At 40.5% G+C, this 143,455-nt stretch overlaps 6 protein-coding genes and 1 long non-coding RNA gene across 12 annotated transcripts in view; 2 read left to right on the top strand and 5 right to left on the bottom strand.

Moving 5' to 3' along the window:
• The window catches only part of LOC101475495 (protein NLRC3-like), a 15,812-nt gene extending 2,297 nt beyond the window's left edge, over positions 1-13,515 (bottom strand). Inside the window, exons 1-11 of one of the 2 annotated variants that reach the window (XM_023152859.3) lie at positions 12,627-13,515; positions 12,444-12,542; positions 12,199-12,303; positions 10,292-10,370; positions 5,088-5,316; positions 3,182-4,949; positions 2,915-3,088; positions 2,197-2,352; positions 1,207-1,259; positions 835-1,043; positions 489-673 (exon numbers count right to left, since the gene is read on the bottom strand). In XM_023152859.3, the coding sequence (XP_023008627.3) occupies positions 614-673; positions 835-1,043; positions 1,207-1,259; positions 2,197-2,352; positions 2,915-3,088; positions 3,182-4,949; positions 5,088-5,316; positions 10,292-10,370; positions 12,199-12,303; positions 12,444-12,542; positions 12,627-12,715 (3,021 nt within the window). In that variant the 5' untranslated portion in view covers positions 12,716-13,515 and the 3' untranslated portion in view covers positions 489-613. Of the gene's footprint in view, positions 1,044-1,206; positions 1,260-2,196; positions 2,353-2,914; positions 3,089-3,181; positions 4,950-5,087; positions 5,317-10,291; positions 10,371-12,198; positions 12,304-12,443; positions 12,543-12,626 lie in introns of those variants that run through there. The other variant, XM_076880726.1, reaches the window with a different exon arrangement.
• Positions 13,516-26,632: 13,117 nt separating this feature from the next.
• LOC101475790 (NLR family CARD domain-containing protein 3-like) lies at positions 26,633-34,100 on the bottom strand. The gene is made up of 8 exons (XM_076880729.1): positions 33,867-34,100; positions 33,510-33,723; positions 31,567-33,376; positions 31,311-31,484; positions 30,786-30,959; positions 30,113-30,268; positions 27,673-27,722; positions 26,633-27,497 (listed from the first exon to the last, which is right to left on the bottom strand). The coding sequence occupies exons 1-8, from the start codon at positions 33,867-33,869 to the stop codon at positions 26,968-26,970; spliced, it is 3,111 nt and encodes a 1,036-aa protein (XP_076736844.1). The 5' UTR covers positions 33,870-34,100; the 3' UTR covers positions 26,633-26,967.
• Positions 34,101-39,325: 5,225 nt separating this feature from the next.
• Positions 39,326-41,606, bottom strand: LOC143415189 (uncharacterized). The gene is made up of 4 exons (XR_013095821.1): positions 41,545-41,606; positions 40,330-40,467; positions 40,147-40,245; positions 39,326-39,440 (listed from the first exon to the last, which is right to left on the bottom strand). It is a non-coding gene; the product is annotated as an uncharacterized LOC143415189 (long non-coding RNA).
• Positions 41,607-49,196: 7,590 nt separating this feature from the next.
• Positions 49,197-50,793, top strand: LOC101487793 (pro-opiomelanocortin). Its single transcript, XM_004565616.3, has 3 exons — positions 49,197-49,286; positions 49,904-50,024; positions 50,126-50,793. Exons 2-3 carry the CDS (start codon positions 49,908-49,910, stop codon positions 50,633-50,635), a joined length of 627 nt encoding a protein of 208 aa, XP_004565673.1. The 5' UTR covers positions 49,197-49,286; positions 49,904-49,907; the 3' UTR covers positions 50,636-50,793.
• A 371-nt stretch (positions 50,794-51,164) lies between these two features.
• LOC101487506 (protein EFR3 homolog B) lies at positions 51,165-67,896 on the bottom strand. Of its 2 annotated transcripts, XM_024798605.2 has the most exons (23): positions 67,601-67,896; positions 66,762-67,091; positions 63,034-63,110; positions 62,739-62,866; positions 62,278-62,428; positions 61,644-61,765; positions 61,133-61,282; positions 60,696-60,791; positions 60,196-60,274; positions 59,308-59,443; positions 59,078-59,230; positions 58,853-58,964; positions 58,681-58,732; positions 56,900-57,072; positions 56,275-56,350; positions 55,929-56,090; positions 55,643-55,774; positions 55,461-55,528; positions 54,607-54,740; positions 53,003-53,094; positions 52,880-52,928; positions 52,505-52,611; positions 51,165-52,313 (listed from the first exon to the last, which is right to left on the bottom strand). In XM_024798605.2, the coding sequence occupies exons 2-23, from the start codon at positions 67,045-67,047 to the stop codon at positions 52,179-52,181; spliced, it is 2,670 nt and encodes an 889-aa protein (XP_024654373.2). In that variant the 5' UTR covers positions 67,048-67,091; positions 67,601-67,896; the 3' UTR covers positions 51,165-52,178. The 2 variants fall into 2 exon arrangements, with proteins under 2 accessions (XP_024654373.2, XP_012778545.3); XM_012923091.3 differs by lacking the exons at positions 66,762-67,091; positions 67,601-67,896 and adding an exon at positions 65,344-65,749.
• Positions 67,897-71,211: 3,315 nt separating this feature from the next.
• On the bottom strand, positions 71,212-81,062 carry iqcb1 (IQ motif containing B1). Its single transcript, XM_004565614.3, has 15 exons — positions 80,835-81,062; positions 78,520-78,656; positions 78,258-78,426; positions 78,056-78,173; positions 77,897-77,972; positions 77,704-77,803; positions 75,449-75,621; positions 74,330-74,439; positions 73,528-73,646; positions 73,143-73,209; positions 72,925-73,000; positions 72,141-72,292; positions 71,921-72,058; positions 71,665-71,821; positions 71,212-71,552 (listed from the first exon to the last, which is right to left on the bottom strand). Exons 2-15 carry the CDS (start codon positions 78,641-78,643, stop codon positions 71,278-71,280), a joined length of 1,854 nt encoding a protein of 617 aa, XP_004565671.1. The 5' UTR covers positions 78,644-78,656; positions 80,835-81,062; the 3' UTR covers positions 71,212-71,277.
• A 1,932-nt stretch (positions 81,063-82,994) lies between these two features.
• Positions 82,995-142,348, top strand: LOC101486742 (kalirin). Of its 4 annotated transcripts, none has more exons than XM_023152855.3 (57): positions 83,002-83,491; positions 93,202-93,276; positions 93,388-93,502; positions 94,960-95,152; positions 96,004-96,227; positions 96,465-96,789; positions 97,447-97,569; positions 97,659-97,850; positions 97,962-98,093; positions 98,178-98,312; positions 98,406-98,498; positions 98,770-98,892; positions 98,970-99,086; positions 99,176-99,250; positions 99,339-99,461; positions 99,585-99,637; positions 101,538-101,685; positions 101,770-101,966; positions 102,060-102,157; positions 104,169-104,332; positions 104,424-104,543; positions 105,133-105,212; positions 107,931-108,069; positions 108,315-108,449; positions 109,021-109,183; positions 109,336-109,451; positions 109,881-110,003; positions 110,651-110,833; positions 111,190-111,326; positions 111,417-111,483; positions 111,589-111,698; positions 111,898-111,967; positions 112,056-112,145; positions 113,875-113,967; positions 115,152-115,263; positions 116,267-116,457; positions 116,567-116,668; positions 116,759-116,913; positions 117,642-117,744; positions 119,862-120,023; positions 121,073-121,265; positions 128,040-128,096; positions 128,192-128,298; positions 129,392-129,523; positions 129,614-129,724; positions 130,954-131,024; positions 131,108-131,174; positions 131,284-131,387; positions 131,469-131,538; positions 132,735-132,821; positions 133,189-133,281; positions 134,531-134,581; positions 135,111-135,188; positions 135,723-135,908; positions 135,990-136,161; positions 136,745-136,890; positions 136,979-142,348. In XM_023152855.3, exons 1-57 carry the CDS (start codon positions 83,437-83,439, stop codon positions 137,162-137,164), a joined length of 7,122 nt encoding a protein of 2,373 aa, XP_023008623.1. In that variant the 5' UTR covers positions 83,002-83,436; the 3' UTR covers positions 137,165-142,348. The 4 variants fall into 4 exon arrangements, with proteins under 4 accessions (XP_023008624.1, XP_023008623.1, XP_004565670.1 ...); XM_004565613.3 differs by having other exon boundaries at positions 83,003-83,491; positions 111,202-111,326; positions 129,611-129,724; XM_004565612.3 differs by having other exon boundaries at positions 83,003-83,491; positions 129,611-129,724.
• The last annotated feature ends 1,107 nt before the right edge of the window (positions 142,349-143,455 follow it).

Here is a 143,455-nt window from a genome sequence, read left to right as displayed (position 1 = left end):
AATAAACATTTAGTCTGATTTGATGTTTTACAATTTGAAAAAAAAAGATTCTGGTTCTGAGTAAATTGGTGGGAAATGGTGGCCTAAAGTAGTCCTGAATTTACTGTGAATTAACTATTGTAGTCCTGTTTTAATTCCAGATCTTTTTTGAACATAACTCAAAACACATTTCCTGAGGTCAGATGGCCCAGGATTTGAGTGGGCTCAAAACTGGATTATAGATGGCAGACAGTTGGTGTCGTAAACCTACCAATAACAATATACCAATATTCAATGTGAAGCTTTGAGTGTAAAAAAACAGAAAAAAAACCATGTGGATCCTGAAATAATTGTAGCTTCCACCTTTAAAGGGCTGAAGAGGAAGATGTTTACAAGGAATCATTTAGAATATTTATAACTGACTGATTATCTGAAACTGTGTTTCTGATTGAAAGAGACAGACATGTACAGACTGAACTATCTGTTTAACAGTCAAAGTGTTTCTCTAACAGGAGGACACTCTGTACACTCAACTCGGCACAGACACACTGAGGAACCAGGAAACCAGACTGTAAATCCAGGATAAAGAGGTTCAGTGAATGTGGTGTTGAAGGTGTGGAGGTGAATCAGAGTGTCAGAGGAAACTCGGTAGAAGGACAGAGTGCCAGCAGGATGATCCACATGCACTGCTACTCTGTTAGAGACAGAGGAGGAGGATTGCAGATATATTTCTGTGTTACTGTGTAAGACAGAGTAACCCTTAACATCAGAGCAGAACAGAGACCAGGACTGATCATTCCTTCCAAAGACAAAGGCATGGCTGTCTCCGTTTTTTGAAATTCTTCTGTAACTCACCGATATATAAACCTCTCCTTTCCACTCAACCTCCCAATAACAGCAACTGATGAGACCATCTTTACATAGAAGCTGACAATCACCATCAAATCTGTCTGGATGATCAGGATATGACTGATCCTCCTCCACACGTGTCACCCTCCTGTTGTTATCAGACAGTTTGAGTTTTCTGTTTACTGTGTTTGTGTCGATTGTGAGTTGACAGGAATCTGATGGAGAGAACAAACAAAGTCCAGCTGGAATTATTGATCCATCATCTGTTCATTGATTGACAATTTGATGGTGACAGATGTGAATGAGTGATGTGACAGTTTGAAGATGGTTGAATGTGTGCTGCTTTGCTTTCATGAATCACATTAAAAACACACTTACACTTCCTCAGACCTGGTGTCAACCATCGGACTCCAGCAGGCTCCAGAATGACCCTGAAAGGAGGAGGGGGGTCAGACCAGCACAGTCTCTTTCAGCATGCACACATGGACATTACATCGCTCTCATACTGTTAGACACTGATAAAGGAAGAGCCAAGATTTTCAGATATACACTTTAATCCATTTGTGTATTGAAGAGCATTTCATGTAAAGATAAATTTGTATGACCCTTTAGTTCCCCGACTCATTACTTTTAGGGAGGTGCTTCAGTCAGTAGAAATAATCCACATGTCCCATTTATTAGTATCACATGTTAGAAGAAAACTCCCGCCTATAATATTTTCCACATTTACTTTTTTCTCACTGCGTGTAATGAACTTTTGCTTTCTGATATCTGCCAAAATAAAGTTAGTGTTCAATAGTGCTCTTTTTCTGAGTTTAGGAGATAAAATCAAAAGAGGGAAACAAGAAGGACATGGAAATACAGAGCAATGGGGCCAACGTGACACCAAGCAGAGGAAGACAGAGGACATAAGTACACAGAGGATAGCGGATGGAAAACAGGGGAGAACACAGCTGGAACAACAGAGCAGGTGAAACAAAAATAAACAGTCAAAATAAAACAGGAAGTATGATAACTATGAACACAAACACTAAGACTCAAAGGTATGGCACTGGGAGAAGCAGTCATGAGAACAAGACTGACTGTGGAGAAAGAAAGGAAACACCAATCAGAGAAACAGGAGTTAAGCAAAACAAAGGAAAGAGAGCAATACGGATTGTGAAGAACAATACAGACTAACCAATTACTTAAACACTTAAAGTATAATTAAAGGATATATATATATATATATATATATATATATATATAGAGAGAGAGAGAGAGAGAGAGAGAGAGAGAGAGAGAGAGAGAGAGAGAGAGAGATTTAGCAAAGAAAAAAAATCTCCTCTATTAGACATAATCTTTGGCTACAAACAAGTCTCTCCATACCTGAGAGTTTCCTGACTCAATTTCTCAAGCAGAGTCACTCCTGCATCTCCAGGATGATTGTAGCTCAGGTTCAGCTCTTTAAGACGTGAGGAAGGGGAGCTCAGAGCTTTTGTCAGCAAAGAGCAACCTTCTTCTGTGATCATACATCCTGACAGGCTGCAGAAACATGACATACTCATAGAGAAGTGTGATGCAGTTGACTAACATTATTTTGTAATGAAGTAGGATTTAGCACTTAAAAACTAAAGTCTACAGTTAGCAAAACCTACATAAAGTAGAACTAAGGCTAGTGGGACTGTTATTAGTTTGCAGGCATTTGGTCATAAATAAATTTATGCAAAGACTAGAATGTTGACCAGATAAAGACACTAAGTTAATTTACAAGATTATTTATAAAAAAAAATTGGAGCAAATTTACCCACAAAACATCTAATCCTTGAAATATTTTAAGCCAAAGCAAAGTAGTGAAAATAAAATAATAAAACAAATGAAAATAAATTGTTATTATTATTATTATTATTATTATTAATAATAATAATAATAATAATAATAATAATAATAATAATAATAATAATAATAAAAACACTGAAGGTTCTACTTTACAGAAGTAATAATAATAAATACTTTGATAAATTCCAGTAGACACATTCCCTCATAGCCTGACTCAATGCAAACCAGATTTTAAATCACCATAATTAAAACATTTTAGAACCCTGACCGGAGTGTTTCCAGTTCACAATGTGGAGATTCCAGTCCTCGGCACAGCACTTCCACTCCTGAATCCTTCAAGTCATTGTTACTCAGGTCCAGATCTCTCAGACTAGAGGACTGGGAGCTGAGTATTGAGCAAAGAGCTTCACAGCTTCTCTCTGAGAGGTTGCAGCCACTAAGTCTGGTGAGACATCAAAAGAATCTTGAGATATTGTTTTTTCTTTGCTAGTGAATATATAGCAGTGTATTTAAAGCAAAACAGTTTAAAACTTACAGAGCTTTTTCAGAAGCTTTGACAACGGGCAGCAGCCTCAGAAGAGCCTGCTCTGAAGCAGAGTATTTCTTCAGGTCAAATACATCCAGGTCATCAGATGACAGTAGGATAAAAACCAGAGCTGACCCTTGAGCAGGAGACAATTCATTCGTAGAGAGACTTCCTGAATTCAGGGACCTTTGGATCTCCTCCACTAGAGAACGATCATTCAGTTCATGTAAACAGTGGAACAGGTTAATCTTTTGCTCTGCAGACAGACTCTCACTGAGCTTCTTCTTGATGTAATTAATTGTTTCCTGATTTGTCTGGGGACTAATTCTTGTCTGTTTCAGGAGACCTTGTAGGAGATTCTGATTTGTCTGCACTGAAAGACCCAGGAGGAAACGCAGAAATAAATCCAGGTGTCCTGAAGTGCTTTGCAAGGCCTTGTTCACAGCGCACTGATAGAAGTGATTCTCTGTCTGGGTGTTTTTTTGTTGTTCTTCCAGCAGATTGACTCCAGAGTTGATGAAGGTCAGATGGACATGAAGAGCAGCCAGAAACTCCTGAACACTCAGATGGACAAAGCAGAACACCTTGTCCTGGTACAGTCCTCTCTCCTCTTTAAAGATCTGTGTGAACACTCCTGAGTACACTGAGGCTGCTCTGATATCGATGCCACACTCTGTCAGGTCTGATTCATAGAAGATCAGGTTGTCTTTCTGCAGCTGATCAATAGCTAGTTTTCCCAGAGACTCAATCATCTTCCTGCTCTCTGGACTCCAGTGTGGATCTGTCTCAACTCCTTCGTCATACTTGACCTTCTTCACTTTGGCCTGAACCACCAGGAAGTGGATGTACATCTCAGTCAGGGTCTTGGGCAGCTCTCCTCCCTCTATGGTTTTTAGAACATCCTCCAGAACTGTTGCAGTAATCCAGCAGAAGACTGGGATGTGGCACATGATGTGGAGGCTTCGTGATGTCTCGATGTGGGAGATTATTTTGCTAGCTAGTTTCTTATCACTGAATCTCTTCCTGAAGTACTCCTCCTTCTGTGGGTCAGTGAACCCTCTGACCTCTGTCACCATGTCAATACACTCAGCAGGGATCTGACTGGCTGCTGCAGGTCGTGTGGTTATCCAGAGGCGAGAAGAAGGAAGCAGTTTCCCCTTGATGAGGTTAATCAACAGCACATCCACTGAGGTGGACTTTTTAGGATCAGTTAGGATTCTAGTTTTGCGGAAGTCCAGAGGAAGTCGACACTCATCCAGACCATCAAAGATGAACACAACCTGGAAGTCTTCAAAGCTGGAGATTCCTGCTTGTTTGGTTTCAATAAAGAAGTGATGAACAAGTTCCACCAAGCTGAACTTTTTCTCTTTCAGCACATTCAGCTCTCTGAAAGTGAATGGAAATATGAACTGGATGTCCTGGTTGGCTTTGCCTTCAGCCCAGTCCAGAGTGAACTTCTGTGTTAAGACTGTTTTCCCAATGCCAGCCACTCCCTTTGTCAGCACTGTTCTTATTGGTTCATCTCTTCCAGGTGAGGCATTAAAGATGTCTTCTTGTGTTATTGATGTTTCTGGTCTGTCTGGTTTCCTGAATGCTGTTTCAATCTGTCTGACCTCATGTTCATTGACTTCTGCAGTCTCTCCCTCTGTGATGTAGAGCTCTGTGTAGATCTGATTCAGAAGGGTTGGGTTTCCTGCTTTAGCGATCCCCTCAAACACACACTGGACCTTCTTCTTTAAAGCACATTTAAGTTTATTCCGGCATATGCTGGGAATTTCTTAAAGAACACAGACAGGATATAGCCTTAAAATAAAAACATCAACAAGTTCTGCTTTCAGAAGTAGATATATAATATGAGATCGCAAAAGTAATGTTATTCTACTACCATTTTAAATATTTAGAGTAACCCTCTTACTGCTCTCCAGATGATCAGCCAGCTGCGCTTGCTTCATCATCCTCAAGAAGTGCAGAGTGAGCTTCACAAATGCTTCTCTGCTGCTGTTCATCTGCTTTTCATTCTCAGCCTTCAACAACTCTTCATCCTCCCCATGACTTTCTAAGCATTCTGGGTAATCTGGACCCAGAATGTTCAGAATCTTCTTCAGCTCATTCTTTACAAAATTAACAATGTTTTCCTCCAGCAGCTGGAATAGAATAGAATATGAATGATTCAATCAGTGTGAAATCATGAAGTGAAACATCAGATCAATGTTGGATACACTGGACTTCAGCCAGAATGTTTCCAATACAAATATCATATTTTGGTGTCTCTCAAACTTAAATTAATGCCTAAATAATGGGGTGTTGGTTTCATCATATACTACTCCATTCTAAGACAACAGGTTGCTAACTAAAACTATAATATAATTTGAACTATACAACATATAAAATGCAATCAGAATTTCCCTTCATGATCACTACTCTTTCTCGTAATTTGATTTTACATCCTAGTAGTAGGAAATCTCTTAAGTAATATTTTTAAAAATCAACAAATTAAAATACCCTCAGATGTTTCCATTTCCTTTCCTTTGCTGTTGAAAAATGCTGTGACTTTCAGAAGTCACACCAGTGAAATACTAATTGTCATGGTCCTGGGTCAGGGACCCAGCGTTTTGTGATTATTATTATGATTATTATTATTTTCTCATGTTCTAGTTTCATTCTGATTTTGTATTCTGTTAAACTGCCTGGGAACTTCCTGTTTTATTTTGTAGATCCATATGTGACATCACTGTGTTCAGCTTGCGTTTCCCTGTCATCATGTGAATTAGGATCAGCTATGCTTCCCTCCTGTGTGTCATTTCCTAATTACCTTGTGTGTGTATATATAGTGGGTGTCGGTCTGTACTCAGTGTGTGTCATGTATTTTGGGTTTGTCATTAGTTTCCCCCAGTCTAGGTTTTTGCTCATCATTTTCTGTTTATGTCACTCTGTAAATAAACAGTCACTTGCATCACAGCCTTAGACTGCATTTTGGATCCTTTTCCACAAACACCACCCGGCAGCCGTGACAATACAAACCAACCTGAGTCTGGACCCAGCAGACTCAGGCTCTTTCACAGAGGAGAAAATTGCTCACACAGCTATGGGATTACTGCCGGGCAGTCATCCACGCCTCGGACACTCCAAAGAAACCCATTCAAGTCGTCTTCTTGGATGCCTTCCTGTCTTCCACTGTTTTTCCTCAGAACTTCCTGGATGTCAGGGAGCTGGTTTGTATTATTAAGGATTTAAGAGCGACCTTCAAGTTTGAACTGTTTGGCATGGATGGCCCAGGCAAAGAGGATTCTGTGGCCTTCCTAAAGACTCTTGCCACTTGGTATTCCCAGCACCAACGGGCAGTTTCCCCGTCGCTGGTCACTGCTACACCACCCGACACTTCATCCCGGAAAAGATGGTGCCCCCACCGTCATCATCACACAACTCCTCAACTCACTCCTGTGGCTTCAGTTGGGACTGCTGACCACAGACGGGCAGTGAAAAACATCACAGTGAGCAAATTGGACTCTGTGGTGCGTGTACAGGACACTGGTTGTGTTGTGTCAGCCGTGACAGTAATAACTTTTCCATAAGCTTTATTGGTGCCTGTGGCGGTTTCTGGTTTGTGGCTAGCTGCAGGGTGGGTGGGTTCAGGGTATAGTGTCATTGGAGGCTGTCTCACACACCTAACCCCATCATATAATCATGTCTCCCCTGTTTAAGATGTTGTCGGGACCTGAGAAGGGGGTTGTGTGTGCTACAGAAGCAGAGCAGCTGGAAAGCTGCACTCTGGAAAACTAGACAATGAAAGATGTTTAAAGCTGCGATGCTGCTGTCGTCAGGTCCTTCACTGCCACAGTGTCCTACAATCTTAAGTATGGTTGTGGACAAATCCATAACCAGACGTGAAGTCAAGCAATTAAAGCAACACAACTACATCTCAGAATATTCTGAGTAACTGCTGAATTTCACATTTCTCTAGCTCAGACATGTTGGGCTCTAAATAAATTCATTAAATTTCTTTTGTGAACTGAGGTGGAATAACTTTCCTGCACTAATGCCAGTGCTGTACAGTGTCGGGGAGTAACAGAATACATGTACCAGTGTCACATACAGTGGCTTGCAAAAGTATTCGGCCCCCTTGAACTTTTCCACATTTTGTCACATTACAGCCACAAACATGAATCAATTTTATTGGAATTCCACGTGAAAGACCAATACAAAGTGGTGTACACGTGAGAAGTGGAACGAAAATCAATACAATAAATAACTGCAAAGTGGGGTGTGCGTAATTATTCAGCCCCCTGAGTCAATACTTTGTAGAACCACCTTTTGCTGCAATTACAGCTGCCAGTCTTTTAGGGTATGTCTCTACCAGCTTTGCACATCTAGAGACTGAAATCTTTGCCCATTCTTCTTTGCAAAACAGCTCCAGCTCAGTCAGATTAGATGGACAGTGTTTGTGAACAGCAGTTTTCAGATCTTGCCACAGATTCTCGATTGGATTTAGATCTGGACTTTGATTGGGCCATTCTAACACATGGATGTGTTTTGTTTTAAACCTTTCCATTGTTGCCCTGGCTTTATGTTTAGGGTCGTTGTCCTGCTGGAAGGTGAACCTCCGCCCCAGTCTCAAGTCTTTTGCAGACTCCAAGAGGTTTTATTCCAAGATTGTCCTGTATTTGGCTCCATCCACCTTCCCATCAACTCTGACCAGCTTCCCTGTCCCTGCTGAAGAGAAGCCCCCCCAGAGCATGATGCTGCCACCACCATATTTGACAGTGGGGATGGTGTGTTCAGAGTGATGTGCAGTGTTAGTTTTCCACCACACATAGCGTTTTGCATTTTGGCCAAAAAGTTCCATTTTGGTCTCATCTGACCTTCTTCCACATGTTTGCTGTGTCCCCCCCACATGGCTTGTGGCAAACTGCAAACAGGACTTCTTATGGTTTTCTGTTAACAATGACTTTCTTCTTGCCACTCTTCCATAAAGGCCAACTTTGTGCAGTGCACGACTAATCGTTGTCCTATGGACAGATTCCCCCACCTGAGCTGTAGATCTCTGCAGCTCGTCCAGAGTCACCATGGGCCTCTTGGCTGCATTTCTGATCAGCGCTCTCCTTTGACAGCCTTGTCTTGGTAGGTTTACAGTTGTGCCATACTCCTTCCATTTTTGAATGATCACTTGAACAGTGCTCCGTGGAATGTTCAAGGATTGGGAAACCTTTTTGTAGCCTAAGCCTGCTTTAAATTTCTCAATATCTTTATCCCTGACCTGTCTGGTGTGTTCTTTGGACTTCATGGTGTTGTTGCTCCCAATATTCTCTTAGACAATCTCTGAGGCCGTCACAGAGCAGCTGTATTTGTACTGACATTAGATTACACACGGGTGAACTCTATTTAGTCATTAGCACTCATCAGGCAATGTCTATGGGCAACTGACTGCACTCAGACAAAAGGGGGCTGAATAATTACACACACCCCACTTTGCAGTTATTTATTTGTAAAAAATGTTTGGAATCATGTATGATTTTCGTTCCACTTCTCACGTGTGCACCACTTTGTATTGGTCTTTCACGTGGAATTCCAATAAAATTGATTCATATTTGTGGCTGTAATGTGACAAAATATGGAAAAGTTCAAGGGGGCCGAATACTTTTGCAAGCCACTGTATTTAAAATGCAAAATATGAGTAACTGTATTCCGTTACAGTTACCATTTAAAAAGGTGGTATTCAGAATACAGTTACTTTGTCGAAATAAATGGATTACACAACGGTCTTTTCCTGTTTCATATGTTAGGCTATACATTCTTTATTTTGTGAGTGTTACAGGCATAGCCCTAAAGAATGGAGCCTCATGGGCAGTGTAGTCCGTGCTATAGGGAGAATGGACTGCCATACCGCTTACGTGTCTGTGAGCGCGAGGGAGGGAGAAAAAGGAGAGTCAAAAAGTACGAGTTGTCACCAACCAGAAACAGGAGATGGAAGCATATAAATACAATAATAACGACTGCAGTCAAAAAGATGGCCTAACGAGCCCAGTTGTAAGTAAGCTATTATATAGTCTAGTTGGAATTGATATGGCAAATAACCTTCAGTAAAAGTAATAAATCACACAGCAATAGTACATTCATGTAGTTGTGAAAAGCATGATACTATATGAAGTAATCCAAAGTATTCAGAATACGTTACTCTCATTGAGTAATGTAACGGAATACGTTACAAAATACATTTTGAGACATGTATTCTGTAATCTGTAGTGGAATACATTTTAAAAGTAACCTTCCCAACACTGGTGCTGGATTTTGCTAAAGTGAACAGAGACACCTTGCGTGTATAAGAACAAGGCATATAAAGTGTGCTGTGTTTTTAAAACCAGTGCCAAAAGTCTTCACTGGATTTTATCATAGTGCCCTCCAATCTGGCCACCAAAGACAAAAAGTGTCTGTACTTCTTTAAGTTGCTTGAAGACATTTCACCTCTCATCCAAGAAGCTCCTTCAGTTCTAGGGTCAAATGGTGAAGAGTCCCAGATTTAAGCCCTGTGGGAGAATCCCCTCAAGAGGGACAATGGACTCCCTAATTATCCTCTACCTAATCACATGAGTCAAGGTGTGAAAATGGGTGTAGTCACAATCAGCCAAAGTTTTGGGTGAGCTCATTGTGAAACCAGCCCCACCCTACCAAATGATTCCTGAGGTCAGATGGCCCAGGATGTGAGTGGGCGTTAAGGTGTATGGGAAGAGATCTCAAAACTGAATTATAGATGGCAGACAGTTGGTGTCGTATGCAACCGCCACTGTTCAAAGATGGTTTTTCACAGTGGACAAAGATGACTTCTTCCACTCCGCTTTCAAATCATCTGTCTACTCTGTCCAAAATGTGAACACTGGAAAGAGTTCACTCTTTCGAGGGCTTCAATCTGGGACTCTCCACCATTTGGCCCTAGAACTGAAAAAGCTTCTCGGATGAGAAGTGAAACATCTTCAAGCAACTTAAAGAAATCCAGACACTTTTCTTTCCAAGCTCCTCAGACTACTATGACCTGGATGACTGAGAACCTTCACAGGCACATCCCCACATCCCATTCACCCACCAATCTGAGCCATGGTCTGAGTAACCCTCACACCCTGTACAGACCCTAAATATGGAGTCCAGATGTGCATGATTCTGCCAGTCAGACTGATCTCTGGCAACCTCTGAGCTTTCCTGGTCCACTCTGTGGAGGAATCATGAAGAATTAGTTTACATCAGGTCTGTTCATACAGAGTCAACCACAAGCTAAACGCTCATGAAGTGAGGTCTGAATGTGAGCAGTGAATCAGATGATTCCCTTAAGTCGTAAATTTTTACTAGTCCTGATAATGCCATTGATAATCAGCAGCTCAGCCTGCAGCTGTTTGAAAATGTTAGCTAAGCTTAGTTTTGTCCTGACAGCTTTCCATTAGTTTCAGCTAAAATAAAAGCCCTTCTCTATCTGTATGTATAACTGGTTTCACAGCTCACCTTCCAGTTCTCAGAAAATGTCTATGTTTGTAGTCAATTATTGTACCATTTCTTCTAAATATGTTCTAAACATGTTATAAATGTCTTGAAGAGGCATATTTCTGTCTAATGTATGTTTTCAACATACAACTTTGTCTCCTCGTGATCTAATTCCCTTTTACATTTGTTTTAGCTATTACTGTCAAACATTTTCCAATCACCCAAGATAAATCTGAATTTATCTTGGTGAGTTTGTGGTATTTTTAAGTTTTGTACATTTTTGAAATGTTTCCTTGTTGTTGTTGTTGTTGTTGTTATTGGTTTTATTTCCTCAGGCGATCTTTAAAGTGGTTAAAGTTATCTGGGTTCAATTTATTATCCTAGCTTATTTGTATTGTTTGTTTTAGTTTACTTTTCATTCCCTGTGTAAAGTCTGCATTTCTGTGTTCTGTATACTGTTACTTCCTGTTTTATTTTGGCAATCTGTCTTCTTTCAGATTTAGTTGTATGTTTCTTCCCAAGTGTCTCCAATATGGCCTCATCTTCTCTTATGTATTTAAACCTTTAAACCCTCGTTTGTTGTGCCCCCCCCCAATCATGCTGTGTGTTCCTTTGGTTTCTGGTTTCCCTGTGACTCAGATTTTTTGCATTCCTGTTGCCAGCACTGTGTTGCTTTTGTATTTTGTTTGAAAGACGTCAGCATTAAAACTGTTTTTGAAGCTGGGTAACTTACTTGTGTGATCTGAGCAGAACCATCTGCAACTCAATGCAAAGACTAAATACTGGGGTGTGGACATGAGGAGGAACAGAAGAACCAATGAGAACTATTTCTATTGGGTCTGTGTGCAGTCATTGGAAGATGGCAAGTGCCATGTTCAGACTGACAATAAACTGGACTTCATTAAAAAAAAACAAAAAAAAAACACAGAAACACTCTTCATTCTATTTTCTGAGATTACTGAGGTCCTTTGACATTTGCTAGGTGATGCTCAGGATTTCTTATGAGTCTGTTGTGGTCAGTGCCAGTCTCTATTCTGCTGTGTGCTGGGGCTGTAGACGGGGGTTAGTGGATAGCAAAAGACAATAAACTAATTCATAAGGTCACTAACGTGGGTGTGGAGCTTGACTCTCTGGCAGGCATTTCACAAAGGATGACACAAATGGGAGTGATTGACAATCTTTCACATCCTTTCCATTTCATGTTGGAAAGCACATTCAGGAAAAAGCTCATTCCACCAGTGAATGCTACAGGAAATCATTCCTGTATGTGTCCATCAGACTTTATAACTCCTCATTATGACTTGTTTATATTGTACATAGTATTGTTGAACTTTGAAATATTAAACTGAATATTGTAGTTTGACCACCATCTTCTGCTACAGCATTGGTTCCTTACACTTTAACTGCTGTGTTTTTAAAACAAACTCCATCGCACACCACTTTAAACATGAATATAGAAATGTGTGTGAAACAGATCTGACCTGACATTAAACATGTCAGAGACTATTCAGTCAAACTGTTTAAATAAATAAAGTCAGTTCCAACATTTAGATACATATTACCTTTCTGCAGCCGAATGGTGTCCTTCCTTAAAACCTACAGGGATATACATTGACGAGTCACTTTTTAAGGACACACAGCTGGGTTCAGCTCCAGAAAAATCTGGTCTGCAATGGAGCCCGACAGAAAAAGAGAAAAAAAAAGTTAACAGTTTCTTCAATTGATTAATTATTGTTTAATTTAACTGAATTACAATTTGTCCCCTGGGATGTTTTTCAGTCCAATCTAAACAATGAGAAGCACTTACTCTGCATTATTTGATGCTGCTTTTTGAAAATCTAAAATATTCGCTTTTGACCAGTCACTCTTTAAGGACACACAGCTGGGTTCAGCTCCAGGTTGGTTCCTGTGAATAATGATGGAGCAGTGATGTGAGTGCTGAGCTGTGACATGGAGAAGAGTCATGGACAGTTAGAGATGGTCATCTCACCTCTGAGCTGTGGTCTGGCTCTCATGTTCCCCACACAGAGTGGTTTTAGAGGGAGGGACTCCCTCCTCTCTGTCCTCACACTGATCCATGCTGCTGAATTCACATCCACATCAGCTCACACACTTTCTACCTTCACCTTCCGAGGAAACACAAATCATGCATGTGCACATCAACTGAAATCCTCCTTTCCATCATGTGTGCTGTCCAAATATCAGCTGCTTCTTTTCTGCTTCCTCTCAGTGTCAGCTGAATGCAGTCAGACAGCAGTGTGAGGCAGAGGAAGCTGCCATCAGCGGCTCTACTTCTACTATCAGTCCACTAGATGGAGCCATGAAGCACACACGATGCATTCACTGACACACTGATTCACTCTGACTGGAAGCTTCAGCTCATTAATATTCAGTCAGGTCAATACATCTGAACATTTTCAAACATTTCAGCTGATCCATAATTCATAGAGGATCAGCAGAGTTAAAAGTGGGGAAGAACTTGGCATTTAAGAACATTTAAGCATTCAAACATAAATATTGAACACATTAACTGAGTTTGTAAGTAGGTGAAGTAACTGTGAAATGAGGAAGTACTGAAAAACATACTTCAAGACAGCACTAGAAACATACAGGAGAAAGTTACAGAATATAACATTTTAGTAACTGTTTCAAAATAAATTACTTAATACCTCTAATATCTTGACCATAGTATGAGTTCATATTCTGACTTTCTGTTCACACTCACACACAAGATGTCAGATGGATTGTTGGTCAGCTTCCTTTGTTCACACCTTCCCAATTCCAGATTTTTCTCTGTTAGTTTGAACTATGAAGCAAATTTTTTGCTGTTTCTGCAGGTAAAAAATGAAAGATTCCTTACTGTGTTACAGAGCTTCAGACTGAGGCAGTAATGTGATCCCAAGTTCAAGAAAATGAAGTGAAACTGTAAAAAGGAAAGAAAGACCCAGAAAGGAGCTGACACAGGACTTGTCCAAAAACTGAACTGATCTGTTTTTGATTATCTGGAAATGTCTGATCAGAGTTTTATTGTTTAAAATAAATAGATAAAACTAAAAAAACACAACTTTCCTGTTAATCAACTTAACCTCCAAAATGATCTGTTTATATTGTAATCTGACACTTTGAATTTACACTGGTGTCACTGCATATTAAAGAAAACACTGTAGTTTAATTTGAGCTGTTTCCTTAATCAAATTTTAAGAAGGAAATGTGTGCAGATACATTCGCTGACAATGTGTCATTTTGAGTGTAAGATTCAATTCATTGTTTTCAGCCAATTCAACACATCTGGACAACATTTTCAAACATGTCAGCAGACGCATGAGTCAAAGACGATTGTGGAACATGAGGCTGCTGTGGTTGGTGTTCAGTCCCTGGATCCTCCTCTAGTCTGCACGTTAAAGTATCACTGAACAAGAGTTACAGTTTTAAATAAAGTTTTGAATCCACTGTGTCCACAGATCAATGTCTTTACACTGATGATAGATGGAAGATGATAGCACTCATTTTAAAGAGTCTGCAGGGAGCAAGCTAATCTCTAAGTGGGATTTCAATGTTTTTAATCAACTGTAGATTAACCCTTTAAGACCTACCATAGAACCAAGTCCACCAGAGCTTATAGTATATTTTTACGTGCTGTGGAGCCATTTTTTGGAGCATTTCAAGTTGCTATACATCAATACAAACATTATAGCCCAAATTTTAATAATATGTCTGCATTAAGTGCATAGTAATTACATAAATTGCAAAAAAGTGCAATAAACTACAAAAAAATAGAAAATCGTTTTTGATTTTTTAACATAAATTTCTAGTTAGAGAAATTTAAGAGGCTTATCCCTCAAAACTGTAAATACAAAAAAGTTGCACAAACTAGTTTCCCACCAAAGGAAATTTATTTTAAGTGTCTTCATAGTTTTATTTTTGAGATACACCAATTTTCATATACTGCAGGAAAAATGAAAAAATATATTATAGTGCAAATTTGCAAAATAACAGCATATGCATCAAAATAAACTATTTCCAGCAGTGCAATATGAGTCCTCAGCATCCCAGAAACGACACAGAAAGTCATAAAGTCAAACATAACTTTTAAAAACACAAGTATAGGCTCATAAGGCCATGATGGTAAAAAACTACATTTCCGCAAAATGACGTCACTTCCGGTTCCGGGCAGGTCATGCCGGACATGCGATAGTTCGCGCTGATGGACGTAGGAAGTGTTACAAACAGCTGATCGGATCGGCAAAGCGTGTTTCTGGAATATTATGTTTTTGTTGCTGCAAGTGCTTTTTATGCAGTTTTTGCAAAGCTATATGTGGAAGGAAACTGTGACCTAGGACAAGCTGATGGCATAAGATGCAAGTACAACTTAAAACACCTGAGTTTCCTAATGTGTTCTCAGCTTGTTATAATTCTAGACAAAGGGGAGTAGCAATTTTAATACATAAAAATATTAATTTCACAGTACTCTATACAGTTATAGATCCAGAGGGCAGATTCTTAATCATTAAACTATCTATACGTGATAAAAAAGCTATGTATTGCAAGTGTATATGGTCCAAATGTTGATGATCCCTCATTCTTTCACGGTTTTTTCAGTGCACTCTCTGAACACTTAGATGGCACACTTGTTCTTGGAGGTGACCTCAACCTTGGACTAAATGAAGACATGGATAGGCTCAATACAGCGGGAACTCAGCGTAATTGGCAGTCCACAAATATAATCAAACAGTATATGAGCGACTTTGGTCTTTGCGATGCATGGCGCTCCCTTCACCCCACCAGTAAGGAATATACTTTTTTCTCACATGTCCATCACTCCTACTCTCGTCTGGATTATTTTTTGGTCAGCAGCTCACTGCTGAACGACATTTCAGACACTGAGATTCACCCTATAGCTGTCAGCGATCATGGTCCTGTATCTTTAACACTAATGCACAAGAATAATACTACGCCAAGAAAAAACTGGAGATTTAATATATCACTACTTAAAGATGAAGACTTTATTAAATATTTTAAAAAAGAGTGGACTTCATATTTGAACTATAATGACACTCCCGAAACATCAGCTTCTGTTCTATGGGAAGCAGGGAAAGCTGTGATGAGAGGTAAAATAATTTCTTTCTCATCACATAAAAAGAAAAAAGAAAACAAAAATATTCAGGAATTGGAAAAAAACATCAAATCACTAGAAGAAGCCTACGCGTCCCACCAAGATCAGGAAACATTGAACAAAATACGCAAAACAAAACTAGAATTAAATGAGATAATTGATAAAAAAAACAAAATTCTTAGTACAAAGACTACGCCTACAAAATTATGAACATGGTAATAAATCCGGTCAATTTCTAGCAAACCAGCTAAAAATAAATAAAGAAAAAACAACTATATGTGCTGTTCAAGATTCATCTGGGAACACAATATATGATCCGATACAAATAAACAACATTTTCAGGGATTTCTATAAAACGTTGTATTCACCACAAATAAACCCATCTAAAAAAGAAATTGATCAGTTTTTGGACAACATAACTCTTCAAAAATTATTGGACACTCAAGCAATGGCACTGGAGTCACCACTGACACCAGGTGAACTCCAGGAAGCCCTGATAAGTATGCACAATAATAAGGCTCCAGGTCCAGATGGCTTTCCTGCAGAATTCTACAAAGAATTCTAGTCGATTCTAGCACCAGTTTTCTACAGAACGTTGTTGGAAATTAAAGAAAAGGGCAGACTTCCATCAAATATGAATTCTGCAAACATTAATCTCCTGCTAAAACCAGGCAAAGACCCTCTATATCCCTCAAGCTATCGTCCAATATCCCTTATAAATGTAGACCTTAAAATAATCTGCAAAGCTCTCTCAAAGAGACTGGAGAAAATAACCCCCCTCTTAATTCATCCTGACCAAACTGGTTTCATAAAAGGTAGGCACTCATCAACAAATACACGTAGATTACTTAATTTGATAGACTACTCATACAGTAAAAACCTAGAAACTACAATATTCTCTTTAGACGCAGAAAAAGCATTTGACAGAGTTAACTGGAAATTTCTATTTGCAACTTTACACAAATTTGGTTTTGGATCCTCTTTCATAAACTGGTTAAAAATATTATATAATTCCCCAACAGCTTGTGTTAGAACAAATGACCAGACATCCTCCAGCTTCTGTCTCTTGAGGGGCACCAGGCAGGGATGCCCACTCTCCCCTTCACTATTTGCAATTTTTATTGAACCACTAGCAGCAGCAATTAGACAGAATTCAGTAATTAAGGGCATAAAATGCAAGAACGTGGAACATAAAATCAGCCTTTATGCGGATGATGTGTTACTCTTTCTCCAAAATTCACAAACCAATATCTCTGGGGTGATTGAATTGATAAACTCTTTTGCAAGAATATCAGATTACTCAATTAACTGGTCAAAATCTACAGTCCTACCGATTAATTGCTCCTTCCATAATTCCTCTTCTACACCACTGCAATCGGGAAATATAAAATATTTAGGTATTAATGTTTCTCCCAAGCTTGCAGATCTAACTAAATTAAACCATATCCCACTTTTAAAGAAGGTAGAAGATGATCTGGCTAGATGGAAATGTCTACCCATATCACTCATGGGAAGGGTTGCCGCTATAAAAATGATGGTCTTACCAAAAATAAATTATTTATTCTCAATGATCCCAACTAAACCGCCACAAGATTGGTTCAGATCTCTAGATTCATGTATGTCCAAATTCCTTTGGAAAAATAAACCCCCACGTATAAGCTTAAAAACACTACAAAAGACCAATGATAAAGGAGGACTAGAACTGCCTAACTTTCAGCACTACTTCTTAGCCAACAGGCTTCAGTTTATCTCAGGATGGCTAAAACACACCCTCTTAGATGAACCTTGGCTAGATGTAGAACAAGCACTCTGCACTAATCTAGAGATCTCAGACCTACCATTTATCAGCTCAAACATCCAACGACATGAATGCTTTAAAAGCATCAACATCAGCTCTTCTCTGACAGCATGGTGGGAGTTTCTAAAATTGACGGCGTCTTCATTAATCCCATGCAAACGTACACCTATCTGGAACAACCCTGACATATTACAAAACAATAATATGATAAACTTTTCAGATTGGAGTGATAAAGGAATCAAATATTTAGAACATATACTAGAAGGAACAGAATTTATTTCATTTGACGGACTAGTTACACAATATGGGATCAACAAGAAAAGATTTTTAGAATATCAACAAATTAAATCCATAGTAAAAAATAAATTTAAACCGGGTCAAGTTGAACTACAAACACCACCAAGTGTGGTTCAATTTCTTACTCTTAAACCCCCCAAATTACTATCCAAAATATACAGAATGCTTTCTAAAACAGATGAATCAATATCACTTCCTATTGCAAAATGGGAAGCGGATTTATCAGTTAACTTAGACCTAAACTTCTGGTCTCAGATTTGCTTAAAAACCTTTCATCTAATTAGAAATCCCAGTCTTCAATTAATTCAATACAAAATATTACATAGAGTGCACTATACAGGTCATCGGATGTTCAAGATGGGCTTTACGTCTACCAACAACTGCTCACAATGCCAAACCAATTCACCGGACAATTATATCCACGCTCTTTGGTTCTGTCCACCAGTTCAGAAGTTTTGGTGCGAGATATGTGAAGACTTATCGAAGTGTCTGAAATGTAACATTCCAACTTCCCCCTTAGTGTGTTTGTTGGGCAGCTTAGATAATGTCACTTCAGAAAAGAATATCGCCCATATGGTTTTCACTGCCCTATGCATAGCCAATAAAACAGTCCTCATGAACTGGAAAAATAAAAATAATCTTAATTCTAACCAATATAGAAATTATCTATTAGATTACATTAGTCTTGATACAGCCTCTGCCACCACATCAGATCAATTGCTCTGGGCTCCTTTGATCAGCTCCATCACCTAGTGGGGGTGGGGGGTCATAGTTTGGTCCCGCCTTCACTGTTGTGATTGGTGTGGGGGTAGGGACAGGCTTAGGGCGTCGGGGGGTTCCCCGGAGGCATCTTCCTTGGGGGGCTCAACCCGGGGTAGCGGTCATGTCCGGTTAGGGGCTCTGTTGGCTCTCCGGTGACTGTTTCCTCGCGGCTGCGTGCAGCGGGGCTAGGGGAGGGTCTGTGCTGACGGACGTGGGTTACTGACCTGGTAGCCTGGCTGCCCCTGGGTGGGTCCGGGATGGGCGTGAGGTTCTGGGGGCGCTCCGTCTCTGGGCTGGGACTCGGACCGGGCCTCGGGGGCTTGGGTCCTGGTTGGTGTGTTGCCGGGGTTGTGGGCGGGTGGGTGCATGGGGGCCCAGCCCTGGAGCAGGGTGCCGCCGGTGCGTCGAGCCACCTGGGGGGCTCTTCAACTGGTGGGGGAGATTGTCACATCTTGCAGGAGCTTTCCTCTCCTCAGGAGCTCCCTCTGCAGGAGGGGGAGATACAGGAGAGGTGGAGGAAGATCTCAGCCTGGGTGTTTATTGTCTTATGTAGTCTGGAAGATGAGTGGATGGTGGGGTGGGTGCAGTTTTCTCTGTGGTGGGGTTGGGTGGACTGTCCCGGGCTCTGTGGGGCCGGGCGGCGCTGCTGCACTGGGCCCGGTCTGGATGGGCCTGGGCCCCCTTTCCCTGGCGGGTCGCGGAGTATGGGGGTGCCTACTGGGGTCAGCGGGGGAGCTGGCCCCAGGGAGGGGTCACTTGCCCCTCCCTTCCTTCCCTCCCCATCTCCAGCTGCCTCCCTCTTCCCGCTCCACCACAACCACCCACACATGCAGGGCCTTGGAGTAGGGGTATGTCACCAGGGTGCAGAGGAGGCTACCCCCCCCCCCCCCCCCGTCCCCTTCTGGCTGCCTCTGCCTCAATTTTATCCCACAACTTAGACATACACATTACTCACACTCTCATTACACATACATATAGGATCTTGGGGGTGGGCACGATACACGGAGTCCAAAGTACCATCAGGGTGTACACCCCACCCCTGGCATCGTTGCCCACCTCTCAATTTTAAATACACGTAGACATTGAGGGCTAGCAGGAGGGACCATGCGCTTACCTGCTGCTCTCTGGCAGGTAGCTCCAAGCCCTCCTGGGTTTTAAATGCACCTTAGAACACACATGCATCAACACTACAATGAGCGGGTGGAGGGAGGTTCGGAGTCTTCTCTCACCCCCGTTCTCTGCGACCTGCTGGAGCAGGGGGGCTAGGACTAGGAGGAGGAGTTGGCCGTCCGACTGCGGTCTGGAGTGTGGAGCCTTCCTGCTGCTGCGGAGTCGGGGCGGTCTGCCTCCCCCCACCGCAGGGAAAAGGGAAACACCACCTGGGTCTGGGTGCAGTTCCCCCCTCCAGGGGCGGGGGCACCTAGACCCGGTTTGTAGAGTACGCTTGGGGAGTGTGATCGTGTGTACAACGTCTCTTTATGTCTGTCTCCACGTTGGTTGAGTGTGGAGTAAGTGCATATGAGAGCATGAGGGTGGGAATGGATGTTTGTATCTGTGTGTGCCTGTATGTCTGTGTCTATATGTCAGGTTGGGTGTCAGGCGCCACCTCTCTGGGGACATCTCAGGCCCTCCAAGGTTTGGAGGCCTATCTCCCCCTACCACCACTTCCCCTGCCAGTGGCGGACCCCCTCAGACATCGGTGCGTTGGTGGTTCTTTGTGTCCGGGGATGGGCGTCCAGGTACACACCGGCTCACTCCTTGGCGGCCGCTTATCGGGGCCTGGAGCCTGGGGCTCGCTCGGGCCACTTCGGAGGTGGGGTGCCCCCGGCCTCTCGGCCTGGGGCTCGGTCACTCAGGCGCAGCTGGCTGCCGGCGGAGCTCACGGGCGCGTCACTGCAACTCCCCCTGGCTTCTGCTCCGCGGCTGCTGAGTGAGCCCTCATCTGGGACTCTCCTCAGCTCTTTCCGGGACAGTGGCGCAGCTGCCCCTCTGTTGGTCTTCCTTGGTCTCTTGTGTTCTGGGGGCCTCTGGATGTCTGGAGTTTTGATCTCCTCCACACCTGCTTCACGCCCTGGAGGACGGGGCTGTGCCCCCCCCCCCCACACCCTCTAGCAGATTATTACATGAAGGAACCTTTTAAAAAAACAAAAAACAAGCGCGTCCATGCTCACAGGTGTACACACGGGTGATCACACCCACAAACTACACCCTTTTTGGCTCCTACCTCAAAGCACACTGTGTTCTGTTGATCTTATGTGCTGCACAATAATGTTTAACATTTAGTATTTACTGTCATATTCCCATATATCATTGTGATGTTGTTTATTCTATTACTCTTGTTCTCTTCTGCTTGCTTTCTTTTTTCTTTCTCAGCAGGTGATCCAGGTGATTGATATATGCATTTTTTTTTTCTCTGCCCGTTCTGTTGGTTTTTGTCTTTTGCCCTTCTCCCCCGTCCCTCTTCTCAGCTGTTTCTCTTTCCCTCTTTCTTTCTCCCCTTCTTTCCCCCAGTCAAAAAAAAAAAAAAAAAAAAAAAAAAAAAAAAAAGATGCAAGTACAACTCCTCCGGTTTCATATGCAAAAAAAATTATTGCGCTAGCTTACGTGGTTGCAGTGCTACCGGGATTTAAAAATAGTTACGCAAAATGGAGCGTGTCCGCTCCGACCGGCTTTAAAGGGTTAATGTGTTCTGATATGAGGTTTGACAACAGCTATATGAATGAGGAAATGAGTAACAGACAGCTGCTTCAGGCTCACATGACAGAGGAGTCAGAGAACAAAATGAGAGTGAGGCAAAGAAAACCTTCAGCAGGTCAGATATGGTATCAATAACAGATCCATGCTTTCTCTTTGTTTAATAGAACACTGGAAGCTTTTTCCCTAAACCTCAGATGTAATTGCCATGGTCTGCGGTGGGTGGGTGGAATTTCCATAAGGCCCCTGAATTTACCTGGGATCTGCCCCTGGGCAGGGCCAACTCCTCCAGCTCCTGCACACCTGGAGCCTATTGCAGGCAATCAAGCCAGAGGGATTTAAGCCACACCTTGATGTTCATTCACTGCCAGTTTGTCATGTTGGTAACAGGCCTTATGCTTCAAGTTCTTGCTGTGATTTAGCTTACTAACGAGACTTTCTTGTGCTGCAGTTGCTGAATTCACTTTGGCTCACACTCTACCTCTGGACTCAGGATACCAAGCAACCATTTTGAAAATCACTCTGTGCCTCACCTGCCTGCCCTCCTGCCATCACACTGCATCTGAAGACCCCGGATCTCAGGTCAGCCTTGTCACGCCACTCAGCTCCCCTGGATTGTCATCACCCCCCTCTCAACACTCTATGTCCCCAACTGCAAGTAAGAATTGCTACTCTTACAACTTACCACTTCAGAGCTGCCTCCACTACCTCCCTAACTCCACTGTCTTCTCTCTTCAGTGTGACTGTTCCCTGCTCAGCTCCACTTTGCATCTCAGGCCCCTTTCCCTCGCCCTAGCCACGTTTCCCAGGCCACGCCATGTCAAACTCCACGTCTTACTGGGGTTTTTTTTGTCCTTACTACGTTTCTTGCACTTAAGCCTAATAAATTATTGTTACATCATCTGCTGTCTCTGCTCTGGGGTTCTGCATCTGAGTCCTGTTCAGTACAGACCACTCGGTCCCGTGACAGTAATGCTTTGTGGTTTCACAGTCACACTGATGTATGTTTGTAGACTTACTGAAATAGCCCAGAGTGTCAGTCTGTTTGTGTCACACTTCCCTGTGCTCAAGTGACTGTCAGTGTCATGCAGTTTGATTAAGCACTGAACAGTCTTCCAGTCTAGAAGGGAAGGTCTCAGGAGTAAAATTTCACAGTTAGGTTACATTTAGGTATTTGCTTTGATTTGTTCCCAAATAATGAAAACTACATTGTGGGCGGTGCTATATGACTGTTTTACTGTACACCCAATGTATAATAAATATTAATGACATTCAGCCTCACATGTTCCTTTAATTTTTTTTTTTTTTTTTTAAATAGCTTGTTTTTAAAATTGATATAATAAAAGAAACATGAAGTTCCATATTAATCAGATCAGTATGTACAGCACTAACGTCACCAATGTCTCTTTTATCTCTGGCGAGATGTTGAGTTATGTCCCTCTGCCGGTGAGAAGATGAACTGCATGGAGTCAGTTTAATGAACGTAGATGACATGAAGTGTTTTTAAATCAACCTTTGATAATTGTACAGATGACTGCTGATAACCATACTCACACCATGACACAAACAGCGATATCAATTAAAGTCATATGTCAAAGTCATAATATGATCCTGGGTGTACACCCAAACACATTACCACAGGGTAACACACAGAGAAATAATCATTCATACCTGTTTTTCACTTAAAAGAGCACTTTCTCAGCAGTTTTACTTTGTGATACTGTATTTATTTTGACCTAGGTTGAATTCAATGTTTATGAAGGTAGATAGATCTATATATATCAATCATAATAATCTGACAATACTATAATATTGGCCATATTATATTTTCATTACCACAGTGAGAGGACTTTAGTCTCATGAACAACATTAACTAATTGTTATTTACTAACTAATCTTGGAATGACTGTTCAGCACAGAAATGAAGCCCAGCAATCATGTTTTACAGTCCCGTGGTCTCAGCCTCAGATACTCAACTAATCAAAGTGATGTCATGACAAAAATGAATGACCAACAAAACATTTTTCTCTTTCATTTCTGTCAAACAATGCTGTATGTAACGTGTCTCACGGAGTTAAAATGGCTGTGTCCCTGAATTGGGACAATGCCATTGGCTGTATCCCAATTCAGGGTCTGCAGCCTTAAAGGCCGCATTTTAATTACGTCACAGCGACGCGACGAAGGCTGTCCCATTTCAAAGGCTGCTCGAAATGCGGCCCTCAAATGCGTCCTTCATTTCACTGAATTTTAAGGATGTGGCGGTGTAGACTTGGTGGCCCAACATATCCCAGAATGCATAGCGCGGCTGTGGGTGTGGATAATTTTGCCGGGGAAAAAAAACGGCAGAAGAGGGGTGGCCGAAGAGCAAACTTTTAAAAGTAAGAACTGAATATTATGTTACTTATGTGCGAATGCTTAATAACGAAGAACATTAAAACATTACTGTTGGCCACATGTCGGGAAAGTTATGTGACATTAGCGATGTTTGTACTAACTTGGTTTTAAAGCCTTTACTTTAATATATACGCCGTTCAATAGTTGACGTTAATCTTACAGAGAATGTGATGATTTTATGGATATTTAAAGTCAGCACTGAGACAAATTTAGTAATGCCAACATATTAATATGTCATTTTGGCAACCGTGGCTCAGGGGGTTGGGAAGCGTATCTGTAACCGGAAGGTCGCTGGTTCGATCCCCGGGTTCTCTGTCCTGGTCGTTGTGTCCTTGGGCAAGACACTTCACCCTACCGCCTACTGGTTGATTGATTGATTGAATGCTTTATTGGTCATATGCAGGTTGCCCCGCAGAGGAATAGGACCCCCCCCCCCCCCCCCCCCCCCCCCCCCCGGACTTACACACACACAACAAAGACATCACATGGGAATACAGTCGGAGATCGGTGCAGAGAAAACACTGAAAAGTTACACAACAATGGGAAAAAGTACAAGAGGAAAAAAAAGAGACCTCTTCTCAGGCTGGGCACCTATGGGAGGACAGCATGAGAACAGGAAACAAAAAAAAACCTCCTCTGCACAGAGAGCACATTAATGTCCACATCACAACATTAGAGCACGTGACTAGCCACAGGAGTGGATTGGGGGGTAATCCGAAGGAAGACAGCAGTCGTCCTATACAGCGCTACCATTTCAGCGCGGCACGCAGACCCGCCGTCTTCCCCCGCAGGAAACAAGCATCGAAGGCGTTTGGAAAGGGAGGGGGATGAGTGCGTGCTTATCAGTGTAAGTGTATGTGTGTGCATGTCCAGAGTTCAGCTGAGACAGTGTCCTTCGCCCTATCAGGCTAAGTAAACAGTATCCAGCCAACCCAGGTGGCCTTGCATGGGAAGAATAGTCATCACACAGTCGTTATCAGGGAGTTGTTTTGGTGGGCTCCAGCCTTGGGCCTGAGCAGCTGGCGCCGTGATGTCCATATGTTGAATATTGTTGATTTCTCCTTTATGCAAGCAGCGAATTTAGCGCTCTGACACTGGTCTCTCGATCTCCCGTTGGAGAGCCGCGAGCCTCCCCATGATGGTGTTGGCCAGAGGGGCTGATGGCACGATATGGCAGCCTCACTTCTGTCAGTCTGCCCCAGGGCAGCTGTGGCTACAACTGTAGCTGCCTCCACCAGTGTGTGAATGCGAGAGTGAATGAATAGTGGCATTGTAAAGCGCTTTGGGTGCCTTGAAAAGCGCTATATAAATTCAATCCATTACTATTATTGTTATTATTAAAAGAAAAATATTTGTCTCTCATATATATAACACAGTTATATATACAGTGTCAAAGAAACCTGTCTTTGAGTGAAGATTTAAGGTGACAGGAAATATAAATAATATAAATAAATGCAGCTTGAATCTTTACTGAAGCTCAGTATTTGAAACAGACTTCATTCAATGCTGTAATAACTAATAATGATTGAAATTATAACTTTAATATTGCCCATATTATATTTACATTACCAAAGTGATATGACTTTAGTCTCATGAACAACATCAGCTAATTGTTATTTACTAGCTAATCTTAAATGACTGTTCAGTACAGAAGTGAAGCCCAATAATCATGATTTCACAGTCCTGTGGTCTCAGCCTCAGATACTTATCAAATCAAAGCTCATGTAGAAAGAAACAAATAAATGAACAAAACATTTTCTCCTTCATTTCTGTCAAACAAAGCTGTACGAAGTGTTTCCAGCTGTCGGTGTCACGGTTGCTAGGCAACCTGGGCAGCATGACGGAGGTTAGACCGTCCCATTTCACAAGCCTCTCACTTCCGACCTTAGCGGCCCTTGTGGACCGTTAAGGCTGTGTACTTTAAGGCTGCAGAGCCTGAATTGGGATATAGTGGTTGAGAAGGTAATTTATCCATTTAAATCAGCTGTGATGGATCAAGGACACATCTAAAACCTGCAGGGACACCGGCCCTCATGGACTGGGATTGGGGACCCCTGCTTTACAGTCACAGGACGCTGTAGGAGGGACAGCAGTCCCAACAACAGAGTGAGGAAGAGATGGAGGAAGGTGAAATTATCGCAGTAAGAAAATTGATGGGGGGACATAATAAGCAAGGGAGAGATTCAAGGGTTCAGGTAAAATGATTGACTACTTTGACCATGAGCCACTGCTACTGTGTGTTGCTTATAATTGCCACATGCAGTGCAACTATCCTAACCCAGTAATTGTACCGACCTGATCAGACCTGTTTCAATATCAATAATTAAACAAAATGACATATACACATGTGTATGTATGTAATGTACACACATACACATGTGTATGTATGTAATGTACACACATACACATGTGTATGTATGTAATGTACACACATCAGGTCCTCAGGGTGGGCAAGTTTCAATAAAATTTGACCAATACTTTAGCAGGAGTAGAGAGTCTTGTGAATAGTGGCAAGATGGACTGACAGAGGATCCTTTACAATGGCATGAGCTCACCAGTGCTGATGATCAGTTCTACTCTCTTGCCAGTGGAGGGCGCTGCTCACTTAATGCATTATTATTGCACCTTTACTTACATTCACTTCTGTTAAACATCAACACTTTGGTTGCTTTTTCTTTTGGTAATGTGTCTCCTTGCATGCTTCACTTGAACCTCATCCTCTCATTTGAGCCTCTCCCAGTTATGATGACAGAGAAATTTGAGGGCCAGGGAGCCAAAAGAAGAGCACAACTTAGATATAATATTCTGTAAAGCTGGACCATGTGACCAGATACATGGTATGGATAAATAGAGCACATCTTCTTATATTATAACACAAGAGGTCATCTGGACAGGTAAATGAATGATTTACAGTCACAGTTACAGTCTTTTTGTCACTGTTTTATTTGAGTCTATACCACAACAGAGTAAAACAATGTTCAGTATTGGTAACTGACTATCTGTATATCTAGGTTCTAAAGGACCATTTAATTCTTCAAATTTGACCACAGACACGTTAAAATCTAGTTATGATTTCATCACACTAACAAAAGTAAAAATAAATATCAAGATGAACCCTGACTGCTCAACAAACTTACAAAGCCAGGAAAGAAGTTTACAAAAATCATTTAGAACAGTTTAAAACATCAGCTGAATCCATAAATCTGAAAACATGTTTCAAAATGAAAGAGACCGACATGTACGGACTAAACTATCTGTTAGGACACTATTATGCTAAACTACACATAGAGTCACTGAGGAACCAGAGGACCAGATTCCAAACCCAGGATAAAGAGGTTCAGTGAATGTGGTGTTGAAGGTGTGGAGGTGGATCAAAGTGTCAGAGGAGACTCTGTAGAAGGACAGAGTGCCAGCAGGACAGTCCACATACACTGCTACTCTGTTAGAGACAGAGGAGGAGGAGGAGGAGATGGATGTTGATTTCTTATTGTGCCAGGCAGAGTAGCGGCCATCATCACAGCAGCTCAGACTCCAGGACTGATCACTCCATCCAAACAAACAGTCATTGTCTCGTCTCCTTGTGATTCCTCTGTAACTCACTGATATCTCAACTTTTCCATTCCACTCGACCTCCCAATAACAACAGCCAGTCAGACCATCTTTACACAGCAGCTGAGGCCGTTCAAATCTGTCTGGATGATCAGGATATGATTGAACTTCCTTTGCTTTTCTCACCTTCATGTTGTCAGAAAGTTTGAGTTTTCTGTGTACTGTGTTTGTGTCGATTGTGAGTTGACAGGAATCTGATGGAGAGAACAAACACAATACAGCTGCAATTATTGATCCATCATCTGTTCATTGATTGACACTTTGATGATGACTCCTGACATCAGAGATGTGAATGAGTGATGTGACAGTTTGAAGATGGTTGAATGTGTGCTGCTTTGTTTTCATGAATCACATTAAAAACACACTTACACTTCCTCAGACTTCCTAGTTTCAGCCATCGGACTCCAGCAGGCTCCACTCTGAAAGGAGGAGGGGGGTCAGACCACCACAGTCTCTTTCAGCATGCACACATGGACATTACATCGCTCTCACACACATGCTGTTAGACACTGATAAAGGAACAGTCAAACATTTTCACAAATACACTTGAAGAAAATGCTTCTGAAGTCTTGTCCAGTGGTTGTCATGATCTAGTTAGTCTGTTTTATTATAGCAGAATTCATAATTTAAATTATGTGGATCACCATTGTAATCTCTATTTGTCAAAATGATCATTCATTAACTTAAACATCACTCAGTTATGTAGTTTAAAAAAAATTCTTTTCACAGGAGACTTCCTAATTAAAAAGACAATGAAGCTAAGGTTAAAAGGGGTTCACCGGTGCACTTGTATGCCTCCACAGGTGCGCAGAGAACCAAACCTTACAGCTACATATAAAAAAACCCCCAAAAAAAACAGTGTAGTCCAACAAAAAGATTGAAAGCATGCAGACAGGAGCAGCCGGGGATCAAATCACCTACTCTTCTTATCAGTAGTTGGCCTGTGCTACCTCTTGAGCTACAGTCACTTTAAGTCACAGCATACTAAAAGCTATTTCATCAATACTCCCAAATGAGTGCGAATGAAGCATGCATGTTTTTACACAATTTCAATGGAGTTTAATTTTACTAATTACTAAGCAATTAAACTAATTACTTTAGTTATTTTGTTCAGTTTTTTGGTTCTTTTTTCTTTTTCAGTGAGAGAAGTCTAGTTTGTTTGTCCATTAAAGTCAGGTCCAATATCTGAGGTGGAAATGTGAAGGACAGCAGACAGGTGATCATCACTGACAGAGAATCTGTACTTGGATTTGTTAAATATCATTCCTGTGTTTGTTTGTTGACATATAAATGTAGATCCATAGAGAACCAACATCTTCTGAGCAGGTCTACCCAGCAGTGATACTAGTTGAATCAGACTGACAGTATTGAATCAGACTGCATATCAATTAGTTCAATCTGAACATCATTGGAGCCTTTCCCTATAATGCAAGTTAAGGGAAATGAAATCATGTGCATTTCATTCTAAACTGTTTTGGAATTGCTCTCATCATCTCTCTCTGAATGTGGAGAAGACGAAGGAGATTGTTGTGGACTTCAGGAGAATGCACACCCAACATGCTCCTCTGACCATTGACGGAGCGTCTGTGGAGAGAGTGAGCAGCACCAAGTTCTTGGGTGTGCACATCACAGAGGATCTCTCCTGGACGTACAACACCACAGCACTGGCCAAGAAATCACAGCAGCGTCTCTTCTTTCTCCGCAAACTAAGAAGAGCAGGAGCACCAGCCCCCATCATGTACACTTTCTACAGAGGCACCATCGAGAGCATCCTGTCGAGCTGCATCACTGTGTGGTTTGGAGCCTGCAATGCGTCCTGTCATAGAACCCTCCAACGCATAGTGAGAGCTGCAGAGAGGATCATTGGTGTCTCTCTCCCCTCCCTCCAGGACATTTACAGCACCCGTCTCACTAAAAAAGCCCTTTGCATAGCGGCTGATCTTCAAGCTGCTGCCGTCAGGGAGGAGACTGCGGAGTCTCCAGGCCAGGACCAGCAGACTGAAGGACAGCTTCATCCATCAGGCTGTCAGGAAGCTTAACTCCCTCCCGATTCTGCCCCCTCTCCCCTCTTCTCCTCCATGGTCTCACTGAACTCTGTCACATACACACACACACACACACACACTCTGACTCACTCACTGGCCTGCACCAGTTACCAGTCACTTTGTGGAGCATTGGACTGCCATTACCTCATAAGACTTTGTTGTTATACTATCTCTTACCGTACATTACTAAATCTCCATTTGCACTATTTGCCTATTTGCACTACTCTGCCTGGTTTACACTCAATGTCATTTACCCTTACCTGAATATTGTATATTGTATATTGCATAGCTTTCTTGTTAATTTGTATTGTATTTATTTAAATTTTTACTTTTTAATTATTTTATTTGCATTTTTTAATCACTCTCTTATATTTAAATGTTCATTTGCTATTTCATCTAGGGTTTGAGAGTAACGAAATTTCTATTCTCTGTATGTCCTGTACATGTGGCAGAATTGACAAATAAAGTTGACTTTGACTTTGATCATGCGGGGCTCAGAACACATACCAGCTCAGGGCATATTATCATGGCAGAACCTACTGAACACTGTGTTAAATTCCCCATCAGAGAATGGCTTACTGTGTTTTTGTGATTATGTTGAAAATCAAAAATCTTGTCTTAACACAGCAATCTGCTCTCCACAAACTAAACACATAACTTTACTTTTTGATTACAATACATAAAAGCTCCTGCATCACATACTCTTTCTTCTGATAAGTCGTCTGTGTTCAAATGTGTGTGATGCTATGAGACGTTCTCTGTACCTGAGATTGTCAAGTCTCAGCTGCTTCAACAGATTCATGCCTGTCTCTCCTGGATGATTGTAGCTCAGGTCCAGCTCTCTGAGACAGGAGGGATTAGACCTCAGATCTGAGGCCAGAAGAGTACAACCTTCTTCTGTTATCAGACAGCCCGACAGCCTGCACATAATAATCATTACAGATACTATTAGAGAACAGCAGATAATTAGCACAAAAAAGTACAGGACAAACTACAATAATAATTCATTCTGGTTATAATACGAACCAATTTAATTTCTAGTCTGTGTTGAAATCCAAGGTTGATTCTGTTCATCGTTACATCCAGATCAACAGAATCAACCTTTTGGGATTTAGTTAGCTTGATGACTGAGCCTGAATCACGATATCTGTGTTGAAATATTTCAGTGGAAAGTGACCATTACATTCCATAAACTGTACGTTTGTATGTTATTCACTTTTTGATCATAAACATTTAGTCCAGATTTAAAACTCAAAGTTCAAAAATCAAACGAAGGAGAAATCTTAATTTTATCAGTGGGCAAGAATTAAAGAAGAAAAAAATGGAAATGTTAAAGAAAACCCCTCAAACTTGCATAAGTAACTAACCCCGGCTTGGGTTACTTATGCAATCCAGATTTCAAAATGTTCATCAACTAAACAATTGATTATTTCTGACCTGAGTGTTTCCAATTTACAGTGTGGACTTCTTAGTCCATCCGACAAAGCTTTTACTCCAGTATCCCTCAGGTTGTTGTTGCTCAGGTCCATCTCTCTCAGACTAGAGAACTGGAGACTGAGAACTGACGACATAGTTCCACAGCTTTTCTCTGAAAGGTTACAAGTGCTCAGTCTGAAGAGACAGTAATTTAGAAGAAAAAAAAACATTTTTAAAATGTCTAATTTAAACTTTTAATCACACGTGATATATATAACATATAATCCCTACACCTGCTAAAGCCTAAAAAAGATTCTTGATACTTATTGAAGATAAACAAATTGTTAAATAAAAACAAAAAAAATTGCTAATTTAGACAATTCCAAAGTTTTCCCCAAAGTACTAAATAAATGTGTAAATCTCAATATGAAACTGGAAAACTTTAAATGCTTAAAGAAATTCAGGAGTGCATGTTATTGTTTACATTCAATGAAGGTTCGAATTAGCAAACAGCTCTCACATTAAACCACAAACAATGTATCTGACCTGAGTTTCTCTAATTTACAGTGCATACTCTCCATTCCAGCTATCAAGAGATTTACGCCTGAATCCTGCAGATTGTTATTGCTCAGGTCCAGCGTTCTCAGCTCACAGCCTTCTACTTTGAGAGACAGAGAAAGAGCTTCACAGCTTCTCTCTGTCAAGTTACAGTTATTCAGCCTAAGAGAAAATACACAGAAAGCAGCAAATTCAGTCTTTATTTTCCTTGTGAATAGATCTTAAAAACTTTATGGTAACATACAGAGCTTTCTTAGATGCTTTGAGCACAGGCAGCAGCCTCAGAAGAGCATCCTCTGAAGCAGAATATTTCTTCAGATCAAGAACATCCAAATCTTTTTCTGATGTCAATAAGATGAAGACCAGAGCTGACCACTGAGCAGGAGACAGTTTCTCTGTGGAAAGACTTCCCATACTCAGGGACTGTTGGAGCTCCCCAACTAGAGCACGATCATGTAGTTCATTCAGACAGTGGAACAGGTTGATGCTTTGCTCTACAGACAGATTCTCACTGATCTTTTTCTTGATGTACTGGACTGTCTGTTGATTGGTCTCTGAGCTCATTCCTGTCTGTGTCAGTAGACCTCGTAGAAGGGCTTGATTGGACTGCAGTGAAAGACCCAGGAGGAAACGAAGGAACAAATCCAGGTGTCCATTTGGACTCTCTAAGGCCTTGTCCACAGCACTCTTGTGAAGAAATTGTCCACCACAGTTTTGGAGTTTGAGTTTATTAAATGCTTTAGACCATGCAGAGGTTTCTCCTTCTAGCAGATTGACACAGAAGTTGAAGAACGTCAGATGGACATGAAGAGCAGCCAGAAACTCCTGAATGCTCAGATGGACAAAGCAGAACACCTTGTCCTGGTACAGTCCTCTCTCCTCTTTAAAGATCTGTGTGAACACTCCTGAGTACACTGATGCTGCTCTGACATCGATGCCACACTCTGTCAGGTCTGTTTCATAGAAGATCAGGTTTCCTTTCTGCAGCTGTTCAAAAGCTAGTTTTCCTAGACACTCAACCATCTTCCTGCTCTCTGGACTCCAGTGTGGATCTGTCTCAGATCCTCCATCATACTTGACCTTCTTCACTTTGGCCTGAACCACCAGGAAGTGGATGTACAACTCAGTCAAGGTTTTGGGCATGTCTCTCTGTTCTTTTGTTTTCAGCACATCCTCCAGAACCGTAGCATTGATCCAGCAGAAGACTGGGATGTGGCACATGATGTGGAGGCTTTGTGATGTTTTGATGTGAGAGATGATCCTAGAAGCCTGCTTCTTGTCTCTGAATCTCTTCCTGAAGTACTCCTCCTTCTGTGGGTCAGTGAACCCTCTGACCTCTGTCACCATGTCAACACACTCAGGAGGGATCTGATTGGCAGCTGCAGGTCGCGTGGTTATCCAGATGTGAGCAGAGGAAAGCAGATTCCCCCTGATGAGGTTTGTCAGCAGCACATCCACTGAGGTGGATTTTCTGGAGTCAGTTAGTATTTTAGTTTTGTGGAAGTCCAGAGGAAGTCGACATTCATCCAGACCATCAAAGATGAACAAAACCTGGAAGTCTTCAAAGCTGCAGATTCCTGCTTCTTTGGTTTCAGTAAAGAAGTGATGAACAAGTTCCACCAAGCTGAACTTTTCCTCTTTCAGCACATTCAACTCCTTGAAAGTAAATGGAAATATGAACTGGATGTCCTGGTTGGATTTTTCTTCAGCCCAGTCAAGAGTGAACTTCTGTGTTAAGACTGTTTTCCCAATGCCAGCCACTCCCTTTGTCAGCACTGTTCTGATTGGTTCATCTATTCCAGGTAAAGTTTTAAAGATGTCTTCTAGTCTGATTGTTGTGTTTGGTTTGTCTGCTTTCCTGGATGTTGTTTCAATCTGTCTGACTTCATGTTCATCATTGACCTCTGCAGTCCCTCCCTCTGTGATGTAGAGCTCTGTGTAGATCTGATTCAGAAGTGTTGAGTTTCCTGCTTTAGTGATCCCCTCAAACACACACTGGAACTTTTTGTTCAAAGTAGATTTAAGTTTACATTGACAAAGTGGAGCAAACATTTCTGAAAACACAAAAATACATTACATTAATTTGGTTTTCAGAAAATATCCCAAAATTTCAATTCAGTAAGTATTGAGACATTTTTCAATTTTAAATTCATGCTGCAGCTTAAATGTTTTGAGAAATCCCCTTACTGCTCTGCAGACGGTCAGCCAGCTCTTCCTGCTTTATTCTCTTCAAAAAGTGTAACACAATTGTCACAAATGCCTCTCTGCTTTTACTCCTCTGCTTTTTATTGTCATCCTTCGACATATTATCTTCTTCCATCTCTAAATAATCTGGACTCAAAATCTCGTGCATCTTCTTCAGTTCATTCTTTACAAACGTGATGATGTTGTCCTCTAACAGCTGGAACAAAATATTATAAGAACATTATGTCAATGACAAAATAGTGCTGACATCATGTCCTTTCACTGGTCTACAAAGAGCAACATGAAGATGAATGAACATAATAGATGTAAGAGTGGTTGTTATATACTGTATGTACGCACCATGAATATGGAGTCCAGCTGTTTTTGATCCTGCTGGACAAAATGACCACTAGAAACCTCTGAATTTTCCTGGTCCAGTCTGTGGAGGACTCATGAATATTAGTTCATGCACAGGGGAAAGACAATGTAAGTGACATCTGAAGAAAAAAAAACTAAGGTGTTTAGATTATATATGACTCCATGTAGTTGTAAAAGTTTGCCACTCTTGACGATCTCATTGATACTCAGCTACTCAGCTTAGCATTTTTTCAACATTGTACATCTGATAAACAGTTATGTGTTAATTCCATGAAAGATCATTGTGTAAATTCAACCTGACACCTTCTATTATGTTTGTCAAATAACTTTAGCATATGTGTGCAAATTTAATGCAGGCACTTTTTTGTTGTGGGTTTTTTTTTTTTTATTCAGAATGTTTTCTTTCTAAACCCAACCAGCATCTGTATCAATGGATTTTCCATACACTTAATAGACTGCATCGATTTATTGTCTATCAGGGACAATAAGTAAAGTAAAGTAAAAGTAAAGTGTGCGAGTTAGTCCCCATAGGGAAATAGTTCCTCTGCATTTAACCCATTCACCCAGTGAAGCAGTGGGCAGCCACCAATGCAGCGCCCGGGGAGCAGTGTGTAGGGACGGTACCTTGCTCAGGGGTACCTCAGGGTAGCTGTTCAGTGGAGTCGAACCCCCGACCTTCCGATCATGGGGCCACCACTCTACCTGCTGAGCTATCCCTGCTATCCATGCCAACAATATTATATTTTCACAGCAGATCCTCCTTTCATTTGATATTTCTTATTTCTTATATTCTAATAATTTCAAAAAAATTCACACATTCAGAGGATTCAGTAACTGTTTGAGATTCTTTCAAAATCTCCTTTGATAGTGTTAAGATCCTTCTCTTCTACTATTGTCCTGTTTTCACTGTCAGATTGTGAACACTGGTGATGATGTACTCTTGGTATTTCCAGGTAAAATGAGTGCTTGAGTTCATTGTGTCTGAATGGATACGTACATTCTTCAACATAAAGAGCTGTTGCACAATTATCTGCCGTTGTTTTCTGTAAATCTAGATTTCAAAGAATGTGAATCAACTTTAGTTTAAGGTGCAATCAGTGAGGTAAATATGATTTGGATTTAAATGGTAATTAGGTATTTCGTGGTCCTCATGATGTGACCCTCAGCCATTTACACTATGCAGGACTATGGATGGTCCTACAATAAGCTGCAGACGTTTAAATATACATCTGTGTATATATTATATAATAAAGGAATTCCTTAATACCTTAGTATTCCAGTTAATTTAAGTCAAACACCAAACTGATGGCTAAAATAGCGTCAGTGTTAGTAACAGCTCACCTTTCTGTAGGAGATGATTTTTGTCCTTTAAAATACAGGGAGTGCAGAATTATTAGGCAAGTTGTATTTTTGAGGAATAATTTTATTATTGAACAACAACCATGTTCTCAATGAACCCAAAAAACTCATTAATATCAAAGCTGAATGTTTTTGGAAGTAGTTTTTCGTTTTAGCTATTTTAGGGGGATATCTGTGTGTGCAGGTCACTATTACTGTGCATGATTATTAGGCAACTTAACAAAAAATAAATATATACCCATTTCAATTATTTATTTTTACCAGTGAAACCAATATAACATCTCCACATTCACAAATATACATTTCTGACATTCAAAAACAAAACAAAAACAAATCAGCGACCAATATAGCCACCTTTCTTTGCAAGGACACTCAAAAGCCTGCCATCCATGGATTCTGTCAGTGTTTTGATCTGTTCACCATCAACATTGCGTGCAGCAGCAACCACAGCCTCCCAGACACTGTTCAGAGAGGTGTACTGTTTCCCCTCCTTGTAAATCTCACATTTGATGATGGACCACAGGTTCTCAATGGGGTTCAGATCAGGTGAACAAGGTGGCCATGTCATTAGTTTTTCTTCTTTTATACCCTTTCTTGCCAGCCACGCTGTGGAGTAATTGGACGCGTGTGATGGAGCATCGTCCTGCATGAAAATCATGTTTTTCTTGAAGGATGCAGACTTCTTCCTGTACCACTGCTTGAAGAAGGTGTCTTCCAGAAACTGGCAGTAGGACTGGGAGTTGAGCTTGACTCCATCCTCAACCCAAAAAGGCCCCACAAGCTCATCTTTGATGATACCAGCCCAAACCAGTACTCCACCTCCACCTTGCTGGCATCTGAGTCGGACTGGAGCTCTCTGCCCTTTACCAATCCAGCCACGGGCCCATCCATCTGGCCCATCAAGACTCACTCTCATTTCATCAGTCCATAAAACCTTAGAAAAACCAGTCTTGAGATATTTCTTGGCCCAGTCTTGACGTTTCATCTTGTGTGTCTTGTTCAGTGGTGGTCGTCTTTCAGCCTTTCTTACCTTGGCCATGTCTCTGAGTATTGCACACCTTGTGCTTTTGGGCACTCCAGTGATGTTGCAGCTCTGAAATATGGCCAAACTGGTGGCAAGTGGAATCTTGGCAGCTGCACGCTTCTAGATTTTCACATATAACACCGTTGCTTATGCAGTTACATTGGCTTCCTGTCGAATTTAGAGTCCATTTTAAGATTTTGGTTTTAACTTTTAAGGCTCTTCAACAACAAGCACCACCATATATTATTGAACTTTTACAGCCCTATGCCCCTAGTAGGTCTCTGAGGTTGAGTAGTCAGGGCCTACTTGTCACTCAGTATACGAGACTGAAAACTAGGGGTGATAGAGCTTTTGCTATTGTGGCCGCCAGACTGTGGAGTTCCCTTCCTCAGGACTTACGATCCGCTGTTTCATTGATTACTTTTAAAAAACAGCTAAAAACACATCTTTTTAAAATTGCTTTTTGCTAACTTTGTTTGTATCTTGTTTGTTTTTTTTATAATCTGTTATATCTTGTAAAGCACTTTGTGATTTCTATCTAGAAATGTGCTATATAAATAAAATTTTACTTACTTACTTACTTACTTACACGCTTGACTTTTCTCAGTTCATGGGCAGTTATTTTGCGCCTTGGTTTTTCCACACGCTTCTTGCGACCCTGTTGACTATTTTGAATGAAACGCTTGATTGTTCGATGATCACGCTTCAGAAGCTTTGCAATTTTGAGACTGCTGCATCCCTCTGCAAGATATCTCACTATTTTTGACTTTTCTGAGCCTGTCAAGTCCTTCTTTTGACCCATTTTGACAAAGGAAAGGACGTTGCCTAATAATTATGCACACCTGATATAGGGTGTTGATGTCATTAGACCACACCCCTTCTCATTACAGAGATGCACATCACCTAATATGCTTAATTGGTAGTAGGCTTTCGAGTCTATACAGCTTGGAGTAAGACAACATGCATGAAGAGGATGATGTGGACAAAATACTCATTTGCCTAATAATTCTGCACTCCCTGTAAATAAAGCAATCTTTAGACTCATCACTTTTTAAAGATACCCTGCTTGTGTCAGATCTAAGTTCTCCAGGTTTCCCATAGATCCTGTTAGACAGAAGAAAATTGTTTTTTCATTTCCAGCAAAAGAATTTGATGAAGACTTAGAATACTTTTGTCATCCATAAGAGAACCTGGTTTGCAGGCCATGCCTGAGCAGAAGGAAACTAGTGTTTGTGATTTACCACCCAAAGTAAAACAGTCATTTACACTATGCAGGACTATTGATGGTCCCACAATAAGCTGCAGAAGGTTAAATGTACAGGGTGGGCCATTTATATGGATACACCGTAATAAAATGGGAATGGTTGGTGATATTAAAGTCCGGTTTGTGACACATTAGTATATGTGATGGAGCAAACTCCTCAAGATGGTGGGTGACGATGGTGGCCATTTAGAAGTCGGTCATCTTGGATACAACTTTTGTTTTCTCAATAGGAAGAGGGCCATGTGACACATCAAACTTATTGGTAATGTCACAAGGAAAACAATGGTGTGCTTGGTTTCAACGTAACTTTATTCTTTCATGAGTTATTTACAAGTTTCTCTTCGTTCACAGCCATTGACATGTCGAAGAGGTTAACACGTGAGGAGCGGATCGAAATTGTGTTGATAACTGGTGAACGCAGTAACCGGGTCATTGCAGCAGATTTCAATGCAAGACACCCTACGAGACCACCCATCTCCCATGCTACAGTTAGCAAACTGCTTGCTAAGTTTCGTGAAACTGGTTCAGTGTTGGATTTGCCAAAATGTGGACGTAACAAAACTGTCACTAATGAAGAAACATCAGTGGCTGTCCTAGCTTCATTCAGCAAGAGCCCACAGCGTAGCACTCGCCGCATGTCACTGGAGAGTGGCATTAGTCGAACATGCCTTCGGCGGATATTAGCTACTCACAAATGGCACCCTTACAAACTCCAGCTACTGCAGCATCTCAACGAGGATGACCCAGATCGCCGCACAGAATTTGCAGAATGGGCAAAACAAAAATTGGAACAGGACCCTCAGTTCACACAGAAGATTTTGTTCAGTGATGAGGCAAACTTTTATGTGAATGGTGAAGTTAACAAACAAAACCACCGCTATTGGTCTGACACTAACCCACATTGGATGGATCCCTCCAAGACTGTTGGAACAACAAAAGTGATGGTTTGGTGTGGTATATGAGGTACAACGGTAGTGGGTCCATTCTTCATCAATGGAAACCTCGAGGCCACTGGATATTTGAAATTGCTACATAATGATGTGTTTCCCTCTTTATGCACTGAAGCTGGCACGTTCCCTGAGTTTTTCCAGCAAGATGGTCACCACCACATTATGGGTGCCAGATCCGAGCATTCCTAGATGAACAGTTTCCTGGAAAATGGATTCGTCGTCGTGGGCCAGTTGAATGGCCCCCAAGGTCTCCCGATCTGACCCCCTTAGACTTTTATCTTTGGGGTCATCTGAAGGCAATTGTCTATGGTGTGAAGATACGAGATGTGCAGCACCTGAAACTATGGATACTGGATGCCTGTGCTGGCATTTCTCCTGCGGTGTTGCTATCAGTGTGTGAAGAGTGGGAGAAGAGGGTTGCATTGACAATCCAACACAATGGACAGCACATTGAACATATTTTATAAGTGGTCAGAAACTTGTAAATAACTCATGAAAGAATACATTTACGTTGAAACCAAGCACACCATTGTTTTTCTTGTGACATTACCAATAAGTTTGATGTGTCACATGGCCCTCTTCCTATTGAAAAAACAAAAGTTGTATCCAAAATGGCCGACTTCTAAATGGCCACCATCTTGAGGAGTTTGCCCCCTCACATATACTAATGTGCCACAAACAGGACTTTAATATCACCAACCATTCCCATGTTATTACGGTGTATCCATATAAATGGCCCACCCTGTGGAATAAAGGTATTCCTTGCTCAGTTCCTTATTTTTTTTTAATGCTGTTTAGGGCCATGAAACAACAAAAAGCAGTTCATTTAAAACACATCATTGTTACTAACAGCTCACCTCTCTGCAGGAGATGATTTTTGTCCTTTGAAATAAATGAGGCGATTTTTTGACCCGTCACTCTTTAAAGATACACTGCTTGGTTCAGGTCTCCCATAGGTCCTGTTAGACAGAGAAGAATTTTTTTTCATTTCCAGCAACAAAAACAGATGAAGACCTCACCATCATCCCAAATACAACCTTGTTTTTCCAGACTGTAAATCAGCATAAAGAAACTCCAAACAGTCACTGTAAGAACAGAGCACCACTCAGACAAACGTTCTCATCCCAAAGCATAATATGTTTAATGTGACAAATCATCGGTATGTTATGCTTTTGGCCACCCAACACATCTCTATGTTACCTGTTCAGAAAGGGATGAAGCACGAGAACTGTTTGGACTGAATCTACACATGTACATTTATTTTACTTTCTCATTATGAATCGCTTTGGAAAACACTATCTAATATGATTAAGGTTGTGGTTAAGAGTAGGGATAAGGTTATGGTTAGGATTAGGATTAGGATTAAGTTTAGGGTTAGGGCTGGAATACACGTCTGGAACGTGTGTTACCACCGGGAGAGTCATTCTATTGGATCCTATCCACAACCCGGCACGCATCATAGGGGCGCGGAAGGTTACATTTCTGGTTCCTATGTGACACCTCAGGACATGACAAATCATCGGTATGTTACGTATCGGGAAGGGGAACGGTCTCACCCAGACGTAAACACTTTACTTTGGCCTTTACAGGACTACCCATGTTCCTACTTTCAACAGGCACCAAAATGATAACTATCAAAAAGTTCATATTACTAACACAGCTCACCTCTCTGCAGATGATTTTTGTCCTTTAAAATAAATGAGGCGATTTTTTGACCAGTCACTCTTTAAGGACACACAGCTGGGTTCAGCTCCAGGTTGGTTCCTGTGAATAATGATGGAGCAGTGATGTGAGAGCTGAGCTGTGACATGGAGAAGAGTCTTGGACAGTTAGAGATGGTCATCTCACCTCTGAGCTTTGGTCTGGCTCTCATGTTCCCCACACAGAGTGGTTTTAGAGGGAGGGACTCCCTCCTGTCTGTTCTCACACTGATCCATGCTGCTGAATTCACATCCACATCAGCTCACACACACTTTCTACCTTCACCTGCAGAGGAAACACAAAACATTCATGTGGCAGTCAGACGGCAGTGTGACGCAGAAGAAGCTTCCATCAGCTGATGTATTTCAGGATGGCTGCCAAACTGCTAGACTTACTTTTAGAAGAACTAATAAGCTTACACCTGCCACTGGCTTATTGCTGAACAGAACACATCAGTGACAAGTTTGTGTTGGCATCCTTACTACTATTAAAACACACTGATGGTGGTTAGTTAGAGGATAAGTGCTTAACTCTATTTTAGGTTATTTTGGTACTCACAATCTCTCTGTGCTTCTCCACTTGTCACACATGACATTTGAAATATTATTAGCATTAACTGAAAAAATCTATTGTGTCGACTCTGTCTTGGTGCAGATTTAGATACAAATATTGAACTTAAGCAGTGTGACTCTGTGTTTTGAAGGAAAAGTCATGCTGCGATTTCAGTGTTTACTGCTTCTATTTTATTACATCTGGAAATAGAAGGTTAAATATAATTGATAAAGGAAGAAATGTATTTGAATTTCTGAAGTGATAACACTGAACTCAAAATTTAAACATTAACTGTGGTTACACAGGTGTGAGGGATTAACTACAATTGAATTGCTGTGAATTCCACAGATCCTCCATAAATCCATCCCAACAATGGCACTTACAGGAACCCAGCAGGAAGAACTCACCCATTCCAGTAATGTACTTTGTTCCTTCATAAAACAACAATAAAACAGCCTCAGAGTCAAACTAGAGCTTAGCAACAGCACTTCAGTTTTATAGTTTGATTATGAAACCGTTCAGGGTGCACTTCAAGAACACCTGAGTCTTAGTAAATATAACACAGTCAGGCTTTCTGTGTTTAAAATGATCTGATGAACAAATCTCTACCTGCTCATTCTGTTTGAAAGGCTCTGAGCCGAATGTTGGAGACTTCGTTGTTGGGGGTTTGGAGTCTTTAGCCAATTCAAGACCTCAGAGATTAGAGTCTTCAAATGTTCACCACATAAGCTAACAAACAAAGATAAAAGCAGCTGCTTTGTGATGGAGAGAAAAACCTGGGAGGCTCAAATAAATCAAAGTTCTACTCACTCTGCGTTTCTCCCACTAGCTTCTTCGCTATTCAGCTCTCTGGTGTCTTCACGACGTCTGTGTCAAGAAAAAAAGAAAATTCCCCAAATCATCTCTGTTATCACTCAGGCTCATTAAACTCTTCAAACAAGTCTTAAGCTGTAGCTCATAGGTTGAAAATCAGCTGATACATTGTAATATGGCTTCAATAATTAACTTGCAACAACGCTCTGACTGGAACACCCTAAACAAAGCTGAGAACAAATAAACCTCCGCTTTCCTGACAACTATTAACATTTACACATCAAATGTTGAGCAATCTGTACCTCAGTCTACTGCAAACAAAGAACGGTACAGCAGCTGGAAACGTTCCTCCTTCACCTCTACAGGAAACATTGAGGGCAAAGTTGAAACCCTCAGGCCAATCACTGATCTCGATATTGTTGTTTCTAGTATTTTGAATTCAACGTTAAATGAAAGTTTGTTTATATCTACAATTTACAAAGCATCACAGGAAGTTACGAAAGTTCAGGGAAATGTTGCTCCGGCGGACGAGGAAATGAGCTGACTGGGAGTAATGGGAAAAAAACTGAACAAACTGGATTTTAGTGACCGAGGAGTTTTTGAAAAGATGGCTTCAAACGATAAACAGATGAAAGGCACTTATGTGTTCGTGTTCACTCTCATGATTTTTCACAGTATTTTATTCTTAAGTTTCCGTCCACGTTATTTCAGGTCACTTTGGGCTTTTTAGGTTTAATGTATTTTCAGATTTCTATTTTCTTCTCCTGTTTCTAATTCCCAGTCAGCCCTCAGTCTGTGCATATACTGCTCCTTCTTTGTCTTAGCATTTGCTTTGCTGACATAGTGTCCTCTGGGTTTTCTAAATTACCTCTAAGATGTAGTTTTCACCCACTGACTTGGATTTGGCCTTTTACCACTTGACCTGAATAAAGATTTTATTTTTTGCTTTGAGTCCTGACCTGATATGATGAGTGCTTTGTTAATATATATATTTTCTGTATTATTACTGGATGTTTAATCAAACAATAGTTTAACATTTAAAATTACAAATTAGTTTGAAGAATGAGAGTTTGTTTCAAACACAATTTAATACAGTAGATAGTGAAAAAACAGGAAATGTCTGTCATTTAAACTTTTTATCTGTTACTTAATTTTTACTTAATTTCTGTTGTAAAATGAATAATGGGGGTTCTTTATTAATAGGAAAGGCTTAAAATATGTGAAAATACAGTGAAAAATTCAAAATCTATGCATTTTCAGGGCGTTCTAGTGGGCCTGACTGGAGTCTTTGTCGCGGGGACGCGGGGTACTCCTTGGACAGGTCTCCAGTCTGTTGCATGGCTAACACAGGGAGATAGACAACCATTCACATTTACATTCACACCCATAGGCAATTTAGAATCCCTACACCCACTAACTGCGAGTCTTTGGGCTGTGGGAAGATAAAATACAAATTAAGTATTAAAATAAAAGCCTCTAGACTGGCAACAGCAAAATGTGCTGTAAAAACTAAAAGAAAAACTGTGAAGTTGTGATAGTCATGAATGCATTTCTTTTTAAAGTAACTGAATACCAAGGGGCATAGATTTAAAAAAATGAAGACTGAAAGACACTATATAAAAAAATAAAACAAAGTAATAACAAAATCTTACCTTCCAAATATAACTCTGTATTTGCACGTGGGGATGAAAGGGAATCATAATTTAATTTCAGGAACTGTTTTTGAATTCCATGTGCTGACTTTGAAACTGTCCCATTAATATGATTTAATTAATATTTCTTTTTTTCCTGCCTTGCAGTTTGACAGTTTTTGTCAAAGATCACTGAGCTACATTCTCACATCTACCTGCTGAACAGGAGAATGGCTGCAGTTTGCGTCTCGATGCCTGAGATTGTCCAGTTGGCAATGTGCATCTACCAGTTTTGCAGACAGGTGCTTCACTTGTGCCTCTCCAAAATGATTGTAGGTTAAGTGTAGCTTTCTCAGATGGTAGGAGTTGGAGCTTAGAGCTGAGAACAAACAGCTATTAGAGAACAGTGCTACTATAGTAAGTTTAAGTGTTAAATTCAAACCTTTATTCATTATTGTCTTTATATTTCATATTGAAATAAAATATAGTCATTTGACTGTAAGGTTGACTCTGGGGAATTGTCTCCCCCTGGTGGCCAAAAGAAGAAGCGTTTGGCATCAGTTTGCTGACCACAGTGTTTGTTTTAATTCTCTTAGTCCCAAAAATATGATGCTTGGGTTCAACGTGCAGGTTATATTAAAAGGGAAATTGCACAGATTTTAGTCAGTAAAGGTCAGTTTATTATTAGTGGTAGTATAAGTAGTGTAATGTTGTGTAATGTTTGGGTACAACCACAGAGTCTAAATAGTCTTCAGATGTACACTCAGTTGTATCACTGTAGCTTTTCTACCTGCCGCTGACATTATTTTCCTTTACTCTTCCAAAGGTTTTATTTTGAAATGATTTCCATACTTATTAATATAATTCATTGGACTGTGGCTAATTCACATGCCAATCCTCACTGGGGTACTATAAACATTTGCTCTTTTTGTGAACTCTGCTTCCAATTTTCTTAATTTCTTTTTATTTATAGCTCTTTACCTTTCACATTTTAAATAAAGGCTTTGATATTATTATTATTATATTAATGAAAAGTCAGGACATAGAAAATGATAAATGCTTTGAGAAAATATTTATTAGACGCATGGACAGAAATGTCATGACTGTGGCAGGTGAGCAGAGAGCTTCCTCTTCCAATGATGTGTCATTAAAAGGGTATTTTCTTTCAGTTCAGCTCATCTGACTTTTGCCATTACCTCTTTCTTCCTGAATATACCTGTGTGTTTGTGTTTGTGTGTAATGGCTTGAATGGATGTTCAAGGCTGTGGCAGCCGTCTAATGGGTTTATATTTACCTGCCTGCCTCCAAACGTAGCTCAATCAGTCCATTAGAAAAACAAAATGAATAGCTCCTTGCACAAGTGACCATCTGAATCACCTGAAGTAGAATTCCCTATAGCTCCGGAAGAAGTTCTAACAAAAAATAGGATAAAATAAAATATATGAGCTACAAATGTAAAGTCCTCATTTTCACATGTGAAATTTACAAAAAAATATCAGAAATACAAAATTATCACCAGCAGAATTTGGCCTATTTTCTATTTTCTATGCTTTATAAATGTGAAAGAAGTAAAAAGTAAAAATTGTACCAAAACTATTTTAATAATAAATATAAGCATTGCAATGATGTGTGAGTTTCCAAATGACTGACAAAATATGACTATGTAGCTCTAAAGTGAGGCTCACTTAATTAGGTGTATCTGTTCAACTTTTCATTAATGCAAATATCTAATCAGCCAATCACATTTCAGCAACTGAATTTGTTTAGGCACGTAGACATGGTCAAGAAAACGTGCTGAAGCTCAAATCAGAATGTAGAATAAAGGTGATTTAAGCGATTTTGAATGTGGCATGGTTGTTGATCTGAATATTTTAGAAACTTGGATTTTCCCACACAACCATCTCTCAGGTTTACAGAGAACAATAAAGAGAAAATATCCAGTTCTGTGGGTGAAAATGGCTTGTTGATGTCAGAGGTCAGAGGAGAATGGCCAGACTGCTCCCAATTTATAGCAAGACAACAGTAACTCAAATAACCACTCGTTACTTGTAATTGTGCAGAAGAGCATCTCTGAATGCATGTCAAACTTTGAAGCAGGTAGACTACACCAGGTGTCAGCTGAGGTCCCAGTAGGCACAAGATCATAACAGCTGGACAACAAAAAATTGGAAAAATGTTGTCTGGTCTGATGAGTGTCGAGTTGTGCTGTGACATTCAGATGGTAGAGTCAGAATTTGGTGTGAACATGAAAGCATAGATCAATCCCGCCATCTATCAACAGTTCAGGCTGCTGGTGGTGTGATGCATGGGGGTATTTTCTTCCTTCGAATTATTTTGTTTTTATTTTCTTTAGTACCAACTGAGCATTGGTTATAAACCAAGTTTCAAAATTCAAAGCTTAGGTTTGTTTAGAAGATGCTTCCTTTGAAGTTACAGCTTTGTAGAAAAGTATTAAGTGGATATATATAACTTTACATCAGGGCTTCTATCTAACAGAAACCTCTTATAGAGGCTCCAAAAGGCCTCCAAAAAGTAAAACATCCCCAGTCTACACATAACCCTAAAAGGCGTTGAATAAAACTGTTCAGGGGAAAGATAGCATCAAAGAGCAGGTGCAAGTAGAAGAACAGCCCTTATAAGACATTGCATGAAGTTAAAATTAGCCTTTAGATGGGCAGAGCCTTAACCCCAAAAAGAGGCTTTTGCTGGTTCTTGAGGAAAAATAGACCATCAGTGCAGATCTCTTAATGACACGAAGAAAGGCGACTTCTACATGACATTTCTACTTTCTTCAAGGCTACTACATGTACATCTTTTCAGAAAACTTCTAAACAGATGTGGAGAAAACAGAAAAAAATGAAATAAAAAGGTGAAATCAACTTCCTCACAGACAGACCCCAATCAGTGAGGGTGGGAAAACAAGTCTCCCCCTCCATCTCACTCAGCACTGGAGTGCCTCAGGGCTGTGTTTTAAGCCCCCTGCTGTACTCACTGTACACTTATGACTAGGGATGGGTACCGGTGTCATAAACGGTAGTAACCAGACCGAAAAGCAGCGCACATTTCGGTGCTTTATTTCGGTGCTTTTTTTTCCTGAGCTGTGATACACTTCTAGCCAATCATTTTACGTTTCCCAGGATAGTAGGCGGGGCCAGGTACGTACGTTCAGTTAGAGCAGAGCTACAGATTAAAAATGTCCAAGGCGAAGCGGTCAAAAGTGTGGTTGTACTTCACAGCAAAATATGCAAACTCAGCAGCCTGCAACAAGTGCTTTAAGCTGATACTGTGATACTGTCAAAGGAGGTAACACCAAGAATCCGATGAAACACCTGGCGACACATAGTGGTTTTTTTAGAAATGCGCCGTATTTGATAGCTTGCTGCGAGACCTCACACTGTGCACGTTGGGTGGGTTGCCAGTTATCGGACCCGGAGCAACATCCCCCAAAAACCCGAAGAATAGAGTCCTGGCCCCTAGCCCTGCCAGTGTAGCAGAAATGATGAGGATGATGATGCAGCAGCAGCCGTTCTTCTCTGCGTGAGTCGCTTAATGTTGTTCGAGTGTAATTTACGTTGAGTAGGCTAACCACATTATTACATTAATGCATGTAAGGTGAACTAGCAAACATCATCATAGCTACATGCGGCTGTCTTCTTGTTTGATGGCAGATACTCCCTTCACCCTGGACAAAAAGGCTAAAATGACCAAAGAAAAAGTGGAAAACAGTTAAACATGAGAGGTTTTTGGACAAAGTTTGTGTTTTTTCCATTGTTTAAGCACTGCTTCCAGCCAAGAGTGATACCATATATGCCCCATATATGCAGAAAAGGCTAACATTGTTATCTTTTTACAAAAAAAAAACAAAACAGCTGAACATGAGAGGTTTTTGGACAAAGTTTGTGTTCTCCATTCTTTAAGCACCGGTTCGGGCACCGTTTAAGCACCGGCACCGTTTCAAAAGTACCGATTTGGCACCGGTATCGGATAAAACCTAAACGATACCCATCCCTACTTATGACTGTGTAAACACATCCGACACCACCTCCATTGTCAAGTTTGCTGACGACACTGCTGTTGTGGGCCTGATCTCCGACAACATCGAGACGGCCTACCTGGAGGAGATTAGGAACCTGGAGACCTGGTGCCAGGAGAATAACCTCCTCCTAAACATCAGCAAGACTAAGGAGCTGATCGTGGACTTCACTACAAAGCAGGCGAGGAATTACAAACCCCTCATCATCAGTGGCACGCCAGTGGAGAGAGTGGACAGTTTCCGATACCTGGGTGTCCACATCACTCAGGACCTGTCATGGTCCTGTCACATCAACACCCTGGTTAAGAAAGCCCGTCAGCGTCTCTTCTTCCTCAGAAGACTTAGAGACTTCCATCTGCCACTGAAGGTGCTCAAGAACTTCCACTCCTGCACCATCGAGAGCGTCCTGACGGCAAACATCTGCACCTGGTTTGGGAACAGCACCAAGCAGGACAGACGAGATCTGCAAAGGGTGGTGCGCTTGGCAGAACGCATCATTCAATCAGAGCTCCCTGACCTGCTGTCCATCTACACCAAGTGGTGCAAGTCCAAAGCTAGGAAGATTATGATGGACCTCTCCCATCCCAACAATGGACTCTTCTCACTGTTGAGGTCTGGGAAGCGCTTCCGCTCCCTTAAGGCCAAAACAGAGAGAATGAGGAGGAGCTTCTTCCCCCAGGCTATTCGGGCCCTGAACCAGGTGTAGGACTGGACTCTCCCAAACACGTCACTATAAGACTGGACTCTCACACACGTCACCACACGCACCACCACACATTTCCTATAATCCTATAATTCCTATAATTTATAATCCTTATCTTTATAATCTCTTCTGCTATCTGCACATTCTTTACTGTAAATTCCGAAGTTAATTTGTAAATTTTTGTAGTAAACTGTAAATTGTAAATATTGTAAAACTTTTCTTCTGTCATTTAATGGTCGGGCATTGTACAGCTACAAGCATTTCACCCCCATGTCATACTGTGTATGGTTGTGTGTGTGTGACAAATAAAATTTGAATTTGAATTTGAATTTGAGTCTAAAAGGGAGGCCTGTCCAGGCTTCTTCTTTAAAAGAAGATCTTCAGAAGTTTGTTTTTGTTCTTTATATGTAGTCTTTATGTATAGTCTATGCTGAGCTTAAAAACCACTCCAAGTTCTAGACATTGAAATGAAACTTCCTGAGGCCTTAGGTAGAGGCTTTAATGCTTACGTCTGTTTCCAAGCTGTCGGTGAAAACCTTCTGTAGAATCATCATTAGTGCCGCTGAGGGCTCAGATAAAGGGGTGATGCTGCAGCAGCTGCCCGAGTTTGAAACTGTACACCCTGACCTGCAGGTTTGACTCCCGTCTTCCCTCCAATGATGACATGGCACCTCAATGTTAATCTGCCAAACCTGCCATCTGACATTTAGCACACGACAGTGGCAGTGAGGTGCTAAGCCAATATTTACACGGTTGGTCTTCCTCTTCCCCCAAAGTCTTTATTAGATTTAATGTGTGTTTTGTTTTGTTTTTGCAAAGTTTAAGCTCAATTTAAGGGTGAATTTGTCTATATTTTATCCAATTTTCTCAAGAAAAATTCAAGAATCTTGAATCTTAAGACATATAAAAAATAATAAACAACCAGAAATCATAAAACCCTGCCATTAAAAAATACAGGCTGTTGAAGTTTGTGAATATAAAACTGAACTTTGCTGGAAATCTTTTTATAAATGCTCACAAAAGGAAGATTTAAACCTGAAAAAGAATGAAGAGCTGAGGTTATGAAGTTAAAACAGTTTCTCCATATAAAATGTGAATATTTGAGGGGCAGGAGAGGTTGATGTGGAGGAAGGAGGAGGCGGGAAAACATGGAATTGTCCGTTTTCTAGAAACAGTCCACGTTTGCGAGCAGGAGCAAATGCTGGTGATGACGTTATCTGCATGCACGTGTCCTTGGCTGGCAGGATATAAAAATCAGTCGGCTGGTCAAAGCGACAGAAGAGGAGAGAGCAACAGCTAAAAACCTCCATCCAGCGGCCGAGTGACGGGAAAACACCAGCAATAAGAGGACGAAGAGGTGCAGAAAAGTGTGGTGAGAATCATCATTTTCTTTAATAACTTTTTATAATGATATTAAAATTAATAAGTGCTTAAAATGCTTGAAAATCACTTATTGTTACATTTTTTAACTTTTACTTTTTAGTTCTTCACAGATGATGAATTTCTAATGATTGACTCAATTCTATTAGACTTGGATCTAAAAAAAAATAAATTAAAACAAATACTGAGTAATATATTTTAAGATAAATTGTGAGAAAAAGACATTTGCTTCATCTCAGAACTGACAACAAGGATTTGGCATCAACAAAATATAAACTTAATGTAACTTTGCATAAGTTTATATAAAGTCAATGGTAATGTGTTGTTTAACCCAATATAATGTATTTTGCTAAAGAGATTACAGGTACTTTCATGCCCTTTATTATGATTTTTTTTTATGTACATGGGATGTATTTATTTATTTGATCAATTTCACAGTGATATCTGTTTTGTATACCTACTCTGTAAGTCACATTATGGTTATATATGTAGTGTTAATGTAACATAAATTAAATAAAAATATGTCAAATCAAAAATGAAACAAAAAAATGTATACATGAGGGGTTTTTTTTAACATTCTGTCTGTGCTTTTCTCTGATTGGTCAACAGGAGGATGTGTCCTATGTGGCTTTTGGTGGCATTAGTGGTAGTGGGCGGGGCCAGAGAAGTAGTCAGCCAGTGCTGGGAGCATCCGAGCTGCCAGGAGCTCAGCTCTGAGAGCAACATGATGGTAAACGCACAAACACACTGTTCACTCAGACCTGATTTAATGGGAGGTTCTTCTTTTTTTTTACCCAGAAGCTCACGTTTTCTTCTCTTTCTCTCCTGCAGGAGTGCATCCAGCTCTGTCACTCTGACCTCACCGCCGAGACCCCTGTCATCCCCGGCAACGCCCACCTCCAGCCCGCTGTCCCATCAGACGCCTCCTCACTTTCTTCTCAGGCCAAGCGCTCCTACTCAATGGAGCACTTCCGCTGGGGGAAGCCCGTTGGCCGAAAACGCCGCCCCGTCAAAGTGTACACCTCCAACGGCGTGGCGGAGGAGTCTGCTGAAGTTTTCCCCGAAGAGATGAGGAGACGAGAGCTTACCAATCAGCTGCTGGCAGAGGAAGGAGAGAAGGCTCAGGAGATGGTCGAGGAGGCGGAGGAGGAGCAGCAGCTCCTGAACGGGGTGCAGGAGAAGAAAGACGGCTCGTATAAGATGAAGCACTTCCGCTGGAGCGGCCCGCCAACCAGCAAACGCTACGGTGGCTTCATGAAGAGCTGGGACGAGCACAGCCAGAGGCCACTGCTGACGCTCTTCAAGAACGTCATCAACAAAGAAGGACAGCAGCAGAAGTGAGACTAGACGAGAAGAGGATGAGGCAGTGGAGAGAGGAGTGACAGGAGGAGGAAACGTTTTCCAAGGCAATTAGACACCAAAGAGTTCCCATTAACAGAGTGACCAATAAAAAAGCTCTGAAACTGCCATCTGTTACATGATCCTGATTGAGTGATGGAGAGGGGAAGAGTCTGAGAAAGATGTTTTGATATGTATTGATATATGTAAATAACTTTAATTATTAAATGAGTTATAAAAAGTTATTTGCAAGCAAAACAAGATACATCTTTTCTCTACACAAATGCACGAATCCAGAACACATGCACATCTACACCAGACACCTGCTACCTGTGATCCACATCCACAATAACAAACTTCACTTTGAGTTCCTCAAAGAAGGAGTAACAACAGCAATAAATCTTAATAGAAGTCAGTTGCTGAAATAGGTGAAAATGCTCTACGTGAAAAGTCTTTACATGTCAGTCTTGAAAAGGAGGAGTGTCCATCAAGCAGAATAAAGTGAGCTCATAAAATAAGCAGGAACTTACAATGGTGGCACTAACCCTTTATGATCAGTGGGATTTTTTTCCCCCAAAATAACAAAATCAATTAAACATTTTTAAGCAATATATTGTAAAAAATAAAAATGCCAGAGCAAATATGTAGCAGCTGTGAGACACTGGCAACCTGTACAGGGTATACCCCAGCTCGCCCTATGGTAACTGCATTTTCTGTCAATTACTACATGGTTTAAGCTCTAAAGGGCTAATGAGAATAAGAAGAAGAAGAAGAAGAAGGAGAAGAAGAAGAAGGAGAAGAAGAAGAAGAAGACTAGGTAAGAAAGAAAGTGAAATCATAAAAAGACAAAAGGTTGCTAAGAAAAAATCCACATTAAACAAAACTCCTAAACTAATACGTAATGACCAATATAAAGTATTGGGCCAGAAAAAAGTAAAGAAAAGGTAAGTGCTAAAAAAAAAGAGCATGTAGCGTCATGGAAGAAATACGAATCACTGAACTAATCTAAAAAAAAAACAACAGCTATTGTCCTCAGAACAACCTGTACGTACATTTTTAGGTAAAGTATAACATTTATAACTACATAAACAAGTCTATGACTCAATACTGCTACAGTAGAAGCCTTGGTTCACAGAAAAAAACAAATCAATTGTGTGTGAACCTTCAAAATAAGGCAGGGCTGCACAAATGAAAATGAAAACAAACTGTTGCTTGTCACAGCGAGAGGTCTGCTGTGTGTGAATAAGATGAGACGATAAAATTAACATGTACTATTTATTTAGTGCAGCATCATTTAACCATTAACAATACTTGTGTACAGATGCACCTCATGACTGGAGGATCAAACAGAAGGGCAGACTGGGAAATATGAAGTCAAACACTGAGTCAGTCCATTTCTAATACAAAAAGATCAAATCTGACAGCTATAAAGGAAACAGCCACACTAAATCACTAAAATGTAAAACTCTTTCCCTCACAGCCACTGATTCGTTTCTTTACCAAACAAAGTGCTTCAACATCATCACGAGGTTGTTGCTGAATGTCTTTAATAGACACAGAGGTCAGGAAACTTCATCTCATAGACCGGAGTCGATCGAGGTGCCAAATGTCCAGAGGGAGAAGGAGGAGGACGTATGATGAGTTCAAAGACCTGATTGAGTTTGGACTGAAGCAACGATGTCTGGAGAGACAAATAAAGGCATTATTTTAAAAAACAGTTTTTAATCACATCAAGACAGATCATTTCATCTAGATGAAAATTTTTTTAACAACTTTACTAAACTAAAGTGAGCTCTTATTGGCTGAGAATCACATCGATGGCGTGGGTGTGGTGCTTTCAGCTGCTTTGTTAGAGTACAATAAGCTGCTCACCCTGGCTCCACACTGGGCAGCAATTTCCTCAAAGGGAGCTGTCTGAAACCTCTCCACCACCTCCATCCGCTTCCTCCTCTCCTCTTCCTCGACCACGCCTCTGTCCTCTGACAGAAAGAAAAACCAGATCAAAGACAGATCTTCTTTGTTGACGCTAACCCAGTGCTTCACTTTGAATTTCGCTGTTAATAGTTTCACTTACGTGGCTTAAATTAAATGGGGGTTTTTTTATTGTTAAAATTCTAATTTTAATGAAAATAAAATTATACAAATAAGTCATTGTCACTATACGCTGAAGGGGACAATTTGAAGAATATTTCCTAGATGTTCACAAGTAAATCATGTGAAACTATTGATTTGAAATCGATGGCCTACCGATGGCGTTCTTCAGCGTCTCAAAGGTGATGTGCTCAGTCTGAGGTTTCTGCACACAGAGATATGATCAGACACAAAAAAAAGCGATGGACAAAAGGACAGGTACATTCAGCAGATGGGTACCTGTGGTGTATCAGGACAGAACGGAAGGTCCATGTCCACCTGCAGAGAGACGGCGTCTCCAATGCTCTTCCTCTTAGACAGACGATCCTCTTCTACAATAAAACAGTAATTCAGTCTGAATGCTATGAGACTGGTGCCTCTATCAGTGCACTCATACTGCTGCTAAAGTGGACCCTCAAACCCACTGCTATTAAATATTTACCTGCAGTTTTTGAGAAACATTACCATCAGCTTCTCAACAAAGCTTTCGATCGTTTGTTCTTATTTACAGTCCATACTGGGATCTTGAACAATCATTGTTAAGTACTGCGTAACTACTATTGTTCAAGACAGTTCTACTTAAACTTTACTTACTTGCTTTTACGTTCTACTTACTTTTATATATTATTACACTGAGTATGGTATATACTAGTTACTACCAAACACAAAGTCTAAATTACATAAAATGACATAAATAAAAACCCCGTGTGAAGCTTTGGGTCTTTGATAAATTGATTTAATATTAAGGGTGTGTTTGAGTTAGGGTGACCATATTTTGATTTCCAAAAAAGAGGACACTTGGCCCAGTCATGAAGAATTTTAATAATACTGTTTGTTTAAAGTATTTTTTAACATATTTAAAAGATGCCTTCTCTGTTAATAAATGTTGAAATCAAAAATGTTTTATAGGCTTTTACAAGTCAACAAGCGCAAAAGAAAATAACTTAAAAACCTCTGGAATTAAATAATGTTACAGAAATAATGCCTCATCTGTATAAGAAAAATTACCAGTGAGGTACCAGTAAGGTATTGTGCAGTGGTTTCTGCTGTCTCATTTGACGTTTCTAACTTCAATTAATTTTGTTTGCACGCCACCATTCTTCCAGTCGAAGTATGATTGGGAATATTTTCTCTGTTCCTTGGTTACTTAAGTCTGAGAAAGAGCTTCAAGAGTGACTTCCACTGAATCCAGCACTATCACACCATTGACAATAGCTGGCAGGCACTGCTGAACTTTTTAGCTGTGTTAAAGTCTGGAAATGCTTTTTTTTTTTTTTTAAGCAACACACTAGTGCAATCCATGGATCTTTAACTATTGTGATGCTTCATAGTATGAAATGCCAGTGCACCTTCTGCTGCAGATACAACAGCATCCTCATTTTTCCCAGGTGTAACAAAGAACTCCATCAACTTACTAGATGAATTTTCGCCTCGCACAGCCTTTTTATGTTTTTCTGTGTCCATGTAAGCAACAAGATCTCCGGCACCTTTGTTAGACACACAAACGTAAGTGCCAGCTCTGCACACAGTGCACTACGCCTCCCATTTATGATACGAGGGAAATTTCTTTTGCAGTTTGTCTGAAAAGATGCACTTGCGCTTTGGCATCTTTTGGCATCTTTTCAACACGCCGCTCTCCACTCTGTCCCGTCTGTGAGCACGGAACAACCACTTACAACACAGCAGTTCGGGGATGACGTTGCACATATGGGTCCTCTATAGGCCTATAGGAAAACCCAGACATTTTCATCCATCTTGAAAATCCCCCCGGATGCCCCGAACAGAACGTGAAAAGTTCACATGTCTGGGGAAAAGAGGATGGTTGGTCACCCTAGTTTGAGTACCTGTTAACTGAGGTGTGTACGGTGTGTTGAAGCGTTCACAGTGTGCGCTGTAGCTGCTTCCTGCCAGGGCCTCGCAGATCTTTGATTGGATGAACAGCAAAGCTTCATCCACCTTCAGCTCACCTTCTGGGAGTCTGATACACACACACAAAGTTATAACACCAAGACTTTAAAAATCCTGGTGCTAGACAAACAAAGCTGAGGTACAACCAAGCTAAACAATTGAATCTGTATAAATGTACATTGGACAGAAGAACTGGGCCACCTGCACACTACACCTACAGGAGCCGCTTGACAACAGAAACCTGTGCTATGAAGCCCTTGGTGTACACTTTTGTGGTGATGCTAATGCTAGGAGCCCTGCAGTTACTGAGTGAGCAGAGTGACGTTTACATACTGTTTGCCTCAGCACTTGGCAACCCCACGGCTTGCAGCGGATCAGAGAATATGTAGGAGGAACAGTTGCCACAGTCGTGAGCTGACTAGTTGCATGATTGATTGGATTGATTTTGTCTATACTGCGAGTTACCAGAATCAACCATAACAAGTATATTATTAAGAATATTGAGAACAATATAAGGTCAGCATGGTACTGTTTAATAGTTGATGTTTTTATGCTTTTTCTACTAGAGTTTCAACACTTTAGTAAAGTGTAATTACATAACTCAATAACATAAAATACTATATTTTATTTGTTTTTTAACTTTAAAATGGGGCTAACCTGGCAATATTTATTCTGCTTTTCGATTATGTAAATATGTGGGTGTGTGGTTGAATTTCTACTCTTATTTCTAACTAAAGTTTTAAATTTTATAATGTTTTAATACAATCAATTAGTGCGCCTCTCGCTCTACCTGGGTTTGTCACAAAACATGACTTCGGGCAGCAGGTGAGGAGCATCCTTCTGTCGACTTTCTATCACCTGAAGATCCAAAACAAACACACAGTCTGTGATGTTGTGCTAACAAACACCTTTGTTTCTCATGTTCTCTCTCACACACACACACACACACACACACACTTACACCGACTTCACCTGAGTGATGTGCTGGTGGAGTGTTGGAGGCGGGCCAAGTTGTGACAGCAGGTTGAGGAAGGCGGCGCAGAGGGCGTGGATCCCACAGCGATTAAACACTGACAAACACTCCTGATTGGAAAGAGTCATCTCCTGTGCAGCCAATCACAGGAAAGTTAAAGGGAGAGGAAGAAGCAATGTGCTATTTTATTTATTGTTTATTGTAAACACCACACACTGCAACATTAATAAACTAAGCTTTGCCCCTACACGGGCCTTTAAATCATATCACAGAGGTTCTGCCTACCTGCAGAGCCAGGATCAGTCGAATTAGATCCACCACAACCTCCTCATTGGCCAGTTCCACACTTAGAACAGCCAATAGGGTGAAGAGGGCTTGGTAGTGGCTGCGTCCACTGTTCTCCTCCCTAGAGGCCAGGTAGACGTGTCTGTAGAGACGCTGAGCATGCTGCATGAACACAAACACATCATGCTGAAATGTGCAAATATCATGATGTACACTTAAGACCACCCGTTTTATCCCTGCCTTTAAAAGCCATCTGATCAAATCTTGGTGTAAATCTCTGAAATAAATTCTTCCAACCTCCGAACTAGTGACATCATTCGTGGTGTCTCTGATGATGTGAGCTTACCTTCCTCATGAACAGGTTGTCCTGTCGAGAGCATCTGTCCTCTTTCATTTCCAAGGATGAGACATCAAATGCCACACTGTAGACACATAACCAATAACTTATCGATCCTCAACAGGTCAGTTAACGCCTTTAGACAAATGCTATTTTTCAGTTTTCTGCTATAATAAATCCACAATGGTAGGATCAAAATGAACAGCCATGCGGGCTCTATGGATGAGGGAACCATAGGAGCACTTTAAATAAAATGCATCTGGCCATGACTTTAATTTTGAATTTAAGGTAGAGACTGAACAACAGTCTTATAAGGCAGATTCACAGATTCTTTCAAGCCTGTTGTAAAAATGTGTGTAAAGCAGTATCTTTGTTTAAATAATCTGAAACGCCTCCAACCTTTTTAGAATGACCAACAATGCTATGTGATCCTCCTTTAAAATGATTATTGCAGATCATCTTTTAATGAGAGAAAAGTGGAAGTATTTACATTATGTTCATCACAAGCTAAAGACAATCAGCAGGTCTGCAGTGACATCCCCCTGCCACAGGGTGGAGCTCTTTACAACTCATTATTCTCCACATGGGTCATTAGTCTCTGGTAGTAGTGGTGTTGTCTCTGTGGAAGTGTGACCTGGCTGTGGTGAGCCGGGAGGCGTTGTGGCGTCTGTCAATGAGCGAGGTGAGGATGGACAGAACAAGCAGGCGGATCTCCGGATCCTCCATCAGCGTGAAGGACAGCAGAGGCTCCAGGAAAGACGAGGGCAGCGCCGTCAGCAGGTTGCTACTTTCGTAATGCTCTGACACCTGAGGCACAGAGGAGGGACAGCGAGCATGTCAGACTGACAGGAAAATGTTATTTAAGCTTGCATGAATACAGCTTCAAAGATTACAAAGATGAGCCTCAAGTGCTGTAAATTCTGATTTATTTGAACCATACGTTATTCATCTTGATGCATGCTCAATCATCCAGGTAAGTAAATCTCCAAAAGTTGATTCTGTTCATCTGGACGTAGCGTTTTGTGGGAGGACCACTCTCAGCATCGACCAAGTGTGTTTGCTTTTGGAACTGTGTCTTCATTCCACCTACTTCACATACAAGGGTCAGTTCCACAGGCAGAAACATGGGTGTGCCATGGGCTCCCCAGTTTCACCTATCATGGCCAATTTGTACATGGAAGAAGTGGAAAAGAGGGCTTTGCGATCCTACCCTGGAACACCACCAAGCCATTGGTTCAGATATGTGGATGACACCTGGGTGAAAATCAAATCTCACCATCCCCACAGACACAGTGTCCAGGGAGGCAGAAGAACAGCACATCAAGAAGGCCCTGAGTAAATGTGGTTATCCCATCTGGACTTTTGTCAAAGCTGGGAAGGCGCCAAAAGAAAGCTCCAGCCGATCTAGGAGAGAAGGACAACTGCTGCCTAAGCGAAAACATGTAGTGATCCCATAAGTGTCAGGAGTATCAGAACAGCTGAGACGCATTTTTTCTAAACACCGGGTGTCTGTGGCTTTTAAACCCCAAAACACGCTGTGCTAAAAATTGGTCCATCCCAAGGATCGAGTCCCTGACACAAACAGAGTAACATAGTGCACGCTGTTAAGTGCCAGGAGGATTGCCAGGATTTATACATCAGGGAAACCAAACAACCTCTGGCGAAGCGGATGGCACAACACAGAAGAGCTACCTTGTCAGGCCAGGACTCTGCAGTCTGTTCACACCTACAGGCCAGTGGACACTCTTTCAATGATGAGGATGTACACATCCTGGACAGGGAGGAACGCTGGTTTGAGTGCGGAGTCAAGGAGGCCATTTACGTGAAAAGGGAAAGACCATCTCTGAATCGAGGAGGGGGCCTAAGGGTACATCTTTCACCATCTTACAATGCTGTGATTGTAGCCATTCCCCAACTCTCTGTGAATGGTACTCATGGCCATTGATCAGTGGGTTTTGGTCAGTGGTCAATTGATCAATGGTCATGAGAATTTGCATAGTTAAGATTAAGGAACTGACCTTCCAGCCCATTGTTCCTTCAGTGGGCTGGTTTCAGTCATTATGCAAATGTACTGTTTATAAGATTAGAGAAACCTGCAGTCAGCTGAGACTGAAGAAGTCACTTGGATGAGTGACGAAACGTTTCTCCCACAAAACACTACGTCCAGATGAACAGAATCAACTGTTGGAGACATACGTTATTCAGCTTTATTCAGTCATACGACTTTAATCAGCGAGTGTAGAATCAACTGCTGTTTATCTGATAAACCAATAAACAAAACACCATTTCATTTTGATTATCTCAAAATCCACTGTAAATTTGCACTTCACCGACTCTCCAGGTTTTCCTTTATCATTTTAACTGTGTGCTTTCAAAAGGTAAGAGCAGAGCTGGAGGGTTTTAAAGAGACCTCACCTGTAGGAGAGACTTCAGCAGCATCACCTGTATCATCCTGCTGCCTTCAAACCTGAGTCAAGAATATTATTTCACAAAATTAAGGTGTTTTACAAGTATTTTGTCAAATACTAGGTGAGTACAGTGTTAACTACAAGCAATAGAGAGCACAGAAAGTTAATGTGAATGGTACCCGGAGTTGGGTGAACCCAAGGCTGGGTAGATACCAGGAACAGGAATCTTCCCCATGATGAACAGCATGACCTCTGACCTCTGGTAAATAGGCAGTGTGTTGGCAAAGGATCCTGAAATGTCATGAGGTAACATCAGCTCAAATGAAGTAAATAAAATTAAAAGTACAAAGAAAAGTTTGTCACCTTTAATGCAAAAAAGTGCTAAAATACCACCATGAACACACCAATAGTTTTAATGACGGCGTCCTGCAGTTTTTTCTCTTCAATCGAGCTGGTTTTATGTTTACCACCATTGTCATAGTAACCAGTCAGCTGGTAGTCCACGCTCTGCCTGAGCTGTCGCAGTAACGTGTTGAACACCTCCAACACTGTGGGACCTGCAGAGTACAGTATAAGTAACATTAAGCATTTCTGTGTATATATAAACAGATGTGTGTGTGAGCTGGAGGCTCACCGACAGATCCAGTCGCTTCTATAACGGCTGCTTCAGACAGGACCTCCACAATCCCAGCTCTGACTGAAGCTGGACTCCTGCTGTTGGCATCCAGGTGACCCAACAGCTGCTGGATGACCAGATGGGAGTGCTGGGACTGACCAAGAGTTCAATTCAGTTACAGAATAACAGGTGGAGTGACACGTAATATAGCCAGTACAGCTGGGGACAGTTAAGTGCTTTAGAGGTAAATGTAGGATGAGTAAAAGGAATGTACCATTAGCAGTGTTTATTATTATTTATTTCCCACATTTTGTACTTAAAATAATAATTATTAGTTCAACTTTGTAGATTTAACTATGTTGAAAATACATTTAAATTAACTTTCAGTTACTCTACAGTAAGATTAAGATTAAGTAATTGTGCTTAAATGCTTAAACAAATGCATTTTGTTAAGTTAATCTTAGGTTAAACTTGTTATTCTTATTTTTCAATACTTAAACTATAATATTAAATACTACAATACTTTCTAATAATTAAGAAAGAAATTAACATAATTAAGTTGACATTATTGTTACATAAATATAACAGCAGTTAAATTTTATTTAAAATTATGTTATCATACATTTACAAAACTAAACTGAATAAAGTAATTATGTTTAAGCTAAAGCACGTCCTAAAGTACTCAAATTAAGTACACACAGTTAAAATAAGTAAGTTCATTCTTTCTACAGATACATATTTAAATTTACAGTCAAAGAGTATTTCCTTTAAGTTCCTTTGAAGGGCATTTAAATATATGTTACTTTCAAGCTGAGGTAATTTAAATGTATTAATTTAACTTGCTGTATGAAATGACAACTATTACTATAGTGCAGTATATACAGGATTATCAGTGTAATAACAAACCTGAATAGAGTACATGATGATCTGAAAACACTGAACAGCAAACCCTCGTCCCTGCCAAAGACTGTGACTGTCCAGATGCCTGAAAGACAGTCCAGCAATCTGTATGTAATGATTTATTATTATAGCATATCATATATACTAGAAACTAAATAAATACTGCTGCTACTACTGATTTTGACCTCTATTAGTACAGCTACTCAGAATAAACAATAAACAGAGGTTGAGCATGAAGGTATGTGCAAGATAAATAAGCATCATTTTGAACTTCAAAGAGTCCAACAGTATTATATATGAATATGTGTAAATATCAGCAGATAGAGTCGAAGGAAGTTAGATACTTTCTTTCTATCTATTTTGATTGAGTGTTTGATGTTTTGACTCCATACTTCAAAGAAATTATTAAATCTTTGTTAATCTGTTTCTGTGTACTTAATATAAAGCACTCTGCTTTCGTAAGGAGTAATACTACTATTGTGCTATAAATATAGTGTATATCTTACATGAGTACTGGTTTGATAGCGTTGTTAATGTGTCCATAAGCAGCTCGGCACAGCAGCTCCCTGAAACAAACCTCTGTCTGCTCTGCTGGAGATCCGCTGAACAAAGAGGGAAATGCTGAAAACAAGCCACTAACCAAATCTCATACAATATTCTGAGTAATTTAACTGTTTAAATGTACTTTCAGTGACTTTTGGCTTTGTTTTATTTGACCACATGATTTAACAGCACCATAAACAGCATAGCAAACGTATTAAATTTCTTATCAATTTTACAAAATCTCAAAATTAGCTGATGTTTAGAACAGAATGTCACCAGCTGAATGTGGGAACCAACGGCAGTGCTTTTAAATATAATCCTAAACACAGATGTCACTTTATTTATCTAGCAGTAAAACGTGTAGGTGTACGAGAGTGTTAACATTAATACATGTCTATACCTGTCGTTTTGTGAGTGTTTCTGCAGATTGACCAGCAGGGCAGGGACAATCTGCTCCATGTGACGCGGCTCCCAGATGTTCACCTGCAACTCATCGTCTACCGTCTTCCTCACCACGCCCTGCAGCCCGCGGATCCCCGACACACGGATCCTAAACACACACAAACTTCATAAGTTTACCCACAAACACACTAAGTACACGTTCATCTCTAGACTCTGGAGCTGAGTTTTGTTTTGATGTTTGTTTTATGTTCATAATTTTGGATTATTCCACAATATTCCTCTTATACAGAGAGAAACGTGCATGAATCATCAATACTATTCAATAATTTGCTGATATAAAAAAAAATTTAACATATGAAAAGGCATAACCTGAGGATGCTTACATATCTAATCAAATGGTTGATTACTAAAATTGTTGATTATTTGTGTTCTGGCACTCACAATTGTATACCCTTCTTAAATAGTGTCTGTGAGTTCGTATCAAGTCAAAGTTAAACCTCAGAACTGACTTGTTTCTGGTGTCAAGGTCTTCGTGATCAGAGTGACACATCTCACTGAAGCGAGACACGAAGAAATCGTAGCTCCGGTGATATGACGGTGTGTCCTCCTCGATGTTTGCAAACTTTACAAACTACGCAACACACAAAATGAGCCTCTTAATCCATCAAAACACACTGAAAAGCAACTACACATGACAAATTTAGAAGCAGAAGTAAAACTGCTCAATTTTGAGTATTAAAAGAAATTTCAAATGTAAATTTTACTTATAGTTTGCCCTTTAATTTGAACTTAGATCTACTTAAAAAACAAATAAATTAATTAAACTTATGGATAATTAATTAACCTTTTAATTGACAGTTCCGAGAAACATTCCTACTGTGATACAACTTCTACTTTGTAAAATTCATTAAGAGATTTTACATTCCTTCATTAGATGAAATGCTTGCAGTTCCTCATAATACATGAAACTTAATGAATGTTAAAAGACTGGTGAATGGTCAAATGAACAAATAACCATTAACAAATTAACATCACTACTGCAGCTTGTGATTAGTAAATGTTTCCTTTACTGCAAACCCATGAACACTTTACCAAGATCTCAAAGCTTTTAAATGCTGTCCACTGTTGCAGGGTGTTACATACAGAGTTGGTGGCGAGTATGTGGAGGTGTGGTTTGTCAGCCTCCAGCAGTAGACGCAGTGTGCTGAGAAAACTCTCCACCAGCAGGTTGATGCTCTGACAGTGACATGCAAGCAACAGCTGCTCCATCGCCTCCATCGCTATGCACACATACCTGAGAGGGGCGGGAAAAAAAATCCCATTGCTGTTAAACATGTGTGTCATATTTTAAACCCCTGAGATCAGTCACTCCTCTAGAGATGGTGGGCTGATTTCAGAGAAGTGTGAAGCTTGTAATACTTAAAAGATCTTAAATACTTAAAAGACCTGAACTGCTGATTGCTTTACAGGGATACTCTAGATCCTGACTTCTGAATGTCTTTTTTCAATGATTTTTAAGTAGAATTTTATTCATTTAAGCTGCCAGTTAGCATAATGATTTTAAGGCCATCTGTGTGGGCTTTAGTGTGTTTGTGTGTACTGACCCGTAGCGGTGGCGGTTCAGCTCTCTGGTCAGACGCTCTGACAGGTACGCAGCAATGCGGTCGAGCTTCTCCGGAGCAGACAGAGCGAAGAAGGTCAACTTCTCCATGTTGGCTTTCACCAGCCCTTCCTGATCGCACACACACAAATACACACAGAGATGTTGTTACTGTGTAGCTTATTGAAACTTCATGAATATGTGAAATAAAGATGACATTTTTGGATTTTGATTACATTTGATACTGAAGCACTAAAATAAATGTAAAGACTGTGCGGTGTAGATGTACAGGTGTTTACCTCAGGGTCTTCTGGGAAAATGTTGTCGACCAGCCGCTTGTAGCGTGGCCGAAGGGCCCAGCAGCAACCACACAGCCCTGAACACAGAGACACGTTTCAATTTCCCCCTTCAGTTACAATGTATTTGAAACAAAGTCTGAAACACAGCAGGCTTCAGAGAAACATTTCCATATTTAAAATGTCCTCTAATAATTTTAATAAATTAAAATGTTGATCTCTGATTTAAAATAGTCACAATTTTTAGGAGTTATTAAGGAATGGACTTTTTTTAGGAATTCTGAAATTGAGAATTTTTTCTTTTCCATTGTTTTTGATAGTTAATAATAATAACATTCAGCCTCTGTTGGAGCTAGAAAACTGTGGAGTAATTTTTGTAATTTCATTAGTTTGTAAATATATAATATACTAAATACAGAAAGACACAAAAACTCTTTAAAATGTTATAAAGCAGGTTGAATTATAATAAAAACCTGTTTTCAGTAGTGAGTTTTTAAAAAATGTTTGTAACAGCCTAAAGTGGGCAGTCGAGTTTATGGATTGTACTGGACGTTTATAGATTTTCTTTGATTTTCATCTCTCTCCATGTTCGGCGTCACGGCTTTTGGGGGATTAAAGGAGACAAGAGATCTGCCACTGGTCAGCTGCCAGCACAACACACAAACGCTCGTCTTCCTGACTTTACGAGGCCCCTGAATGACACACTGAACATAAACCTGATTCAAACCTGAATCTGTAAACCAAACTGTCCTAAAGTGAAGACTCTGCAAAAAGATGTGGTTCTCACAACAACAGGCCTACGAGTGCACGCACACACCACACACACACACACAATGCAGCAGTGAGAACACATCTTAATCCTGCAGTGGTTTGTTATGTAATGTGTTTATATTGTTTGTGTTTTTTAGTTAGCAGAGCTTAAAGAATCCGCACTGTCACTGCGAGTATGCTGTTCTGTCTCAAAAACCAGGACAGGTGGCATGCTTGGACCTTCAGACCCTGCAGAACCAGCAGATCATACTTTTCTGAGAGCTTTTTCATGAGTTGGTTTTAAATTGTATTTTTTTTACTGTTTATTTTGTTGTTCAGATGAATTATTAGTTACAATATATGATATGATAAATCCCATGAGAGTGGTATGTTTGGTTTTTATTTGTTTTGTTAATAAGAATAATAAGAATAATGGTCATTGTCAGATCATTGAGAGATGATTACGGATCCTCACATAATTAAGTAAAGTAACAAAGACTCTTTTCTTGAACTATTTGATATTATAAACACAAATATATTTTAGGCTTCAGTAAATTAAACACTACAGCCAGCAAAACCTGACTGATAAATTGACAAACAGTTGACGTATTAGGGATAATTAAATAAAAGAAACACACACACAATTAAAATGAACCAACTTTTAATGACTCAAATCAGTAGTTCATTCATTCAACTTAAAATAAGAAAAAACTCTATCTGCATTGAAGAAAAGGAGTCTACTGGCTTAACATGCTCAGAATTTTGCACTTTGTGATTTGTGAAAATGTCTCTATTTTATTATACAACACAGGGGCCCTGCTGCCGTGTTTCAGGTACATGTATGAAATTTGGTCATACTTCCAACATGTTAAAGACACTCTTCTGAGAGCCATCACCATGGCAATCAAGAAACCTTTAAAAGAAGTGGTAGCTAGTGTATGTTAACACTTTTTCTAAACAGAATTGTTTTAATGACATCGAATACTATTTTAAAAAGTAATTTTTCAAAAATTTGCTCAAATCGGGGTCTCAGTTTGTGAGGGGCGTGTCCAAAAACATCAATCAATACATTAAAGGCTGTGACTCTATCAGGTACTGCTGTGACACTATGTTAACATTATTCACAGCAACACAATGAACAACTAGCAGGCTTTCCTTTAATGTCACACAGTTTTTGTAATAAACATTACGTTTCTGCAACAGCCAATCAGAAATCCGCATGCCTACAGGAAACACTTTAATCCCAGCGTGCCTTGATACGCCCAATTATCACTGCTTGCAGCTGTAATTAATTTTATTATTATTAATGTTATTATTATTGCCTTCATAACATTTGTTTGAAACTGTTAAACTAGAAAAAAACACATCCAGTAAGTTGTCCCTTTAAAATACATTGACATCATGACTAACAGGTAGATTTGAGGAGAGAAGCTGATGCAGAGGTGAACTGTCGCACATCTTTTCAGGACTAAGTGAAGCTTCATTTATGCCTCTGTTTGATCTTTAAATCTATTTCTATTTATTTTGAGATAAGGCTTAATAAATAAAAAGAATTGTTCTTACCGTACATAAGGATGACTCGTTCAGCTCACATCTACACTGTCACATACACCACACACACACACACACACACTTGTGGTTAATCCTCCACACACATACACACTGATGTGGCCCCGCCTCCTTTCATTCACCGTCAGTTATAAAGCTCGTATCTCGATGGTCAGATTAAGTGTCAGAGGACAATGTTGAAAACGCTTTTGCATGTTAGCTGTTTAACTCCAGATTAAAGATTTAAAATAAAACAAAAAGATGCTGTTTGTTAACGAGTTTGTTAAAATGAAATAAGACAGATTTAACAGTGTAGTATTTATACTCCCACAGGCTCTTAACCCTGAAAGACTTTTCTGTGTGTGTGTGTGTGTGTGTGTGTGTGTGTGTGTGTGTGTGTGTGTGTGTGTGTGTGTGTGTGTGTGTGTGTGAGTGTGTGTGAGTGAGTGAGAGAGAGAGAGAGAGATCCGGGCCATGTGCAGCAGCTCAGCGCTCTGTAATCTGCTCTGGATTTATTCATCATTCCAACCGAAAATGAAAAAAATAAATATCAGAAACCTGCAGAACTGAAAACATTCATCTGCTCTGTTTTCACTGCAGAAAGGGAACAAAACTGAAACTGACATTCATTTGTCTTCTTCTCTTAAATTATCGCTCACTTTCTGGCTGTTTAATATAATGTTGCTTACATGTTTTAGACTTAATAAGTGAGCCCATGTGGGGGAAAAAGACAGTATTAGAACAGAAAGTATTTGATGTTTTTCTCTTTTGAAAAAGACAATCGGTCTGATGGTAGTTTTATTGGGTTGTGTTGAGATCTAGTGTGATAAAAAAAAATCCACATATATTCAGTAAAAATATGAAAAGATAATTAAGTGTTAGATGCTCATTCAAAATGTCGAAGTCAAGTCGGAGCAGGAGTTGGGCTGATCTTGTATATTATATGATCTAATTTCCAGAACTTTGGACCATGAAAGTAATGCTATCAACAGACTGTTGGTCCACAGTGGGATGTAATTTAAAAGCTCTGTTTATCAACAATAACTTGCACTAAACCTAATATTATATGTTATTCTTGTTAGGCTTGGCTGCATCTATTTATCCCAGTTAAGTCTCCTGCATAAGTCTTAAGTTGTTAGCCAGTTATTCCTCTTTCCTGATTCTATTGAGATCAAAGTTTACACAGTGGACTTCATTTTTTTTATTTAGTTAGACCCAAAACTAAGGACTGAGTGTATAAACACATCAGGAAAGTGTTTACCAAGGTCATGGGGAATATTAATAAGAAAATTAAAGGTACTTCTGCTTTGGCTTCTGTTTTAAGAATTTAAAAGTACACCCATCCTTTATCTGTTTGATTCAAAGACGTCTTCCTCACAAACATTGTTGGAGTCGTAATGTGAAGCAGCCAGTGTATTCGCTGTATCCGTTACCTCCGGGTGTCTGGTGGTCCAGCACAGAGCAGCAGTCCTGCAGCAGCCGCCTTGGAGCCTCAGTTACGGCCGGCATGGCAGCCCTCGGCAGCGACATCCCCCTGGGCAAGCTGGGTATGGTCACGCCACGGGGCATACTGGGTAAACTGGGCAGAGTGGGCATACTGGGCATGGTGATTCCTCTGGGTAAACTGGGAGGGTTGATGCCTCGGGGCAAAGAGTTCAGCAGTGCTGGCATGGTGACCCCCCGTGGCAAGCTGGGGAACCTGGGAAGAGTCCCTGGCATCTCTGGAGAAAAAAGAAGAGGTCCTGAGGAAGAGGAGAGGAGACCTGTGGATGGGGAGAGGTGGAGAAGGGAAATAAGAACACGGATTGAAATGAAAAGCCTGCCTCTTAAAATTCTTCTGAATTTAACCCCTTCAGATCTGCAGCTCTGATACACCAACTTCCTCAGCAGAGCCCAACATGAGGGAACCAATCAAAGTTTGCGTCCCTGAAAATCTTGACCCCAATTATTTTCCATTTATTCCCCACAAACGTTTGGTTTGGTAATTAAGTAAAAAACACAAAGAAAAGAAATTAAAGATGTACTAACTAGTATTTACAGCATTACCTATATATGTATTATATTATAACACATGGGTCAAAAAGTCCTGTGTTTAAACTTATTATTAATAAAAGTCCTGCTTTGATTGAGGATTTCATGATAAATGCTGATTTATTAACTGTACTTTAGCTTCACATTACTGTAGATGAGTGTAAAAGAAGTGTTTTCACATGTGAGTTTTACTGAAGATGATGATGAAGACAGCAGTGTAAAATAAAAAGCGATGTCCTACCTGCTCGTCTGCAGCGTCGCTCTCTTGCAGCTGTTTCCCTCCAACACGCTCAACAACTGTTTATGTAACATCTGTTGAGCCCCTGCTCCCCGTCAGGCTCGGTCAATAATCAATGAGAGCGATCGATACCCGGCTCTGCATGCTGGAGCGCCTCTGACATCACAGCACATCAGGAAGAGGAGGAGGAGGAGAAAGATAAGGAGGAGGAGTTTCCTGAAACCTCCAGCTGTTTGAGGAACTTTAATGACTTCAATCATTTTAAACTTTAAAAAGTGAAACAAACGCCGTTCTTCGATTGCTGTGCAGGGAAGAAAAAACAAGCGCCTCTCACCCTCCTCTTCTTCATCCTTCTTTCAGCCAGGAGAGAAATCCTCTTCCCAGCATGCTGCTGGGCTGTAGGAGTGGCTCCCTCTGGTGTCTGATTAAGATTAATGCAATAAAAGCAGCAATAAAAAAAATCTGAGTGGATGTTTTCCACCAACCTGTCAGGGTGCATTCTGGGTTGTGTAGGAAAATGGTTTACAAGGACTTTTAAACAGAGAGTTTATTATCTGCGTCTTTGATGTCTAAAGCTAATTTCCTCCTTCAGAACAGCTGTACACGAGGTGAGTTTATTTATAACCCCTGTTTAAATTGTATTAAGGCTAATAAATTAGCATTTTATTGTTGGGGTTTTCTCTGTTTTCCTTGTATTACTACTACTATTAATAATAATACATTTTATTTATAGGCGCCTTTCACACTCTCAAGGTCACCTTACAGTAACACGTAAACAATACCATAAAAACATAAGAAAAATGTATATATAGCAAACATGGTAAGATAAAAGACATAAAGAGTCATAAAAGTATAAAAACAAATATAAAAACAAATATAAAAACTGAGCAAGGTAAAAATGGCCTAAGACAGATCAGGTGTATGCAATTCTAAATAGATGAGTTTTGAGACGTGATTTAAAAGTGGTGAGACGGTCCGGAGAGCAAGTGGAAGTCCATTCCAAAGTCTCGGGGCAGAACAACTAAAGGCTCTGAGTCTAATGGTAGTCAGGCGAGCAGGTGGAACAGACAGAAGGGAAGCTGAAGAAGAGCGGAGTGTAGGAAGGGGCGAGTATGTATGAAGAAGATCGGATAGATATGGAGGAACAAGGTTATGAAGCGCTTTGAAAGTGAGAAGCAGGATCTTGAAATTGACACGGAGGTGAATTGGGAGCCAATGGAGCTGTTTAAGAACAGGTGTTATATGTTCAGTGGATCTAGTTCTGGAAATAATACGAGCAGCTGTATTTTGAACTAACTGCCATTTATGGAGGGATTTATGAGGTAGACCATAGAGAAGAGAATTACAGTAATCCAGACAAGATGTGACAAGAGCATTGACAAGTATGGCGGTACTGTGTGGTGTGAGTGAGGGACGAAGACGGTTAATATTACGAAGATGAAAGTAGGAAGACCAAGTGGTATTATTTATATGTGCTGTGAAGGACAGAGTGCTATCGAGGATGACACCAAGACTTTTAACCTGAGGGGAGCGTGTGACAACAGAGTTATCAATGGATAACAAAAGACTGGTTGGAACTGTAGTCAGTTTTGATCTGGTGCCTATTAAAATGAATTCTGTTTTATTGCCATTAAGTTTAAGAAAGTTGTGAGTAAACCAGACCTTGATTTCACAGTCAGAAATGGATGTGGGTGGGAGAGTAGCTGTGGGTTTGGAGGATAGGTAGAGCTGGGTGTCATCTTGGTAGCAGTGAAACTGGATGTTATGCTTCCTAAAAATATTACCTAGGGGTAGGAGATAGATGATTACTGTCTCACTGGCCGCTCACAAACTGTGAGCGGCCAGAGATATAAGAAGTAAACCAGGCGAGTACTGTACCATCGATGCCAATAGATGCTAATCTGTGAAGGAGGATGCGGTGGGAGATAGTATCGAAAGCTGCTGTAAGGTCAAGGAGAATGAGGATGGATATAAGTCCAGAATCAGCTGCAAGCAGAAGATCATTGGTGATTTTTACTAGGGCTGTTTCTGTACTGTGACATGAACGGAAGCCGGACTGAAACTGTTTGTGCAAGTTATTTCCAGTGAGATGATGATGAACCTGTGCAGCCACTATCTTTTCAACAATTTTTGCTAGGAAAGGGAGATTCAAAATTGGCCTATAATTTTTTTGATTGGAGGGATCTGAACCATTCTTCTTCAGTATTGGGGTTATTATTGCAGTTTTAAGAGAAGAAGGAACAGAACCAGATATAAGAGAGGAGTGTACGATATTAGCAATCAGTGGGGCAAGAGACGGGAATGAGAGTTTAACAAGATTTGTCGGGAGTGGATCAAGTATACACGATGATGACTTTAAGTTAGTAATTATGGAAGATAGCTGAGTTATTGTGGGAAGTTCAAAATTGGATAGAGAGAATGACAGCTGAGAAGGACAAAAAATGCAGAACAATTGACCATTTCACAGGACGAGGGCAATTGTTGGTAAAGATTCTCAATCTTGGTGAAAAAAAAAATCCATAAATTTGTTGCAAACTGCAGCAGAGTGTGTATGTATGGCAAAGGTATCTGGGGGTTTAACAATATTATGCAATGTAGAAAACAAAGTGCAAGTGTTTCCTTCAGTGGATTCAATAACAGAGGTGTAGTAAGCAGATTTAGCATGATGAATAGCTTCTTTATAATGTTATATATGACTGAGATACATGTCCTTGTGAATAGCAAGTCCTGTTTTCCTGGAGAGATGTTCCAGGCGGCGTCCAGTAGCTTTAAGTTGGCGAATTTCAGATGAGTAGGCTACCATGGCGCATAGCGAGAGAAAGAAACAGAGTTGGTAGGTAAATTATTAATGCCATGGGAAAGAGCTGATAGATCAATGCCCCTAATATTTCTAAAAGTAATTGAGCGGTTTTGTTAATTTTTGTATAGTGGGTGACTAGCATTGAATAAAACTAATTTATGGTCTGAAAAAGGCATGTCCAATACAGCACAATTCTTAGGGGTGACACCAATACAGCAAACAAGATCCAAAATGTGTCCTTTGGAGTGTGTGGGAACGTCCATATATTGGTGTAAGCCAAAATTGTCCAGACAGGATATAAAATCTCTTGTGACTGAATTTGATGTGTTGTCCATGTGGATGTTAAAATCGCCCAGCAGTAGTATATTTGGAGATAAGAGTAGGATTACTGTCTTTACCTTACAATATAAAGCTCCTTGTGGCAGCTGTTGCTGTGATTTGGCGCAATATAAATAAAACAGAATTTAATTGAATTAGGGGTGTGGGCTGTTTGACTGATAGGCAGCTTCTAGCTGTTTGCTAGGTTTCACCTTAGCTAACTGGAAACCCTGTACCGGACCTTCAAACATATTTGTGCTGTCGGAGCCGTTTTGAAGCATTTCTGATAGACTAACATGGCTGCTTAGTGGTTAACAACAATACCAAATATTCCAGTTTTGGAGAGTGGAATTCTAGGATTTCATTTGGATGTTACTGACCACTAATTAGCAGGCATCAGGTCTGTGTGATGCTCCTATACAGTGTAGGCTGAGTTAATAGCTTAGCATTCCATTCTCTCATCCAAACACAGACACTTACAATGGGTAATGTCCAACCTTTATTTACAGTCTATGTTTATAAGAACATTTCCGCGAGTCCATATTTCACCTGAGAGATCACGTTACAGTTTGACTTCGTCCACCTGAGTCTGTTTCTTGTCCGCCACTGTCCCTCCTATGTACAGTCCTCCCAGCTCTTCCTCCAGCTCAGGCAGGTGGGTAGAGCCCAATGGATCCACAGGACCTGCGTCCGTGTCTCCCAGCATCCTCCACCAGGGTAGCCGGCTCGCCTGGAGCATGGCGTTGTGGGCGTCACGGGCACGAGCAGCGACGGGACCCGACGGGCTCAGGAAGGTGTCAGCATCTGTCTCTGTGACAACAGAGAGGGGCGGAGCATCTGTAGAGCCAACATGTTTACTGGTTACTAATTGATCAACTGTTATTAACTGATCCGACTGATCTCAGTTTAACTCCAGATGTGTGAAGCTGTGTGTGAGTGTGTGAGGGACCTCGGAGCAGCTCCAGCTGTGTGTGCACGTGAGCCAGCAGTGCCTCTACCCGCTGCTCCTCCATCCTCTGCTGAGCTCCTGTCTGCAGCACTGACAGCAGCAGCAGCTGCACCTCCTCATGGAGGCAGGAACACTCCTCAGGAGAGACACGGAACGACTGAGGGCGCACGCACAGACACAAACACACACACACAAATCAGTAGCGTGCAAAACATCATGGGTAACAGTTGAGGACTTTTTGAAATCAATCTCGTACCTGATGTGTAGCGATGTACTCATCCACCTGCTGCTTTAGCTCCGCCCTCCGGCTGTCTGTCAAACCTTTCTGACCAATCCAGAAAGGAGGGAGGGGCGGGACTTTTGCTGCTCGTCGTTTGTGTAGAAAGCGACGCACCTGAAAGAAACGTAAGATAAGACGGAGTAAAGAGTAACCAGCTCCAGAGAATACAACTTAACAGATGTGTGTGTGTGTGTACCCCTCTCTGCAGCATCCTGACAGCTCGCTCTCGTCTGAGCATGTGCCGCTGCGTGCTGCTGTAGTGTCGTCTCTCTCTGAAGCCTCGCCAGAAGCTCTGGATCACCACAGCGGCTCGATTCTCGCACTCCTGCAGGTATGACTGCACCTGGTCTGAACAAACAAACACAGAGTCAGGTGTTTGAAACCAACCACGATCCCACCAGTTAAAAGCAGAACCCTAAATCAAACTTCTGTTCAGCCTTCACTGAACAAAATTAGAAAAAAAAAATTTCATTATTTTGAAACAAATCTTCCACATGAGAACACAAAAATGTCCCCAGACTCTCTTTCATTATGATTTCCATCCATCCATCCGCTTATCTTTTTCAGGTTTGCGCTGGGGGGGGGGGGGGGGCTGGAGCCTATCCCAGCTGCCTTAATGCAAAAGGCAGGGTACATCCTGGACTGGTCCCCAGTCTGTCGCAGGGCATTGATGATTCATTTCATTTAGATGAATCATCGTAGCGGTTTAGCTGAAAAACGAACACTAAACTTCATGACAGAAATATTGGGCTGTGCAGGAAAGTTGGAGATTATAAACCCTGTGAGGTACAGGCGTCTCCTTTATAAGATTTTAAAATCTGCTCTCAGGAATTCTTTCTTTCTAAAACGCAGACTTCATGAGTTTAACAGAAACTAAAGACAAACCCAGAGAGATGGCGCTCTGAGTCTGAACAGGAGGGATTTTAAGGTTTAGTGATTTCTACATTGCCTCGTGGTTTCAGGTGCTTTGTGTCTCTCACCTGCTGGAAGCAGCTGCAGCAGCTGTCTCTGTTTCTGGTGGAACCTCCTCCTTGCCTGCTGACGTCTCACACACACCTGAAAACAGCACGGCGAACAAGCTTTAGTAAATATAACACACACAGCCTTCAAATTAAAAATGTAACTCTGGGAATAGCTAAGGGGGATTTAGAAGAATAGAAGAATTAACAGTTTTGTCATATGAATCAGAAAGGTTCACCTGATACTTGAGCTCCTCCTCCCACAGCTGCGCCTCCTTCTGCTGCTGCTGCTCCCTTCTCCGAGCCCTGACACACAAACACACACAGGTTGAACTATAGGCATCTGTGAGGTTGCTTTGATCCAAGCTCCTGCTTGTTTCCAGCTCTTTTGTTTTTTAATCCTCTGACTCTTTTAATGTAGCTTTGCATGATTAACAGTTTAAAATAATCCCTATTTATTATATATTCATCTTATACTGGGCCCCATCAGTTCTGTCTGATAAATTAAATTCTAGATTAGTTTGCCATGAAGTCTTACAGTTTGAAACCTCCAGTTTGATAATTGGTTTAAGGTAGGCGGGGCTTCTGTGCTCTCATGTTGGCTAAACAACAGGAAGTAGTCACCTGTACTTCCTCTGCAGGACACTGACGGCTCTGTTGAGACTCTTCACTCTGCGTCTGGTCTTATACGACCTCCAGGCTGCTTGGATCACACATGCCGCCCGCACATGCTCACTACTCCCCTGCACATAGACAGCAGGGGTCAGAGGTCAAGCCAAGTATTCTCTCTCATGCTATTTTAAATTTATTTATATGGCAGGAAATAATCTGTCCTACATCCAGGAGACAAATAAAAGAATAAGTAAATAAAATAATTATTTCAATAAAATAGGTAAACAATGTAATCCATATTCAGCTTTACAGTGTCAAATGTTTTAAAATAATGAGAGAGAAAAATTTAAGCTACCAAAGTATATTTTGTTAATGAAATTAAAAATAATTATTTTAATATCCCAAATAAGGCACTTAAATATAAAAATATAGTTTTAATTAAATAACTAATAATAAAATTAATATATTTTATTTAATTGAAAACTTGTTTAAATTTGTATTTGAAAAACAATTAAATACTACATTTTTTTGTTAACATAAAAACATTTAAAATGAAAGAATACTAAAAATATATATTTTTAAAAATCGGTTTTATTTTTGACAATATTTTTACATATAATGTTAGAAAAAATGTAAATAATAAAAAAACATTTAAAAATATATTTTTGTTTAAGAAATAAATAAAAATATTAAATAAACCAATAAAATATTTTGAATACACTTAAAATTTAGCAGAGAATTATTTTTTTCCTTTAAAAACAATGTCAGAACAAAAATATTTTTATGACTTTAATAATTAACAAAGCGAACCCACCTGTGTTTGACTAACGACATCCTTCTCTGATTGGATAAGAGCGATCAGCTGATCAATGCCCCGGTCGAAGCCCCGCCCCCTCCAGTCTTTGTGCAGCAGGCTGTCCAGACCTGCAGACGCACAAACACACAGTGACCTCTGACCTTTCGGCTGCTGTGACACACTTACACATGTGCTATGTCCCAATTCAGCTGCATCCTTCGGAGGCTGCATTGGGAGGCCGATTACATCACAGCCAGGCGACGAATGCTGTCCCAGTTCGAAGGCTGCTCCAAATGCAGCCAACAAATGCATCCTTCATTTCCCCGAATTTGAAGGATGGGTCGGGTGTATCCTTCGTGGCCCAGAATTCATAGCGCAGCCCAACCAATTCCAGTTTCCAACAATGGTGGGAGCTACTTAGTTGTAATATTGCTCTTATTAACCTTTATTAATTAAATTATTATTTATAATATTTTTATAATAATATAGAAATACTTTTCAAACACCGCAATGGCAGAGGAGCGAGGCTAAAGAGTTTGAAATATTACTCTTTCTGGGTCACAAAATAAACTTTTAACATTTTTTCAGGCAAAAATTTAGCTGTGTAAAGTTCAAATATCTGCTTGGTTTATCGAGACATCACATATTTGCAAAATTGCTGTGACATTTTTGGAGACCTCTGTTACCCACCAGCTTGATAGCTGACCAGGTGGTCAAAGCTCACTAGAGCCGGCCAGAATACTGGACTCCCATCACATCGTTTTCTGACCCTGCGCAGTCTTTCGCTACTCAGGTTAAACATGATATAGAAGTAATATGTTATTGTTTAATAAATCGGTTTGGCTGAGATTAAAGTTATAGTTTTCACACAGCTGAATAAACGTTAAACAGAAAACTGATTAAACAGAAGTGTGAGATGGTCTAGAATTTACTCCAATGTCCTGTTATATTTTAGATAGCCAAAAGCAGACAGCTGAGTTTATTAAAGTCCGCTGAGACAGCGGTGACGCAACAGCCTTGCACTTCCGGCCTTCTCGGTCTTTGGACCTGGCCTTCGTGGTCTACGTGGGCTGGGTCCTCCGATGCATTCAGGATGCTGCCCCTGGATTGGCACACAGCCCTCAAGAGACTACTGACCTCTGAAGCTGAGGAGGAGGGGCCGGAGGCAGCGGCCCAGCTGACTGGCCATAAGAAGGATCAATCTGAGGGAGGCCCCTCCCACCGTAGAGTCAGAACTGAGAGCTAATTGGCCAATGGCCTCGTTGAGCAGCAGAAGTATGGAATCGTCACTCAACCCAGACAGGAAGTCGCTGCAGGGAGAAGAACAAGCTCAGTAGTGGTCAAAGGAGCTTGCAAAGAAAAGCGTCTGGACTTGTTTAAGTTACTTGAAGACGTTTCACCTCTCATCCGAGAAGCTTCTTCAGTTCTAAGGTCAAAGGACAACTGTTTGCCTTTCCTGGAACACAGGAAAGGCACATTGTGCACATTGAAGAGAATGGCAACCTCAACATCGAAGTTTACCGGAAGCCCACACACATGGACCAGTACCTCCTCTTTGACTCCCATCACCCTCTGGAACACAAACTTGGAGTAATTAGGACCCTACACCACCGGGCAAAACATGTTCCCTCCAAGCCTGAAGGAAAAAAGAAGGAACACACACTGTCATGGTCCGTGGTCCTGTGTCTGTGGAATGCGTGATGCTCGGGTAGCCACACCCCCGGGCTGGGCCATCACCAGCACACCTGCTCTCCATCACGGTGATTACACGGAGATCCACTTAATCCGGCACTGACGGATGCTCCACGCCAGTCCGTTAGTCATCCCCACAGTGGTAACCAGACTTCCACGAAAAGTGTGCATTCTCTTCTGCTTGGAACTTTGTTTAACCTGCCTACTTCTGTCCAGGTTTCTACTCGGCGTCTGCTACCTGCCTGTCCTCCGGCTCAACTGGATCTCGCGGTGCTCACCTGGCCCACTCGCCATTCCCACGGACTTCCTGCCCCCACGGACTGCCACACTTCCCTCCCGAGCTCCCACGGTCCCGTTCTATCGTAATCCCCTACTCTAACTCAGTCCTGATATGTTTTCCCCGCTTCCTGGCTCCCTAGTAATCATCTCCCCTTTCTATTGCAGCCCCCCGCCGTCCCGATCCCGGCTTCCTCGTGTCATTGTTTCCCCGGGTTTTTAGTTTCTGTTTTGCTCTCTAATTTCCCCGGGTCGCCTTTCGTTGTTTCAATAAAGTGTCTTTCTGTTAGCTCGGAGTCTGCGCCTGGATCCTTTCGTGCCCGCGCACCACGGCCCATGACACACACATAAAGGAAGCACTCAAAACGTGCGGCTATCCTAAATGGGCGTTCTTAAAGTCAGCAAAAAGGCACAGAAAAGAAGATCAGACACCAGCGAGGGAGGATAAGAAAGACAGACGCAAAAACATTGTCATCCCCTATGTAGCCGGTGTATCAGAAAAACTCAGGAGAGTTTTCTCCAAGCACAACATCCCGGTGTATTTCAGACCCAGCAACACGCTCAGACAAAAACTGGTTCACCCGAAAGACAAAACGCCAAAACACAGACTTAACAATGTGGCGTATGCTGTACAGTGCAGCGAGGAATGCCCAGACCTCTACATTAGAGAGACCAAACAGCCACTTCACAAGCGTATGGCACAACACAGAAGAGCCACCTCCACAGGACAAGACTCAGCAGTCCATCTGCATCTTAAGGATAAAGGACAGTCTTTCGAGGATGCCAATGTTCACATTTTGGACAGAGAGGACAGATGGTTTGAAAGAGGAGTGAAAGAAGCCATCTATGTCCACTGTGAGCGACCATCTTTGAACAGAGGCGGTGGTTTACGACACCAACTCTCTGCCATCTATTATCCAGTTTTGAGATCCCTTCCCAGACGCCTTAACGCCCACTCACATCCTGGGCCATCTGACCTCAGGAATTCGCATGATAAGGTGGGGCCAGGTTTCACAATGAACTCACCCGAAACTCTGGCTGATTCGGACCCACACCCAGTTTCACACCTTGGCTCAGGCGATTAGAGGATCATCAGGGGGTCCTTTTGTCCCTCTGTGGGGGGATACTCCCACTAGGTTTAAATCTGGGACTCCCCACCATTTGACCTTAGAACTGAAGAAGCTTCTCAAATGAGAGGTGAAACGTCTTCAAGTAACTTAAAGAAGTCCAGATGCTTTTCTTTGCAAGCTCCTTTGACTACGATGACCTGGATGACTGAGAACCTTCACAGACAAGCTCAGTAGTGACAACATTTTAATCTAAAGTTTTCAGATGCTTCTTTCTTACAGGTCAGTGATGTGACAGACGGGGTCCGTCTGAATAAACTTTATCGACACAGTCACAGACAGGAGGTGGTGTGTTACCTGTTGGCCGTGCAGGTTTGAATCCACATCTGGACACAGAGCAGAGACACAGTGACATCATCACACACCTGGATCTGCTCATAGTGGATGGAGCTGAGGACTAGACACACACACACACAAACACAGTAAGGTTAAACACAGTTCCCGTGGGTCTTTTTAGTACTGAAAGCTGCAGGTTTAGTAGTCAACTGACCTTTCTCTGTGAGGTGAGTGTGAGCGGCGAGCAGCCAGCCGACAGAGTCCATCACCTTCCTGAGGAGAGACACATTCTGACACACACACACACAGAAAGATTTACATCCTCAATCTGACTGCAGCTCAGCTCAAACATCCACCAAATCAAGCTTCTCACCTCCGTTCGGTTCACCAGCTGAGCAGCCAATGACAGCAGAGCATCCACGACTGACGGCAGGAAGAGCCGATGAAAGGTCTCAGAGTGTGGGCCAGGCTCCACCCCCACACAGCAGGAGCTGCAGACAGACAGACAGGTGTGGGATCGCCATCCTCCTTCAAATAAATCCTCAGTTTAAAGTGAAGCTGTGATCTCAGGTTACCTGGTGAGGTGGGCCAGTGTAGCAGCGGCACTCAGGTCGCCCCACAGGCTGCTGGGATGCAGAGACAGAACACGGACGCAGTGGATCAGCACGCCGCTCAGATACAACTGAGACTTCAGCCGAGTCAGCTCGCCACTGTTCACGTGGACAGCTGCCGAGTTCAGAGCATCTAACACAGGAAATGTAAGATAAAAAGAGTTGTACATGCTCTTATTCTGAAATTTTGTTTGACAGAGGAACTGACAGGAAGTGAGCCTCTCACTGTTTAAGCTATCATTCAGCAGTCTGAGTTTTTCCACCGGGGTCAGGTGTTCATTCTCCAGCTGCCCCTTCAGCTCCAACACCAGCTCATTCTCCTCTTCCTCGGGCTTCTTCTTCACCTCCATCACCTCCAACTTCCTGTAAACACAAAACAATAATTTCCAAAATATCTGATACAAAACATAAATACCATAATTTTGTTTTTAAAAAGAATGATAAATAATAAAAACATTAAAATAGCAATTTGATAGCATTTCAATTATATTTTAAAAAATACAGTAATTTTATTTGAAACATTAAGTCTGTATTAAATTTTTCAAAACATTAGATGTTAAATTAAGCTAAAAATAAAAGGGAGTTCTTTACCTTTTATTGCAGATAGAAATGGTAAAATAAACTATAACCGTTTAAAAGATTACAATCATTTCTGTTCATTTAAATTTGTTAGCATTTTTATTAACTTATATTTCATTTATATATACAGCACATTGAATTTGTCACTTTTTTGGGGGGAGGGGGCGCTCTAGCAGCTAAATTGATTAAAGTGATTACAGTTTTTTCTGAATGCTTAAACCCTAACTGTGATTCCTGTAGCACAATCTCTAAAACTACCCAGACTTATAGCAAAACCACTCACTGAGTTTGCAAAACTAAAAGCACAAAAACTGCTTTGCACTCAGTTTGCAATTTTGTAACACACACTTTGCAAAACTGTAGGCACAATTCACTGCACAACACTCAATTACCAAATTTCCAACACACTCCTAGCAAAAGTATACACATGTATGGCTATCATTAACACTAATTTGCCAACTGTCTGGCACACTTTCACATGTGAAAACTTTTTTAGATAATTAGTTCACTTTGCAATCAGCCTAAGCACTATAATACAGGTAAGCTGTGTGTGCGGAGTACAATGGAGGGAGCAAAAAGAGTGAGAAGTAGAGGAGGCCGAGGAAGAGGATGTGGAGGTGAAGAAGTAGGATGAAGAGGACGACAAGGACAAGGAGGAGCAAGAGGAAGACGAGGAGGGGGGAGAGGAAGATGAGAAGGGGGGAGAGGAAGGGTAGGAAGAGTAAGAAATAGAATTGCTGATGACATCAGAGCTACGATAGTGGACCATGTAATCAACCGTGGAATGACCCTGAGGGTAGCTGGCCAACGGGTCCAGCCTAACTCGAGCCGCTACACTGTAGCAAGTACCATAAGGACATCTTGAAATGAGAATCGGTTAGTACAGTCACAAAGATTTGTAGCACTGCCATATGCCAATGAGAAACACACCGATACCATTGATGTAAAAATACTGAAATTGTTACTTTACAGAATTGCTAGATGACCAGATGCTGGGGGCAGAAGAAGCATGTTCACTGCAGACCAAGTAACCCATATAGTCATTATGGCGATTGCAAATAATCCTAGACTTGGAAATAAACACTTGTGTTTGTTTTGATGTGTTTGAATAAACACCAGAACTTGAAGTTTGGATCCCTCTATGCTTATGGATCTATGACAGAAGTATGAGCTCAAACTGACATAGCCTACCTTGTGCACAGAGAAAGCAAAAGCCAGATGTGTTTTGTATTCATACCATCAGTGTGCAGTTGGCGCATTGTGTGCTTAGTAGATGATGGCTTGTGTGTACTGTTTGATACGGAAACACCATTTTTACGAAGGTGTGAAGAGTTAATCTAGCTGTGGTTGCTTTTGCAAGAGAACTACAATATTTTGATTATTGGGTGACAGGTTTTCTTATTTGTGTGAAGAGTTTTGCAAAATTAGCCAATAGTTACAAAAAATGTGCTTAAGCAATCAGAAAAAACTGTAAAATAGAATTAAAACTTCTAATTACAAGAATTAACATACCTAAATCTTAGACACCAAAAATAGTTTTTTAATATATTAGTTCAACTATTCCTAATGTGTTTAAATATTTCCAAACCGTTAAACCTTTTAAAAGTTCCACAAATTACAAAATAATATTAAAAATGTTGACAGAAGCACTTGGGTTAAACTTTTAAGAGTTAAAAAAGTCCCAAAGTGTGAAAAAAATCTATTTAGGAGTTCATATAAAGGGTATAAATATTATAGTCTTAGAACGTCTCGAAATGACCCTCTTCGGTCTCTGTAGAGAGAAAATTCATAATGCAGGAAATCAGTGCACTATAAAAAAGTGCTCTCATTTCCATCTGAAATTCTGTGTGATGGTGCAACACGCTCTCAGGTAAAGTGGCTTTAAAGTACAGGTACACAAAGTAAAGCCCCGCTAAAGCTAATACAGACAGAAGTGTTTCCGGTGTGTCTGCAGAGCCTCACCTGACTCGTGTTTGTCGTCTCAGCTAACAGTTTGATACCACTGAGTGACTCAAGCGGTTACATTAGCCGTCTACATAGCACTTATGGTCACTCGCTGAGTTACAAACCTTCACTTAAAAACTCAAGAAACGGCGACTATTATCTAACGAGCTAGTTCTGTTAGCTGTTAGCACAGAGTAAGCAAACGACTCCTCTGTTACTACGGTAACATGACGTCATGACGCAGCGACGGCACACACCCCTCTGCAGTAAAGTTTCATTCAGGAAAAAAACAACTTTAATGAAAATCTTTATTTAAACGTTTAAACATGTTAAAATAACAAAAATATAAATAGAAAATTAAAGTGAAAATATTTTTTTTTCATGTCTTAAAAATAATTTTAAATATTGCAAGTGGCATTTGGTGAAATTAGTGAAATATTTTAACACAATTTATGTGTTGTAAAAATCAAGTAATCATCAAAGACTTCTGCTATACTTTCAAGATATATAATTATTAGTATTTTAATATATGTGAAAAATTTAAAAAAATTATATTATAATATAAGATATATAATTATAATATTGTGGAAAAAATAAAGCACAGTTAAAAATACAAAAATTTATTAAATGAGTAGAAAAATATTAGAAGTACATGAAATATATTCTAAAAATTTCACAAAGATGGTCAGATATTAAAATAAGAAAGTACTTGTGCAGCTTAATGAATAGAATAACAATTTATTTTCCGAGTAAAAGGAGATTAAAAATGTGAAACTAAACTGATTTAAAGGTGAAACCCTGTTGCTGTTAATCACAGCTCTTTTATCCTGTTTGGTTTTAATCCCGCAGTTTGAGGTCAGTCTGCTGTTTGCTTCTCTCTCCTGCAGGTGGCGCTGCAGCTTTATTCATTCAGCTGTGTAGGTTCCTCTGCTGCTCAGCTTCACTTCAAACATATTATTGTACATTTCTTCGCACTTTATTTTCTCTTCATTTCTGAGGAGGTTTGCTATCTTTTCCCTTCAGACGTTTGCAGCTGTGTGTGACTTCTTTGCGTTTTCTGAGTCATGTGAAATAAATCTTTAACTTTCTGATTTGTTGGAGAACATCTCACAAGTGTGTTATTATCATTATTATAATTGCTTATGTTAATTCATTTATGATTTAACGATGTATTATTTGCACATTAATAAAGGGATTTCATTGCTAACAGCATTCAGTATGACAAGAATATAATCTAAAGAATGAAAACAGCAGAGCAGTACAGTGTTTAGCATTGTTGGCCCACATCAAGAAAGTTTTGGGTTTGAGTCCAGGACCGACTGTGTTTTGTCTGTGTGGAGTGTTGTCCCACTGTGGGTTCTCTCCAGGGTATATACCAGTTCTATGGCTGCTGGGAACGGCTTCAGTCTCCCCTGGACCCTGAATTTATAAATAAGAATATGGATGGATAAAAAATATATGTTAATATAATATAAAATAATATATAAGAAAGTATATGATGGAAAACGTCTATAATATGAGAATAATACATAATCTAGAAAAATCTAGAAAATATTAAATATACCTACAATAATAAATTGATATTAGCATATAATATATGTTTTAAAATTAAATTCTAATATAATTTAAAAATGCGATAAAAGTTATACGATTAATTTAATGTAAACATAACGTAATTTAAAAAGTAATACACACAAAACAATATATATTTTTTAATTATGATATAAAAATTTTAACCTAAATCTAAAATAATCTGCAATAATAAAAAGTATCTAGAAAATATAAACAAGAAAAAACAATTAATCTAATACGACATATTATAAAGTGAAAATAAAAAAATTAATATAATTAAAAAATAAAAATGTGTGCTAAAATTATTATATATTTAAAATAATGTTAAAAATGATATGAAATACTCTAAATATAATAGAGTTTAAAATAAATATGTTAAATAAGAGGATAATATAATAAATATATTATAATTAATATAATTTAATATAATATAATAAAGTGGAGGCTGAGTAAGCCGATGGCGTCAGCCTCCGTCACGTTAACGGGAGCCGCGCTCGTAGTACCGACGGCAGCCTTAACGTTATAGTAACGGGGGGTGAGCAGGGGGTGGGGAGCGGTGCAGCAGATGCTGCAGCCCTCGTGCATAGCGCCCCCCTCCATCTCTCCGGTGCGCCTGCGTGCTGAGACACACACCGACACAGAACGTCCGTCCGCCTGGACCGACAGGAGGAGAGAGAGAGAGAGACTGAGGGGGGGGATACCGGGGGCAGTAACGGTAACGGAGGCAGTAACGGTGACGTGATGTGATGCGATGCCGCGCGGGATCACGGTAACGTAAGAACAGCAGCAGCAGCAAGAGGAGGAGGAAGAGGAGGAGGAGGAGGAGGACAGTCGAGGCTGAGCCGGGGAGGATGCAGTAGTGATCGGTACCGGGAGGAGGGGAACACATCCGACCGAGCCTGCACCGACCCGATCTGATGTAAAGCAGCAGGGATGGACGGGTAGGCAGGGAGGAGGCGCGAGGAGCGGAGCGAGCGACGGTACATAACGGAGGAGAGAGCGCGAGGAGGAGGAGGGCGGCGGAGCAGCGCGAGGAGGAGGAGGGAGGATGAATCCGGTGGATGGAGGAGGAGAAGCGGGCCCGGACGGCCTGGCGACGGCAGGTAGGGTGTGTGTGTGTGTGTGTGAGTGAGTGTGTGTGAGAGAGAGAGCTGCTGTCGCCATGATGCCTCCACATCCGCCCATTGACTCAGTGTGTGTGTGCCCTATATGCTACATACCATGAATGTGTGTGTGTGTCAGCATCTCTCTGTCCTGTCGCTCAGATGTGTGTGTGTAGGGGGTCCCACCAAGGAGGATTATGGGAAGGCCTCCTTGCTTATTGAACATGTGTGTGATGTAATGTAGTGTGTGTGTATTTTATATTCTAACACTGAAACACTGTATCTAGAGGTGGAGGCAGCAGGAGCTGTGCAGGAGCCCCCGAAACCTCCAGCCCCCCCAACCGACCCCACGAACACACTGAGGTCTATATGTTGGAGGCAAGCTGCTCCTCCAGCTCGTTTTGATCTCTCTCTGTCTCTTTTTTTCTTTCTTTCTTTCTTTTTTTTTTTTTTTTACAAAGTTTGCTCAAACAATCGTCAAACAATCGTCTTTCCAGGCAAATGCAGATAGAGCACCAAAAACTGCAGTTCCCCAAATGTCCACTGGAGGCAGGCTCCAGCAGTGAGTCAGTCCTCATAGACTCCCATGTTAAAATATCTACCTGTACAACAGAAATACACATGGTTGCAGCTGCTGTAGAGGCTTAAAGTTTGCATTGTGAGGGGTGTGGCCTCTTTGACTGACAGGTAGATGGCGACCCAGGCAGCCCAGCTCAGCAAAGCAGCTAAATGGAGTCCCCGAACAGGACATCTGGACCATGTTTGTGCTTTTGGCTGCTGTGCAATCAGGCTGTAAATTTTTATATAAACCTGCAGACAGAAAACATCGAAGGACATATTTGAGAGGCTCCAACCAGTGGTAACTACTACCAGCCCATCTGGGAATCTGGGAATAATCAACTATTTTAGTGTATATATCTGGACATACAGTAAAACAGAGGCTGTTATCACCCAGCAGTCATAACAGTTATTATGACTGTTGGGTCACCTTTCACCCCTCCAACTTCCATCTCCTTAAGCTGGATAAGCTGTTAAAAACAAAAAAACCCAAATTTGACATAATATCACAGAAATTGGAGAATGTTCAACATCCACATTTAAGAAGCTGCTGCCTGAAAATGTTTAATTAAAAATGACACAAAAAATGATCCATCACTTAGCAAATGTAATGGATTTTCTGTCTTTCCTGAAGCTTTTCTGAGATGAACGTGTGATTGTTTCTTATTTATTTTAATGATCAGGACTGCAGCTAATTATTTTCCCCGCTGATCAATCCGCTGATGATTTCCTCTTCGGCTGTGTGAAGTGGCTGAGAAAAAGCAAAAAGGGAAAAAGGAGAAGCAGCGAATCCTCGTACTACAGAGGATGAAAATGTGCTTGATCTAAATAAAGCTGCAGTAGAGGGACGAGTTAACATGAAAAGGAAATACTTGAAGTACAAGTACCACAAATCTGCACTACAGCACGGTGTCCATCTGAACTATGTATAGTAGGTGGATGGGTTTAATACAGCACATATTAGTCTTAATTTTTCTTAATATAATGAAAAAGTGATATTAAGGAAAATGAAGCCCGGAAGACTTATTGTCATTTTGAAAGATTTACTGCTTTTCTCTGCAACTGGTTTGGTTTCTTGTTGCTTTATGGGCTAAATAATGAAATAAAACCAGAGTTAACAGATTCATTTATAGTGAAACCAGACATTAAGTTCTCTAGTGTCATCTTTTAGGGTTTTGGGGGGTATAATTGGTGAATTGGTTGCGCTTCCTAAAAATGGTCCACCAGTTAAAGCTGGTTACGATAGTGTAATGTCTTGCTGTGATATGACCCTTTGATTGTCTGTGATTGACTGGTGCTTTTGATATCCCAAATCCATCTGATAACTTCTGTCAGGATTGGTCTGAAGATCATCTGTGCCAAATTTAGTGCCAGCTGGAAAAAAAAATTGTGGCCTCAGGAAAAGTTTGAACTTTTTCTTTGAACTCACCTTGATCTAAGGAATTCAGCATACCCCATGACGAAAATGGATAGATGATTCAGAAGTTACTTGTCTAAACACACCTCCAGCTTTAATCCTAGAGATCGGCTAAAGACCCAATAAACACTGGTCATTAGAGAACTAGTTGGTGGTTGCTGGCAATTGGTTGGTTGCAAAGCGGTATATGGTGGTGCATCAAAAACCTTTTTGTGATTGTTTTAGGTGCTCTAAGATTACTGCAGTTGCCCATTGTTTGTCATTGAACACCATCTTGTTTGCAAACACTTGCCAACTACTTGCCAAGAAGCACTGAAGCTGTGAAATGTTTGACTGTGATTGAGAATGTTCACCTTTTTGAAACATGTTGGTTGCGACAGTAAGACTTTTACTTTGAAGATACGATTTGTACTTCACTTTGTACAGTTTTAAAAGCACTCAGAGAGTAAATGGTGAGTTTTTGCAGACAAGTCAGTGCTTTCCATGCAAATTGTAGGCCACCATCTCAATCTATTAGCGACCAAATCAATCACAATCAGTGTTTTTAGTGTAGCACCGTATACCTTTTGAGAGGTACCGTAAACCAACAACCACTTGCCCACCAGTGATGGAATAAACTCTGTGTTTATCGACTGGTCTCTATTTTTCTGAGTAGGTACTAGTGGATAAAGGCTACACATGGCTGTCTGACTGAGGCTTATACGCCAAAATTTAGCACGCTTTACGTCTCCACAAACATTTCTGTGAGCTGGCGCCGTAGATTTTGTTTAATTCTTCAGAGGACTTAACCTTGGCGGAGGTAATTTCAGAATGTGTACTGAATAATGAAAGTAATCAGAAGCTTTTTTTGATGATCAGTTAATCAGCTTCTCATATTTGAACATACAACTATTTTCATGACCTTGGCAGAGGTAATTAGGAGCTGCATAATGACACTTAAAAAAAAAAATTAATAAAAGCTTCTCGGATATACTTGCAGCTTTCCTTTATTGAATCTCAGACTGTTGGTCTGAGAAAACAGGACATCACAGTGAACTTGAAAAAAATATTTTCTAAACGTTTACTTACCGAAAGATTGAAGAGATAGTTGAAAAACCAATCCGAAGATTATTTAATATAGTGAAATGCGACCTTAGTCTACAGTTCACAAACTGTGGTATGATATGACTATGAATAAGCATAATAAAGCCTAAGGCTAGTGGACCAAACAGCCTTATTAGCTTCACAAATTTCACTGCTGCCCTTCAGTAGTGGGTGGGATTCATTTTGGTGAATCAAACATAGCATAGTAAGAGCCAAATATTGTTCAGCTACAAGAGTGAAACTTGTTTCTTCACGAAATCTCTTCAAAAGAGCAAAATTAGGCCAGCAAGGAATCTAGGAAGAAGTAGAATTCCTGAAATCAGTGCCTCAAAGGAATAAAACATATAATAATTTCTAATGGCAGCTAATGATAATAAACACAACCAATAAAACTAGAAACCAGAAGAAAATAAAACAGAACTGCAAAAAGTGGCTGTTGCACAGAGGCATGCATTAACCAAGCAGACCATCCATGAGACAAACCAGACTGTGTTTTTAGAACCACACAAATGTCAAAAGGCATTAAAGGCTTTGTTGTTCCAATTAAATATGCTGGGATGTACAGAATATAAGGAACACTGAGGAGGCTTTACAAGGATATAGCTCGACAACCTTGCTAATGTTTTGCTGATAGTAGCAAGAAAATCTATGTGAAGATGTAAAGAGCAGCACCAGTCAGATATGGTTCAGGACATGTGCTCAGCAGGCAAACTGACCTGAATTTTGAGGGTTATGGGAAACATTTCTGACAGAAAGCAGAATTAGAAATTTCTTCTGATTTCTTCCGTTGCATATTAAAAACCTAAAAATAAAGTGTTGGATAAATAAAAAAAATAAAATAACCCAGCCATGGGTTAAAATGACTACAAACCTAACATATGGATATAGGAAAAGCTGGATTACCAGCAGGGAAAAGTGGGACACAGCCCCACGGGTCCCCAAAGGGACCTGTGGTGTCTGTTTGGCAAGCTCCCTGTGGTAATTTAAATATTTGCCACAGCTGTAGCTCAGTGGTTTAGAGCAGGTTGGCCATCGTTCACAGGGTTGGTTGCTCAGTCCCAGCAGCCTCTTCATGTTTTGGACAAAAGCGCTGCTAAATGGATGTGATGTACTTATCTTTTCTGCTAGACTGTTATCAGGCAATTGACCATGAAGGAAAACTGCATCTCATCAGCGTCATTATGAATTACAGCATCTCTGCTTTCAGTTACATACAAACAATCCAGATGATCTTTAATGATCTCAGGGCTCTCTATCAGTTGATTTTATGCTTTTACGCTGTGTTCAGTCACACATTATCACATTTTAACTGGCAAGCAACCAACGTGGGGCTGTGTCGTGTTCCAGGAAGGTTATAGCTGTAAGACAAAGTAGGAATAATAATAACTTGCAGAAGTCAAATAGCTTACAGTAACAAGAAATCAGCTAAATGGTGTTTGAGTAGAACAAGTGTAGGTTTAAATGTACAGTAATCAGCTGCTGTGAACATTATGGAAGAAGATATTTTAGCAAAACCACTGACAGCACTGTCAGTAACAGCAAGTTACACAATGCAACTAATGGAAAGTAGAAACACTGAGGCTAAAAGAATTTCATTATTTCACATAGGAGCATGAAGCAGTATACAGACTTTTAATGTGAAGTATTGATGGCATTTCATTGGGAAGCAGCTGACAGACTTTTATTGTGAAGTATTTGACACATTTTTATTGTAAAGCATCTTACAGACTTTTATTGTGAAGCAGCTGACAGACCTTTATTGTAAAGTCTTTGACAGATTTGGATTGTGAAACAGCTGGGAGACTTTTATTGTGAAGTATTTGACAGATTTTTATTGTGAAGCAGCGGAAAGACTTACTTTAAAGTACTTGATTAATTTTGATTGTGAAACAGCTGACAGATTTTTTTGTAAAGCATCTTACAGACTTTTATTGTGAAGAAGCTGACAGACTTTTATTGTGAAGTATTTGGCAGACTTTTATTGTGGAGCAGCTGATGGTTAAACTGTAAAGCAGTTTGTGTGATTTTTCTGTGAATGAAGCTGCATTCACGATGGAACGGCTGTGAGTAACACTGTTTGTAGCTCTTTCTCAGATCAGGCTATATGTCAGTGTAGTTCATTTTGGGCAACATAAAAACTGGATGTCTCGAGGCTGTTTTTACAAGCAGAGAAATGGCACCAAGGTCACTCAGAAAAAGAAAGTAATGTTGTATTTTTGGCCTCGGACTGCGATGTCTTCAAATCCACGAGGCTGACATTTTAGAGATTCAGAGGACACTGCGGGGAAATATATTCATTAGTTTTTGTTGTGTAATCAGTGTGATGAGTCCTGACAGACTGACAGCAAGTTCCTCTGAAGGCTTTTCATGTGCTCTGCACAGCCGCTATTTTCAGCTTGTGACTGACTCAGAGAGTGAGTGTTTTATTGGTGTCAGACAGCTTTATCAGAGTGGAAATCCCTCCTCCAAATCTCGATGGTGTCACCTTGATTGACAACCGATCGAGGATCAATCAGATGTGGCGGAACGTGCCAGGTTCAGTTGTATTTACACTCGAACAGACCTCAAACACCCACCAGCGACTCATTAGCGTCTGCAGGCTGTTAGCTTCTGCTCTCAGAGCTGCCATATATTAACAACAGGTCCACCCACTCCAACACATTCATCATCTTTTTTTTCAAATTCGGCTAATTCACGACAAACAGCAGCAAGTGAAGAGCAGGAGTGTGGAGTTTAACTCGGTAGCGATAAAGAACTGCCTGCTCTCAGTGTTCTTATTGATGATTTATCACAGAAAAAAACCCATCAGTTGCAGCACATTGGGAAGCTCATCTCAGGCTAAAGAAATCAGAGCAGGAACTGGAGTTTAGGTTTTTTTAATGGGATGCAACTAAATTCAAATTGAATGATTTTGCATTTTAATTTAAACATTGGACACTGATTCCCAAATGTATTTGATCCACAGCTTGAAGCCCACCACTGCAACTAACCATGATTTTCAGCGCAGATTAATTTACTAATCGACTGATTGATTAACCATACAGAGATTCTCACAGAGCTCAAAATCACATCAACAAATATCTGCTTTCTGAGTTTAACACTCAAAAGTAATTTGCTATCATGTCAGCTGAGGAACAGTGGCCAGTTCTCCTGTATGGGAAGCACAAACTATGAAATCTTTGAAAAACTACTTATCAGAATGTTAAACTAGATGCTGATTGATTTTCTGTCCATTAGCTGGTTCCAGTAATCATTAACCAAGCGTAATTGCTGCAGATCTATTGAAGGCTGAAGTCTTTTGTGCCCAACATCAGCTGAGACAGTCTCAAGCCCACCACTGCCCTCTGTAGGATACAGTGGATATAGTCAATTAATGTTTAAATGGACTTTTATATCTTATTTTATTATTCAATAGGTGGGGTTTCCTTAAAATATTAATACTATTGATTGATTCAGTGAAGATGGCTCACCACCGCTTGCTTTTACTGAGCTGCAACTATACCCCTGATCTCAATCTCAAGTTTCTTTCTTGAGCAAATGACCTTTAGCTACTTTGACCAAAGAACAGTGGAAAGTTGTCTTCATAGCGCATTATAGCCTTTGATGTCCGGTCCAATCCATTCAAACTCTCAGATGAGAGCAAACACCTACTTGAAAGACTGATTGTTAGCCTGGACACCAGGCAGCTTTGTTTTAGCATGTTGCTTGTTTAGGTTCTTCGTTTTTGCCGGATCATGAAGTGCAGACCATTTTCTTGTAGAGATGTAAGTAAAGATGATGGTTTGTGTTAACTATTCTAGTTTGCTTTGGTAACCTTGCACGTTGAACAGTTTACACTGCAGAGGTACAATGTGGCACCAAGGGCTCCTGACTGAAGGTGAGAAGCTAGCCCTTATTATACTCTGTCGAGAACACGGACAGCTGGAGATGCCACAGTTGAGTAGTCACTCCTGTTATATTTCTTTTGAAGTCCACTTGAAGTCTGCTGCCTGGGGCACAAGCATAGTCGGTGCATAGTAATTCAAAGTCTCTGCAGATGAGTTTGTACAGTCACAAAAACTGGCAGGCATGTGGGCGTCCACATGGACCCTCCCACTCAGCATCTAATTATAAAATTTACAGTTACTCAGACCCAAGCAGAACCTAGCATTCTTTCAAATATGGAGAAAACAATCAAGTTCTTTTGACTTTCTATTATAAGACTCGACTTATGGAACAGAAGAAGTCTGGGTATTTTGCCACATGGGAAAAGGATTAAAACAGTGTAGCTCAGCAGTCATCTGAAAGCAGCAAGGCTGAGTTTAATCACCAAGAGAAACAGTTATTCTAAACCCAATTGTCATTAAACATGCATCTTCCCATTTCCAAAAGACAGTTAGTAAAGTCTTCAGTAATTCACTGCAAGTCTACAAATTACTCCTGCAGGGTCTAAGCACTGGGAAATTTTATATTTTCCAAGATGTTTTTCTTCATGGTTATTCACATATAAAAAGAGTCTTAAAGGGATTGTTTAATGATAAAGCAAGACTTTAAGTACTTGAACTGAAGGAAACTGTAACTTGTTTTTAGATTCATCAAAATATTTCATTTCTCATCCAAGTGTTTTGTTTTTGTTTTTTTCAGCTCTAACAGCTGGTGAGGAATCCCAGGTATAATTAACTGATAAGCAGTTAATTAACATCACAAAAATTAAATCAGCGCTGGACCCAGTAAAGCAGCCCTATGCCTCACCACACATTCAAGTACAAAGTAATAAAAAAAAAAAAGAATTGAAAAGAAAAAAAAACCAGTAGAACAGTAGTGGAGTTGTGACCCTGGAGGTGGTCCTAATAACCGTTCACCCACCCTGTCTTTAGCTTAGTTGTTTAATAAATATATGAGCAAAGTTGTGAAGCAAAGTATATAGGTAATTAGGGACTTTTCTAATCCCACTAGAGCTTAAATACCTAGGACTCGCCGTGAGCCTTTCGAACTGAAGAAGCCCTCTGAATGAGAATCAAGAATCAAAAAATATGTCTAGTTGCTGTCAACTCAAGAGCATAAGACTTCCATGACCTGGATGACCAAAAACCTACACAGGCCACGTAGGGCTCATGGATGCAAACATGGAAATCAGCAGATATACTACAGGTACCCCGCACCGTTAGGTGAAGATTAGGGAGTTCTAACCATAAAGGAAGAGAAAGGAGGTACAGTGCTGTTGATGTTTGTCCTTCCTTTGGTAAAAAATAGCTGTTGGTGAAAGCTAAAATGAAGAGGCCTGCTTACAGATTCATTGACCAAATCAGGGTATTTTTCCACATGGGGACCGGATGCAAAACAGTGCAGCTCATTAGTCATCTGAAGGTAGAACACAGTTTGACTTCTGTTATTGTTGTTGGTTGATTTTTTTGCAGAAAATATTGAAAATGAACTCCATAATTTGGATGGTTTATTTTTGTAACAGCCTATGGTTTAAATCACATTTAGTCTTCAGTCATTCCCATAGTCTTTTGGGGCTTTTCTACTTTCTGTTTGAAGTAAATATTCTTATCACAGTGAATTTATGTGTAGGTTATTTGGGTTATTATCACACATGGGTGTGGCCTGACTAAAACCCTTGATGGATTATCAGGGGTCTGAAGCTGATTAGTTAATAAGTCAGTCTGGGTCAGTCTGACAGACACGGATGGAGAAGGAGAAATAGGGTGCTGCAAGCAGGGAGCTTAAGTTGCAGAAGTGTTTCTCTTCTCCTTCCTGTTTTTAGGTTTTCTCTCTGAGGGTTATTGCTGCTCGTTGAGCTGCTAATGTGAGACGTTTAATGCCTTCATTGTGTGTGTGTGTGTGTGTGTGTGTGTGTGTGTGTGTGTGTGTTGGATTAGCTTTCTCCCCGCTGTGGAGGATGATCTGACGCACATGGGAGGCCGTCTGCAACACACACTTATGTTTGTACTCCTAGCTTTGTGGGGACCGCCAATGACAAAATGTGTTTTCAGGCTCCTACACCATGACAAACCTAAACCTGATCAAATGTTAAAAGCACATCTCAACCCCTGAAAACAGACCTTTGTGGGGGGTTTTTAGAGATAATGTCCTCACAGGGTCTTAAATTCAGCACAGTCCTCACAAATATAGGCATACAAGTACACAAAGACATGCTCCCTGAGCTGCAGGAGCTTTTTAATTGAAATGTCTGTCAGCTCCTCGTGCTGAAGCCTGATTTTGGTAGATGAGAGGAAGTAGTTTGATGTTTCCTTGTCCTTTATTTCCTAACTTTCAGCCTGTAGGTGTTTTTCACCACACTGGTCCCACTCAAATATCTTGAGCTGGAACGATAAGTCAGTGTGGAGTTTTTGACCACTCTTAGTAATATTTTTACATGACGGCATCCCAGTGTGGTCGGTAGTGTGGGTGACACAGTATTCATGCCAGTTTCACAATGCCCCACTGATAGAAAGTTGGTGGTGAAGTGAAGAAAGCTGCTGAAAATAATGTGATTAGAAATATTTCAACAATAGACATGTTGGCCAATCAGAAAAAAAGTAGGCCGTTGATAAAGGGGGCTTGAAGAGTGTTTGTGTTTCACCTTTGATTTGGGGTTCCTATGGTGGTAGATCTCTAGCTGGACTAGACAAAAGCCAGCAGCTCAAGATTTCCTCTATCTGTCTTTCAGGTTCTGGTAAAGCCGAGTGTGTCCGGGCAGTCGATGTCCTGACGGTGCTCAGAGAGAAAGTGGCCTTCGTATCGGGTAAAAACAAACAAGCAAAGAAAATAGAAAAACACTAATACTGCTGCAGGTTTTATCCCAGCTTGGTCTTCATGTAACTCAGTTTGAGTAACTGCTCTATGTGTTTTCCAGGTGGACGGGACAAACGAGGTGGACCAATCCTGACCTTCCCTGCGAGGACCAATCATGATCGAATAAAACAGGAGGACCTCAGTCGGCTGGTCACTTACCTGTCCACGATACCCAGGTAGAGCTGTTTTGCAGAGCTTACCTAGATATTAGTTAGCCTGGGGTACGTAGTATATATACTTTGTCAAAATGTTATGAATAGACACAGTTTTGTGAATTGGGATTGTTAATTTTACCATTATAGATCATAAAAACATTGATTTCTGTAATGACTCACTGCCTTCACTGTTTTGAAGGCCAAAAGGCTCTTAGGGGCTTAAGCAAGTGTTGGCTGCTTTCAGTCTTATGGAAAAACCCTTTTATGTCAACATAGTCAACTAAAGGTCATCTACAGGTTACAATTACTGTGGAGTAACACAAGGTTCCATTTTAGGTGCTATTTTATTTTGTATTTATAAGCTTCTATTCAGCTAAATTTCATTGCTATGTAGACAACACACAGGTGAACTGTGCAAAAGCCTAGCTGTAGTTTAAAACTGTTGGATGATACAAAGTTTTCTTTAGCTGAATAATTGAAAATCAGATAGTTCAGTCTTATTGTTTAATCCTACAAACTGTAGTGCTCAAATGAAAGTTTCTTTGAAACCATGTTTACAAATACCAGAAATTTACGAGCTCGGTTTGACCCGACCCACGGTTGTTGAATTAAGACCTGTTTTCAAAATTAAACTAAGGCTTTTAAATCCACACCTGGAAAAACACATCCAAGCCTTTATAGTGTTACAGGCTTGACCGTGGCAGCTCTGTCCTCTCTAGTTTGAAATGCAGCAGCTTGGCATGTATTAGCAGATGGCATCACGTCTCCCGGATCCTGGCTTCTCTCTTTTGTCTTCCCACATGTTATAGATTTGATTTCAAGATTTTCCTCATCACTTTTAAAGCATGTCTAGCCCCGAGCCTTATAGCAGAAACGCTGAGACTAAATGAGCCAGCTTGTGGCCTGATAGCCTCGGGTGGGTCCTTTTAAAATTGTGCTTTTGCAGGACCCCTCCACCTAGAATGGCCTCACAGAAACAGTCAATGACTTTAATTTGCTTAAAACTTTTATAGAGTTGGTTTTTGTCATTGAAAATGATATTGTCTTTTATGTCCCTTGTCTGGTTGTCATCTTTCAGATGTGCTGTTTATTACATATGTTCCCTCAGTCGTCACTGGCGTTTGTTTATTCTCCTTTTCTTTTTGTTTGAGTATTTTGTTTTTTGATTGTTTGTTGAAGCACTGTGTAAAACCTTTTGTATTTTGTATTTTTTTTAAATTTTAATGCACTATCAGGAAAAAATCCAGTAAAATGCCAAAAAATAACAGTGTAAATTCCTGTTCAGGAAATTCCAGTTATCAAGTCATATCCTCAAATAGTATTTAGCATCTTTGACTTAAGCTATCTTTAAAGAAATGTCTTAACCAGCCAAGACTTGGAGGAGCTACTACTACTAACTAACATGGGTCAAATCTTTGTAGAAAAAATAGTACCTGGATCGTATTACCAGCTTTTGCATCTGTGTGTCTTTCTGTCAGTGAGGATGTGCGTGCTCGTGGCTTCACCGTGGTGGTGGACATGCGCGGCAGTAAGTGGGACAGTGTGAAGCCAGTACTGCGAACGCTGCAGGAGTCATTTTCCTCCAACATCCACACAGCGCTGCTCATCAAACCTGACACCTTCTGGCAGAAACACAAGACCAACCTGGGCAGTGCCAAGCTCAGCTTCGAGGTGCGTTACTGCACAGTGAAGATCAGCTGTCATTACCTTAAGTGCCAGTTCTCCTGCTGATGCCACCTGAAGCGCTTCTACAGGCAGTACTGTTAAACTGAGTGTACTGACTTTTAAATGAAGTATTACTACAGCTAAGAAGAGTACTGCTCCACTGACTACTGTGCCCAAGTGAAAAACCACTAATGTTAGATGTTCTTCTAAAATTACCCCTTTATCACATACTAACACTACACCTAAATGAAGTGCTCATGTTACAGAAGTTACTGCTACTACTTACAACCTGTGTGTACTATAAGATAAGATAAGATAAGATTACCTTTATCAGTCCCACACGTGGGAAATTTTTTTTGTCACAGCAGGAAGTGGACAGTGCAAAAGTTATATAGCAAAAATTTGAAAATAATAAGAATAAAATACTGTACACAACTGTACAGAATAGAATAAAATAAAATACTATATACCGTTGAATAAATAGAATAAAATATACAATAGCATAAAAATAGAATACCAATGCTTTATACAACTGAGTAAAAATACAACTTTGTCAGAAAAAGAGTATTGCACTTAGTGTCATTGCACACGTGTGGATGTGTGTGTTTGATCAGTTGGAGTCTTTGTTGTGGAGTCTAACAGCAGTGGGGAGGAAAGACCTGCGAAATCTCTCCGTCCCACACCGTGGGTGCCGCAGCCACTGAAGGAGCTGCTCAGTGCTGTCAGAGTCTCCTGCATGGGGTGGGAGATGTTGTCCATCAGGGATGACAGCTTAGCCACCGTTCTCCTGTCTATAGTACAACTACTCAGTTCTTGACATTCCCCTGCAGTATGCAGTAACCTGTTTCTGTCTCCAGACAAGCCTGGTGTCCGTGGAGGGTCTGTCCCGGCTTGTCGACCCCTCCCAGTTGACCTCTGACCTCGGCGGCTCATTGGAGTATGACCATGTAGAGTGGACTGAGCTACGCCTGGGCCTGGAGGAGTTCTCAGGGGCCGCCACACAGCTGCTGGCCCAGCTGGAACAGCTAGAGGCCGGACTGAACCGCATACCAGAGCCGCAGGATGTTGATGAGGCCCGCAAGTGAGTGTTTTTTTTTCTCTCGTGTTTACCATATAATCTTAACCGCTTACCTACAAAATTACACACAATTCCAGTGAGATTTCATGAATCTTCCGAGTTGGCGCACAGGCAAAGAAAGCACCCGTTAGATTTTGGTGTGGATCTGGAACACTTCCTTTAAAACTGCAAACCTTCTTGGCAAATTAGCTCTTTCAAAGGTCATTAAAGCCAAGTCTCCCTCCATGTTTCTCTCTCTAGACTTCTTGAGGAACATGGTCGTCTCCGTAATACTATTGCCACAGCACCAGTTGATGCACTTGACCGAGAAGGCCGGTGTTTACTCCAACGTATGCGCCTTGGCCCTTCACACGGTGACACCTCTAATGAAGGTGGTGGGGGTGGCGGCAGCCATGGCAGCTGGCTCTCAGGTGGGGCGGACTTCCAGAGCGTGGCTCCAAAGGTTTCGTCCCTGCTGGACCGACTGCAGGCGGCTCGCACCCACCTCCTGCAGAGCTGGAGTGACAAGAAGCTGCACCTGGACCAGGCGCTGCAGCTACACCTCTTTGAGCAGGACGCCACCAAGGTGAGGTTTATGTTGTGATAAGCAAGTATGAAACCTAACGGGTTGGAAGCAGAATGAAAAAAAAAAATTGTTTGCTCTGTTAATGTACGTGCTGTCACATTTCTCGAAAGACTGACTTAAGTTCTGGGGGGTTCTCCCATGTGTCGACAAACATCATGTTTGTTTTCATGAGAACAAAGCTGCAAATCACAGTTGACAGGTTGCAAATTAGGTGACATGTGTTTCAGGCAGGAGAAGATGTCAGCCCTTAGAGTAAAGTACAAAAATGAATAAAGATTTTATAACGATCCTTCTCGCAGAGTTAATGTCTGTTGAGCCTCTGGATGGTAACACTGGAAATGGTTTTTTGAGCTACTTTTGCATTGCCTAACCTCGCTTTTTCACACATTGTTTGGCATCCTTTACATTAAGTTTGTAATGAGTTTCATGGTGCTTAAATTAAATGCAATAACTTTTGCACCAAGTTTGCCATCTTTTATGATGCTCTGCATTTCATTGTATTATGTATTGTGTCCATCAAATTTAAGTTTTCAATCTCTCACTTTCAGTTTGATGTCCCTTACATTAACGCTTCTTAATCTTTTGTTTTATTCACATCAACCTTAGCATCCTGGACAGATAGCTTGATGCTAACCTTTCTGTCTCCCTCTGTCTTAGATGTCCGAGTGGATCGGTCACAGTAAAGAGCTGTTCATGCAGAGCCTGGTGGAGGTCGGTCAGAACCACCAGCACGCTGTAGACCTCCAGACACAACACCAGCACTTCACCGCCAACTGCATGGTCAGTCAGCGAGTGCACATGTATTTGTGTGTGTGTTTATGTACAGAGTGATTTTAATGAGCTGAATCAACATGTTTGTGTTTGTGCAGAATGGCAGCGTGAACGTGGACAGTGTTGTCACTGTGGCGGCGAGGCTCGCAGAGGCTGGTCATTATGGTGCAGAACGGATCGCCATGGTTTCATCAAAATTACAGGAAGACTGGAAGTCCCTGACCACGGCACTGGAAGAGCGCAGCAACACGCTCGCCATGGCAACCGGCTTCCACCAGGGGGCAGAACAGGTGACCCATATTGATTTATATTACCATACTTGTCTCCTCTTATATGACACTGCAACAGTCAGGTGATGTTCTCATGTCAAAAAACCTACTTGTCTGTCTCTCCCTGTTTAGTTCCTGCATCGGGTGGAGGGCTGGGTTCAAGTGTGCTCTGAAGGGTCACTGCCATCGGCGACAGCAGAGCTGGAAGCTGCTGTAAAAAAACACCAGGAGCTCAATGAAGAGATCTCTGCAAACTACACACAGGTACATGCCTGTCTGTGCTCTCAAATCCTGTGTGTGCTAGACAGCTGTCTGTCTCATTGTTTATCAACACCTGTCCTTCTTCAGGTCAGCGAGAGCGGTAAAGCATTACTGGATGTCCTCCAGCGCTGCCCAGCATCAGATTCTGACGAATCAGTGCCCAAACCTGACTTCACTGCCGCCACACACAGCATCATGGGAGTTCTCCACCAAGTGATGCAGGTATGTCCCTCCGTGACCTGTCTCACATCCTCCACATCCAATGTGCAGACAGCAAGATACGTGGAGTGATACAGACTGTCTTCTGTTTTGCAGGGTCACCATGAAGTGGAGAGGGCATGGCAACACCGCAAGCTCCGCCTCCATCAGCGCCTGCAGCTGTGTGTGTTTCAGCAGGATGTTAAACAGGTATGACCAAAAAATGTAGATGCTGATCCAGTTTGGAATATGGATGTATATTCAGAGCCAGATTCTGAAGAATCCACTTCAATGTCCAAACTAAAATTCTTATAGCCACACATTATATTAAATGTTAGGGTTTCTTTGTTTTATAAATTATCTAAAATCTTAGATATTTTTGTGCATTTGTATAATCAAAGTTGTGTACCATTCAAAAATTCTGAGCTCAGGAGAAAAAAGATCTGAGATTCAGGTTAACCTCCACATGTCTGTCTCCCAGGTGTTGGACTGGGTGGAGCAGCATGGTGAGGTTTTCCTGAACAAACACACTGGCGTGGGGAAATCTCTGCACCGAGCACGAGCGCTGCAGAAACGCCACGACGACTTCCAGCAGGTCGCACAGGTACCATAGGCTCAAGACCCACATATAGTTGATCTTTAAGTGCAGCTGCAGCATCCTAATTTCTTCCTCTTTCTTAGAACACATACACCAACGCGGAGAAGCTTCTGGAGGCAGCAGACCAGCTGGCTCAGTCTGGAGAGTGTGAAGAGGAGGAGATTTACCAGGCGGCCCGAGACCTGGAGCTCCGCATGCAGGTGTGTCTGTTGAAGGGAGGGGAGAAGGCGGGGCTGTGTTGTAGTTTATATGCTGTGAATGTGTGGTTTACACTTTTTACATATCACAGGCCTTTATCCAGCGTGTTGAACAGAGGAAGCTGCTGCTGGATCTCGCTGTGTCTTTCTACACGCATACAAAGGAGGTAATACACATTGACACACACTTTGTAACCACTCGTCAGAGGTAATATTATTAACAGTAGCTGGTCTTCCTCTCTTCTTCTCCTCCAGCTCTCAGCGTGGATGGATGGACTCCAGAAACAGCTCTCCTCAGATGTCCTCGTCTGCCCAGACACTGTGGAGGCTCTTCAGACTCTCATAAGCCAGCAGCAGCAGCAACAGGCCAACACACAGGTAACAGCCCAGCTGTGACCTCTGACCTTAAGTCTAACCCTGTCATAACAACCTAACACCCGCACCTGACCCCTGATCACCTCTAACCCTCACACTAACCCGAGCTCTAACCCTGACCTACAGGAAGCTGCGATGAGTGTCATCCGAGAGGGAGAAGACCTCATCCTGCAACTGAGGTACACACACACATACACAGTGGGTGTGTTTGTTTTAAGCCACAGTGCTGCACTGCTTACTAGTGCATGTCATTATTGAAGATCTAGATGTGTTCTGCAAACAGCTCTCTGAGCCTGTCTGGTCTGGTCTGTGTGGCTTTGTTTGTTTTACTTGATTATTTAGAAAGTCCATATGCACCAACTTTGTGAACCAAATGTTGTGTTTTTCGGGTCACGTAGAACGTGTGTGGGTTTTCTCTGGATTATGGGGAATGTGTGTGTGTTTGTTTTTCGAGTTTTGTGAAATGTATGGGTTTGTTTGTTTTCTCTTCTATGTGGATTACGCAGGTGCTTTTATTTTCTGGATTATAAAGAATGTTAATGTGCACCTTAGGAATTTGTATCAAACAAAGTGATTACCGTATCTGTACAAGAAGTGATGCATGAAAATGAAGACTGTATTAGTATATCAAAGGCCCCAATTGATAGTGAGAAGAACTATTTTCTGATGAGGTAAAACACAATATTGTGCTTAAAATCACAAGAACAGTCTTCACCCGAAGTGGATTATTTGCTGGGAGGTGTTAACAAATGCCGACATGGTGCTGAGTGAGCCTAAGAGGCAACTGGAAACCAAACATTCTTCAAAGAGAAACTTTACCCACTTCTAAAGTTCGCTGTATCAAAACCTGAGGCAGTAAGACTGCTTGTTTGTTGCTTTATCTGAAACTGTGTGATAAGGATGTGTATGCACGCTTGTAGAGTTCACTACAAAATATGTATCATGCCCAAGACTGTTTTGATTAAATAGTGAAGTCAGAAGAATTGATCATATGGATCAGTTGTTTATGGGTATAAGTACATCTTAGCTTTGAAATTTCGCTTGCCCCTTGGTGTGCATTGAAAACAAAAAGTCTGAAAACCACGGAGGTAGATTATGTTAAGTTTGTGTAGAATTGATTGCAAGACAAATTCTGTGTTTGGGAGAAATTAAGAAATTCATGAATTGAAAATCAACTGGTCTCTGTGGTAAAAACACAGTTGACCATAAAGGTAAAGCTGTTGATTTACTGTTTGATCTGCATTCCTACGCTCACCTGTGACCACCAGCTGTGGGCAGTGATCGAAATAATGAGATGAGAATGAGTGTGTCTGGGCTCTCCCTTTGAAATAGGGTGAGGTAATTAGAGAGGAGCTCAGAAGAGACTCACTACTCCTTTTTATTAAAAGAACCAGTTGAAATGGTTCTGGTACTTCACTAGGACACCTCCTGGATGCCTTTAAGGTGCATGTCCAATTAGGAGCAGACCCTGGGGCAGAATCTAGGTGCTGGAGGAGGTAGCTGGGTTTTTGAGTCTCTGCTTAAATTGATGTCCTAACTAGCCAGTCCTGCGTGACTGGGTAAAAAACGTATGGATGAAAATGTTTATTACTACACACAGAACTAATAAACAATAATAAAGTGTTAAGTTCTTATTTCCTGGGGGAAAAGAGTCCAAATGTTCCATGAGTACAGTATATAATGATCTATATATGACCCTTACACTCTTGTGTTTGTTTGTGGATTTAATTGTTGTGTTGGCATTTGTTTTCACTAGACAGGGCAGTTAAGAGGCCTGTGTCATGCTGATTTCTATTATAATTATAGTTGTGTTTGTTTTCAGGTTTACATAGACTTTGTGTTTGTTCTTTATGGCGTTTTGCAGCCTGTGTATTTGTTTCAGTGTTCATGCAAACTCAGAGGCCTGCACTGGGTGTTGGTGGGTGCCTTTGTGTAAGATTTGACTAATGTGTGTAGGTGCATTTGTTTTTCGATTTGTATATCCTGCAAGAATGTATTTATTTTCAGGTCAGGGCATTTTTATTTGTAGCTTTTTGAATGTTTACATATTCCTATAACGAGTGGGTGGGTTTGTTTCAGGCCCCAGGGCAGCTCGGTGGCCCATGTGGAGTCAGTGCTGCAACAGCTGGAGGAGTCTCACGTTCAGTTGGAGGAACTTTTCCATCAGAGGAAGATCCGACTTGATGTTTACTTACAGCTGCGCATATTGCAGCAGTGCACGCTGGAGGTTCATTTACATTCTACTTTTCCATACAAATTTTCCCTCCTTGCGTGAGGTTGGAAAGGTGAACTTCATGATTGTGTTTTCCAGGTTACTGGGGAAATGGACGCCTGGAAACAAGACCTGCAGAAACAGTCCCAGGACTTCTCCACCGAGAAAATAGCATCAACAAGGCTAGCAGATGCAAACCAGGACAAGCTGGCCCAGGATAAGTTAGCACTGGGTCAGTCACGTCTAGTGGAGACGACCCCCGAGGCACTAACATTAGCACAGCAGCGCATTCACAGGTAAGCGGGCCAAGATGATGTCATCGCCCTCACTCGACACAATGATAACTCTTGACGCAGGCTTTGATTCATAGATTGGTGATTGAATTGCAGGCACATGGAACGAAGGCTGGCTATGAACAACATGATTTATGAGGTCATCCAGCAAGGCCATGACCTTCAACAGTACATCACAGAGGTTGTGGCATCAGGTAAGAAATTCACTCTCATGTAGTTTACTTTTGCTGGCTGAGGCAGTCAATTAAACTGAAACATATCGACAGAAACATACATCATGTTCTTCAGTGACGTAATGTCGGCTTTGAAAAGGGGACCCAAGATTGAGTCCTGTGGTAAGGCACAAGAAATGAAAGGTGACATGAATTTTGAATTTAAGAGGTTATTAATGGGCTGCAGTAAATACTTTAGTTTAGGGGCTCTTCAGTCATTAGTGGGGTTTTATCGTTAGCAGCTGAGAGGTTTTCTCTATAGTTTCCAGAGATAGGGTTTGGGGACATAAAGGTATTTAATAAAATCCGGGTAATATGGTTTACAATACCTAAGAGATTCTAAGATCTGTGTATGGACACCATGAATAATGCCACGGTAGACCAAAGCCCTCATGAGCTCCCCATAGTTATAAGTAAGTGGTACTGATTTCTGATAGTGTATCACTGATGTGCTCCAGGTGTCTTAAAGTGTTTTCTAGTGATCCTTGAGTGTGTTTAGAAGTTACTTAGGGGATTGTGGAAATCCCTTAATTGGATTTTGCTTATTTATTTAATTATTCTTTAAGGGATTTCTAAAGAAGATTGCTAGTGGCTGGGGATATTCCCTCAAAGAAAGGACCTTGAGACATTTCTGTTAATCATGCCCTCAGTGTTTTAGTTAGTGTCACCCTGTGGGGCTCAGTAGTTTCTGAAGTAATTGTGGGTTGTGATTTTTAACATTTCCATGGGGGGCTCCAGATATCTTGGGCGTCTGGTGATCATTTGAAGGTACTCGAGGTTCCAGAGATCCCTGACAGTTATGTACCCGAATAGGTTTCCAAGTACAAGTATTAATTTTTGAAATGTGCCAGTTCAGAGGTTGCTTTATGATTTATTATGATAATTCTAATATTTGACCTGGATTATAATTTCTTTAACCAGCAAGGTGGATATTATATTTGTTTACACGAGCTTTATATATTAACTTAACCAGCTCAGTACTGACCTGTCTAGGGTCAGGGTTGGGGTTGGTTTTAGCCAAATAGATGTTACATTTCAATTGTTTTATAACATTTCAGACATTTCAAATGTTTTATAGTTTGTGTGGACGTTCACCAAACCCAAACAATAAGCCTAACTCTATATGGGTCGCTGTTCACTGCGAGAATATTAAGTGGTTAAAAAAAACTTTAGCATGTTCTGTAATGTCTGCAATAAAGTACTGCTGCTGCTGAGTATGAAATGCAGTGTGACTGAATTAAATTTAGGTATTTCATTTTTCATTTAGTCAAGGACCGAAGAAGTTGTTTCCAGTCACACTTTGAGAATCTTGTCTTTAAAAGGTTCTGTTGGACTGGTTGGTTTGCAGAGACGACTGAAGGGGTAGTGATGATACTGAAACAGGCTATGTGGTCCTTGAAGTGCTTCCAGGTTTTCTGGTTTCAATCCAGGGCTTGTAGCTGTACTTGAGGGGGTTTTGGCTTTCCTTGAGGGGCTAATGAGGGCTTTGATGGCGTCAAACAGCAAAGCTGGCAAAAGGCCGAACGGGCACGAAGCAGAATAGTGCAGGACAGTTGCAATACAATGGCATGTTGATTATGTTTAACCTCCACAGAATAGAAGAGAATTGAATGCAGCAGAATAAAATAGAAATCAGTCAGCACATTTCATGCTCCTGCGTAGCCTCCGTCTGACCACTTCAGTAACACAGTGATGATATTAGGAGGGAGAAAGGGGGGGGGCACCGAGGATAATGGGGGAGGGGGGAAAGGGGGATGGGGTTGCCATGGAAACTGTTCTCTGAAGCACACAGCTGGTCCCCATAGAAACCAGCGTATTGAATTTGCCATGGAGACACACAGACAAAACCTTGCATCGGTTCATGCATCCATACACATATGAACAGAGATATACACAAACAGCTGTCTTAATGTACTTGTGGGGATGTTAGCAGCCAAAACGCCGTCTAGGTCTAAAATGTGTATCTCTATGTATGTGTGTGTGTGTGTGTCAGGTATCGAGCTGTCCGAGGCAGAAGGAGGAATCTCCTCTCAGGTGGAGGAGCTGCAGCACCTCCTGCAGGACAAACAGAAGGAGCTGCAGCAGATTGCAGATCTCATACACACACATCTGGAACAGAATCTGCAGCTGAGACACCTGCAGAGCCAGGTTAAACAGGTAACACACACAGATGAACATGTGCCAGCTGCCAAGTGGGGACTAAAGGTGATGATGCTGACCTGTATCCGTCCCTGTGTATCTGTCTCAGGTGCTGGGTTGGATCTCTGAGGGGGAGGTCATGTTATCTTCCTGCATGTTGAATTCCAGCTGTTTGTCTGAAGCTGAGCAACTGCAAAGGGAGCATGAGCGCCTCCAACAGGCCATAGAGGTTATTGCACACACAATGCAAACTGTACACTCCAATTAGAAGAAGTAATAAAAAGGAGAATTATTAAATGGCTTCTACATCAAAACTATGCTAAGATATCAGGTTTCTAAACAGCATATAAATATGGATTTTCTCCACTCTATAGAAAAAAATATAGAAACATCTCTTAACAGTTTTTCTAAAAAAAAACACAAGACAGTAACAAACACTAAAAAAATATCTGTTCAGTATTTTAAGAAGAAAGTATTTATAGCCTTACCATAACATTGCCCTTTCTGAGTAATTTACATATAGATGTATAGATGTAAATATGTGTGACTGTTCTTCAGACTTCAGGTTATCACAACATGAAATGCATCAAAATCTGAGCAGCTTACCAGCTCAGCTAAATGGATTCCTGTGGGAAACCCTGCATGACAGCGAATAAATGACCCTGCCCTCATGCAGAGGATGAGTCTGATGTGTTTGCAGTCCATCACAGCAGTCAGCTTTAGAGGTTACCACAACAACAGGGACTCTCACACACAAAGTCCTCCCGACGGATTAACGGAAATGAAGTGAATGTGCTGTGCCTTGTCTTTTTCTCCAGTCTCTCCTTCATGCTGACTCCCTGCAGAGGACCCACCAGGTGGCCCTGGCTCTGCAGCAGAGAGCAGAGCTCTTGGTCAGGTTAGTTAATCTATTATTATTAATGCTAATTAGCTGCAAATATCAAATTATTAACCACTGGTCTCATTAATTTCCAGTAAAATCTGGCTTAAAAACATTTTTATAAAGTCTTAAATACAGACATAGCAATGCTTTATCAAGTACATAGTAACCCTTTGTACAAATAATAATAATAATAATACATTTTATTTGAGGGCGCCTTTCAGAAACCCAAGGTCACCTTACAAAAAACACAATTAATAAAAGGAACAATAGTCATAAAATACATAAAATAAGTTAAAATTACAAAACAGAGCGTGACAACAGATAAAATCAGCATTAAAGCGAGTAAGCCAGTTTAAACAGATGTGTTTTGAGCTGTGTCTTAAATACGGAGAGGGAGTCAATATTTCTTAGTGCAGGAGGAAGAGAGTTCCAGAGCCGAGGAGCAGAGCGACTGAAAGCTCTGTTCCCCATAGTGATAAGGTGTGAGGACGGAGCAGTAAGATGAATAGCAGATGATGATCTGAGAGTGCGGGAAACAGTGGTGATATGGAGCAGGTCACACAAATATGAAGGAGCAGATTTATGGATACACTTGTATGCAAGAAGTAAGATTTTAAAATTTATCCTGGCTTCTATGGGCAACCAGTGAAGCTGCTGAAGAACTGGGGTAATATGAGCACTTAACGGAGTGCAAGTTATGACCCGAGCTGCAGAATTTTGAAGAAGTTGGAGTTTATGAAGGGACCTTTTAGGTAGACCAAATAGGAGGGAATTACAGTAATCAATACGGGATGTAATAAGACTATGGACAAGGATGGCAGCAGCATGGGGAGTAAGGAAGGGACGGAGTCGGTGAATATTACGTAAATGGAAGTAAGCAGACCGTGTTATGTAATTAATGTGAGACTGGAATGAAAGAGTATTATCAAGTATGACACCCAAACTCTTAACCTGAGGGGAGGGAAGGGTGGGAGAATTTTCAACGTTAATGGAAAAGCTGTGGGATTTGGTTAAGACAGATGGTGTACCAACAAGTAAAACTTCAGTTTTATTTCTGTTAAGTTTGAGGAAATTGGAGGAGAACCAGGATCTAATCTCAATAAGACAGTCTGAGAGGGAGGTAGGTGGGAGGGATGAATTGGGTTTAGAAGAAAGGTAGAGCTGGGTGTCATCGGCATAACAGTGAAAATTTATATTATATTTTCGGAATATATAACCAAGAGGAAGCATATAAATAATGAATAAAAGAGGCCCCAATACTGAACCCTGGGGCACACCAGCAGAAACAGGATAGAGAGCTGAAGAATGGGATTTAGGTTGGATAAACTGAGTGCGGTCTGAGAGATAGGAGGTAAACCAGGTAAGTGGGGTATGACTAATACCAATGGAAGCTAACCGGTTCAGGAGAATATTGTGAGAAATGGTATCAAACGCCGCACTAAGATCAAGAAGGATGAGAATGGATAGGAGACCAGAATCAGCTGCCATCAGAAGGTCATTGGTAATCCTTAACAGAGCAGTTTCTGTGCTATGATTGGGGCAGAAACCAGATTGAAATTGTTCATAGAGATTATGGTCATTGAGATGTGAATGAAGCTGGGCGGCGACAACTTTTTCAAGAATTTTTGAAATAAAGGGGAGATTTGATATAGGGCGAAGATTATCAAAGTTATTGGGGTCTGCACCAGGCTTTTTGAGAGTTGGAATAACAGAAGCCTTTTTCAGTGCTTCAGGAACAATCCCAGTGTTCAGGGAGGAATGAATAATATTGGTTATGAGAGGTGCTAAAGAGGGAAGACAGGCTTTAACTAACACAGTAGGGAGAGGGTCAAGTTGACAGGTGGATGGCTTAGATTTTTTTAATGAGATTAGATACATCAGTTATGGAGGGAAGAGTAAAGCTTGAAAATAGCTGACAGGAAGACAGTGGGGTAACCAGGAAGTCTACTTCAGAGTCAGGAGCTCCTAAAGAGTTAAGTTGACGGTGAATGTCTGAGATTTTACAAGTGAAAAAAGAGATAAGAGAATTGCAAAAATCAACAGAATACATCTGGGAGGGGAATGTGTCTGGAGGTTTTGTAATTTTACTGAACAATGAATAGAGGGACCTGGAGTTACCTTCATTAGAACTAATTAAACCAGAGTAGTAAGCAGATTTGGCTGAGGCAATGCAGTCCTTATAGAACAAAACATGATCATTGTGCATTTCTTTATGTACAGTAAGTCCGGTTTTCTTGAATAGACGTTCGAGTTGGCGTCCTTTAGCTTTAAGGTGACGCAGGTCGGAGGTAAACCATGGAGCTGAACGGGAAAATGAGACAGTTCGATGTTTAAGGGGAGCAAATATGTTAAGAAGGTTATGAAGGTTGACATTATAATGACAAACGAGTTCATGAGGGGTTGAGGAGCAGTGGATAGATGGAAGGTCATGGACGGCAGATGAAAAAGTTACATAACCCCATGTATGTACTGCTAACTGTTATTGTAATTCATAAAATTATATTATACTTCACAATATTTCCGGAAATGAATCAATCAAAGCAAAAGCTTTGATCATCTGTCACCTTCTGGTGTTCTGTGTTAGAGAGAGCTCACATTTCCCAAACTGTAAAAGAATCATTTTTATAATATTCATTTTCATTATTTAACGTTAAATGATGAAAATGTTACATTTCTTCAGGAAGGCCAGCCATTAGTCTGTTTAACAACTGACATCTGCGCTTTCCTCCTTAGGTCAGGTCATTATGACCCAGATGCAGTGAGGTCTTGTGCCCAGACGGTGGCGCTACACTGGCAGACTCTGATGCTGAGGATTGAAGACAGACTTAAATTAGTTAACGCATCTGCTGCCTTCTACAGGACGTCACAGCAGGTAACGAGAGACTGTAACTGCGTCTGATAAATAAACGGTGCCAAGCACTTAACTGAGTGGTTAGCAAACTCGTAATATATTATAATTATCTTAAATGAAAAATAATTGTAATACTTTAACTATAGAACACATTGTTTTTACAAACTTACTTTTTAGGTTGTGCAAATATTTAAAATTTAAACTACAGTCAGCCGGAAATTCGTAGTATACTGTGTTTTTTCAAGTGTGTACCTGCCTGTTTCCAGGTGTGTGGTGTCCTGGAGAGTCTGGAGCAGGAGTACCGCAGGGAGGAGGACTGGTGTGCAGGAGGAGAAAGACAGCCAGAGCAACTGGTGCCACTCATCAGCAAACACATGGAACAGAAGGAGGCGTTTCTGAAGGTGAGGAGCTCTGGAAAACCACCACAAACTCCAAAATAGAAGCTGAGCATTGCTAATATTTTACGCTGAAAACGAGTCCAATCAGCTGCTGTAATCGGTCATGGTCAGGCTTTAGTGACATATCCTATTAATAGGATACTTGAATAAAGTTGAATACATTTATTTATTTTGAACAGTTTTCTTGTTCAATGGTCATGGAAAGTTCTCATTGTATTAAATTTAGCAGTCCCAAAACATCCAGCATGAGTTTGTTTATTTTGACCAGAGCATTTATGAAAGTTGTACGATCTGGGCCAATCGTACAAGTGTTATCAAAGTACTTCCCTAATCAAGTCTTTCTACTTGGCATGCATCTTGGTAACTATTTGAGCAATTATTTGTAAGTGCTTGTGGAGAAAATGGCAAGTTAAACTTTACTAAACCTGGTAATAAAGTTTGATTTTGGATGGAGTGAGCCAAGCCTCCCACAATGCTGAAACTGTCGGCAGTAATGATCGATCATAGATATATTCGGGCTTATTCGAGTGCCATGTCTTTTTCTCATAATGTCTGTGGTGTTGGTCATCGACAGGCCTGCACTCTGGCCAGACGGAACGCCGAAGTTTTCCTCAAGTACATTCACCGTAACAGTGTCACCATGGCGACCATCTCTGGCCACAGTGTCACCGTCTCCGGGGTAACAGGGGTTGCAGAGGTCACTGGGCACTCCAGGGTGCCCGAGCAACAGGTCAAAGGTGAACAAAAATATATACATGAGAAATATTCAAGCATTTGTTGGTGTAAATACAGAATTACAGTGGAGCTGGGATCACTTCTTGAGGAACACCACACTTAATGGCAAACTATAGTGGTAATTTGACTTACCCAGATGTGTCTGTGCACTCAGGTATCCTCAGTGAGCTCCTCCAGAGAGAAAACAGAGTTCTTCATTTCTGGACTTTAAAGAAACGTAGACTGGATCAATGCCAGCAGTATCTGATGTTCCAGAGTCACGCTCAGCAGGTAGATGCGGTCTGCTAAATTATTAGCACTGTTATTCATGCTCATTAACAACAAAATCAGCAAATCATATACACTGATCGGGTGTAACATAACATTATGACCACTGACAGCTGGCTCATGTGGTCTGTTCCAACAGACAAGCTACTGTATCAAACAACTTGGATTCTCAAGCATACAAAGTTGCTTCCTTTTTCAATCTTACATGATAGTAAATTAAATATTTTGTCATTTGAAACATTGTGCTGTTGTTTTGTCCAGCATGATAAATTTTTCAGTTTTCTGTTGAGTAGGTCAAAATACTAATCAGTTAACACAGTAATTGTGTTGCATGAAAAGTCTCGCATACTCTCTGGGTGTTCGCATCATATTTTGGAAATGCTGACTTTGAGTTATTAACGGACATCTGTCTAATGTGTCCTTTTGTTGTAGGCTCTGGATTGGCTACAACAGTCAGGGGACCACTACCTGGCCACACACACATCACCTGGGGCGACAGTGGCTGAGACGCAAGAACTGCAGATCCAACACAGGGAGTTCTGCATTTCTGCCAAGGTGTGTTTTTTTCCATAGTTTATTGAAATGTATATCATATTTTATCACTTTCTATGAACAGTACTTCCTAGTAAGATAATTAATTAGTTAATGTAGTCTGAGCTCATGTTTGGATTGCTCAGCAGCCTTATGATGCACACGCTGAGGGGCCAATGACCCTCTAGCCAAAGCATCTGTTTGAAAAGACTGTTAATATTTTGTTTGATACTCACAAAAGCAGAGCAGCAAACAGCTATGAACTAAGGCCATCTGTGTACCAGTCCACCTGTCAGTCAAAGAAACCATATGCTCTCATAATGCAGACTAAGTCTTAATAGGTGAGCACTTTACTCTTCAGTGTTGATTGTTTGTGCACAGAGAAAGATGCCAGAAAATCCCTTAAAGAGAAACAAAAGGCCATTATGAGATGCAAAACAAACGCTAAGAGACGTATTGTGATCAAGGAGATACTGAACATCTACAAAGAGACCACGAGAGATGTAGAACAACCCAACAAAATTCAGAAAATCAAACCATTTTTATGGATATTAAAGTATTTCCCAGCTCCATTTTGTGTCCTGAATATGATTAAAATCAGGAAAAGTGCTAGCAAGCCACATGTTGTTGTGAGGTTGAATTTAACTAAACTATGACCTTGTTTCTGTCAGCATACGCAGGAAAAGGTTCACCTGCTAATACAGCTGGCCGAGAGCATGCTGGCTAAAGGCCACGCCCACCGCACTGAGCTCCGTCGTTGTGTTTCTACGGTTGACAAACGCTACCGGGACTTCACCGTCAGGATGGGGCAGTACCGGCACCTGCTGGAGACGGCACTGGGAGGCTGCTCGCAGGTAAACGACACAAGTACTGACTGTGGAGCAGGAACTCTCCACATTTGAAAGCGAAAACATGTGAGTGAGTGAGATGTGATTCTTAGTGTTTTTGCAATAAACACATCAACATTTACTTATGTGTGAACCTTTGCATTTAAAGTTTATTTCCATGTAAAACAGGTTATGATTGAATAATTTGAAGGACTATATGATACAAATGCAGCTTTTTGAATTATTAGCAACATACAAGCTGCAAATGTGTGAAATTAGAAGGCAGATCTGTTGCTGTACTTCTATGATTATTCAGATTTAGAAAATGTATATTAAAAATAAATATAAATGTATGTGTGTTTTAGTGAGTTTACTTTGTATAGTTTTCCTCTCAGGATAATAAGGACTTGGAGCTCGAGCTGATCCCCAACAGTCTGTCAGACTCCGACCCCGAAGTCAACCTGTCCGATCCGAGCCACCAAGTCAGTGATGAGAAGAGACGTTCCGCCCGCAAGAAAGAGTGAGTACTCTGATATTACTGATATTAGTATAGATATTACTGGTAGCAGTACTACTGCAGTACTCTGATAACACCTGTGTGTGTCCTCAGGTACATCATGGCTGAGCTCCTTCAGACAGAAAGAGTCTATGTCAGAGATCTGCAGGAGTGTATTGAGGTATATTTTCAGAATTCGTGGGTTCTGATTACTGGATGTGACGCAACACAGTACTACATAATACTAAATTGTACTTTCTGCTGTTAATACGATTACCTGCTGCAGACATACCTGTGGGAGATGACGAGCGGCTCAGAGGACGTCCCGCCTGGCCTTGTAAACAAGGACGATATTGTGTTTGGAAACATCCAGGATATCTACGAGTTCCACAACAGGTACCACTAAATATCCTGCTAAATGTGCGATAACACTGCAATATTCTAATGGATGTATTACATTAGGAAACATCCAGGACATCTATGAGTTTTAAACATCTCCAAACTACATGTTTAGATATCATAGGTCCATAACTGTGATTAAAAGAATATTAAAATGCATTTAGAGAAAATTAATATTTTCTCTGTGTTTTTGCAGTATTTTCCTGAAGGAGCTGGAAAACTATGAACAGCTTCCTGAGGATGTTGGACACTGCTTTGTCACCTGGGTATAATTCTTTTTTTTTAGATGTCAGGTTGATTATTTATTTTAAACCTACAGAGCTAATGATTAATCTGTGTTTATTTCCCTATCAGGCTGATAAGTTCCACATGTACGTGACGTACTGCAGGAACAAACCAGACTCCAGTTTACTCATCCAACAACATGGCGTGGCGTTCTTTGAGGTCTTTTTCAAACACCACAAACATCAACTTAACAACTTAATATTAGCCAGTAGTTTAGTTGGGTAGCACTTTATTTATCTTCATTCCAAATATTATTTTTTAAATATATAAGAGTTTCATCAATGAAAGTTTGGATTTCACTAAAACACAGCTATGTTTACGGCTTTCCTGTGTTTTCTGGACTCATGTCAAGCAAAACCTGGCAGCTTCATCTTCTTCAGCAGACTTTGAAACTTTGAGGTTGGAAATTTGTGAATGTGACACCTAATGCCACAGAAATGTAAACTAAGCTGGCGAAACCAAGGTCCCTCAATTCACTGTGGAAAAAAATAAGATCTACCTGGGATCAGTTGTCTCATTTAGAGCCCAACATTCAGATATCTGTGATTCTAGCAGTTTTGTCATTACCGTTCCCCAAGAGACAAAACAAAGTATCAACCAACCCAGAGATTAGTTCCATCACACCAGAAGTACACTCCATCAGTCAGTCACCATGTTTGACTATGAGGTTTAGACACTGAGCCAACAGAAAGAAGAAAAGCTAAATGGTCTAGATTTCCCTAGATACAGTTTCCCGTGAAAAGTCGGATCACAGAAAAAGATCTTGGAAAAATGTTGGTAAAAGCATTTGTTAACCTCCTAATATTATCCAGGCGGTGTCTTTAGAGTTAGTTTCACATCTACCCTTCTTTATGAAGAATTCCTTCTTGCTGAATGGAAATCTTACAATAGAAGAACTCCAAGGCCAAAATGCCTGTAAGAGACTTGATTTGACATTTAACACCTTCGAGCATGTTTCTAAAACACAACCCAGCACTACTGCTAAAATGTTCACCAGCAAGCTGGTGGAAGTTAATAGATTAACACAGATGGAAGGACACGCAAATTATCCAAGATTTTCACCATCCAGAGAACCATCTCGACAGCCTGACATGAATTCAGTTTATGGACATCCAGTCTCCAGTGACTAATTAGAGGCTTAAATTAAGTAACGAATAAACAAGGAACTGGAAATTTGGTTTAGCATATCTGGGTTTCCACCACAAAAGTCATCAACCTCAGCATCTTTGAGTGATCTAGCCTACTGTAAACTGTAAGAGTTGAACAAATAAAACAGCATTACAACTTTTGTCTGGTTCTTTATTCTGATATTGATGGATGAACATAGGCCACATCTGTAACACACTGTTAGAAACCATGTTTAAATCACAGATAGCATACACATTGGGCTATTTGTGGCTAAATTACAGCACTGCTAAATGTTTTTTAGCCATCTATCGTCCAAATGCCACAACACATGTGACTTCTGGCCCAAATAACATGGACCTGTGGTTGAACTGAGACAACCAGACTCACCTTGAACTGGTCACCAGTCAAGGCTAACTGTGGTCCAAAGAAAACTGCAAAAATAGGCCAAGTTTGTGCTATTTCATGATGTGTTTGGAATTTAACAAATCCACTTTTCAAGCTCCCAAAACATCAGTTCTTGAGTTTACAGTACAGTTTACTATTTACTTGGTTCAGTTTCCCCTGTAATACTAATATAAGAGAAATAAATAAAAATAAGTGCAACCATAGGAAACATAACCAAGAAGATAAAAAAGAGCTTATGGGACCATAAAACAAAGTGTGAGTCACCAACAAATGTGGTTTGAATTTTATTGGACTGCTTTAAAGCTTGATTAATGATCTTTTATATGATCTCTAACATTTTATTTTGTGTGTACAGGAGGTCCAGAGAAGACACGGTCTAGCAAACTCCATCTCTTCGGCTCTCATCAAGCCTGTTCAGAGGATCACCAAATACCAGCTGCTGCTCAAGGTACGCCCTGAATTTCTTTTACGTTTCCCCCACATTCAAAACACACGAGAACGAAGTGTTTCCCACAGAGCTCCAAACTGTTTTTGTTTAGAAGGCTGTTAAATTTAGAGGAAGCCTCGGAAATGTTTCATCCCTCTGGCTGTTTGGAAAACACGGCGCCTCAGAGGATTTTTTCTGAGCACAGCTTTCAATCCCGAATACTTTATATGGAGCCCAGAGGACACAGCGTGTGTGCCTGGAATAATGAATGAAAAGCGCTTCGTGTCAGTTTGAAAACTTTGTTGTAACTCAGCAGCAGCAGGAGGCTGAAGGTGCCGAACACGTAACCCCCTTTAGACTGAGCTTCATTTCTTTATGTTGCCACTTTGTCTGTTCAGGGTGATGTTTTAACTGTTTTTCAAACTCTTTAATACTTCAAACCAGAGCAGTGAAGAAATATACAAAGTGAAGCTTCTGCAGGGTTGCCCTATTTTTTGCTGATGGCCATGAGGGAGGTGACTTCTGTTGTAAAACTAAGGCTGATTCTATGGAAGTCTATGAGGAAATGACTCCTCACTTGACCTCTAATTGTCTCAGTGTGTGTGTGTGTGTGTTTGGGGGGGGGGAGGGGGGGGGGGGATTATGGGGACATTGTGTTTTTCTTTTTGAACAGGTTTATTGAGATATTTGGCTTGTTTGTTTGGTGGGTTTATGGCAACATCTTGCTTGTTTTTTGGTGAGCTTTGGAGAACATCTTGCTGGCGGGTTTCTGGGGATATTTGGCCTGTTTTTGGTGCCTTTATTGGGACATATGACTGTTTCTGGCAGGCATATGAGGACATCTTGGTTGTTTGTTTGTTTTTTGGCAGTTATAAGGAGATATTTTGTTTATTTCTTAGCGTATTTATGGCAACATGCTCTTTGTTTTTTGGCAGGTTTGTGGGAATATCTGGCTTTTTTGGGGGGCAGGTTTGGGCTTAATTCTCTAAAATATCTGCAATCATATATTTTAAACATGGAGAAATGCGCTACTCTTTTATACAACTTCCTTTGCAGCTTTTTAAAAAATATTAAAATCACCCACAAACCATTATAATATAAAACTCAAACATCTTTTTATCACTGTGAAGATTTCTCACAGAGTTCAGCACTTCATTTTCCAGGGAAAACACTGATGAACCTGTATATGTGTTAATGTGATGCAGGAGCTGCTAGCGTGCTGTGAGGAGGGAAAAGGCGAGATAAAGGAAGGCCTGGATGTGATGCTGAGCGTCCCAAAGAGAGCAAACGATGCTATGCACGTTAGCATGCTGGAAGGTGACACAGAATATTTTTCACATGAAGTCAGGACATATTATGAATTGTTCCGGTCGTTATCTAATGAAGAACTTCATACAGTACTGTCAAGGAGCCACCCCTCATTTCTTTATATTCTGCTTCCAGGAAGTGAAGCTTTCTTGTGTTATTTTTAAGTGGTCTTAATCAATAGTTTTCCAGGCTTTCTGAAGGTCTCACCTGGCTTTTCAGAAGAATTTCTTCTTTGCTAAGACACTTAACAGTGACCTTTGAATCATTCAAGCATAAAATGCACCAAACTCATGTGACAACTTAGCAGAGAGCCAATTTTAAATTATGTCTTTAAACACTTTGTTAAAAAACCACATCTGCTCTCATTTCTTTAGCTGAATCTGTGAAAAACACCAAAAGATAACACGGTTTGGCAGCAAAGAGGTAAAACAGTTTACAGTCATCTGTAAAACACGGTAGAGGCTCTGTCATGGTTTGGAGCCAGTGGTGTTGGAGATAGTGCTAAAATTGATAAATTATCAACACAGAAAATACCATCAGATTCTGACCCAGATAGGAAATTAATTAATAATTAATTAATAGATTGGCCTCCCCAGAGCCTGGACTTCAACATTATTGAAGTAGTGTGGGATCATGTTGACAGAGAACAGAACGAAAGGCTGAAACATCCAAAGAAGAGCTTTGAATGTCCTTCAAGAAGCCTATTCCTGAAGACGACTTAAAGAAATGACAAGAAAGCTGCCTAAGAGAGTTCAGTCTGTGCTGGAGAATAAAGGTGGTCACACCAAATATTGACTTTCAAGCTCGTTAAAATAGTAAAAGCTGTATTTGCATGTGTGTTTCGACATGTTCAAATAAATCACTGCACCTATTTCACATTTTAGTAAGTAAAAAGCAACGGGGAGTCGCTCAAGACTTTTGTAAAGTAATGTATAAACTTTAAAAGGTTAAAACTAAAAGCAAAACTTGACAGAAATGTCTTGGAGGCTCCTCACTGTCTTGTATCTTGCAGGTGTGGAGGATGGTCTGGATGTTCAGGGCGAGCTCCTGCTGCAGGACTCCTTCCTGGTTTGGGAGCCGAAGTCTTTGATCAGAAAGGGGCGGGACCGACACCTCTTCCTGTTCGAGTTGTCACTCATCTTCAGCAAGGAGATCAAAGACTCATCTGGACGGACCAAATACATCTACAAGAGCAGGCTGAGGGTAAGGACAACGTCCAGCTTTGCTCCGTTCAAATCAAAAAAGTACAAATGGAACTAATTTGGCTGAAGATATTGTACAAAGTTTCTCTTACTTCTTGTCTCTGTCTCAGACCTCTGAGCTCGGTGTAACAGAGCACATAGAGGGCGACCCCTGTAAGTTTGCACTGTGGGTTGGACGAACGCCAACCTCAGACAACAAGACAGTCCTAAAGGTGTGTGCTCCTGTCAATGAATGAGTGAGTAAACATTCATACAGTGATGGTTCGATCTAAGGAATAATCCTTCTTTTTGTTTACTTTTAGGCATCATCTTTGGAGCTGAAGCAGGAGTGGGTTCGTAGCATTCGGCAGGTGATCCAGGAGAGGCGGGGTCACTTGCGGGGGGCACTTAGGGAGCCCATCCCCCTCCCCAAGACCCCCAACCCCACGCTGGGGCGACAGCGCAGCATCAACCGCAGGTCAGCTCACACAGATGGCCTTTAAACAGTAATACTGACTCCTGACCTGTTATATCGACAGCCCTAATTCTCAGTGCTGCTAATATTTGAACTCCAAACTCCAGTGAGAAAGCACTTATTTTATTTCTGCTATTAAGATTTATGTGCTTAATATATAAAAACTGTTTGTGTCAGACTTAAGTTTACTTCCACTTGGAGTACACCTGGTCTCTGAAACCATTACAGGTTTCCAATCAATCGAATGTGGCATCCACGAAGTCCCAGCTCATGAAGGATATTCATAAGTTTCTCATGTTGGATCGGGTCAAAGGTTTTTTCCAATTGTGTTTATGAATGTCCTTATTACTTTAAAATTACAGGAGCCCATACATAAAAGTGACCGAACGTTTTAAACATAGCCAGTTAAATCTGAAACCTTTATTACTCCTGGGTTTGAGCTGTTGGTTGGATAAATCAGGAAAGTTATGGACAACCTCTTAAGCTTTTAGAAATGTTAACAGACCTTTTATATCATTTCCTGACTTTTCCTACCCAAGAGGAAGAAAATAGTTGATGTCTTAGTCAATAAAGGAAAAAGTGCTTCAGACTTATAGTAGAAGAAATAAGAAGCGCAGACTGACGAGGAAAACAAACTAGATTAAAAGATCGCACGTAGCGTCCACATACTTTTGACCTGTGAGAGTATTTTGAACCCTAGAACACAACCCGAATGTTTTTGTTTGTTTCAGGGAGACGAGCGAGGACGCAGACAGTCTGGGTGATGCCAGCAGTCAACCCGACACCGTCTCCATCGCCTCCCGAACGTCACAAAACACCGCAGACAGCGACAAGGTAACACACACACACACACAGTCGCACGCACACTCACAGACACGCTGTGAGAGGGTGTGTCGAGCAGTCGTATGACCTCACTGCTGCTGCAGCTGGCTGGGTGTGTGTTTTTGGTGTGCTTGAGGGAGTTTCCACTATTCATGGTCGGACTCCTTCAAGAAACTTTCACTGCTCTGCTCTCCTGATGAGGTACGTTTCATTTATTTTACCCGCTTCTCATTAGTGGGGCCAGTGGCAGTGACCTCTGACCTTGGAAACTCTGACCCTGCTGGCTTGTGCTCTGATTTGTGAGACAGTTAAGAGAGGAAGGTGGACGACTTTATTTTTTACTGCGTTGGTGACTATAACACGGTGAAAAAGAAAAAATACACTTTTTTTGTCACTGTGAGGAGTTAAAGGGACAGCATGTAAGTGGCGACAATAATAACGAGTCTAAATTGATCCATCAGAGCAAGAAAACATTTAAATAAGGAACATTTCTGCATTTTCATGAATTTATCCTTACAATGTTCAGCACGATATGATATATCGTGCTGAATATGAGTATTCAGAAGATTACTAGAAAAAAATTAAATGTTTATGAAAAATAAAATCCACCAAAAAGGTAAATCTTAATAAGATGTCAGAAAAAAAATGCAAAATAAACATTTTAAATATATTAAAACAATTATATACAACTATTTCAATAAAGATAAAAAATGTAAATTATAATCAAAATATTATGTTATACACAAAGTTAACATTGAAAACACTACTTTTAAATTAGTATTTTAAATAAACCTTTTATTTTAAAATAAATCTTTGGATAAAAAATACAATTTTACAGTTTTAGAAAAGATAAAATTAAAAATAAAATTTTTACAAAATAAAAATTAAATATAAAAATTAATTATCTGAAAAGTTTTTTTTCATGTTTAAAGATAAAATAACATAAAAGTATTTAGAAAATTTCTGAAAAATCCCTGTTTTATAGCTAATTAAATGAATGTAAATTAATTAATTAATTAATAAATACCAGTATACGTGTGAATAAAATAATATGAGTACTGCAACCTAGTTCCTTATTGGAAATATATCCGTCTGTCCTGTCCAACTTTTTGGGCTCTCTGTCAGTCTTTGAGATCACTGTGACAGTTGACACAGCGACCTCTGACCTTTCTGACAGACCTTTGCTTCCTCCCTGAACGCACACATCTATTCACATCTGTGTTGGATTTTTTGGGGAACACCCGTCTCATTCCCTGCGGACGCTACAAGTGTTTTCTCTTCCAGCTGCAGCCCACGTGTTGGAGCTCACAGTCAGCGGTAACCACGGTGACCAGATCACATGATGTTTTATGCTGCTCTCTGGGCCAATCAGAGAAAGGCTGTTTTTGGATGATATGAGAGGCTTTCATGGTTTGTGGTTTGGTCATGTTTCTGCTGAATTGAAGTGACTTTCACTCATCAGCTCTCAGTTCGAGTCATTTAAACCCAACAGACGGCTTTTTGGTTGGCTGAGAAGCCAGAAAAGCTTGATCCATGTTTCTATATGTTTGCATATTGACCATAGATTACGTAGATATAGAAGCAGCTTATTAGCTCTCAGGAGAAAAGAAAGTTGACCCTTTTTCAGATGAACAGAATCAGCATTCTGGGATTTCCTCACCTGGATGTTTGAGCATGCATCAAGACAAACATCTCCACACTGTTGAACTTTATAGGCATAGCTCATAGTCTTGAAGTTATCTGAGACTTTGTTCTTTATTAATAGTTTATATTGTATTTAGTGTCTTTGTAATCTGGAACTCATTCCTGCCTTGCAGCTTGAAACACGTTAAGTCTTATTTTTAGCCGTCTGCAGGGAATAAAGTCATATCTCAGACTGCTCCCTCACTTTATTCTGAATTTTCCTGGTTTTATCATTTGGAGAAATAGAGGTTGTACGCTCCCAGTGAGCTGCATGGGAGTGAGGTCATGGACTCCAGGAGACACCTCTCTGCATACTGAGTGCGAATGAATGTCTGCTTCTCTCAGAGCTTGGAGCACTGATGCTAATGATGCTGTTATTATCGTTTAACAACACGGCGGTGACACCTTCCGCCTGTAAATAATCTGTCCTACCTGTCTGCGTGCAGCTGTCAGGAGGCTGCGAGTTAGTCGTGGTGTTGTTGGATTTCTCTGCCGGAGGACCGGGAGAGATCAGTGTTCGCTGCGGTCAGACGGTGGAGCTGGTGGAGCGCTCAGCAGATCGGCCCGGGTGGTGTCTGGTCAGAACCACAGATCAAACACCTCAACAGGTAATTAGCATCCAGAAGACAAAACAAAACATCCCAGCAAATAATAAACAAACTAAATGTCCCCACATGTAGCAAAACTTCCTGTCTTGCCCCATCAACCCCCACCAGTTGTGACAGATGGCCACCCCTCCCTGAGCCTCGTTCTGCTGGAGGTTTCTTCCTGTTAAAACAGAGTTTTTCCTTCCCACTGTTGCCAAGTGCGTACTCATAGGGAGTTGTCTGATTATTGGGATTTTCCCTGTATTATTGTCTTTGCCTTGCAATATTAAGCACCTTGAGGCAACTGTTGCTGTGATTTGGTGCTATATAAATAAAACAGAATTAAAATATTTATCTCTGCAGAATTATATTCATACTTTTTTCTTACACATTGTTTCACAGCGTTTGGCAAACTTGACTTCCTGATAGAAGATATCTGTTTCTATGATGCCAATTTATCTTTAAACATATTAACTTTGACTGTCCTTGTGGTCTGAAACATTTTTCTTTTCTTTTTTTAAAAAAATTCTTTCTACTTCAAGTTATACATTAAGAAGTTCTGATCTTTTTAATGTCCCTTTTGGATTAAAGGAAGTTGGTAAGAAAGCTTTAAAGTTTCCGGATTAAGTTCCCTGCTGTGGTCCAGAGCAGCTGAGGGAATGAGAAAAGCACTAAAGGGTCTACTAATAGATCCAAAGTATCGTGTGCCAGTAAAAGTCAGATTTTTACTGAGGGACTTTAGATGAAAGAAACAAACCGGTTGAGTTTAGAAAATTAGCAGATTATTTTATATGATGGGTTGGACAACTGATGTAATGAATGACCTCAGACACAAGAACCTCAGATTTCTATCTAACCATTAAAACCAGTGACACACTCACTGAGTCAAAGGGGGCTGTTAAGCAGATTAGCAACAAATATCCCCATAAGTGACAAATACAATGAAGGTCCCCACGTGTAACAAAGGCAAGAACTTATAGCCATAAGTACCGTTAAAGTGTGTGAGAGGGTTTCCTTGTTTTTCTGATGCTCAACCATCCCTCTAACATCGCTGCTGTGTTTCCTCACAGGAGGGTCTACTGCCCATGAGCACCCTCTGCCTGTCGCACTCCCACAGTGCAGCCGATATGGAGGGACTGCTCCCAGCCTCCACCACATCCTCCAGCACCTCTTCTACAAGCACCACCACCTCCTCCTCCTGCAACTCATCCTCTACCACCATCACCTCCACCTCTAACTCCTCCACTGTGAGCGCCGGGAGGGGTGAGTACCCAGAGAACTTATTGCCTGTGTTCCCATCAGCCCCAAAGGGACCTGACTGTAATCACAGATATTAATGATGCTCTAACTGCTATTTGCAGGAAAAAAATCTAAAAAAGTGATTCCTGAGAAAACATACCTTCTAAAACAACAGCGTGGTCATTTTTAAACTGCTGCAGCACATCCCTTGTTTGCTCGATGTCACTTCCTGTTTAGCCAGAGGCAATTTTAAACATCCTCACGCTGTATGTGTCCCACATCCTCGCTCTCTCTCTGTGCCACCTAAATATTTAAATCCATGTTTGTAAAGTTGTAAACACACTTGAGTCCTTGAGTGCTTGTCCCATAGCTGAGCATGAAAAATTAAATGCGCTTTGTGTCTGTCAGACTCTGCCGCTTCACATTAACATCACAGCTTTATGAGCTTCAAGGAGATGGTCCACAGTAATGAGGAAACATCTCAAAATGCAGCTTTGGCTATAAGCTTCTGGGAAACTGAACTGTTAATCATAACTCTGATCATCACACAAGTCTGCAATGAAATATTTCCATCTTTTTGATCTAAATAAGACAAATTTAGGATGTTTGATTAGCCCCTTTTTCTTTTAAATGTAAATATTTAAAGAACATTTTTACCTAAATTGCAAATATGAACATTAACCTGACTATGAAATATTTTGGGTGCAGTGTATTTTTTGCATACAGGTATAACAGAATAACTTTAGTGTTTTGTTTTTTTTAACTTGAGTATGAACCTATACAAAAAGCTGAAAGATATTAAAAAAAACTGTTTTATTGATTAAAAAAATACACTGTATCGGATTCATATCGGAATCGGCAGATATCCAAATTTATGATATCGGTATCGGTATCGGACATACAAAAGTGGTATCGTGCCATCTCTAGTTCATAGTAATTAAAAACAAATGAAACAAACAACAGTTTTCACATTACCTTTCTTATAAAGCGTGGTTGTTCTATCCTTGCTGGTGTTTTCTGCCGGTATCCAACTCCATGTGTTTGCAACAAACTTGCCTTTTTTTTGCAAAACTCCAAAACACTGCCCCTAGCGTCCTGGAGCACTTCCGTTGTGTTTTGGAGTTTGTACGTGTTTTGGAGTTTGTACGTGTTTTGGAGTTTGTACGTGTTTTGGAGTTTGTACGTGCTTTGGAGTTTGTACGTGTTTTGGAGTTTGTACGTGCTTTGGAGTTTGTACGTGTTTTGGAGTTTGTACGTGTTTTGGAGTTTATACGTGCTTTGTCTCTAGGGGACACTGTACTGAACATTTTATTTTGAAAATTCACTGTATTCTCTAATAAGTGTGTTATAATTTCGTGAATTTTGTCATCAGACAACAAACACAGGCTGTGTAGATTTTTTACGATTAGCCAACACACAGACTTCATTGTAACAGGAGTGACTAGTCATCTATTGTAGCTTTATTGATGGAGTCTACAATGAATAAAAATAAAAGTACCACAGATGCATAGTGGGGCCTTTTACTGTTTTACAGATACCAAAAAAAAAAAAAAAAACCCCAAAGAAAACAACAAAATAAAATTAGTTTAAGTTAAAAATTAATAAAAAGTAAAACTGTCATTGTGCCAGAGAGCAATGCAAATTGCATTAATATGTAATTTGCACACTATAAATCTAATAAACAGCTGGAAGAAGGTGTAATACAGAAATATGTGTCTTCAACTCTCTCAACATAAGTAGTACTCCACAGAAGGAAAATAAATGAATCCAAGCAGCTATCATACTTCACACAAGTTTCAATACATAACAAAACAAGAAACAGACTTGTCATGTCGAGTAACACGTATTGCCTTTTTAATCGTTTTTACTATGAGTAACATGACACAGAACAAAAATGCCTATGTAGTTTCAGTGGAAACAGAAAAGTGACCACAGCACTGAGTGTGGCCTCGACCTGTGTGGCAACTTTTTCCCAACTTTAATCTGTAATCTGGTTTGGCAAGGTGTTTGAAATGCGCACACACACACACACACACACACACACACACACACGGTTAAACATTGACCTGAAGGAGTTTCACACAGACAGGAATCTACAGTTTATCATCCTGACTGTGTATGTGTGTGTGTGTGTGTGTGTGTGTGTGTGGCGACCCGCTGGGTGTTCTTCCTCGTTACAAACAATAGAAGCTTTAGTTAAAAATAAACTCCTTTTTAGCAGTCGTGTTTATTTTTATTCATGCTTTGTTTTGTGTTTTATGGAGTTTTATTTTATATTTTGTTCCAAATAAACTTGTTTTATTTTTCATATCATTTTACCTATTGTAAAAAAACATTTTTATAATTTTTTAATTTGGTTTTATTATTATTATATTTTATTCATTTTATGTAGTGTTTTTTCTCACTTTGTTTATACTTCACTTGATTTTATGTAGTACTTTTATTACTCTACCATTTTATTATTACTTCGCTTATTATTTTAAATTATTTTAAGGTTTTTTCTTTTCATTCATAGGTTATTTATTTTATTACATTTATCATTGTAATTGACTTGTGTTAGTTTATTATTACTATTACTCTATAAGCCACTCCCCCACAGCATCTAAACCCACCCTCTGTGGGTTTAGATGCTGTGGCTCCACCCCCCAGACCTCTGACTCTTGTTTAGTGTCATTCAGCTGAGAGCAGAGAAACACCTCTGTCAGTCAGTCTGCCTCTTTCTTAATATCTCTCTGAATGGACTGATGTGGAAGCATGCGGCGGGGCAGAGGTGCATGCTGGGATTGTTCGGGCATTTGGGAATGGATTGTGCACGAGCGAGAGGACGAGCGAGGTGGGTTCACACTGAGAGAGTGAGAGAGAGACAGAGAGAGAGAGTGACGGGTGTTGGAGAAAATATATGGGTGTGCAATGGTTAATAAGTAATAGGTGTGTGTGTGTGTGTGTGTGTGTGTGTGTGTGTGTGTGTGTGTGTGTGTGTGTGTGTGTGCGCGCCTTTACAGCAAACAGCGCTGCAAGAATGTGAACGATGTGTGAATATGCATGTGTGTGTGTGTGTTGTGAACAGGACACGCAGGTTTTCCTTTTTTGTATGAAAGACCTCACACACACACAAAGTAACACAGTGCAGACAGTAGGTGTGCGTGTGTGTGTGTCCTTCAGTGATTATTTTACAATAATCAGACTGACTAACTGGTGGATTTGTTTGAGTTTTAAGCAGCCATATTCATATCCACAATAATCAGCAGAGGTCTGTCCGTAATAAGAATCTCTTGCTGTTGTTTTCAGCTGGCAAACAACAAAAATGTCAGACAGTCACAGTTTGTAAAGGATGATTTTACACTGAGACTAAATCCACATGAATGTTAGGAAATCAGCAGAGTTTCATCAACATAAAACCAAATTTGAGAGAAAAAGCAAATGAATGCCTGTTTCCATCCACACCTGCCAGGTTAATATAATTTTGACTGAGCAAAGTTTCCTAATGTATGGTCAAAACTGTTGATCAGGATGTGCCAGAACAAGATGTTTCTGTTCCTATATCTTTGATGTCGCCCTTCCACACTTTCTTCTGATTGGTGGACTTCTGGAAGCTTGCCGAGGGGCAACATTCAACCATTTGTCAGATTCAAGTCTTTTATTTTGTGTGCATGGAGACGATTGTCACCTTTCAATAAGAAACCTAGTTTAATGTCAAAAGCGTGGATTTTGTCCAGAAAGAGCGGGTAAGCATCACCACGGCAACAAAGAAATAAAGCTTTAAAGATCTGGAAGTTGTATTTTAGCCCAAACAAGCGGGGTTTTTTTGTAAATCCAACACAGGAGTTTGTAATGCCTAAACCTGACTGAAAGTCATATTTTTAAGTAAGAACACCTTTAAAAAAAAATAATTCTGGGTAAAACACAACTGAAATACACAAAATCAGTCAAATATTTATTTATTCAAATCAATCAATCAATCAATCTTTATTTATAAAGCACTTTTCATACAGAGAAAATGTAGCACAAAGTGCTTTACATAGTTAAAAGCAGCCCACCCCACCCTCCAACTCACTCCCCACACTCTCAATACACATATATCCCCCCACCCACACACACATACACACACGCGCACACTTAAAGAGTAAAAATTGGGCTGGGCTCGCATGAGCCAAGTGAGGAAACACTATAACAGGGAGCCGTCTGCACCGGGAGCCGGTCACAGACCGCAGCCTCCAGGCTGGGCACACAGCAGGAGGGAGGCAAAGGAGCCCCCCAGCCAGGCTGAGAGGACCCGAGAGACCCAGCAGCCACGGTCAATAACAGCCCCGGTGCAGAGAGCGCCCTCCGAGGAAACACTGGAGATATGACGCAATACAATATATATAGGGTAAAATGATAAAATAAATAACAACAGGATACAATATAAATATAAATAGAATAAGAAGATTAAAAAATGAATAAGAATAAAATCAAACAAATATTAGGTAAATCCTAAATTAATAATAGAATAACAGGATAGAATAAATAAGCATAAAATAAATAAACGCTAAGTAAAAGCTAAATTAAAAAGGTGGGTCTTGAGCCTGTTCTTAAAAACATGTACGTTCTCTGCGGCCCTGAGCTCCTCCGGCAGGCTGTTCCACAGACGAGGACCATACCACTGAAACGCTGCCTCTCCGTGAGTATGTGTCCTGACTTTAGGGACAATCAAAAGGCCAGTACCAGAGGACCTCAGGGTCCGCGAGGGTTCGTATGGTAAAAGCAGATCTGAGAGATAAGAAGGCCCAAGACCATTAAGACATTTAAAAATGCTCACTCTTTAAGGAAAATGTGCTCAGTGTAACCTGAATGTATTTCATTTGACCAGATTCCATTAAAAAGTAACATTTTACATTTTGTTACATGTAACAAAATAACATTCTTGCAAAAATACAAATTATTTGTAAAAATCTGTTGTGTGTATGATTCGAACTCGGGTCTCTGAAAATCTGAAATGATTTGCCCCGACACCACCAACCTCCTGACGTGGGCTGCTGTTATTATCTGATACACGTGCATGAATCAGAACATGGAAACACTGACGGGAAGTCTTGAAAAATGTCATCAGAAGGTTGTCTGCTCTCAGTGACGGCCATAAAAAAGAAATAATTAACTATTGACTTTAGTTTGGGGTACAGTAAATGTAGTGAACATTGTCCCATTACGTAAGAATTAAATAAACTTTAGTCTTAGACACAATGCAAGATAACTACATGAAGCTGCTTCTTAGTTATGAAAGGAAAATTCCACCAGGGTCGTTTTGAATATTTAATTATTCTCATTCAAACATAAACTAAAGGAAAAACTTCAAACAACACCCTCAAAGAAGTCTTTGTGCCCAAACTCTTCTTTCTACAGTAAAATATTGATTCCAGTAGATCTCATGTGTCAGAACTACTTGCACTAAATACTGTTATTTAGTGGTTCACCGAAGCGGAGGCAGCAGGAGTTCAATTGTTCTGAGGTAAAACGCTGCCGTCAGTGGGCTCTGCTGGCTGCAAAGTGTTGTAACAACTTGTCTGAGGTCAAATAAGGCAGCGTATATCTAAATATACCACACACCTACTCTACGGCTGATTTTAAGTCATTAAAATAAATATCAGTTCTAATCTATCATAATCAGTGTGTCTGCATGTATTAATTGTTATTAATGGAGTTATCTTTAATCACTTTTATTCATTATTTCATGTGTGCTGAACATACTGGATTCTTTTAATCTCAGTTTGTATATTTATTTATTGTTTATTTTGCAGGTTTTTGTACTTTCACAAGTTAAGCATTAACTTTTAAGTCATAGATGCTCACATATATTTACATGTAATATTATTTTATTGATCTGTTTTCAAAATCATATTGTAATGCACTTGATTTTTTTTTACAGCCTGTAGTTGTAATTTTTGAGATTTTTTTTTTGTGTTTGTAGTTTTATGCTAATAGTTTATTCATTCATTCGTCAGGTTCTTTGTGAGTCCTGTCTCTGTGCCTTTTTGTTATTTTGCTCACTTTTCTGTGTGGTTTAGGGTTTTACTTGTGAATCACTTTAAACTTCAGGTTTAAACGAAAGATTCTATTAAAATTAAATTAAGCTAGGGTAACTAGCTATCAGTAAGTCCCTCATACCTCCTTACTTCAAAGAAACCAACTATCTTTCATGACTGGTGTGCATGCTTTTTTGCTGAGTTAAGGTTGTTAAATTTTCCTTGTTGAGGGCTTAAAAAGCATGAAATTAGATTTCCAGAAGTGTTCATATAACTTAATACAACAATTTTTAGTCTTCTGCTAAAGAAGAAGAAGAAACTGTGTTATTTGTGTCTTTCGGGCTTCACAGTAGTTTCTGTTTTTCTCATTTAACCTCACACCTTCTGGTATTTCCAGTCCAGTTTTTTCTTGTTAACAGTCTGATAATTAGGGCTGGGCTATAGCACACCGTTCACGGTAATACTGGTATAATGTTGGGCTACGATAAGAAAATGAAATATTGCGATAGAATATGGGTAAAACGCCTTTTGGTTAAACTGTCAGCAAGGAATTTGCATTTTCACTGATTGTTTTTTATATATAACTTTAATGCACATAAAAAACAGCTGCTTGGTTTAGTGAAAATACATTGATTTTTTTTTCCACTAATAAAGTTGTGGAGTTGTAAAGTATTTTGTCTAGTGTCAATTATATCGTCAGTTATATCATTATCACAAATTTTCAAATGTATATCGTGATAAATATTTTTGGTCATATCGCCCTGCTCGACTGATAATCTGTTTTTCTTTGTGTCTGCAGAGTCGAGTTTGTACAGCTCTGAAAGTTCAGGCCTCCAGACTCAGACTACTAGCCAAAGTGAGACCACAGTAATAACTCTGAGCACCCATTGCACTCAGAAAAGACAGCACTAAAACTCACCTCTGACCCCTCCCTGCCTTTTCTTCTCTCAGGTGCCACCTCTCCCACAGTGTTTGGAGTGGGAGGGGCTCCAGCAGGAGGCGCTGTGGGCTCACCGGGGGCGAAGCGGAGCGGCTCTGGAACCGGGAACACTCTAAAGGTAACAGCTCGCTGTGAGCTGAAATGGGAGAATTTGGGTCAAATGTGTTAACATAAAGCGGCTTGAGGAGGGCTTTAGTTATCTTAATTGTGGGTTCTCTGGTATTCTCAAAGGGAAATGCAGATATGCACTTTGTGTGTTTGTTGTGATTTGTTAATGCTGTGGTTTATGGTCAAAAATACTAAAGAGGAGTTATTGTGTTTGTTTTTATTCTAGGACTCCACTCCAGTGGCTTTGCATTATTCACAGCTAAAAATAATCCTTCTTTGTCTTAGAAAAGCAGTTCATTTGTGTCTCAGACAGTCTGCTTTAGCTTCTGTCTCCCATCAGTCCACAAACTTTTTTACTTCTACTTGGGCGTCTTTCTGAAAACTTGCTGAGGGGGCAGCATCCAGAGCTGCCAAGGTGTCATTTTGGAAACACAGCATTCAGAGCAGTCATAAGAATTGAGCTCTGGGTTCATAATATTTACTTTTGCATATGTTCACATCATTACATGAAATCTGAAACTTTGGTTAAAATGAGCATTTGATACTGTAACTTTAAATAGCTCCCCTTTAAATGTAATGGATTATTAAAGTTGGAAGCATTAGCTCACAGGAAATGTTTCCTCAGTTTTTATCATTGTGTCTAAATTGTATGAGTGTTGATATGTAATCATAGCTGAATCTTGTTTTGTGCATAAATGAGTGTTAAAAAATATATAAAAGAAAAGTAAAATTGTTGGTGAAGAGCCAAAATTTATTTTAAGGTTGTGTTTTAAATAGTTAAGAGAAGCTCTTTTAAAAAACAGATAGTGGAAAACCTTCTGTAGATCAAGAAAATCTCCACAAATTGCTCTTCATATTTTAAACTTGGACTGGATTCATGCAGTTCTCAGCACATCCTATCAGCACACTATGAACTAAAATGTAGTTTAAAACCAGATGACCACATTTGTAACGTGCTGGGTGACATTGATGAAGCTCGTATCACAGGTAACTCTGGACTCCTGAGTTTTTAGTCCCATTTGTACCAGCTGTATGAACCGTAGCCTTGGTGATACAATACTCAGTGGCATCAATAACGGTAACTACATTAACTGTTGCTGCAGCGCTGGTTGACTAGTCCGGTGCGGAGGCTGAGTCAGGGAAAAGCCGATGGACAGAAGAAACCGCCAATCAGGACGAGGAGGCGGGACAACAGGACAGAGATGACCACACCCCTCACAGGAAATGCGCAAATGGTGTGTAGACACCCATCCAAATAATGGGTTAAAGACACAAAATAGTAATAATGATAACATAAACTAATTGCTTCTTAAATTATGTAGAAGGCGAGGAAGGAGGAGGCAGGGCATAGTGGTGGGGAGGAGGAGCCAGAGGAAGAAAGCCACACCCCTCTACCACCCCCAATGCAGATCATCAAAGACCCTAACAATCCTGAGGTAAGAGTGGCTCTGTTTAAAGCTAGAAATGTTTAATGGCTGAAGATGAATGTGGCATAAATTTCTTAATATTGTATTTGCTGCTTTAGTCACGAGGTAAAAAACCTCTTCAGAAAACTTTTTGAATAACTACAAAAATAAACTAAATGTTTTTATACAGAAGAGTGGTTTATTTGAAGAGTTTTCAGTCCTGATTCAGAGTTGCATGCAGCACAGATAGAGCACTAGTGGAAGATACTAGTGATCCTCATATGTCTCCTGCCAGTGGACCTCATAGTTACATAAATACCCTGCACTGGTTTGAGTCATATCTATCTGGTACATTTCAGTTTCTTCGTGTTACTAAAGAGAGTTACTCATGGAGTTCTGTAGGTTCTTGTGTTGGGATCAGTACTTTTCATTGTATACATACAGGTAATATTATTAGGAAACAGCATACATTTTCATTGTTGGAGTTGATACCCAGCTGTAGGTACCTATGAAACTAGTTGACACAAATCAATTAATTAAACTACAGGCATGTCTTCAAGGCCTGAAAGCCTCCATGGCATATAATTCCTTTATCCAAATTTGGAAAAATGGAGGTTACTGAACTTGGTCTTAAAAACCTTGGAAGCATGGTGTCTAAGCAGATACTGACTCTGGATGGCATTACCATGGCTTCCTGTTAGGAATCTTGACCCGATATGTCCGTAAAGGCACACTGTAAGAGATGTCGGACTGTTTTTTTTTTCTTGCTGTATTTCTACATTTCTAAACATCCTGTCTCAGAGTGATGCTGAACAACTAGTTCAATATGTGTTACCTCTATGATGGACTATTGCAATTATTATCAGGCTGTCCTAAAAGATCCCTGAAAAGACTTCATTTTATCCACAATGTTGCAGCAAGAAAACTGTGAGACCATATTTCTCCTGTAATGGCTTCTCTTCATTGGCTCTCTGTTGTATCCACAATTATATTTAAAAATCTTTCTCGTCACATATAAGGTCTTGACTGATCAGGCCCCATCTTATCTGAAAGATCTCATAGTAACGTATCGCCTCAATAGAACACTATCAGATTACTGGCTTGCTTGTGATTCCTAGTGTATTTAAAAGTACAAGGCGGTGCCTTCAGCTTTCAAACTGTGTACAGTATTCACGCTGTTTTCTTGTCATCAATAAAAGATTACAGTTTTCTGAGGTTACACAGAACTCTTTTAATTTCAGCCTTTTCTATTTCTTCAGGCTCTAGACTCAGATCAGGGATCAAATGAATCAGACACGGAGCAGAGAAACAAAGCACTAAGAGGACGCATGTAAGACAAACCCAAATTTATTACAAAGTCCAAGTTTTGAATGCATTTTTAAGGAGACATGAATTTTGTGGTTCTGTGTGCAGGTTTGTCGTTAATGAGATGGTCCAATCAGAGAAGGACTATGTAAAAGATCTGGGAGTGATAGTTGAGGTGAGACACAAACATCACACTGAAAGAAAGGACCTACTGACGCTCCACCCAAAAGACTCTACAAATGTCAATCTAAACGTACGACATGTTCTCTGCTGACGTTTCTCAGGGCTTCATGTCCCGGCTGGAGGTCAGAGGGATTCCAGAGGAGATGAGAGGAAAAGACAAGATTGTCTTCGGCAATATCCAGCAGATCTACGACTGGCACCGCGAGTCCGTGCCACAAATGCACACGTGAACAAACACACTTCATTATATACACAAAGATGCTCACTGGGTGTTTTTCTGTTTCAGCTTCTTCCTGGTGGAGTTAGAGCGTTGTATTCAGAATCATGACCTGCTCGCAGACCTCTTCATCAGACATGTGAGTTCTACAAACAAAATGACTTGTTCAAAACAGAATATATAGCATGGCTCTGACCTGAGACCTCAGGGACTCAACTCAGAACTCATTTGTCTTGACTTTGGGCTTCATTTAGAACTAGATTCAGGGCTCAATTTATTTATTTTTGTCTCAAGATATAGGAATCAGGATTCAAATAGGACTTGGCTCATTACTTTTTATGGCTTAGCTTAGAACTTTGTTCAAAGTTTCACTCAATTGTCAACTTAAGACTCAGCTTGTCCCTGCATTAGGACTTGACTTGTTTGTCCTGGCTTAGACCCACAATTGATTATTTGAATATTCACATGATCTAAGATGTGAACAAAGATGTGGATCATTACCATGATCTGGGGTTACCACTGAAACCACTGTGAGACCTTGCCTCAAACCATCAGTGACCTACTGAAGTGAGCGGGGGGTTGACGTGCCTGGGAACATGTCTTCCTAGTCCAAAGTGGTTTCCTGGAAAGAGTGACCAATGTTTTATAAATGCAGGTGAGTCTTTTCCTGTTGAGATGACTCCTCCATGTTGTACCATACATTTATAGAGTGGCTGTTTGGTTTCTTCTATAAAAGGGTCCAGGCCCTCCTTGCTGCACTGCACTGCATACCATGATGTTCATCTTGCTTTTAGGAGTTTTGTCCTTGCAATGAGCCAGTTTTTGTCTGCTAGATTTACTACGTCTGAAGTGCACTGGGATGCCATGCTTGGAGAAAATTTCCAATAAACATGATACAGGAACAGAAAAAGTTGTTGTCATTCTGTTTCTCCCTAGTTGGTGTCTGGCATTCTTTCCTCTGCATTTTCACTGATTTGATGAAGGCCCAGTTAGGATAACCACATGTTCTAAGAGCTTTGTTTACGTCTGTGTGTTCCTGTTCCCTTCTGCCTTAGAGGGAACCTCCTCGCTGGTCCCAAACAAGTTTGTGTTCCAGTACCTGGTGAGAGTCAAGGTCTAGCATGAGCTGAATAACTCAGAAGCTACAACAACATGGGGCTCAATTCTAAATTCATGACTTGCTCCTGAGGTTGAACTTGGCTCGAGTTGTTGTCTGCACATAGGATTTGAGTTATCACAGAACTCAGGACTTCTTGTTATTTGCTTGGGACTTGACTCAGGATGTGTTGAAGACCTAATACAACTATTTCTTTTTTACTTTCTTGTTTTTTACAGGAGCGTCGTCTACACATGTATGTGGTTTACTGTCAGAATAAGCCGAGGTCAGAGTTCATCGTCATTGAGTACGAGACCTATTTCGAGGTAATGCGTCGCTTTTCTTTTTTTTTCTCATTTCTATACTTGGCTATTCTTTTCTGTTGTTTTTTTTTTAATGATTATCTTATAGAATAGAATCGAATAACTTTATTATCCACATCAATGGAAAGTTGTTTTCAGTTCACCAAGCCATAAACAAATAATCAAATCAACCCGTAATAGTTTCTTTTATTTTTCCTTTCCTGATTTTTTTAAACATTACTATCTTAAAAGTTAAAAAAGGGGGAAAAAATCGAAAGAGCAGGCTTTCCTAAAATGCACGTTCTTGAATGGACCTTACAATAGTAAAAATCAGCCAAAAACTGAAACTGAACCAGACCTTCTATCTCTGTCTCTGCCTGTCTGTCTGTAGGAAATCCAGCATGAGATCAGCTGCAGGATGTCCATCAGTGATTATCTGATCAAACCAATCCAGAGAATCACCAAATACCAGCTGCTGCTCAAGGTCTGTGAAGAACCTGTCAACATGATTTGTGTTTACACTAACTGCTTAAATGAAACATTGATTTTAAAATATATTTAATGCATTTTTGGTGGAACCTGAATGTTACAATGGAATTGCTGGTATCTGTGGAGTAAGTTTGGGTATTTTATATCCTGCTTAAAAATGCATCTGCCCAGAGACCATAGAAGACAATTACCCAGTAGCTAAATGTGGTACAGAGGTTCTTTTATTATTAGGGTTATTAGGGTTTGTGTATTTTCCCTGACAAATATGGCATAAAACTAAAAACCAAGCTAAATTTGGAATTTGACCGGAGGTGCTGATCTTGATTATAGACTGGTTGGCTCTCAGGGCAAAATATATCGGATGAAGAAATTAAATTTCACTAGTGTGAATTTTTTCTTCTACCAGTGCAAGAATTACATGAAAAAGTATGAAGAGAGTTTACAGATGAGAAGCAAAAAAGAGCCGTCAGGTGCTCAAAATAAACCTTAGACTCAAACGTTAGAAAAGGCTTTTCCTCGCAACATGTCATGTAATACAACTTATACAACTTAAAATACAACTAAAAATAAATATAGTTTCATGCATCGGTCAAAACACTCCACTCCAGGTACAGGACGCCCAGCTGAAAACGCATCGAGTGCCAGAGATTCACAGAATTTACAGAAAATGCACTATTTTGTGAATTATATCGTTATCGGGATGAGAAATGTCTTCTATCGGGATATGAGATTTTGATCATATCGCACAGACCTATTGGCTCTTGCTCCAGGCTTGGATTAGAACTTCGGTCAGGTGGAGTTTTTAACTTTTATTGAGGGACTTGATTCAGGACACAACTCGGGATGCAACTTGGGATTTGTTGTTTTTGAGTTGGAGCCGACCTCAAGACTTGAATTGACTCATTCTAATGTTGTCTTTGAAATTAGCCACGATTTGACATGGTTTAGTATTAGACTCAGAAATTATTTCGGACTCAACTCAGGCAAGAAATGTGTGGGTTGTTTTATTAACTCCCTTAACAGTTATTACCTGTGCGCTCTGATTGGTTTACAATGACAGCCTTCCTTGTAATGGCATAAATTTTGTACTTTTGGGTAGAGCTTTTTGTGAGAAATCAGAGATAAACTCATCAGTTCATCATACCAGCGTGTATTTTAAGATATTTTCTGATGTTACACTTTAAGGACACACTATGACTTTGGCTGAAATTCAAACACTTATATTTTTTCTGTTTGTTCATCAGGATTTCCTCAAGTATACGTCGAAGGCAGGGCTGGACTGTGAGGAGATTGAGGTAAGTTTTTTCTTTGCTTTCCTTTTCTGTAAATCATCTCATAAACTTTCAGAAACATCAAACAACTGAACCACAGCTTTGTTCGTGTTTTTTGTTATTGATCAGTTTTAGTTTGATAATATAAAAACAGTTGTGTTGTGCCACAAACTGTTCTGATAATACACAAAGGCACAAAGGATCTGCATTCTGGGAAACAGTTTATTTACTGAATTTATTATATTTTCATTCAAATTCTTGTGACCTTTAAACTTTGTTAAATTTTTTGTAAAAAATAGATATTTATTTTTTAAGCTTTGCTAAGAGTTGTAAAAAAAAAACTCTAAAAGACAACAAACACATGAGTTTTGTTCTTCAGCAGACAGCTGTTTCTGTCTCATAACCAACTAGCAGGAGACAGCAAAGAGCTGCTGCTGCTTCTGGCATAGTGAAGATCGTTATAAATGATTTACACGAGATGGTGAATCATCGCCCTGAGGACTAACACAAACTTTTGTAATATTTAGTAACTGTGTGTGTGGTCTGTGTACAGAAAGCGGTGGAGCTGATGTCATTGGTTCCAAAACGCTGCAATGACATGATGAACCTGGGACGCCTGCAGGGATACGAGGTACACCTGTCTGTCCACCTGTCCGGCTGATTTGTTTTGTTAGCAATTTGTTGTCACTAGGACAACATAGTAACATAATTGATTTCATGCTAATTAACACTGAAAGCTCTGAAAGAAATTTGATAATATTTCAAATTTTAAGTTTCCATTTTGGTCTACTAACACAAAATGGACAAAAAGCAGAACTGAGCCACGCAGAGATGAAGGACAATGAACAGAACCCAGAGGAACACCATATTACATTGATAACAGCACACACGGCATAATAATGTTGTTGTGGGTGCTGCTACCGAGCTCTACAACAACAGCTTCTCAAGTAGTTTGTGTGCAATTTACCTGTTTCAGGCACATATTAATTCAAAAAAATTAGAAATGTGTGTAGAAAGCACAATACAAACAATTAACAATGACATATATGAGGCATGTACACAATTTACTTTTGCTGATTTCCTGGAAATGTAAAGTTTGCTGCAGGGTACCTGGACTCTTATCCATCGGTCTTTCTTTCTTCACTCACCTCCTCGTGCTTTCCAGGGAAAGCTAACGTCTCAGGGGAAGCTGCTGCAGCAGGAGACTTTCTGTGTTTGGGAGCAGGACGGAGGCGTTCTGTCTCGCAGCAAAGAGCGCAGAGTTTTTCTGTTCGAGCAGATCATCATCTTTAGCGAACTGCTGCGCAAAGGCTCCAACAACCCAGGATACCAGTTCAAGAACAGCATAAAGGTCAGACTGGTCAGCACTGTTTAGACTCGACACCGTCTTGAGGTCTGAATTAGGAGTAATTGTGTTATTGTTTGTGTTCAGGTGAGTTATCTGGCAATGCAGGACAGCGTGGACGGTGATCCCTGTAAGTTTGTGTTGTGGTCTCGTGGGTCGGCGGAGCGCTTCACGCTCCAAGCATCTTCTGCCAGCATAAAGATGACCTGGGTAGAGACCATTGCTTCCCTGCTGGATGCCCAGAACAACTTCCTGTCAGGTAAAAACCTTGTCAAAAACATTCCTGAAATATCTGAAATATCCATTATGTTACCTGTCCTAAAATATCCTTAATTCTCCTTGGAAAATTCCCTTTCATTGTCATTGGATCACCACTGATTTTGAAATCTCTTATTCAACTGAAATGCTACTGAATCTCAATGGAACATCTTTTATTATCTTTCTCATATTCCTCAAATACTTTTTGTTTTACCCTAAATATCTTTAAACCATATTTAAATAGCCTTAATTTCCCCAAACCACCCTTAAACATCTCTGTTATGTTAGTAACGTTGGGCTTGTGTTAACGTAAACCCCCCTTAAGTCACCCTTGAAATCTTAGAATACCTTTCGAAGTCTCAAATCCTCTGCAAGCTGTTCAATCTTTGTTTAATGCCAAATGAATCCAATTTCCAAATTTCCCAAAAATGTCTTCCTTACAACCTCCTTGAAAACTCCTTGAATCAATCAAAAGTATCATTTTTGTGAACAACCCTCCAACATTCCTAGATCTCTATGAATCACCTTAAATCTCACTGAAACAGCTCATGCATATCCATGCTGCATCTAATCTGTGCCCACAGCTCTCCAGTCTCCTATTGAGTATCAGAGGAAGGAGGGCGTGATCTCTGTGACACGGCCACTGTCATCAGGAAGGCCGCCATCTGCACCGCCAACTCCCAACGGTCACGCAACTCAGCCCCCTCCTGACAGTGAACAGGAAGATCAGGTTTGAATCCCTCCTTTCACTTTCCTTGTGTACCATAAGTTCTTGAAAAACTTTCTTACATCAGACCATATGACCTTTGACCCTTCAGGAACTGGTTCTGGTGCTGCAGGACTTCGTGGCGGTGCGGGAGGATGAGATCTCTGTGTTTCGGGGGGAGAAGGTTCAGATTCTGGCGTCCAACCAGCAGGGTCAGAGTCTGGTCTATCGGCCGGCCAACAGCGATTCGCCAGCCGCCGAGGGCTGGGTGCCACGCAGCGTGCTCAACACACACTGACATTTACACATGAACAAACACACACTGGCAGCAGGGTCAGAATCTGGTTTACTATTAGTACATACACAAACACAATGACAGCACTCCAAATACTAAATGCAAAATGGGTCAAAAGCATGTTGGGAAATATTTGTGCAGCAAAAAGGTAAACATGACGATGGCAATGTCTGCGTGTCTGACACTTTGGACAAAAATATGTCTCCTCCACTTTCTCATTTTCTCACCTGATGAGATTTTTCAGAAACAATCATTAGGAATTATGTGAAAGTTTTAAGCATTGCAGAATATCCTTAATATTACATCTGGGTCCAAGGGGCAACCCTCCATAGCAACTTCATGGATCCTCAAAGTGTGTAACAGTGGAGCTGGAGCATACTTGCCTGACATCAACAAATTAAAGTGTAATTAGTGTTCTAGTTGGTTGTTTGGTTTTAACTCAAAATTTCTAACAATCTTTGTAAAAAGTTGATTGCAGCTTATTTGAAGTCCAGAATGGTGTGATTATGCCTAAAGATTGTTCTCAGTCAATAGCAGTAGACTAAGCAGAATAAACTAGACCTTAATATCCTCAGGCATCACCTCCAGAGAGGTAGCAAGGTTGAACTTGCTAAACACCTCACCTAGAAGGTGTTTAACGGGGATCCTAGTTGGATGTATGAACCACAAGTGGATCCTTTCATTGTGGAATAGATGCTCTACTTTGAGCCTGTCCCAAAAGACCAAGATCCTGATCCAGTCCAGACCCTTCGGGCTATTATAATTTCTTCTGCTTGAATCCTCGTATCCAATATTGGTCCTTGGTCTCTCTTTGGTCACTATTCACAGTTGGCTATGAATAGAAAAGGACAGATAGTGTTTGAGTTGTAGTTGATTGATGTAGAATCTCAGGATCTTGTTAACATGTGGGGGATATAAGTGGGTCTTTGTGGTGAACTCAATCCAAATGGAAAGCAAAGATTTGCCTCGTGTTTCTCATGCAAATACAGTGAGTGGATTGCGGTGTTTGAAACTATAAGGAAAACTGTTTCCTTCCAAAGCATAACCGACTCCATCACTTTCTTCAGTAATAAAGTTGAACCATATCGATTCAGCAAAACAGCACAAATAGCACTAGTAACATTTCCCTCCATTTTGACTGTCAATGGTGTCAAGAGACTCCAGAGTCAATGGACTAATCTCGGCTGGTCCAGTTCTTATTGGGGGCCTCCTGAGGTTTTCCTACAACAGACAACAAATCTCTCCAGAGAGTTTGGTGTCCATCCTCAGTTAGGCTTAAAAAAAAACCCAAAGGTGAGGACTTCAACAGGCATCCTGCTCAGATTTCAGGACCAGCTCAGAGTTTTCTCTTTCACAAAGTAATCTCTACCTTAACATTTTTTTCCATTGTTGTCTCTTTATGTAACAGTGCTATGACCCATCAGAGGGTTAGGAACTGGAGAGGTAGACACTGCCATCATTTATGCTCTGAAGGTTTCCTGACATGTTTCAGACCCTGATTACTGTTCAGCATTTTAGACTTTAAACACACACACACATACACTCTCCCAGCAGCAGGTACTGTTAGTATCCTCCCTCATTCCTGGTGCTTTAACATTCAGCCAGAACACAGCTCTTCACCTCGTTCTATCAGACGCTGCCGTCAGGGTCCAAGCAACCAATAACCCACTCTTATGACTTCACAAACTGTTCTCCGTGGGTCAGTGGAAGGGAGGTCATATGACCATCATTACAGTCATCATCACCACCATCCAGACGGGGACTCCAGGAAGAAAAGACAGTCAAAAAAATAAATAAATGAAAGCCTCCTGGACGAGAAGAGGCAAAAAGACCTATCAGCCAATCAGAACTGAGTTCTCTACGCGTCGTTCTGTTAATAGTGTGTATAAAGAGACTGAGGACACACACACACACACACTTCATACACACACCAATGCTATGATGAAGATGCAGATGAAGATTACTATGAAGATAATTAAGAATAATAGAATCTGTTTTTCACCTTAATAGAGAGAAAAAAAATGAGAGAAAATGTTTGTCATATTAATAACTGCGTGCGTGTGCATGAGAGCGAGGGAGAGCGTGTGTGTGCGTGTGTTAGTAACGCCGTCCTATGTGTGTGTGTGTTTTTCCACCGACAGTTAGGTGGTGTCCCGGTGTAGCGTTGCCATGACGAATCGTTGTGTTTGCGGTGACACCATTTTTTGTTTGTTTATTCGTCTGGTTGGTTTTTATAGCAAACCAGAGCTGCTGCCGCCCTCCTCCTGCCCCGCCCCTTCTCTGTCTTTCTCCAGTCAACAAGGTGGCCTCAGCTTTGGTTAGTTTGATATTCTGATTATGCATTTCTCGTTCCTGTATATAGACCAGACGTCCAACTGCTACTCTATGTACTGTGGACACTGAACCGGTCTGTCTCTCAGCAGCCCAACCTACTGTGACTGTCTGTTTCTACTAAAACCGAAGCTGTAACCTTCAGCACGCTCTCTACCTGTCTCTCTCTATCTGTCTCTCTCTCTCTCTACCTCTCTCTCTCTCTCTGTTTCTCTGGTGCCATTCTCAGACAACACCCCGGTCCTTAAGGAGCTGCGCAGCCTGTCAGGTGCACTAAAGAGCGGTTAGGGTGGAGGATAGTGAGCTATGAAGCAAACTATGAATGATTTAACTGGTGTTAAAGGAAAAGTTTGAGTTCTTTCAAGTCTATCTTAATATAACTTCTTTAAACTGATCTAAAAATGTACAACCTGTTGGCAACAGCTTTCTGGTTTCTGTTAGCAGAATTATAATAACACTAACAAAACTTTCCGTTCCTCTAATGTCCACTTGATGCTGCAAAAATGAGTCCCTATACTTAGTCTCCCATGTTAAAATGTCCAACTTCAGCCTGCTACAGAAAACAGTTTTGGTCTAGTTTCCCCCTTTGTAACAACTGTATGGGGCTGAATTTAGTTCATAACTCACATGTTTAAACTGCATTAAGGCTTAATGTTTGCGTTATTAGGGGTGGGGCCTTGTTGAGTGACAGGTGACTATAGTGTAGCTGTCTGCAAGGTTTCACCTTAGTTATTTTGAAGTCACTTAGCTGGACCTTTAGGGTGGGTTTGAAGTGATTTGTGTAATTTGGTAATAAAACAGAATCACATCATCAACATATGGTGATATACGCATATAGCTTAAGCTCAGTCTGTCCTTTCTGGATCATTTTTTAAGGATCAAGAAATCAAATACAGAATACAAATCTCAAAACTATTAACCATCTATGATTTAGCTGTTTAAACTGTATTTGCATTTGTAAACAATAAATGCCCAATGAAATAGGTAGCTTGTAGCATTTCCAGATTATTAAATTTGTTTGGGAACTTTTTTGGTTTTAAAAAAAAAAAAAAAAAAAAAAAAAAAAGCTACAACAGAAACCAAGAAACACCTGATTCCTGTGCAGGTTTCAAAGGAAAATATGTTACTAAAGCTTCTCTTAATGTGCATATGGAATGTGATTGGGACTAGTATATTAAGACAGACTTGAAGGAAACCTAATGTTTTCTTAAAGGGCAACACACACCGATGGCACTTGACTATGACATTCATTAGACTTTTTGTCCCAGCTACTGCAAACCTGGCTTTCTACTAAATGTCAAACTATGTTTGGCAGCATAGCTTTGATTCAGTCTGTTTCAAATATTTTTCTAAGCTGAATGGTGGACATCAGATTGTCCATAACTTTCTGGTTCAAGATGGTACTTTGGGTTAAATATTACGCTGTTTGGCAACATTTACTTTACTGGGTAATTTTGTGTTAAATCTCTTAAATATTATATTAAAAATCTAACGTTTAGCTGCAAATTACACAACATTTTATCACATTTGTTGAACAGTTTGTAATTCGTGGCTGTAATTATGAGGGGAAGCGTTCCTGTCTGCTTGTTGTATACTGGCTGAAAAATAGTTAATAAACTGTTTATTAATAAATAGTTAATAAACTGTTCTCTAAAAAAAACAAACATCCTTGCTAGCGGTTATCCCTGCTGTATCTGAGCTTCCGTTCAGCAGTGTAAATTCTTTTCTTTAGTATTTTAGACTGATAAAACACTATAGTGCTGATTTCTCACAAGAGAAACAGTAAAACAAAACGGTATAGTGTGACCAATCTACTGTTTCTCATCTTTTTAAGGAAACAGATGTCAGTATACAAACTATTTCTCATACTCCCTGATACTGAATTTTCTTTTACTATTATTATTATTAAAATGTTGAATATGATGATTAGTTACTCTTTTTCCTTTATAATTGGGGATAAACTGGTTTCTTCAAAATACTTGTTAATTTGCAGCTAAACAGCAGCAGGCCTTTTCAGGAAACTGGAAACAAATTACACAAATGTCCAAGTTTGTAGTGAAAAAGCAGAAAAAGACAGTGTTAATGTCTTGTAATAGTCATTATAAATACCAACATCCACTTCTTCACATAAACATGCAAACACAAATTATGACTGTCTAAAATATAAGTTAATATCGAGTCCTTAAAGACCTTCAAGCTACTTAACATCAACATGACATTCGTCAGGTGAATGACCCTTAAAAACAGATGCCACTTTGGTCCTTTTACAGAGCTGGCAAAGGATTTTGTGTCAGTGTGATAACTGTCAATGCAAAAAAAAAAAAAAAAAAAAATTATTATAGTGTTCAAAATGCTTAAAACATGAGCAAGGTCACAACTTTGGAACTCGGAGTGCACCAGAAGGGTTTCGATTTGATTGCCGAGCATTTCAAAAGGAACTCCAACAGGTGGAAAGCTGTGCATTATGAAGAGTTTGAAAGTTAAAAGTATTTCACAATGAAGGTGCTACAAAGTAAAGCTTAAAATAAAATGTGGACCATGATTAAAGGTTTAAGATGGATAACTGTGCACTATAGAGGTGTTATAAGTTTGGAAATAGCACACAGCTTAGAAATCAGTGCACTATGAATGGTTTGAGGTGAAAGGTAGTGTACTAAGGTTTAGGATGAAAAATAGTACACTACAAAGGCATAGGGTGCTGTTTGAGACCCAGCCTTGTTGCCGACTGGCAAACTCAACTAACCAATCAACCAGTGTTATTTGTACAGAACTAACAGCTGCTAACTGACTGCTAACAGCTCTCTGTGTTTGTAATAAACGTCATTTTTCATCCAAAACAGTCTGTATGTGGCTTCTTCATCTGGACTTCTTTTTTTTTTTTAAATACATGGATCAATTACTACATTTATACATTATAACCATTTATATTTTGCATATAAAAAATGGATGTAGCCCAGGGGTGTCCAAACTCCGGCCGCGGTCCATTTTTAATTGGCCCGCAAGCAAGGGCGTAGATTTGGCATAGACGGAAGGGACGTGTCCCCATCAATATCCAGCGATTATTGAATTGTCCCCACCAATAATTTGATCTCTGCGAGTAAAGAAAAACAACTGTCAACGTCTCATTCACCCAGCGGTGCAGAAAGAGTTAAATTACGTTCTCTACTGGAGTCCTACGTCATGTGACAAATCTGGCCAATGTGATTGGCTGTGCCTTTCAGGGAGCTCTGTTTAGTTTTAGCAGCGGCAAACCTGCGCTGCGAGGAGGAGAGGAGGATGGCAGCAAAAAGGAAGATCCTGGATATAAGAAAGTTTTTTTCAAAGAAACCTGTCAGTCGCTTAAAGTCAAGTTCACTCATAAAATGTGTCCGTCACAATAACGTTACAGGCTATGCTAGGCTTTGGCCCACATCAGTCTAAAACTGTATGCAACCATGAATAACGTGTTTTGGAAACTAACTGCACAACAGGCAGCACTATTAGTTATCTCAGTCTCCCAGAGTAGCATTTCTAATTTTGATTGAAACTATCAGAGAAAACGGCAGCCTCGAGCAAGCCAGGTTATTAGTTTACAGAGGCTGTTAAAATTATATGTCTAACGTTAAAATGTTAGTGACACAATAATTTCATCCTAGTGGTACTGACCATTGACTGTTTTCTACAGTCAGCGAAAGACAGCGGTGGGTTTGAAAACGATTTGCCGGGAGTCCGGTGTTCTCACGGGCTCTAGTGAGCCTTGCCTCCGGCTCGCTATAGGGCTTTGGAGCGTGATGTCACGGGGGTGGGCGTGGAAAGGATTTTGGCCCGATCCGCCATTTTGGGGGTCTAGCGCAAGTGAAAAGGGAGCGAAGTCACACACAACAGCCATGGTTCGTATTTGCTGTGTGGTCGGCTGCAATGTTCGATCACACGACCGGCAAGAGAATAAGCTTGAAAATGGTTTATCTTTTCATTCTTTCCCAA

Source organism: Maylandia zebra, linkage group LG23, assembly GCF_041146795.1.
Source record: "Maylandia zebra isolate NMK-2024a linkage group LG23, Mzebra_GT3a, whole genome shotgun sequence".
Classification (NCBI taxonomy): Eukaryota; Metazoa; Chordata; class Actinopteri; order Cichliformes; family Cichlidae; genus Maylandia; species Maylandia zebra.
The sequence above is the reverse complement of the archived record's forward strand: the minus strand, read 5'-3'. Positions and strand labels throughout refer to the sequence as shown.

Bases quoted from the DNA above. Each gene is read 5' to 3' on its own strand.
- LOC101487793 (XM_004565616.3), top strand. From the start codon at position 49,908: ATGTGTCCTATGTGGCTTTTGGTGGCATTAGTGGTAGTGGGCGGGGCC. The intron at 50,025-50,125 runs GTAAACGCACAA...TCTCTCCTGCAG, and splicing joins GCTCTGAGAGCAACATGATG to GAGTGCATCCAGCTCTGTCA.
- LOC101475790 (XM_076880729.1), bottom strand. The intron at 31,485-31,566 runs GTATGTTACCAT...ATTTTCTCTTAG, and splicing joins AAAGCATCTAAGAAAGCTCT to GCTGAATAACTGTAACTTGA. The intron at 27,723-30,112 runs GTACAGAGAACG...TCCTCCTTTCAG, and splicing joins CTGAGACTTGACAATCTCAG to AGTGGAGCCTGCTGGAGTCC.
- iqcb1 (XM_004565614.3), bottom strand. From the start codon at position 78,643: ATGGAGGTGAAGAAGAAGCCCGAGGAAGAGGAGAATGAGCTGGTGTTG. The intron at 74,440-75,448 runs GTCAGTAGTCTC...GTGCGTCTGCAG, and splicing joins CCTCCTCCTCAGCTTCAGAG to GTCTGGACAGCCTGCTGCAC. The intron at 72,293-72,924 runs GTGAGAGACACA...TTGTTTGTTCAG, and splicing joins GCTGCAGCTGCTTCCAGCAG to ACCAGGTGCAGTCATACCTG.
- LOC101486742 (XM_004565612.3), top strand. From the start codon at position 83,437: ATGAATCCGGTGGATGGAGGAGGAGAAGCGGGCCCGGACGGCCTGGCG. The intron at 113,968-115,151 runs GTACGCCCTGAA...AATGTGATGCAG, and splicing joins AATACCAGCTGCTGCTCAAG to GAGCTGCTAGCGTGCTGTGA. The intron at 131,025-131,107 runs GTAAGACAAACC...TTCTGTGTGCAG, and splicing joins AAAGCACTAAGAGGACGCAT to GTTTGTCGTTAATGAGATGG.
- LOC101487506 (XM_024798605.2), bottom strand. From the start codon at position 67,047: ATGCCAGGGACTCTTCCCAGGTTCCCCAGCTTGCCACGGGGGGTCACC. The intron at 59,444-60,195 runs GTTTGTTATTAC...ACTCTTGGTCAG, and splicing joins TCATCATGTACTCTATTCAG to TCCCAGCACTCCCATCTGGT. The intron at 54,741-55,460 runs GTAGAGCGAGAG...TGTGTGTATCAG, and splicing joins ATGTTTTGTGACAAACCCAG to ACTCCCAGAAGGTGAGCTGA.